At 43.9% G+C, this 121,896-nt stretch overlaps 1 protein-coding gene and 1 pseudogene across 1 annotated transcript; both read left to right on the forward strand.

The window, feature by feature from the left end:
* The first annotated feature begins 10,547 nt into the window (after positions 1 to 10,547).
* On the forward strand, positions 10,548 to 10,947 carry LOC100761963 (60S ribosomal protein L36a). Its single transcript, XM_027401235.2, has one exon. It carries the CDS (start codon positions 10,599 to 10,601, stop codon positions 10,917 to 10,919), a length of 321 nt encoding a protein of 106 aa, XP_027257036.1. The 5' UTR covers positions 10,548 to 10,598; the 3' UTR covers positions 10,920 to 10,947.
* Positions 10,948 to 45,200: 34,253 nt separating this feature from the next.
* LOC113834192 lies at positions 45,201 to 121,310 on the forward strand (annotated as a pseudogene).
* The last annotated feature ends 586 nt before the right edge of the window (positions 121,311 to 121,896 follow it).

A 121,896-nucleotide genomic window follows, 5' to 3' on the forward strand; every position in this document is an offset into this window, starting at 1 on the left:
TATTATTTATTTCATCTGAATTAGTGTTGGGACTGTTCATATCTGTCTGGGCTACTACTTAAAAATTTCTCAAGTCAGAGTTTGGTGTCTTGTCTTTATTGGCCACCTTAGATTTGGGTGCAATATTCTCCATACTGTGGGACTTGAGATATTATGAAGTATGTTACATATGACGGAAAACAGCTTGGATTTGGGGTTATATGCAAAAAGCACAGTGTTCACCAGTGCTAACCTAGAACCCAGGAAATCCAGGATGTGAACTCCAGCCAGTTCTTGACCCCCAGTCATACAGACCCCAGACATGTGACTCTATTTGATGGCACTGATGTGGGGCCTTGACCACAAAGATCCTTTTATCCTTCTAAGGAGAAAACAAGGCATCTGCCCTAAATATAGGTCATCCAGGTGGCTCCAGGGCCTGCCCCAATTCTGAACCAGCAACTGTCCACCCTCCTCCTAAGCCTCTGTATAGTTTATCTCTTGTTGACAAGTGTCTGGCTAAAAAGAGCTCAGGAGTTATCAATGGGAATGAGGAAAGAAGATGCTTTCCCACACAGGCATTTCCAGTTCTACCCTCCCCATCCCACTGGCCAAGCCCTTGGGATGACACTGAGGTGCCATCATGACTGTACATCAGCAAGCCGAGACTGATCTGCCATCTCAGGTGTGAGAGCAGGAAATTCCACAGGGGTAAAGTAGTTTTCAGAACTAGGCATGGCTTCCATTTTTAGAAAAAGAAGCAACTTTTAACCTTGTCCAGAGGCTATTTGTACCCGTTTCAGTTTCTTCTCACACCTGAGTTTCAGACAGATCCTTCCCTGACGCAGCCTAACTGGGGATATGAATGAAGCCATACTTTGCTTACAACCTGGGTGAGCCTGGGGCTGCTCATTTTGTTGCTGGCATCAGTTTGAATCTTAGAAGATCCAGGGGAGTATATACACCTCAATATTGTGGTAGCTGTCTCCAGAAGGTGGAATGGGAACCGAGAGCTATTTCTTTCTTATATTTTTCTGTATTGGTTGCATTTGGGTATGAGCCCAGGTTGTTTTATAATTAAATAAACTATACATCCAATTTTGGAAAGGTCTAGGATGACAAGGCCCATCTGTGTTCTCCAGATACGCTCCTTCTGGCAGCCCAATCCCCGTGGAATTCTTCCTGCACTCAGGGACCATCACAGCTCAGGCCCGAGTCTGCGGAGAGCCCCAGACAGACCAATAACACCCCTCCCATAAGAATGAAGTACTGTCTCACCTTCTCATATTCATCTTTCACAGCATTTATTATTGTTTATTATTATGCTGGCATACCTATTTCCCTATATCCTGACCAAGCTCAGAAATAGGAATCTGACATGATGCATAGTATTGTTTTAATGTTTTATTTAATTATTAGTATGATTAAGTATATTTATTAACTTAGTTACATTTTCTTTTATATAAATTGCCTATTTATATTTTTCTCATTTTCTCTATGTGTGGGAGGATTGTGTAGATACTTAAAACATTTTAGATAACAATCCCTAGTCACTCAGGTATATTATACAAATTACTCTTAAGGTTTTGCTTCTTTCTTAGATATATGAATAGTGTCTTTCCTGCTATAAAAATGTTGTTATTTTAGACGGAGGCAGACTTATCTATCATTCCAAGTATTGGTTTCTAGTTTCTCAAAAATATTTGTGGATTCGAATTATATTTTTGTCTTTCTTGTCACAGTTCTTTTGCCTGCTTTATCTTGGTAATCTGATCAAAAGACATGTATAAAATTGTGAAAAGAAAACAAAAGCCTAGACACCCACATTGTATACATACATGAAATTATCAAAAAGGAAAAACAAACAGAAGAACATAAATGCAAGAACTCTCAGCCACGTCACCAAGAAGTCCTACTCCAGCCTGAGTGATGACTTACACAAGGGTCCCCCCTTCAGTTAACCTTTGACCTCCCGTACTCTAGCGCCTCCAGGAGACATTGAGGAGAGGCAGTGAATGCTGTGATCTCTGAGGAAGGTCTAATGACCTTCTTCACTCCTCTCCTTCCGGAGGGAATGTCAATGGGCTCTGTCTTGTGAGGGTCTCATGAGAGTAATCTGTTCTTATCAAGATGGACATGGCATGCCACAAACCAGGGACAGTGGAGGAGAGAGAAAGTAGAGAACAATGAATTAATGCAATCATACTAGTGCTTAGCATCTCCTGCCTAGGGAATGGTGTCACCCACAGTGGGTAGTGCTCCCACTAATTAAGAAAATCCCCCACAGACATGCCCACAGATCAAACTAATAGAGACAGTCCCTCGATGAGACTTGCTTTCCAGGTCTGGACTTGGGTCAAGTTGACAGTTAAAGCCAACCACCATCACAGGCCCTAAGTTCTGTGTAGAATTTTCACACAGGCAGACAGGGAGAAGGTCATGTGATTACAATGGAAGCAGGGACTGGAGTTGTGTTATAGAAAGCCAAGGAACACTAAGGACGCTTGACTCATCAGAAGCCAAGCAGCTGAGGAAGAGTGTCTCCCGGGGCTTCTGGAGAGAGGATAGCCTCTCTGGCATCCTGATTTCTTCATTCTAACTTCAAAACATGAGAAAGAATTTCTGCTGTGTTGAGCCATCATGTGTGATATTTTAAAACAACTCTAGGAAATGGAAAACTATTGGAAATAGGAAAGGCAGGGCTGGGGAGGTCTTTGTGTGTTTGCTACACAAACACGAAGAGCTGTTTGGATCCCCAAAACGAAGTGGGGTGGCGCCCACCTGTAGTCCCAGCCCTAGAGAGGAGAGAGAGTAATATCCCAGGACCTTACTGTCCAGGAGTATAACCAAAGTGGTGACCTTTGGTCAGTCAGATGCCCTGTTTCAGTAAACAATGAGGAAAAGACACTCCAACATCGGCCCTGCCTGTACATGTGTGTGTGCAGGAGCGAACACACACACACACACACACACACACACACACACACACACACACACAATTGTAAAAAGAAAGTGGAAGAGGAAATGTTTGGGCTCCTTACTCCCCTTCTCTAATATATTTCATTCATAACAGCCATCATTTTAAATGTTATATCATTTTGTTTTTTGGTTTTTCAAGATAGGGTTTCTCTGTGTATCTTTGGAGCCTGTACTGGCACTCGCTCTGGAGACCAGGCTGGCCTCGAACTCACAGAGATCCACCTGCCCCTGCCTCTGGAGTGTTGGGATTAAAAGCGTGCACCACCAACACCCGGCTTATATCATTTATTTATTTAGCTTTTGTCTGCACCCTTCTGTAAAACTGAAGCTCTGGGGAGACTCTTATTTGTATAAATCAGAGCTTGCAATGTGACAGACAGACATTCAGCAAACACTGAGTGAACAGATAGGGACAGTTTCTTCCCTTTAGCATAATGAGTAGGTGCAGCGGATATTAACATGCTCAGTGTCACTTTTCTCCCCATTGGTTTGATAATGACAAGGTGCCAGAGGAAACTGAGCAAATTCTCTGCTTCAGACTCTCCATTCCCATCGCTAGAGCAGGTATTTCTCATCTAGACCATATGACTTGGGGTGTGAGTTTAGGATGAATTTGTGGTTATCAGACAAAAAGGAATCAAATGGTGTGGATACCCCCAGGCTAGCCATTTGAACTGCCTTGCTAAACTTGTCTTGGTACTATTCTGAGCTCTTACATCTGAAGATAAAGTTGAAACCATTTTATTTTCAAAGTGAATTTATTGAGGCCTGCAGTTCTAACCATTCAGCTGGACATCCTGTTCCGATTCAGCCACCTCAGATGAGGGAAATGCATTTATTTTTTGCCTTTGTCTCTGCATGATTTTCCTACCATGTCTCTTTTTTTTTCCAAAGGCACTGGGGTGTCCCGAGGGAATGAAGAAAATGTTTTGAAAAGGGAACACATCTGTGGTTTCACTTTGGCGTTCTCCAGCGCTCTCTACCTGACAGTGTGTGTGCCCAGCAGCACTGACTTTGAGAGTGGCGTGCAAGGGAGTACTGAGCAGTGCTCACGAAAGACTAGAGTCTGCATGTATCAACCGGGGATCGATGAGTAAGAAGGGTGTTCAAAGAGGGTCCACTCTAGGGAAACCCCACAGCCTGGGGTCGGTCTGTATTCGAGGCATGTAGATGCCTGGCAGAAGTCCACCCAAAAGTGGTTCACATAGGGTGGGCCCCCGTGGACAATGAAGAACATTCTTCTTATTAGTTGAATATATTTCAACTCTAACTCTATGTTATTCTGTTTTATTTGTATCATAATTGTCACTCCACATTATTTGAAGTAACCCCTTAAGTCAGTGTGTCAAAGACCTAGAAGCAGGGAAACCCTGCTTGATCCTACGCTGCCCCACATTGATTCCTTAAGTGGTTTCATGGGATACGAAGAAAAAGACTCACCACACGAACCACTAAATCAATAGCTTCATGCTTGGCTGCTCACAGAAAAGCATTTCTTTTTTTTCTCATATTCTTTATTAGTTTACTGAAATCATTCCATTTTTCTCAATACTGCAGAGAGGTGATTCTAATGTCCTGTCCACTTCTTAGATAAGAAAATAAACTTTGAAGTCTTTTGCTGGGTATTAATACCCACAGTTATTTGTGTTGCCCTCTTGAAATGGATGGGGCCCACATCAGCACCTCCCTTTTTCTTCTCCTCCTGAAGCAGGCCGAAGATCCCCCAAAGAAAAGCAAGTAAGATTTTCTTTCCCAGGAAGTTGAATGTGGAATTAACTGACATGTAGCTGCAGCTGTAATATGCAGATGCAGAGGGCAACAGGCAGCCATCTCAGACCTGTACATAGGCCAAAGTGAGACAGAGACTGGTTAGGCAATCAGTAACGAAGAGACACAGAGAGACAGGAAGAAACCCCCAAAGCCACCTTTATGCCCTACTCTTGACAGCTTTCATCCTCCTCTCAGCTGAGATCTCAGATTGGGTACCACAATACACCGCTGACTTTAGTCTTTCTTGTGGTTGGTTGCACATAGTGGAAATTAGAGTCCCAGAAAATGACAGACCCAGAGATCAAGATCAAATAGCCAGTTCCAGCCCTGCCCTGCCCTGCCTGCCTAAAATCCCACCATCTATAGTGGCTCCCACCCCACCCCACCCCCCAGAGGGGCTTCATTCACAAATGCTGTCACCAAGCCTTGAGCTGGCTAGGCTTCCACAAGGTTAGTGGTGAAGGGCTGGAGAGAGCAGCCTGCTCCAGTGATGCAGTGGCAGGGACTCTAGGGGCAGACACGCTGTTCAAATTCAGCTTCTCTGACTGTAAACACTTCACAAATGTGGGTGCAGCTGGGAAGGACACCTTCATTTCACATAAACAGCAGCACCAGGCTGCATCACCTCTCTATAATGGAGGGGTTCTGGAGAGGTGTTTGTTAGTATTTATTAGTAATTATCTACAACACATCCCTGGGGATTTTGCAGGCAGCTTGTTGGGGAGGCACAGGTGTAAAGTAGAAACCTGGAAGGAAGAAAGGCGGAGTAAGACTTGAGAGATTCACTTAATGGAAATCAGAAAAGTACATTATTTGGCTGACTGCTTTGTGTGCCAGTCCCACGAGTTACTGAGATCCTGCTCTGGACTCCTCTGAGGTCCCCAGGCCTTGAATTGTGGGCAGAAAGAATTTCAATGAGACACAGAGAGAGCATAATATATTGATAAATGACAGTCTATTTTTATGGTGATTTTTTTAAATTTAAATTAGAAAAAAACTTGTTTTACATGTCAATCCTAGTTCCCTCTCCCTCCCCTCCTCCCTGCCTCCCACCAGCCCTCCATCCCAACCCCTTTCTGCTCCCTAGGGAGGGTGAGGCCTTCCATAGGGGATCTTCAAAGTCTGTCATACCATTTAGAGCAGGGCCTAGGCCCTCCCCCGTGTGTCTAGGCTGAGAGAGTATCCCTCTATGTGGAATGGGCTCCCAAAGTCCATTCGTATACTAGGGATAAATACTGATCCACTATCAGAGGCCCCATAGATTGCCCAGACCTCCTAACTGATACACACCTTCAGGGGGTCTGGGTCAGTTCTATGCTGGTTTCCCAGCTATCAGTCTGGGGTCCATGAGCTCCCCCTTGTTCAGGTCAGCTGTTTCTGTGGGTTTCTCTAACCTGGTCTTGACCCCTTTGCTCATCACTCCTCCCCCTCTACAACTGGATTCCAGGAGTTGGGCTTAGTGCTTAGCTGTGGGTATCTGCTTCTGCTTCCATCAGCTACTGGATGAAGGCTCTAGGATGGCATATAAGGTAGTCATCAATCTCACTATTTAGGAAGGGCATTTAAGGTAGCTTCTCCACTATTACTTAGATTGTTGGGGTCATCATTGTAGATCTCTGGACATTTTCCTAGTGCCAGATTTCTCTCTAAACCTATAATGGCTCCCTCTATTATGGTATCTCTTTTCTTGCTCTCCTCTATTCCCTCTCCTGACTCAATCTTCCTGCTTCCGCATGTCCTCTTCTCAAATGATAGTCTATTACAGAAAAAAGTGGGGCACACTCAAGGAGTGACTAAAGGAACCACTACAGGGATAAACACTGTCATGGGGTGACAGTGGACATCGCCAGGGATCGATGCAGGGGAAAATGCTCTCACAAGGTAAGAGGGAAATTATCCAAAGGGACTGTTTTGCCAAGCTGTATTTCTGGATGTTTGGGGGAAATCAACTGTTTCTTCCCGAGTGGTGTTATCGTGTCTCAGCGACTGGGAAGTCCTTCCGGATTAACTCTAAAGGGGGCAGGCAATGGTATCTTCTCACTGTTTGTCAGAACACCTCCTGCTATGGAGTCATAAGGTTTCAGGCTTCTGGAGTCAGGCTTAGACAAGAGTCAATGAATGACCTTCTGGGCACTCCAAGATGTCTATTCTCTGTGTGTCTCTCTTTGTGCACTGGAATGCACATGCAGGTGCCGGTGGAGGTCAGAAAAGGGTATCAGATCCACAGGAGATGGAGCTACAGGCAGTTGTGAGCTACCTGATGCACTCTGGAAAAGCAGCAGCAAGTACCGTTAACCCCCAAGCCATCCAGTCTGAAAGTCTTAAATGGAAAATTCTAGAAACAAACAGTTCTTAATTTTAAATGGTACACCTTCTGAGAAGTTTGATAGAATGTCTCTCATTTTAGTAGTACATTACTACAAGTGTTCCATTTGATCATTAATTATGTTTATCTCCTTTATGCTTAATTTGTAGTTTTGACTTTACCATACGTATGTATAGGAGGAAACAGTATAGGTAGAGTTTAGTACAATCCATGGCTTCAGGCACCCACTTTGGGGAACAGTGGTTGGGATGCATCTCCTTGAATGAAAGGGACTACTGTCATTCTAATTCTGGGCCCCTCCTTATATCCTCCATATTTTCCTGGGTAAGTGGAGTTCACACCTCCACCCAATCCTGGTTTCTAAACTAGGTTATATGGCTTGCTTTAGCTAATGGCATATCCATCCCCAAAGGTGAGACCAACCATTAGGTTGAAAGAGTGTATACAACACCCTTCTTACCTTCTTGCTCTTCAGTAGTCACTGTGAGAACAACCGGAGCCAGCCTGCCACAGAAAGAAAGTTGTGTGAGACGTATAAGCTGGGTCACCTCAGTTAAAGCCACTTAAACAGGCACAGCCAAGGCCAGAACTATCCACCTGAACCCAGCCCAAATGACCTACAGACAGACGCGATTCTGAGCAAAATAAATGCCTATTGTGTCTACTGAGGTTTTGCGGTTGCTTCTGATGGCAGCTATTACTGTGACAACAGATGGCTGATTCACCTGATAAAGGATATATGTGTATCTAGCTGTTTTATGACCGTTTCGGTAACCCTCTAAAGAAATCAAATATAAAAACAGCATCTCTATAAACTTGGCCTCATCATCATTGCCCTGCCACTGCTCTTGCAATGAAAACCCATGTCCAGGGCTGTGCAGTTAAAGACCATCTACTTCCTCTGAACTCAGTCTTGTAAAGCCCATTTCAAGGAATGGCAAGTGTCTAGGCACAGCAAAGACCCCAGGCAGGTGAGGGACATCTGCCAAGCAGGCTGAGTGGGCATCTGGAGGCTTTTCCGACTGGAAGCTCCAGCCCTGGACAAGTGGAATTCTAGATCAGTGGTTTTTCAGATCTAAATGAGCACGTTTTTAAAAAGGGAATCTGTATGTGTGAGGACTACATAGGGCTTTTAATCTTGCCAAGTGACAGGTTAACCACAAACTGGCCCCCAATCTTACCTTTATCCCCACAGGATGTGGTCCACAATGAAGGTTCATGAACCATGTCACTCCCAGATTGAGTTTGTAGTCTTGCAGCATTATCTATCATCTATAGACACCAATGGAACAGTTGATAAGTTGATCTCTAAGTAGCACTCTTCTTTTTCTCCCCCACTGTATATGTGGGGACCTCCATTGTGAAAGAGCCAGTACCTTCACCGCCCCTCTTTGCTGGCTGCTTCTTTCCACAGGATTAACATGGGAAGGTCTATAATTGCATGAGCTCCCAGAGAGCTAGAATGTAACAGTACACTTGCTAGTCTATAGGAAGGCTGGCAACTCTGTGGTGGTGGGTGGGATAGGTAAAAGGAGATATTGAAGCTACTCCCCACCAGGGGTTTGAGCTGCACTGGTCCTAGGTGCTTGAAACCTCAGATTGATTTCTCACCCCAATCTATCACTCCCCCTCTTCTTCCTGTTCTTGTAAGCACGTCCTGTTCTTGCAAATATTGGAAGAGCAGTGCCCCCATCAAATATGTTTAATAAATTAACAAATCTTATACCATCTTTGTCCTCACCTTTCACATTCTGATCTTAAAGCAACTATAAAACCATGTATAGGCAAGGCTAAGTCAAAATTGCTTCTCTGAGCTTCAAAGCAGGCGACTTCTATTCATCAGCCCTAGGCTTCTGCTAGGTTTGTAGAGTGTTGTCATAAATCCCCAGATGGTTACTGCACATGCAAAATAATTGAACCTCTGAAGAGATTAGCTCTGCTCTAGTTCTGATTAGCAAAATGTAGATCAGATCTAGAAAAGCTTCTGGCTAAGATCTTGGGACTAGATTAAGGGTTTCTCAAATATTTGCAGGTGTTGAACTGTGAACAAGTCAATCACTTAAATGTAAGGAAATTGATAAATCTACTCCACACACACACACACACACACACACACACACACACACACACACACACGTGCGTGCGCGCGCGTGCGCGCCCGTGCAAGCAGGCACACACGCGTACACACACACACTATAGGAATAAAGCTGGGGAAGGCTCCCTGCAGGAGGAGCCACGGGGAGCCATTGAGTTTGCTGGGTGTGTGGAAAGCAAAGCTGGGCACTTGGGTCCCAAGGCATAAAGCAGCTAGGGGCTGATGCCAATCAGAAAAACCCCACCTTCCCATTCAGCACTGCTGATGGCTGATTTAACATACACTGAGGATTCAATCATGAGGAACATCTATTTTCTTTCTTCCCTCCCTCACCCCCATTTTTAGGTCAGAATTATCATCAGACATTTACTTTGTATAAAAGTGGAAACAGTTCCAGATTTTTTTTGTTTTTTTTTTCTAGCAAGTAACCTGGAATTAAGCACTTGTAATTGGCAGTCTTCCCACCCCACTCAGGCCCAGTTTGTCTTATTTTAAACCCCTAATTTGTTTCAGAAGGCCAGGAGGGATGAAACTCAGGTGACTTTTCGTGCTCAATTTTTCCCATCAATATTCTAAGTGGTGCAGGGCTGAGGCAGGGCACATGTAAGTGCAGGCTTTTGGCATGGAAGAGACAGAGGTCCTGGGCTCAGGCTGACACCGGTGAGACAGGGCCATGCTGCCAGACAAGGTCAGCAGGGGTCAGAAGAAGCAAGTGCTAAGCTGCCTGGGAGGAGATAGCGGTTGTGGGGCGTGACAGCACTGAAAGTATGTGCACACCTTCTTGGAAGTGGAGTAGGGTGGGAAAAGTAGGGCTTCCCAGAAAGTCTTCAGGAAGAGGCTGGGCTGGAAGGCTCAGTTGATAAGCTGTCTAAGGGTGAAGGGGGATACTGGGGCTACTATGGGTCTTTCCAAGAAGAAGAGGGATGTTCTTTGCCTGAGCAGAAGATGAAAATGCGTTTATACCATCAGAAGTTGAGACTGAAGCCTGCTACTGCTGCTAGGACTCACCCTTCTGCCTCTGGAGCTGCTCATCCACCCTTGTTGAACACATCTCTCATTGATATGAAAGGATTCCAGTTGTCTAGGTCATTATCAGGCTTGAGGTGGCATGATGGTGGGTAGAGATCAGAACTTGGAATCCCCAGAAGAGCTACAAACGCAAGGCTTGGTATGCCCTTGAAAATGCTCTGTTACAAGGGACAGAGCAGGGAATTAAACTCATATGCCAGGGGCCAAACTTGAAGGAGCTGGGGCCTTTCCCCTTTCTGCAAAGAAAAAGCACAGGGTCTTGTTGATTGTGGTATTGGAACTGGCACACTATTGTGGGATTTTTGTATGCTGTGTGAAGATATATTGCTGTGATTGGTTTAGTAAAGAACTGAATGGCCAAGAAAACTTCCGTCCCTGGCCTTGCCTCGTTCTTTCTGTGCCGATATTGCTCCCGCCAACATGGTGAACGTTCCTAAGACCCGCAGGACGTTCTGCAAGAAATGTGGCAAGCACCAGCCCCATAAAGTGACACAGTACAAGAAGAGTAAGGATTCTTTGTATGCCCAGGGAAAGCGGCGTTATGACAGGAAACAGAGTGGCTATGGTGGGCAGACTAAGCCTATTTTCCAAAAAAAGGCTAAAACTACAAAGAAGATTGTACTGAGGCTTGAGTGTGTTGAGCCCAACTGCAGATCTAAGAGGATGCTGGCTATTAAGAGATACAAGCATTTTGAACTGGGAGGCGATAAGAAGAGAAAGGGCCAAGTGATCCAGTTCTAAGCTTCTCTTGTTATGGAGACAATAAAATCACAATAAAAGGAACTCACCTCAAAAAAAAAAAAAAGAAAAGAAAAGAAAAGAAAAGAACTGAATGGCCAATAGCTAGGCGAGAGATATAGGCAGAGCTTCTGAGCAGGGAGAGAAGAAGTAGAAGATGAATCCAGGCTGGAGAGAGATTTGGAACAAGCTGGACACACAGAACATAGATAAATAAAAATATGGACTAACTTCAGATATAAGAACTAGTTAAAAACAAGCTTAGCTGAAGGCTAAGTTTTTGTAAGTAATAACAAGTGTCCATGAGGTTATTTGGGAGCTGGCTGATGGGACAGAGAAGACATGGCTTATGATGTCATCACCTTCAACTCTTTCACTCTTCTTTTCTTTTTTTTTTTTTTTTAAGATTTCATTTATTTATTATGTATACAACATTCTGCTTCCATGTATACCTTCACACCAGAAGAGGGCACCAGATCTCATTACAGATGGCTGTGAGCCACCATGTGGTTTCTGGGAATTGAACTCAGGACCTCTAGAAGAGGAGTCAGTGCTCTTAACCTCTGAGCCATCTCTCCAGCCCCCTCTCCCACTTTTCAAGGTGCCCTCTGTATCCTCAGGACTGTCAGAAGAAGATGGAGGGCCAGGTGAGGAGGGTAGAAGGAATGCTGAAGGCTGTACTCAGGTGATGATGACACCCAAGAAATTAAGGCTGTGATCTAGTCAGCTGGTTCGGAATGCCTGACCTCAGCAGGCATAGAGCATACCATGCTAGAAGGCAGGCTTGGTCCCTACCTGAAATCACACATGAGCGTAAGGGCAGACAACTGGGAGGCAATGATAACACAGGACAGCAAATGGGGAAGGGCTCTGCCAATGGTGTTGGCAGTGTCACCTGTGTCAGGTGTATCAAATCCTGATAGGCAGGGTTTGAAAACTCTTTATCAATGTTATGGGAATAAATGAGAGGAGGAGTCAATTTCAGCGTGGAAGTGACTATTACCCCCCACCTGGGTGAGAAACCAGATGACAGGTCCAGCATGGCAGAGCATGCGGGAGGGCAGGAGCTGGGGTGTGTGAGGAAAGAGGCTGGAGCCGAGTGCTAAGAAAGCTAGTCCTCATGCTATAGCTTCGGAGGGCAAAAGCATCACTTTTTGTCATCTCTCAATGTGTACGGTGATGGGAGTACCCATATCCACCATCTATCATTATTTTAGTATAAGGACCAAGTTTCAGCTGGGCACTGCTAGACACTGTGTCCCAGCCTCTTTGTCAGCTAGCTGGAGAAGCCATGTGGTTCAGCTCAGCCAGCTGTGAGATAAAGGGATGCATTTAATTTCTACCCCCATCCTGGATGGGGTAGCTGCTCATCTTCTGAAGCTCCCTTTTCCTCCTTTCTGTGGCAGAGGACAGAGGAAACACAGACCACAGGTACAGGCTCAGCCAGCTCCCATCAGGAAAGCAAGACAAGGTAGAGCAACAGGGCAAAGAGATTCTGGGTCCCAATATGCCCTCCAAGAGCAGAGTCACCTTCTATCCCTTGACAACCTTCCCTGCAGACACAATGGAGAATGAATAGAACCTGCCATGGTTGGACCACAGTGTTTGGGGGTCTCTTTGTTACAGCTTTGTTACACCCTCTTTTATACTAACCTGCAGTATAGTCACTTACTATTATTTCACAGAGGAAAGGTCAACAAATAGCTTTGAAAATAAATGAGGACTTCTCAAAGGAGGGAGGTAAAAGGCATTGATTCAGCTCTATCTAGGGAACTGGTCATTAGCACTCAATGACAAGAAGAGAAGAGGGGAAAAGAGACTTCAGACCTGGTGTGAGTGTGCTGGGACATGGTAGCTGTAGGTGGTAGCACATCTGAAATGGGGGGCCCCATGGGGCTATCTATTAGTTCTTATTTGGCTTTTTGGTCAGCCCTAATTTGGATACAGGGGAAACGTCAGCAAACTTATTATTCAGCTACTAGTCAAGTCTTGGCTACATGGGAGAGTTAATGTTGAGCCTCCTGGATTGTCACCAAGGGTAGCAATCAGGCTCTTTGCAAGGTTAGCTACACAGAGCAGGCTATGTCCCTAGACTCCTTGCTGTAGGTAAGAGGGTGGTATCATGGGCAGGTCACTGCAGGTCATGGATCAGAGGTTTTTTTATGTGTGTGATCTTGTCCAGTTGTGTAGTAAATCTGTGGCCCTGTCATGGGGGAACGAGGCAGTGATCAGGGGATGGGGGGGTATTTACAGGCAATTTTACCAGCACAGAATAGTGGGAGAAATGGGTCCCCATGAATCCTGACAGAGACAGAGAATGCACAGTGGCAGAATAGAGGCCACCAGGGCCAAGGAGCAGGAGTGCTGTGACCCAGGCTGATGGGTGACAGGGCTTCAGTGATGCTCACTGCTAAAATCCATGACTTGAGTTGATCCTGAAAGAAAGTGAATAGTGGGCTCAGTGCCCTCCACCCCACAGGGTGTAAATGAGGAGACAGTGTTCCTAGCCACCTTCCCAAGAAGCCCAGCAAGCCGTGAAGCATACCTTGGATTTGACAGGGCAGCGGTCAGCAAAAAGGCTTACTTTCTTAGTGTGAGCAGGACTAAATACAGAGGAGGCTGCTGATTGTCCACAGATGTCTGAGAAGTACCCAGCTGGCAGGCCCTTGCTCCCTTTTAAATCTGGTTTCCATTCCAGTGGCATGTGGGACCAGGGACCCTTCATGAAATGGAGAGCATGGAGCCAAGAGCTGGTCCTGGGCTGCCTTCCTGATTGGGTAACACCTCTCCTGGTCATTACTGGCAGACACTCCAGCTCCTGTGCCTTAGTTTCCAAGAACACTGAATGTCTGCCTTGGCCGGAGAGAGACAAGGCCATCCTTATGCTGTGTTCTCCTGGTGCTTCACCACCCCCACACCCCCATACCCCACACCCCCACACCCTACACCCCCACACTCCCACACCCCCACCCCCGCCCAGAAGGTCCTTCATTCTATGGCTCTCCTCAGGACCCAAGATGTAATGATTCTTTCTGTTTCACCAGCTCCCAAATAATGACATGGGGACATTTTATTAATTATGAAAGCTTGGCCTTTAGCTTAGGCTTGTATCAACTAGTTCTTATAACTTAGATTAACCCACTTTTTAAATCTGTGTTCTGCCACATGGTGTTGCCTCTCTTCCATCTTATAACCCCTGTCTCCTCTCCATGTCTGGCTGGTGACTCCGCCTTTCCTCTTCCCAGAGTCATCTCTGTCTCCAGAAATCCTGCCTATACCTCCTGCCTAGCTATTGGCTGTGCAGCTTTTTATTAAACCAATCACAGCAATATATCTTCACACATTATACAAATATCTCACAAGACCAAGAACTTCAGGCAATCCCAACAGAATCTGAGCTTTTTGCATCCAGGGCAGACCCAGGAGGGAGCTGACTGCAGCTGGCTGTCTCACAGCAAGGGCTTGAATTTCCCAAATGTAACATTTCCAAAGGGAACACTTGGTTCTTTCCCTGAATGCTGCCTGCTTCCCCCAGCCATTCCCATTTCTGCCACACATATCACCACTCACTCAAGCGGATCAGATCCTAGACCAGTCTTGATTCTTTTTTCCTTCACCTTTTTTCTTAGAAGTCCTGTTGGATCTCCTGTCTACATTAAAAAACAAAAAACAACAACAAAAAACATGGAAAAGAGCTACCTGTTCCCATCTGCACCATCACCGTTTCTTGCAATGAAATCACCCATATACTTCCTCCTCTATGATCCCAAGAGTGAGATTCTTTTTTTCTTTGAGACAAGGTTCCACTATGCGGTCTTGGATGGACTGGAACTCACAGCATTCATCTGGCCCTGCCTTCTGAGTGCAAAAAAAAAAAAAAAAAAAAAAACTTGTATCACCACACATGCCCAAGAACAAGATTCTTAAACAGTTTCCTATTCAGCATGCAATGCTATTTCAGCATGCAATGCTATTGTCCTACCCTCTCCATCACAGAGCCCATCCCCCTCTGCCCCACCCCCTCCAAGCCCATCTCCCTCTGCTTCATTCATGTTGGTTTTCTTGACAAGTCAAGCCCTTTCCCTCTCTCAGGATCTTTCCTGGTCTGAAATATTCCTACCTTTCCTGCAACTGGTTTTTAATCTTTTAATGTTTCATCTTAAATATTCTTTCCTCAGAGATGTCCCTGATCACTGTGATCAAATGTCGCCCCATTGTCACTTGCTCTTCAGAGTCCCTTCTGCCCATTGCATGTTTCATAGTTGTTCATTATTTTGCTTATTATTCATAAGCAAATATGAGCTGTAAGAATTTGCTTAATGTTGTATTTTTAGGGGTTGGCACAGAGTAAATTCTCGGAACAGTTATTAAGTTGATAACTATGTGGATGGATAGTATTTGGGGACTGACATCATAGGACCAGACCAAATGCTTCAAAAGGCTACTTAGGTCAATTAAGCTAGACAAACTCAGATAAATGTCAATTCATTAGGTCAATTTGATATTCATGGAATGCTCACAATCTGTGAGACAGAAGGGGAGCTTGCAGAAAAGAGTGGTGTAGAAAGTGAATTATGCAACTGTAGTAGAGGACAGGGTAATGTTGAGACAGGAAAGGTGGAGGAACTGTTAAGGCACATCAAAGGACAGTAGGGTGTAGTCCAGGGCATTGGGCAGCAGGCTGCCCACCTGAGCATGGTGGGATGCCATTTCTCTCCTCTTCCTAGTTCAAGATGGAAGAGTTCCTCAGTGTCTGCTGTCTACCTGGCATCACTCTAGGCTTTGTATATGTGTCACCAGCCAGACAGGGATCATTATCACCTCAAGGCAAATAGGCAAACTATCCAGGTAAGTGCTATCCCACTAAACCAATGTTTGAGGACCAATTCTCTGGGGTGGACTGGGATAGAGAGTCAAGTGTATGAGTGCTGTCACCAACCCCTGGGAGAAAGGACAGCAGTGCCAGCTGACAGAGAAATTGATGAACAAGGGGACACTGAGAGAGGCCAGACAGTGGCTTCAGCTGATACCACAGGAGTTGGGAGCCACCAGAGTTGTTCTAAACCAAAGCTAGACTTTGTAGCGTAAGGGTCCAGCCCACCATAGCAAGGGCATTATGTTGATAGGACCATGAGGCAGCTGATCGCATCGAGTCCACAGTCAGGAGGCAGAGGGAGACGAACGCTAGTGTCTCACTTGCTTTCTCATCTTTATTTGGTGTAGCAGTTAAGTGGGTCATCCCATCTCAATTAACCTGGTCCAGAAGATCCATCATAGACAGGCCCAGAGATTTGTCTCCAAGGTGATGGCTGTAGATCCTTTCATGTTGCCAGTCAATATACACCCTCACTGTGATACCCTAAGCGATTGTGTTTAGCATCTTCACTTCATAGTTTTCCAAAGAAACTCCCGACTCCCTGTCCTTCCTTTCTGTCAACTCCACTGCCAGCCTTAAATGGTACCTCTCATCTCAGTTACTCAAACCAACCTCCTTGGAGTCACTCTTTGTTATTCGTTTTCTCTAATCTCTTATTTAATCCACGAGGATAGTCTTCAAAATCTCACAGCAGCTGCCACGTCACTCAAGCCACTGCAGATATCTGAGTACCCTTCAGGGCCACCATCAACTACTTCCTGCTACTGTCAGGCCACCATTCCCTCTAGTGAGGTGGCCTCTCGGTCCTGACTGCTCCACCTATCCTCTGCCCTTGGAGTCTTGCGTGAAGTCCTTCTACACATCTGTACACTTCACTGCTTTGCCTCCTTCCAGTTTTTGCCCATGGACCCATCCCTGAACATACCATTTAAATTGCTCTCCCCTCCCCTTCTCACTTCATTCTATCCCTAGCACCCCCACACACACATCTACGAATACACTGTACTTAAATAACGTTTCCTTTACAGGTGGCCTCCTCCCCAGCCCCACACGAAAGGCATGAATTTCACAAAAACAAAGACTTTATCTTCAATTTGTTCACTCTTGTCCCTCAGATTCTAGAATAGCACCTGGCATACTGTAGTCACCTGGAAATATCTGTTAATCGAATTAGCAAGGTAGTCAAAAGGATGTTCAGAAGTAGCCTCTGACTTATTCCCAAACTGGGTCCTTGTCCTGGACCACAGTCCTCCTTTCTTGTGGAATCAACCCCTTCAAAGTAGACGTAAAGCCAGTGAGAGGCCACAGGCAAATGCTGCCCCTCATGAAACAGGTCTCATGACATGGCTGGCTGGGCCTGTCTGTCAAACGGTTCTCTGACCAGGCTTTGCTGCTGAGCCAAGACCATTTCTTAGGGTTTGAGAAGGCTGGCCTCCAGCCACACAGTGACTGGAAAGTGGCAGTGTCAGGGCTGCTGAGTCAGGTGTGATTTTGTGATTATGAGGCTTCTTGCAGTTGTTAGATTTGTGGCTGAGGTGGAGAAACCCGAGCCCCACACTTATATAACAGCCATCCTTCCAGCAAACAGGGCCTGCTTTTCTGGCTCAGCTTAGTGTGAAGGAATTTTGGGATAAAAGAGTTAGACCACATTTAATTGAATGAGAATAAAATATATGTAGACCCTTCATTATTTCTGAAGTACTTTTTGTTGTTGTTGGGAGATAAAGAAACTGTTGTTGTTGCTGTTGTTGTTGTTGTTTTAATCTAGCACCAAAGCCAACATAGAGCAAATAAATGACTCCCAACTTGGAAGTAAAAACCCCAAACCAGGCTACCCTTGATCTCTCACTAGGTAGTATTACGACTTTGAGGTAATTATTCATTCTGTCTAAATTCCATTTCCAGCCATGTAATGGGGAAGGTTAGGACCAGCCACTGCAGGTGAGCTGGTAGGCTCCAGGTTGAATTTCAGCCTCATACTATTTGAACCTCCATGAATTTTAAAAATGGAATCCTAGTAACTATAGATGGGGCTTGAGGTCTCTGTGTTTCTACAGTCTGCACCTATCCCTATAGTGTCCTCCTGGTCAAACTCACCCCTCCGTGTCACTTGCCTGATCTTTACAGCTGCCCAGTTTCCTTTCCAGGGATAACAATTGTGATGGCGAATCTTCAGTGTCAACTTGATAGTTTAGAATCACCTAGGAGATGAGGTCAAGGGTCACCTGGTTTGGGGTTTGTAAGACTGGAGTCCCTATTTTGCTCTGTGTTGGTTCTGGCTCTAGGTTAAAACAACAGTCACTACTGGGTGAGTCTGAGAATTAACTAAGGGCTAAAGGTCTACCCTGAATGTGATGGCTCCAGACATAGTGAGGGCCTCAGATGGGATAAAGGAAGAAAAAGTAAGGAGTTTTGCAGTCATATTCCAACTGTTGTCTGACTGTACCTACAGTGTGGCTAGCTGCTTCACCATTCCACTGCCATGCCTCCTTGACATGACAGACTGCACCTCTTGAAACTGAGCCAAAATACAGTCTAATCCTCTCGTAGGTTGTTCTTGTCAGTCTCAGTGATGAAAACAAAAATAACGAACACAACAATCCAGTGATTCTAAGAAATGCAATTCTTCTAGTAATGGTACCCAGTGGGTGGCCATGGGGGAGATAAAGAAACTGCTTTTCAACATAGACAGAAGGATTAGCAGTGTTTATGTGACTGATATACCTTGAGTTTGCTGTATGTTCAGCTCTATTAACTTTGATGCACTTTGTTTTTTAAAAGTTGAACCTTTCTTTGGCAAGGTCTCTGAATTTGGAAGAATCTTTACCCACAATGTAAAGGACTTGAGCCAACTTGCTGCAGGGAAAAGGGCCCCAGCCAATGCAAATATGCCCCTCCTGTAACACATTCTCAGAGCGCTAGATACAATAAATATCAAATACTGAAAACAAGCAGTATGGATGGGTATAATTCCCTCTTTGGATGTCAGAGGTAAAAGTAAACACCAGGTCTGGGGAGATATCTCAGTAGCAGAGTACTTGCCACACAGCATAAGGACCTGAGTAACTCCCAGCAGCCACACAGTAAGCTGGGTGTGCTGTGCGTGTCTGCAACCCCACACAGTGGGGAGCAGAGGCAGGAGAATCACTGGAGCTTGATGGCCACAAGCTTAGCTCCATGTTCAGTGGGAGACCCTGTCTCAAAGGAATAAGGTGGTGAGTGGCAAATCAGAGCTCTTGCTATCATCCTGTCTCTGTTCACATAGAGACGTGTGTATCCACACATGTAGACCTATACCACACACACAAAGAGCATACATATAGATATACATGCATATACCTATAGTTATACACACACATACACCACACACAGCATACATTAGATATATACACACATACATACAGATATACACACACATACACCACACACACAGATAGCATACATATAGATATACATACATACACATACACCACACACACAGATAACATATGTATATATAGATACACACACAAATAGCATACATACAGAAATACATACTCATACATGTAGATATGCACACACATACACTACACACAGATAGCACACATACAGATGATATACACACACATACACCACACACACAGATAGCATACATATAGATACACACACATACATATAGATATACACACACATACATCACACATAGAGATAGCATACATATAAATTTACATACACAAAAACAAAATTAAAAAAAATAGCACCATTCATTTGAGCTGATGTGTAATTATCTCGAGTGTAACGCGAAAAATAAAGAACCAGAGACTGATCATGGGGTTCAAACTTCAAGCTGAAGACCAGAAAAGCAAGACAGTCAAGTCACTAGCTCTTGCCTTTACCTCAGACTGAAAGGGGTGATCCTGTCTCCACAACCTCTCCCCTAGGCCTCAGACTGCTGCCTCTCCTCAACATGGATGGAGAATAAATTTCAAAATGCAGTCTGAGACACTGGCCTCCTGTCTTTTATACACCTCTCTAGGGCTGGGATTAAAGGTGTGGGCTCTAATTCTCTTTTAGACTGATTCACTCTTGTGTAGGCCAAGGTGGCCTTAAACTCAGAGAGATCTGTCTGCCTTTGTCTTCTGAGTCCTGGGATTAAAGGTGTGGCCACCACTACCCAGCTTCTGTAGCTAACTAGTGTGGCTGGCTCTGCATTTTGATCCTTCAGGCAACCTTTATTAAAACATAAACAATATATCACCACACAAGAGAATTTTACAGGCATGGAGCCTTGGGAAGGCAGATGTGACTTAAGGCCTTTTGCTGGCTGCTGGGTTATAGGTGAAGACTTCTGAGAGAGGTTGAGGCTACCTCAAAGAGAAACCCTATGTTCAAATGATTAAAGCAACACAAATTGAAATCAATGTCTCTGTGCTCCACAGGGAAGGCTGGGGAAGTAGCAAGGAGACGTATCAGCTACTGCAGCCTTAAAACAAAGTCGGTGTCTCTTTGGACTTTAAAATTGTTTCTATGCAGCTTATTTTATTTTTGTTTAATCAAATAAACAGAGGGTCTTCCTGTGGAAAAAAATTGAAATCAAAGCCATTAAATGAAAAAAAATAGAACAATACAATAGAAAGACTAGATACAAACATCTCCCTCTGCTATTTAAATGTTCAAGCCCCCAAATATCTGTGAACATGGAAAGATAAGCCTGCCTTTTCTATTTCATATGGAGGGGTGTAGGTGACAGTTCTGAGTAGAGCGTGTGCCTATCAAGCAGATTCAGGGTTCGAGGTTTGACCCCCCAGCATGGAAAAAAATTACATAGATCCGTGGTGCATACATAATGTGATGTTCTGAAATACCCATCCATTTTGGAATGCTGAATCAAACTAAAATATACACCCCCTCCCATACTTATCTTTTGTGGGGTGGTATGCAAGCCAGGGTGGTAGCTGTGCTTAAAACCTACTCAGCAATTTTCAAGTATGTAATTGTAGTTTGTGTGGTGAGCAAGGGGCCCTTGGACTTATCCCCCTCACCACAGTTTTATGTTAATTAAGTAGCTACCAACGATGTAGATCTTGAGATTGTAGATCCTAAGGTGTTTATCTCAAGCCTCACCATTTAGCCTTTGCCTGCCCTTCAGCAGTCTGGAAGGTCCTCACCCTTTCCATCTTTAAAACTCATGCCATCAGTCCCATGTGTATACATGCCGTCCTGTAGACCACCCTGGTGACCAGGATAGGCCATGTGAATTGCCCCTGGCAGGAAAAGACTGGCTGCATGTTGACACACACAAAACTTTTTTAATTTAGAAGGAAAGCCATGAGTTTTTAGCATGTGTGTGCTATTGTTAAGTCTTATGAGAAACATTATCATCTTTTTTTAAAACTTATTTTTTATGTATATACCGATCTCATTATAGATGGTTGTGAGCATGTGGTTGCTGGGAATTGAACTCAGAACCTCTGGAAGAACAGCCAGTGCTCTTAACCTCCAAGCCATCTCTGCAGCCTCATTATCATCTTTTTAATAAGGGAAGTATATTTAAAATATATTGTTTTAAATTTTTATTTTATGTGAATGGGTCTTTTGCCTGCATGTATATCTGTGCACCACATGCAAGCCTGGCACCCAAGGAGGTCAGAAGAGAGCCTTAGATCCTCTGCAACAGGAGATACAGACAGTCATGAACCACATGGATGCTGGGAAGCAAACCTGGATTCTCTGGAAGAGCAACCGGTGCTCTTAACCCTGAGCCATTCCTCTATTCCCAAAGCTATCTTTAAAAAACACTAAAACTCCTGAGCCATTCCTCTAGTCCCAAAGCTATCTTTAAAAAACACTTAAACTCATGGCTTTTCTTTTAAATTAAAAAAAAATGTTTTGGTGTGTCAGGGGCATGATCATGTGTAGAGACCAGGGAAGAACTTCCAGGGATTGGTTCCCTCCTACCCTGGTAGCAAGTGCCTTTATCAACTGAGCCATCTCTCTTGCCAAAACAAAGTCACCTTACCAGTGAGTGGGGAAGGAGTTGGAGAAAGATGCTGTGAGGGTAAGCTGCTCTTGGTGTTGAAGCCTGGGTAATACCAAAGCTTCTAACTCATCGGGGTAAGAAGAGGTCAAGCAGGAACATTATTTTATGCAAAATCCAGAACATTTTCTTTCCACAGGATCACATATTCTCTGAATCAGATGTTATTACACATGCCCGGTAAGTGTGGGGGGGAGATTATGGATGGATGGGTAGGGGTTAGCCTCCTTGTTTTATTCCTAGCAGAATGCCAGCCCCATTGGAATCAATGCTGGCACTTCAGACCCAGATAAAAGTGGCATCTCTCCACAGTGTAGTGCATCCTATTGTATGGTGGCTGAAGTTCACTGCTCTCCAGTGTCAGCTTTGTTAATCCAGTCCTGGTGTTCCCAGCATCCCACACGTCTCTGCTGGCTCTCTGCTTTTTCCTGTAGAAGAGAGAATATAGGAAAGAGGTAGATTCTTCCAGCAGGGAAGTGCAGAGTCTTCTGGGAATGCAGCAAACAGGTGTTCAGGAATCTGGATGGAAGGGTTTCTCTCATTTCCACTGCCTTTCCAAGAAGGCCAACAGCCCCAGTCCACGGCTGGGAGGAAAAGGTCAGAGGGTTGAAGCCCGTTTCTTCCATCAACGTTAGTTTTCTTTTGCAAGCAAGGGAAGAGCTATGTTATTTTCAAGAGCCCTTAAAGGCATGATCATATTTTATGTAAGCAAGTTACACAGCCTTGTTTTGTTTCTGATGTTATTTTTCTGACCCACTTAAGACAAACAGACTTTATGCGGCTCCTTCTAGCCTCTAGCACATGGAAAACACATTATCATCATGCTACATAGGACCAGTGAGCTCTCATCTGTGCCCAGCTCCTCCTTGCCCCACTCACACTCCCGAGCTACCCTGCTTTGCCCAGTCATGGTTTGGAAGGGACAATAACTCTTCACAAGGCATTCCGCTGTGACATCTGTTCCCCTCAACAGGTCACAAAGCGTTAGCACAGAGGTTTCCTTTGCTCCTTGGGTCATTTTCAAAGGGTAAACTTTCTAAATAGTCCCACAGAAATCACCAAAAAGAGAGAAAACAGGAAATTAACTGAGTTACTAGGAAAGTCTGCATATGAATCTAATTTTATTTTCCCAGCTAATGAAGATAGCACACCCTGAATGCTGCACAACACTATAAACTCACAGAACAACACGGTAGCAGTTAGAATTGATTTAGCATCAGAATTCATATTACAAATGTTCTGTTTTTCTCTTAGTGCTTGCTAGAAAAGGACATTTTTCTTAAGAAGAAAAAAAGTAACCAGGAATTTGCATGTGTTTCTGCCACCAGAGTAGGCTTTTAAAAAGTTTCATGTTCCTTTGATAAATAGATTATGTATCTCTAATTTGTGGAATAAAATGTACAAAATACTGAGAACAAATGGAAATATATTTTGATTAAATCATATTGATCCAAATGCTGCTGTTGAACCAAAAACACTTTTTCCCCCTGAAAGCTCCAAGCACAAAAACAAAATAAGTGACGAAATGACTAGTGAAACAAAAACAAAATCCCAAGGTAGATCTCAGCTGGAGGAGCTGGGTTGTGACAAATGTCAGGCCCCCAAAGAGTAGGGAACACACAAAGCCAGTGGCAGATAATCGATAATTCTGGACCTTCTTTGATGTCCAGGGTTGCTAAGGATAACCATCACACTGCCAATAAGATGACCAGCAACCCAGATCTGGAGTCTCTGAACCTGCCCCAAGATGAGTCTTTTTTCTTTCTTAAAATTTACTTATTTAATTTAGAAACAATCTTATTTTACATATCAATCCCAGTTCCCTCTCCTTCCCATCCTCCCATGCCCTTCCCACTCCCCCATGCACGCCCCAGGGAGGGTGAGGCCTTCCATGGGGGAATCATCAAAGTCTGTTACATCATTTGGGGGAGGGCCTAGGCCCTCCTCCATGTATCTGGACTGAGAGAGAATCCCTCCATGGGGAATGGGCTCCCAAAGTCCATTTGTGCACTAGGGATAAATACGGGTTCCACTGACAGAGGCCCCACAGACTGCCCAGGCCTCCTAACTGGCACCCACATTCAGAGGGCTTGGTTTGTTCCAATGCTGGTTCCCCAGCTTTACAACTGGGGTATGTGTGCTCTCAGTCAGTCAGGTCAACTGTTTCTGTGGGTTTCTCCTGCACAGTCTTGACCCCTTTGCTCATCCCTCATCCCTCTCTACAACTGGATTCCAGGAGTACAGCTCAGTGATTAGCTGAGGGTGTCTGCTTCTGCTTCCATCAGCTACTGAATGAAGGCTCTATGATTGCATTTAAGGTAGTCATCAATCTCATTATAGGGGAAGGGCATTTAAGGTAGCCTTTCCACTATTGCTTAGATTCTTAATTGGGGTCATCTTTTCGGATTTCTGGACATTTCCCTAGTGCCCATGGAATCCATAGCCACCCCATGCTTTTTTTTAAAAAAAAAAAACTTTTCAATTTATTTTTTATTTGTGTGTGTGTGTGTGTGTGTGTGTGTGTGTGTGTGTGGGTGTGTATGTGTGTACATGCACAAGCGCTGTGTCCAGGGAGGCCAGAAGAGGGCATCAGTTGTAAGCCACTTGATGTGGGTGCTGGGAGCTGAACCCCAGTTCTCTGTAAGAGCAGCAAGTGCTCCTAACTGCTGAGTCATCTCTCCAGACCCATCATCATGCCTTTTAGGGCAAAGCCCACTGCCTCAGTCAATGTAGTTAGTCTTTATTGTCACCCTGACTGTAAACACTTATGGGTGTGTCTTTGAGGATGCTCTCAGGGAAGGCTTACTCTAAATGTGGGCAACAGCATCTTATTCGTGGGGCTCACAGACTCACTGTAAAGGAGAAAGTGACCTGAGCACCAGAGCTCATCTCTCTCTGCTTCCTGGCCGTGGATGCAACATAGCAATGCCAAGCTCCTACTGCCAGTCTCCCCCAACATAAACTGTCCTCGAAGGCTGAGAGCCAAAGCAAACCTTCCCTTCCTTAAGTTGCTTTGTCAGGTATCATGACAATAGAAAATTAATAAATACAACCACTTACTACTCTGTGCTCTAAGTGTGAGGAATCCAGCTCTAGCCGTTTGAGCTGGTGTGTCCCTCCCTTCAGCTCCAGGCTCTGTGAACACAAGACCAGGTATGAACAGACAGCTGGATTAGGCTGTTACTTCAGATGTTCAGCAGGGAGGCTCCCTGATCAAGTGATCTCCAGTCCTGACGCATTCCTTGCAAGAAGCTGAGTCAGTGTCGCATTGGCATGGCCAGCCAGGATGAGGCAAGCCACCAGCTTCAGTAACAGGTCACCTGGAAAAGATGGTAACTTGGTTTTGCCAACTCTGGTCACCAGATCTTTGTAATTTTTGTTTGAGAACTTCGCAAAGAATCTTTCCAACATGTGGATTTTTTTTATACTGAGGACATAATAAACTTATTCAGATGGATTATGCCTTCCATTTGATAAGAGAACTATGCAGTTTTTCTAAATTATTAAGCTAGGTCTCAGGTAGTCTATGAAGAAGTAATGGAAAACAATATAGTAGAAGGATATTTGTTGGCTTATAAAGATATTCCTATGTATTACCAAGTGGAACAAGCAATGGTAAGTGTTGCATTTTTCCTTTTACAAAAGAAAATTACCTAGGTTCAGTAGGTCAGTTTGTTTCAAGCCTCCGTGCCTGTGTGTGGCATCTTCCTCACAGTTATCCTATGGTTCCTCTCTCTGTCCTGTGATCTTGTTTAAGTGTCCAGGAATGACCACATTGCTCTGAAGTCAGACTGAAGACATCTAGTCTCTTGCCATTCCTTGACATAGACAACTGCTGATTTGCCTTCATCTCAGCTTTGTCTTGGATGCTAAATCCACAGAAACCGACTCCTTTACCCCAACCTCAGGCTCCTTTGAGTCCCCTCTCCCTTCATCCACTCATCTGACCAGTGTCTTCACCATGCAGTGCTGCACTAACATTTCGTGGATCGACACATCCCGTGTGGCCCATGAAGATATCGCTCCTCTGTCTCCCTGGCATTGTCTCTGCCAAGGGATACATGAGAAGACGTCACTGAGTCTTCCCTTTCCTCTTTAGCTCATCTGCAGCTGCCGCCATGTTGTTTTTCTCAAGATCCTCTCTAGGGAGTGAGGATAGGAACTGACCTCTTCTGAAGAACTGCCACTTTTTTTTAAACCTTTCTAGTCATGTAATTTAATTTATTTTTATATTAGCATAGTCTCTTCACTGATTCTTTGAGAATTTCACATTATGCACCCCAGTCCCACTCATTTCCCAATCTGTCCATGTCTGCCTTCTACCCTTGTAGCCTCCCCTGACAAAAGAAAATTTTTAAAAAAGAAAAATAATAAAAGAAAGAAATAGAAACAAAAAATAAAACAAACAACAACAACAACAACAAAAAACCCACCACCTCACTCCTCTATCTTTCCTGCCTCTCCATCACCTCTTCCTTTGTCGTAACGGCTTTGGGAGCTGTGGTGTGTCACTCAGTATACCCTTTTGCCAAACAACTTTACTTGCAAATGTTCATTGCAATGAGTTGTTGGTCTGGTTCAAAGCCTCTGTCTTCTGGCATACCATCAGTACTGGATCCCCACTGAAACTTCTCTCAGATCCTGCTGTTGCCCAGAATCATGGAGATCCTGTGCCTATGGTTCTGAAGAACCTGTCCCTTCACTCACTCCAGCAGGTCATAGGTAGGATAGATGGTGGGGTGGGCCAACTCGAGGCCCTGGATATGGACCTGAGTGGTATTTGAGTCACTCTGGAGCTCTACCAAGACCACCCCCACCCTGGGGAGGGTCAGGGCCAGCTCTTCCTCAGTCATGCTGTTGGGGCCAGCTCTCCCAGCCAGGTGAGGGGTATGGCTAGTTTTTCCAAATCTAGGGCCAGTTCTCCCTTTGTATGGCCAGTGTGGAGGAGGGACGTTTTCCCAGGGTGGTGGAGGGTCTCAGGGCCAGGTCTCCCACATCCATGACACTGGGACCAGTTCTTCCGAGGGGATCAGCTCTCTGGTGTCCAGGCCATATTTTTGCTCTGTATCTAAGTTTTATAGGTTTTTTTTTTTTATAACAGCATACACTTTCTGCCTGAGTCTGTTTTAAGGCTTAGACTCTTCACTGTCAATGAGTCCTGTGTTTATTCTTTCCTTTCTGACCAAGGGAAGCAGAATTTCAAGTTGAGAACCAAACCAATGTCTCAGGAACAAGCAGAAGCTTGAATTCCGGAACAGTCTGAACAGACTGGTAAGCACCAGAGTGCCTGAAAGCACAACAAAATGGTTGGATTTCCTGAATGCTGAATATAGACCCTCCCAGTCCATCTCTTTAAGACACAATCACAGTGCCCAAACCTTTGCCCTCTGCACAGGGTTAGGAAGGAAATGCAAACTTAAAGGAAGAGCTTCTCCAGCCAGTGGTCAGCCCTGCTCCCCCTTCGGTAAAGCATAGGTTTGTCAGACCTACATAACCACAGCCTCTAGACAACCTTTGCATCTTCAGGTTTAATCACGAGCTGTTAATTGAAAGCACCAGGCATTTGAGAGAGCTGCTCAGTGGAAAGGCAGAGGCAGAAAGCAGCCTGAAGAAAATTGGGAGACTTTGTTTTTGTTTTTGTTTTTGTTTGTTTGTTTTTTGAGACAGGGTTTCTCCGTGGCTTTGGACGTTGTCCTGGAACTAGCTCTTGTAGACCAGGCTGGTCTCGAGGTCACAGAGATCCACCTGCCTCTGCCTCCCACGTGCTGGGACTAAAGGTGTGCACTACCATTGTCTAGCAGGAGACTTTTTTTTAAGTAGAAAATATGAGTTATATGATCAGAGAGCTGAGAGATGCTTAACAATATTATGTCTTTCCATGCTGCCTCCCTTCCAAGGACAGTCAGAGGACAAAGAGCTCTGGGAAACCAGAAGCTGATGGCAAAGTGAAGAAGTGGCATCAGGCAGGGAGAAGATACAGCTGAACTCTGGCCCCCTAGGAGGAAAAGCATAACACACACACACACACACACACACACACACACACACACACACACTACACATATCACACATATACACACGCCACACACATCACCCACACACACCACACACACACACACACACACACACACACACACACACACACACACCCCACATGAGAGAGAGAGAGAGAGAAAAGAAAGAGAGAGATGGAGAGACAGAAACAGACTATTTAAAGGATTAGTTTACTTGGTTCACAAACTATGTGAATGAAGGAAGGCAGGAGAAAAGGAAGAGAGGGAGAAATTTGCCTGTGAAATAATTCAAAAAATTTTCCCAGACTGAAGCACAAGATTTCATGGACTGGAAAGAAAACTCTGGAAGCCAGACAATGGTAAATAAGACCTTTAACACTCAGAACCAGGGCTGGAGAGCAGTGGCTGCTCTTCCAGAGGTCCTGAGTTCAATTCCCAGCAACCACATGGTGGCTCACAACCATCTGTTATGAGATCTGGTGCTCTTTTCTGGTGTGCATATATACATGGAAGCAGAATTTTGTATACATAATAAATAAAATCTTTAAACGAAAACACTCAGAACCTAGGAGTTTACATAGATCCTTAGTGCTACTCAGACATGAGCACAGAATCAAAACATTTTTAAACATGAAGTCTAACTGAATCTACCTTCTATGTATCTTCCCCTGTCCCTGCCTGAGAACCTACTAGAAGGTGGGCATTACTCAAACCCAAGAAAAGGCTTGGCATAAAGGAAATTGGAAATCCAACATAGAGAAAAACAAGGAACCTCCAAGGTGTCAGAAAAGCAAGAGCCCACATCAACTAAGCAGGAGAGGTCACTAGCTCCAAACAGCGCTGTGAACAAAGACAGGCCTGTCACTGAGACGTCCTCGGTGCTGGTCCCACAGAACCTCCCAAGAGATTAAGAAGAAAAAGTTGGAATCCAGGAGGTGGTAATACAGGGCTGAGTCTGGTAAAGAACACTGAGGCCTGTGAGAAGGGAAGTCCTGAAGCTGGACAGCACCCTGAAGAGAAGCAGGCGGTGGCAGGCTTAAGGCCCCGTGTCCTTAGGGTCCTCACTGGAAAAAGAGAAAACCAAACTTTGAAATGATGTAAAGCAGAATGTCAGCAATGCATATTTCTAAATGGCAATGCAGCCTTATACGTGTTTTATATGTGACTTATACGTGTTTTCTTCTGTTGTTTTAAGATACAAGGTGTCCCCGTGTGAAAAGGAGGAAGCCGGGCATTCGGGGTGTGACCTGTTATTTTAGCTCCTGGGGACATTAAAGAAGGGAGAGAGATCTTGAGACTATTTAGGGATACATAGCAGTGTGTGTGTGTGTGTGTGTGTGTGTGTGTGTGTGTGTGTGTGTGTAGTATTCTTTAAAATCCCCCAACACTATTTAAGTGTATGATTCAGTAGACTCTAAGATACTCATAAAGATGTGCAAATGTCAATTCTGTGAATTAGATGTGTTTCTCTCTACAGAGAAGCTCCTACCCTGGCCCAATCCTATCCCTGGCCTCAGCATTAATCTACTTCTTGACTCTAAGTTCCCCATTCCGAGTATTTCATAGCAGTGAAATCGTATGACACATGGCATTTTTATTTCCAAGCTTCCAGTCATGATTCAGCAAGGTTTGGTGTTGAACACTGTTTCCCATGATTCTCATCCCTTCTTGTGGGTATGCGGAGTTTTATGTATCCACTCTTCAGTTGACAGGTAGACTCAACTCGGGGCACAGTGATATTATGGATTCATGTACCAGTGTTTCCTAGGGATGTGTGTCTTAAGTTTCTCTTGGGTAAATACCCAGCAGCAGAAATGAGCCTTATGGTATCTCTATATTTAACTGTCAAGGGCCCGCCAACCCGCTCTCCAAACAGCCGCACGATTTTAGATTTGGACCAGCAGTGTTTCTAGAGCTCCAGTTTCTTCACACTCTTGCCAGCACTTGTGTTTTATCATAGAGGTCCCATTGAGTGAGAAGTAGCAATCCACTGAGTTTTGAATAGATTGTGTGTGTGTGTGTGTGTGTGTGTGTGTGTGTGTGTGTGTGTGTGTGTGTGTGTGTGTAGACCAGAGATTGACTTTGGGTGGGGTGTCTTCCTCAATTACTTCAACTGGTTTTCTGAGATAAGTTGTCTCACTGATCCTGGAGCTTGCAGATTCAGCAAACCCCTGGGATCCTCCATAGTCCCTCCAGCTGTGGAGTTTCAGATGTGTGCCACCACGCCTGGCTTTTAAAATAGGTGCCAAGGATCTGAACTTGCGGCCTCATGCCTGCACTGCAAACACTTTATGGATGAAGCCACCTCCCAGCCCTCATTCACTGGGTTTTATTTGCATTTCCTGATAACTAGTGATGGTAAGTGTTTGATGCTGAATGACTATCCATTAAAATATATTCTTGGAGAAGTGTCTACTTAAGTCCTTACCCATTTTAAACTGGGGTGTGTGATCATGGAATACTTTGTTCTGTATGCAAGGTCTTTATCACATATGATCCTTGAAAACTCCCCCACTATGCAGGTCTTAACTTTCTTGGTAGTATTTGTAGCACAAAAGCATTTTAACTTTGATGATTCTTTTGATGGCATGTGAGAAGGACCACTGCTTAACCAAGATGTTAAGATTAATATTCACCAGCAAGCACTATTTCAGCAGGGAGGAGTGTGGGCCCTTCCCCACACAGTAGGCTGGCAGTTGTCAGAGCCAGCCTTGTGCAGGCCCTGTACAGGCCCTGCTGCTATTGTGAGTTTGTGACTGCAATGGCTGTGTCATGCCCAGATGGTATTCCACAGCTCCTCTCCATGCCCTCAAACTGTTACATGCCCTCAAACTGTTAACATTCTTCTAGCCTCCTCTTCCAGTTAGCTCCCTGAGCCTTGGATGGGTGATGATATGAATACCCACCAGTTTCCAGTGTATAGTGCTAAAGCCCTGCTAACACACACAGCCCAGGCCAACCTCAATGGGTCATAAAAACCAAGGCATTGATGTGGAGAAAGGATTTATAAGGAGGAGAGGTGATTTATAAGAGAAGCAAGGGATGAGAGTCATCACAACAGATTATGTACATGTATGAAATTGTCAATGAACAAATTTAAAATAAAACCCCCAAAAGATTTATACTTATGTTTCTACTAAGACTTTTAGTTTTAGCTTGTACATTGCAATCTTTGATTCATTGTGAGTTAGTTTGTGTATTTGACAGAGAATTGTCCTAGTTAGCTCTGGCTTCTATAATAAAATGTCACAGGCTAGGTGGGTTGGTTAATTATACATATTTATTTCTCATAGTTGTGGAGGCAGAAAATGCAAGACCAAGGTATTGGCAGATTCATTTCTTAGTGAAGTTCCTCTTGCTGGCTTATGGACAGTCACTGTCTTACTATATGCTGACACAAGCTCTTCTTTGTACACAGGAAGAAAAGGAGAGAAACACACAGAGAGGAACACAGAGAAGGGGGAAGGAGAGGAAGAGGGGGAGAGAGAGGAGAGAAGAAAAAAGGAGAGAGGAGGGAAGGGGAGAAGAGGACTAGAGATAGCTCTGATCTCTATCCCTTACCATATAAAGACACTACTTTCATTAATGTGGCTCTCTCACAATCTCATCTAAAACTAATTATCTCTCAAACCCTTCCTAATTCCACTTTGTTGAGAGTTAAAACTCCAGCATAGGAGTGGGGGACGTCACTCAGTCTGCAGCAGTAATGTCTCAACCAGTCTCTCTGCAGTGTCCCAGGACCATCTGTTGAGAGCACTGTTCTTTCCACCACTGAATGGCTCTGATGTATGTCTCAGTCTGCTGTCACAAAACCTCCAGAAATGATATGTTTAATTTTATTTGAACAGAAATTATTTTTTTCCTCAAAGGCCTGGAGGCTGGACAGTTCAAAGCCTAGGTGTCACCAGGTTTGGCCTCTGTGGAGTGCCTGTTCTTTGCTTCCAAGGTCGCATCTTCTCCCGTCTCTGGAGGGGAGAAACATTGTCTCCATTTAGTAGAAGGGACAGGAAAGGCATAATGATGACAGTACCACACATTTCCATCAGAGCACCACATTCTACTGACCACCTCTTAAAGGCTGTTCATCTTAACACAGTTGAATTGGCTCTTAGGCTCCAACACATTAGTTTGGAAATATGGAGAGAAACATTTGAAGCATGGAAATTCCTTTGTCAAAAACAAGCTGTCCATGAAAACAATGTTGTTTATTTTCTGGAACCCCCAATTTTATTCCATTGTTGTACACCTGCCCAAAAGCATCTGGGTTATGTATGTGTCACATGTCTTCTTGATCTTTGTTGCTTTTTAGGAAGTTTTAGTATCAGAAATGGTACAATCTCTAATTCTGTTCTTTTTGAGAATATTTTGCTTATTCTGGGTCCCTTGCATTTCTATATGAATTTCAGAATCAGCTTATCAACTTTGGGGGAGAAAGACACCTTAGATTTTTACAGTAATTGTGTTGAATCTGTTGAACATTTTTTGCCATTTAGCAAAATCGAGCCTTCCAATCCATGAGCATATGGTATCTTCCATCTATTTGAGAATTCCTTATTTTCTTCCAATGCCAGTCTCATACTCCTTTTGTTGTTTTCATTGCCAAGTGTTTTTTAATACTTCTGATGCAGTTATAAAGGGATTGTTTTCTTAGCGTTGGTTTCATAGTGTTCAATGCTAGTTCACAGAAATACAATTCATTTTTATGTTCTGTTCTTTTATCATTACTTGTTATTTCTATGAGTTTTTGTGTATATTCTTTGGGATTTTCTTTGTAGAAATAAAAATCTTGTCATCTGGAAATAGGAACCTTTCTTCCCCAGCTCATAATAGGTATTCACACACACCCTGTTGGTCTTGTTTCTGGGATGACCCATCCTAACAGACCAAACTTAGTGACTGCTCAAATGGCAGTGTTTTCCTATAGCCTGTGCATGCTCCTCTACACCTTTCAAGCATCTCTTGACAGCTTCTGCCACCCAACACAACATGAATGCTATGGAAACAGCTGTAGATTGTTTAGGGAATCACAGCAAGAAATGAAAGCCTGTGTGTGCTCAGTATGGATGAAAGTTGTTTTCTCCCCCTGAATATTTTGATCCATGGTTGGTTGAGTGGCAGATGAAAAGGACACAGACATGGAAGGCCAGCTATACTTATAACCTACCATAAAAAGACACACTACAATTTTGAGGTTAACCTCAATTACCTCTTTTTATGAGGATATGGTGAAGTTCTTGGGTGTGTGGTTAGGGGCAGAACAATTGTTCTAGTTCAGGCTTTCATCATCTGTTGTCACTCACTGAGCCCTTACCTTGTGATTCTCAGTGGTTCGATTTTTTGGTTTTGTTTTTTGTTTGTTTATTTTGCTTTCTGCCATGCTAAAAGGAGTTGAAATGGCAGATTTTTAAAGAATCTTTTTATATTTTATATTTTATATTTTTAATTTATATGTATGTGTGAGTGCCTGGATATATGTATGAGTGCCTGGATATGTGTGTGTGTGTGTGTGTGTGTGTGTGTGTGTGTGTGTGTGTGTGTGTATCACTCATGTGCTTTGTGAATGAGAAGGCCAAAGGTGGAGATTGGATCTTCTGGAATAAATAGTTGTGAACAAACATATTGGTACTGGGAACCAAACCTAGGCCCCCTGGAAGAATCCATCTCTCCAGCCCCTCAATTGTAGATTTTTATATCAAATCCCTTATAATAATTAAAGAGAACTCTCTCTCTCTCCCAAGTTTGGACTTTCTAAGGATTCAGACTTATATTTTTAAAATTCATCTTTTATTCTTCTTATGAAGCCAGTCTATATTCATCATAAAAATGTCGAATATGAGAGCTAAAAATCACATAATCTTTTTCATGAGTGAAACAACTGCTTGTATTTGCTAGGTATCTGCCCAGATTTTCTTTCCTGTGCATACATATGCATCTACACACAGAAAAACAGACACAAATGTGCATAAAGTTGAAAATATGTTATAAAAGGCAATTTGTTACTTTTTTATTAACTGGTATGCTATAACCACCAATAGCATGGAGCTTTGTCTGGAGGTTTTGTTTTGTTTTGTGAGGCAGAATCTTCCTGTGTAGCCCAGTCTTGTCAGGCTCCAACTTGTAATCCCCCTGCCTCTACTTCCCTAACAGTAGGCATCCAGGCACTGGCTTCACACTCAGCTTTCATTTTAACTTTAGTGGCTACACATCACTATGTATGTGGAGAATTGATCACTCTCTGTTTTAACAGTTACTAATAGATATTGCATCTGGAGTCTTGTGAATTAAAACTTCAACACTTGTCCTACCTCTATATCACACATCCCTAGAGATGTAATCACTGAGCCAATTCATGTAGCCAACAGTGTTAATAGAAGTGCTTGCTTCCCCAGCACTGGGCATTATCAATCTTCCTAACTTTGGCTGGTATTTTAGGAAAGAATGGTATCTTATTGTTTTTATTTTTTTTAATTTTGGAAGTAGTGAACATATCTGTGTGTGTTGGCCATGTGTTAGCTATTTTTATTTTGCCTGTCATTGCTCACTTTTCCATAGGAATGTTAGTTCATTCTTATCAATTTATTTAAACTTCCAGTGCATTAAAAATACTTACTCTCTTCCTGTATATTGCCCAGAGGTCCAGTTTCATGCAGTTTGTCTATAACTTCTTCTCATTTTCCAGATCTGTGCTGGTCTAGGGCACTCTATTCAGGCTGTCATGTGATGTTTCTTCCTTGGCATTTTGCTGTGGGAGAAAGTCTGCTCCTAATGAGAGGCTCTTCAGTAATGAGGAAGAATACAGGACAAAGAACAACTTTCATCACTTTCTGAAAACCTTCCATTCCCCACCACATATGGAAACATCAGCCTTGTGATGCTTTTCCATACTCTACCATTAAGACACATCCTGCCCCACTGAGTGGTGCTCCTCCATCAAGCTGCCTTTGCGCGTGCCAAAGGCATCGGATCATTCTTTCCAGTGTTCTGACTAGGACTTTGCAAACTTTAGATTATTCCTAAGACCATGAAAGTCGAGATCCAGAGAGAACTCTCACACATGGAGTCCTGCTTCCAGCCAGCCCCCTGAACTGTTTCTCCCATGCCATTCCTCCAGTTCTCTTTTTAATGGATCATGGACCAAATTCCCATGTTCTTCCTGTCATCCCCCTTTACCAGTGAAAATAGCCATTTTACACCTTCTATAAATATTTCTCCCTCAGAACTAAAACTTTAATAATCCTGGTCCTGTCTATGCAGAAAAGTTGAAGAAATTATCAGAAAAGTTTTTAAAAATTACCATCAAGGAATGCAAAGGTTGAGAAACGTTTGGTTATAATTTCACTACTTAGAGATAATTACTGCTGATGATTTTCCTGTTGGGATTTTCAGACCTTTTAGTGCCTGTGTTTCTAGACATTTGCAAGCATTTATGTCACAATTATATAGGTTTTCCTGGATGAAATGGATCATACTGTGCTACTGGTGTGAAATATGAAATGTCTATATTTGAAGATGAATGCCCATTGCCTTTGTCCATGGTTGACAATACTAGCTGTACCAAGCAAGCATCCTGAGTCATACCCTCGGCCTCAGAAACGTCTGTGTTTTGTTCCACTGTCTCCTGTAAATAAATGTCTCTGTGGAGAATTTGGAGGTCATCCTGGTCTTTCTTTTGGTGACTTATTTTTGTCTGGGTGGATGTTTAAGGAATCCACCCATGTTAAGTAATTCAGTCAGGCAAAATATCAGTATCTGTTGCTCTTTGTGTGTTTTCTGAGATATAGACACAACCCTTCAGCAGACATCTGTCTCTCACTTACAGCATATTCTCTGCACCCCCTTTTTGACAATTCTCGGTATGCCTTTTGCTTCCCATCAGTTGCATTGTCTAACTCAGCAGAACTGACTATGTGTGTTATATTATTTACTGCTCAGATCCACCATAAGTCTGCCCACTTCTGAATTGGCGGCTGTTGCTTAGAAGCCTCAGGGTCTTCCTGACATTTGCTCAGTATTGATCATGGTGGCACAGGGTACTATCTATCTCAGAAGTGATGGAGAACTGCACCTGAACTTTCTGCAGTTTCTCTGCAGTACTGGAGCTCCTCTTATTGTCTTATTAACCATGGTCAATTTGGGGGTCTTTCTCTATTTTTATGATAGTTAAAAAAACCTTTTTGTGGCTGGAGAGATGGCTCAGTGGTTAAGAGCACTCACTGTTCTTGTCCTGAGTTCAATTCCCAGCAACCACATGGTGGCTCACAACCATCTGTAATGATATCTGGTGCCCTCTTGTGGCCTGCAGGCATGTGTGCAGGTGGAACACTGTACACACTATATAAATAAACAAATAAATAAATAAATAAATCTTTTTTTAAAAAAAAAACCTTTTTGTGAGATACCAAGGAAATGATTTTTGTTGTTATTTGGCTTCAATCATCTGCATGTGGCTAGACAGATGATATTTCATCACTTGGCATGTATGTGTAATTATTTTACTTACAAATACCTAATTGATGAACATATAAGTAACTTATTTATAATTAAAATAATTGTCCAGATCTAGGCTTGGTGGCACATCCCTGTGACCCCAGCACTTGTGAGGCAGAGGGTGGGGTGGTCAAGGTCAAAATGGGCTACATAGCAAGAGACTTTATTTCAAAAAGAAATACACATACATTGAAGGATAATAAGGGAAACATATAAATTGGAAAATATATTATCTCTATAGATTGAAAGATAGGTTTATTTAATATATCTATTATCCAAAATTGATCCATAGAATATGTGTACTCTGTATTAGCAGATTTCTGTACAAATTATCAAAATGCCTATATAGATAGAATGATATAAAATAACTAAAATGACTGAAAAAGAGCACGCTTACACATTACACTAACAGGATTTCAAGACTTACTACAAAGTTAGTGTTGGGGCACATTGTGCTATTGACAGAAAGTAGACTTGGAGTTGGGATACATTGCTTATTGGCAGAGAGTATGTGTTGGTATACATTGTGCTATTGGTAGAGAGTAGGCATACAGATCAACAATATAGCAGTAAGTTCAGAAACAGGTTTACAAATATTGATCAAATTATTTTAATCCTCCTTTAACAAAAGCTTAAGCGCAATATGTCTATTTTAGTGTATAGTCCTGTGAGTTTTGACAAACATGTTCAGTTACAGAAAATTATTGCAGTCAGTGGCTATAAAACCCAAGTGGAGAGCACTGGCCTTCCCTGGAGGGGAGCCACATTTCTGTTGGCCTTGTTTCCCTAATGCTTGCCCACTCCCTGTAGCATTTCTTTTGGTTTGGGTCTGCTGGCAGTGAGCTCTTTTTTTTTTCTTTTTTCTTTTTTTCTATTGTTTCCTTTGAGAAACCCCTTGTCAGTCTTCCCTCATTTTTCTTTTGAAAATAACCATTGTTTCTTCTCTGAACTGCTTTCATGTGTCTTATCTTGGGTTTTCTATGGTTTTGCTATGATGTATCCATTTACTTTTGTTTTTGAAATTTCTTGTGTTTGTTATTATTAATGTGTGTGTTTGTAAAAATAAGTGTGTGTGTGTGTGTGTGTGCGCGCGCGCGCGCGCATGCGCGTGCATATGCGAGCATGCACACACACAGACATTAAGTTCCACTTTAGTTGTCCTTTGCACTGCCACTCTCCCCAAGCTGCCAGAATGTTCTATTAAATCAGCTGTAAACACAGGCTTGGTCAGTGGCCCTTAGGAGTCTGAAAGTGTTCAGTGTCCCAACTAGATGCAGTAAAGAGATAATATTCATGTGAGAAAGGGGCCAGACACTCAATCACATCATCTATGCCATTGCTCATAATCTCACCTGTTGCTAAAAACTGAGCTCTGTGAAGCCAGAGGTCATGCTGCATTTGTGGAGACACACCAAGCATCTAAAACAGTGCCAAGTGTAGACAGTCTGAGTAACCAAATAAAGAAATGAAGCTTTTGAAGAGCCAGAGTTAAGCTGCTGACTTTTGTTCGGCCATTAATACTCCTCTGTCTCATTTCTTCATATATAAATTGGAGCTAATTGCACCTATTTCTGTGACTTTTATATTGTCGAGGGTTATATTAGATAACACATATGATGGATATCCATGTTTAGAACATAAAATGTTCTCTCTCTCTCTCTCTCTCTCTCTCTCTCTCTCTCTCTCTCTTTCTCTTATTCACTCCATTCAGCCAGAGATAGATAACCTTTCCTATTCCGGAGAATTAAGTTTATTAAAAAATGATAGCCAAAAAGATGGGTGGTTATATGTGGTTTTTTATATTTGAAGTATGACTTGGGACAGAGGAATAAGAGCCTTCAACTAAAATTTATTGAGAAGTAAGGAATTCAAAATACTTTTCAAGAGCATCCCCCCGTCCTGCCCTGAGATGGGGCTACAAATGTCTTTTTTGGATACAGAGGCTCCCCTCTCCACCATCATGATTACACCATGTACTTAGACTCTGGGGATGAAAGAGAAGATAAAGTTCATATGAAACACATGAAAATGTAGTAAAAAGTTTATTCTTCCATTGCAAATGGTCATAAAGGAGTGAGAGAATGGAAGATAGGGGAGGGGTGGTCCTAGGGAGAGGGCAGAGCTGGGGAGGGAAGACTGGGCTGTGGAAGAACCTGATAGCAGGTTGCCTTGAACATAGTTTGGTTGGAGCTGCCATGTGTTTAGAATGTGGTCCTACAGAAATTTCATATGAACCATATACATAGCCCTAGCTTTTCCAAACAAATGATGCTTAGCTGTAAGAAACAGTGGGAAAATGCGTATTTTGCTTTTCTGGTTTTTAAATGGAGGCTGGAAAAGCAAGAGGGAGTTAGAATGAACCAAGCCCAGCCATATGCATAGAGAACCACTCTGTGGCATTGACATGAGTCACCAGCTCTTTACTGGGGAACCCAACCATGACCAGGCCTTAGGTTGCTTCCTTTTGTGGCCTCCATATGTTATTAGATTAGTTGACCTCAAGACTTCTGGATACAGGCATATCCTTAGATCATTTCACTAATAAGGGTTAATTATAAGTCTACATAGTAAACAGGGAGTTGTCTCAGGCCACATGGCCTACCTCTGTGGAAACTAAGGCATGGCCCAGGATGCAGCTGTGGTCCCACTATCCCAGTAGCTGCTCTGGTGACATGGCTAGCCAATACCCAGTGGCTGACCTCACTGAGGTCCTGTGGATCCCTGAAGGGTCCACCATGATGAAAAGGCATGCCTTTGTTTCTGTACCCCTTCAGTAGCCTTTCTTCTGTGTCAATGCCAGGTGCCCTTATCTGGCTGGTCAGCCTTCATCACCAGTGAAAAAGCCTTCACTGGATAGTTTGCTTGCTTGAGGTCACCTCAGGCTTTCACTGGTCTGCCAATGGCTTATTTGCTTTATCAGTGATGGGTCAAATGGTATCACCCACAGGACGTCAACCTGGGGCAAGAGAGTCAGAGATAGGGAATGGGGATGAGAGCTGCAGAAAGAATGACCACAAGACAGGATTCTGATCAAGTGGCAAACCTTACTTTTCTCAGGCTAGCTTATATAGTCAGGATATGGGGAGGGGCAGAATGGGTTGTTTGTGCACCAGGTGTTAGTGTAGGCAGGATATTAGGAAGCCACAAAGAGGATATTTGGCAGGGTAAAGAGTTTATGAGTAAGAGGTCCAGGAAGGGATGCCTAGGTGACTGAGCCTGTGGGTGAAGGACTGGTTTAAGTTGTTTCTTTTCTTGAGCTGAGGTTCTAAGGAGCTCATATGTAAAGTTTAATATACAACTATGTGGCCGGTCAAGAATGGCCTAGGATCTCATGCCCAGCCCTGAGATTTGGCTCCCAACAACTCTTGTTCACTCTGAGGCAGGGATTGTAACTACAATGCGCTCCATGGAGGAATGAATGAAAATGGCTGGTCCTTGATGTGGTTCCAAACCATCTACTAAGCTGTATCAATCTAGCCATCTTTGTATCTGTAGATGTCTTATTCTTTATGGTTTTTCATCTATTTCCCTTTGTTCAAGATGAGAGTGCTAAGTTAATCACTTTGACTACCTGGAATACCAAAACATCAGGGCAATTAACCAAAGAAAACCATCACCACCACCAAAATCCTAGTACAAGCCACCAATAAATGGAGAAAGACACTGATTTCAGTAACACTTTTTAATTTAAACCCAGCATATATCCAAAATCATGAGGTCACACCCTCAGCTGAAAACAAGGTATTTTATTCTTTTCCTTTATCTCAGTCTTTGGAACCTGATGTGTATTTGATACAGTACATCTCATTTTAAAACTCTTTTCTAGTGCAGAATGTGGATTGGTGAGATGGTACAGAGGCTGAAGGTGCTCCCTGTACAAACCTTGCAACCTGAGTTCAGTTCCTAGAACCCACATAAAGGCAGAAAAACAGAACTGACTCCACAAGAGTGTCCTTTGGCCTCCACTAGTATGCCCTGGGATGCACACACACCACTGTTTTCTCCACCACCACCAGTCACAATAAATTCAAGTGTGTAGGGAAGTGTATAGAATCCCCACGTAGACTGTGTTCTGGATGGAGCAATTTTTACAGAGGCTTCATATGTGGACTACATCCAGAACAGAGAGGCAGCACTGTTCCTAAGTTCCCATGTATGGGGGTTCTAGACATTCCCCTGCATTTAAGTAAGGAGACAAAAGAGAGGTTTGTTGATTGAGTATAGAGTCAGGCCTTGGCAAATCCTGTATCCATGAACATCATGACTGATAATATGTATCAAGGACCACAGAACACACTGTTAAATTACCACACATCAACACAAAAGGCCTGACAATAGCTGCCAGACTTAGAGCCAAACCAGAACATTCACAATGCACCCAAAGCCAGGTGGTTACAAATGCAATCTTGGGGTCACATTCTTGTCATTTCTTCCTACACTCAGCTGTGTCTGGAAGGTGTGCCAAAACAGGTGGAACCCAGCTGTGAAGCCCACCCTATGAGCCAGGAAGAAGCTACACAGGTCCTAGAAGTGGACTGGAGAAATTTTGGTGGAAACTTCTCCAATGGCTTGGGGAGCTGACATGTGGCAGGCAAGTGGAGGTTCAGAACTCAGTAAACATATCTCCTTAGCTCCCTGGACTTATGTCCTTGGTGTGACTATGGCTAGAAAGACAGAGGAAGCTCCCTTGGGGCATTATCCGCTCTTACTTAGGTCTTCACGGATTTGAGTCTCCTATTCCTTCACTGCATAGTGAGTACTTAGGCTATGATTCTAAATGGACTAGTGGTGAAAGTGTGTGTGTGAGTGTGTGTGTGTGTGTGTGTGTGTGTGTGTGTGTGAGAGAGAGAGAGAGAGAGAGAGAGAGAGAGAGAGAGAGAGAGAGTGCTCTGAAGAGCTAGAGTCATAAGGTAATGCGTTTCTTGAAAGTGATTCCCATACTAAAAATTACCAAGCTCAGGTTTCATTCCTTTTTCTCGAACCATTTAATGGCTAAGAACAAAGGTGAAGATTGTTAGGCAAATAAAACCCATTGTGTGGGTGGCATTTTTTTTGCAAATTTGAGTATTCTGTTCAAATCTGGGGGAGTCCTATTGTACATGCAAAATGCCCTTTGGTAAGAACTCAATGTTAAGTAATAAACTGATGGTGTACTGGCGGGCAAATCTCGGTAACCATTGCCATGCTAGTCTGATGCCATGCTATTCTGACCCTACCTACTTAGACTTAGCAGAGGCTGAAAGTTTCAGGTCACAGTTTCAACAAATCTCTCAATTCAGAGTTCCAGGATTCTAAGGCCACTTGTACTTTTAACCAACTGGATATATTTGGAAGTTCTGCCTTCCTCCTCGGGTTTAATAATCCCTCAGAAGAACCCAGAAAATTCAAGAAAGTGAATAGTATTATAACTTTGTTATAAAGGACACAAACCAAGACTAACAGGGCAAAGTCTGAAAGGGTCACACAGGTAGAGAGTCTATGTTTTCACGGTGCATCACTCTCTTGGCACCACTACCAGCTTTAAGGTTGCTTTTATCCCCCAGCATGATTGATTGATACACTGGGCATGACCTTTGTAGCAAGCTTTCTTGTCGGACTATCTTTGAATAACCCTCAAATAATGACCCAGAGATTTATTTTTTATTATTTTTATTTATTTAATTTTTATATATTTGAATTACAAACAAGATTGAATTACATGATGATCCAAGTTCCTTTCTCCCTCCCTTCCTCCTCTACCACCCCCCCAACTAAAATCCTACCTGTCATATGTCCTTTCTTCTAATCTATACCTGACTCAAAATTTCTGCTTCCTCATGACCTCTGCATCCTTCCTTTTCTTCCCTTCTCACTCTCGTAGCTTCCTCCCCCCTCTTCCCATGTTCTCAATTTGCTCATGGGATGGTGACCCTTTCCCCTTCTCCAGGGGACAAAGTTTGTCTCTTTTAGGGTCTTCTTTGTTTACTAGTATCTCTGGCAGTGTGGGTTGTAGGATGGTAATCCCTTACTCTATGTCTAAAATCCACATATGAGTGAGTACATATCATGTTTGTCTTTTTGTGATTGGGTTACCTCGCTCAGAATGGTTTCTTCTAGTTCCATCCATTTTCCTGCAAATTTCAGGATTTCATTGTTTTTTTTCTGCTGAATAGTACTCCATTGTGTAAATGCACCACATTTTCTCTATCCATTCTTCGGTTGAAGGGCATCTAAGCTGCTTCCAGTGTCTGGCTATTACAAATAATGCTGCTACGAACATGGTTGAACAGATGTCCTTGTTGTATGAATGTGCTTCTTTTGGGTATATTCGTAGGAGTGGAATTCCTGGATCGTGTGGTAGACTCATTCCCATTTTCTTGAGGAGTCGCCATACTGATTTCCAAAGTGGCTGCACAAATTGGCACTCCCACCAGCAGTTCCTCTTTCTCCACATCCTCTCCAGCATAAACTGTCATTGGTATTTTTGATTTTAGCCATTCTGACAGGAGTAAGATGGTTTCTCAGAGTTGTTTTGATTTGCATTCCCTGATGGCTAAGGGTATTGAACACTTTCTTGTGTGTCTTTCAGCCATTTTAGATTCCTCTATTGAGAATTGTCTATTTAGTTCTGTACCCCATTTTTTTATTGGATTGCTTAGTGTTTTGGAGAATAGCTTCTTGGGTTCTTTGTATATTTTGGAGATCAGCCCTCTGTCAGATGTGGGATTGGTGAATATCTTTTCCCAGTCTGTGGGCTGCTGTTTTGTCTTGCTGACTGTGTCCTTTGCCTTACAGAAGCTTCTCAGTTTCAGGAGGTCCCATTTATTAATTGTTGATCTCAGTGTCTGTGCTAGACCCAGAGATTTATTATTAGTTATGAAATCTTGGCCTTAGCTTAGGCTTTTCCCTAACTAGCTCTTATAACTTAATTACCCCAACTTTTTTTCATCTACACTCTGCCATGTGGTTCAGTTACCCCTTTTTAGTATATGGTATGTCTGACTTGCTCCATCCTCCTGACATTCCCCGAGTGCCTTAATTCTTCTTTCCTCTCAGGTCCTCTCTTTCCCAGAAGTCCTGCCTAGTCTCTCATGCCGAGATATTGGTTATTTAGCTCTTTATTAAACAAATCAGAAGGCTCCTTAGGCAGAGACATATTTTTACATTGCAAACAAATTCCAAAACAGTCATTAGACCCTGGATCTGAGAGGTTGAGCTATGTCACAAAAGTGCCAACCTTTGAATCGCGTAATTAGTTTCTCTGGAGACCCCATCCTGACCATCTCATAAGCATGCATTCAGGCACAGTCTTAGGTGCCCACCATGAATAACACTCTATCACTCAGGAAACTCCACTGAATCAGAGGCTACCTCTTGGAAACTGAAGACTAAGGCCAACCATATTCCTTGTCCCACAACAGTGATGGTAGAAATGATGAAAATGATATTATAAATACTACTGTATTGCACTCCTTCCACTTTAGGGATAAAACACTTTAACCAGTTAAATGCCCATCTTTTGAGTGAACCCCCAAGATGTAATTGTCCTAGGCAAAGGCCACAAAGTGAACCTTCTCTTAGGTCTTGCTTTGGGATGGGGAATACTCAGGGCCTCAGCATCAGCTAAGAGGTTTCCTGTTCCTTGATTCTCCCCAAACACACCCTGAAATATCATCAAACTGTTCATTTATTTTCCTGTAAATGCTTCTGTTGCTAACCAGTGCTTGGGCATTTTCCAGTGGAAAATGGAGTTGCTGGCTTTCCCTGGCTCCTGCTCACAGTCCAGTAAGTTAAGAGATGAATAAATAATTACCATATCCCATACAGATGGAATACAGAAGGAGGATTGAAAGCAGGAGAATGTCAACTCATCCGTTCAAGTCTATGGAGCTCAGTGGAAGGAAAGAACTCTGGAAAGGAGGTGCAAAAACTGAAACAGGAAGACACATCCTCTAAATAGGAGCCACCTTAATGAGAAGGTGTCACCTCAGAACCAACATCAAGTCAGCAGATGGGGCACACCTGTCCCATGAGAACCTCACAAAGCAAAATCAAGCAGCAGCGCTCAGAGTGGAAGCAGAAAACCCAATCAGACTCCTCAGATAGACTTCAGTAAATAAACTCTCAGCTTGAAAAACACCAGGTGTTGCTCAGAAGGGATGTGCCTACTCCCTCCCACCTCAGCCCCCTGCATCCCTGGGGGTGTAGCATTGATTCAGACTCTTCCATTAAGCCCATTCCTTTGGTCATTCTCAGAATGACGCATTTCCAGCGCTAACACTCATTCCTCCATTAAAATTAAGTCTGCTGGCTGTGGCTGATGCTTAAACAGCTTAAGTCTCTGGGGGCTGTGTTGGGAGAGGATAAATTTAACTCAGGTGATAAATCCACCAGAATTTGGGGCAAGAGACGAAACCTGGCAGAACCTTTATCCAGCTTTTAGAAGACAGAACCCAGGAACTCTTGGAACAAAACAGTTAGGAGAGGGACTGGCTGGCACTTCAGAACCAACAGATGAACCTAGGTCAGCCTCCAGTGCACAGTGTAAACACTTACCGAAATCTACAATCAAAGGAGGCAGCTGCCAAGAAAAGTGTACCTAAAGCTCTTGCCCTGCTGGCTCAGAACCCCACCACTTGCCCCAGTACGTTTGTGCTAATCTTCTCATTGCACAGGAAGAACGATTTTACAAGCTTCCACGCCATAGGCGGTGTCCACACTTCCCAGTTCCCTGTAATAGAATTGCTGATGCCAAGGCTATGCACAGGCATCGGCAGAAAGGTTATTCCAGAAATCTCCCACTTCTATCTCCAAATGGTGGTGTTCCAGGAACAGGTTTAAGCTTGCTGCTCATCAAAACAGAAGCCAACAATGACCTAAGGAGAAAGGAAGCTGGGACACAGAAATAAGCGATGACCAAGACTGGAGTGGAGCGTGACTACCATGTTCCCACCCAGGATGTAACTCCTTCCTCTCCTGCGGTACTGGCGCCTCTGTTAAGCTGTTACTGAGCAAAGGTTCAGCTTCCCCTACCTCTTCTCCATCTCCACATCATCCAAAGATGTTGTACCACTTTCAAACGTGGCATCTTGTTAGTCCCCCAAGAGGCTTCAGAATCAGAGCTAGAAGTGTTTTGTTCACACCGCAGCTTAGTCACAAAGATCCATGCTGTGAGGTAACAAAAACTGAGCGGTGGTGGGAGGCGGGCCTCAGACTGTCTGTGTACTTGAGGGATTCTCAAAAGCAAGTGCAAAAAGGAAGACAAAGATTTGTGTTTTGTTTTGTTTTTCAGCTTTTTTGTTTCCTCATCTTTAAAAGTAGCTGAAGGAAAGCCTCAATCCCAGGCTAGATCAACTCCCTGAAAAGTGGAGTGAGGTAGCCCAACATCTATGGCTCTCTTCTCTCTCTCCATGCTCTTTCTTTGTCCATTGTTTTTTTCCAGGATTATGTCTCTGGGGGATTGTGTGAATGTCAGTGACTGATATATTACCGAATCTGAGAAGTACCTGGAGCCACTTTTTTAAACCCGGGGGGGGGGGGGGAAGGCTTCCATTCTACGCATTTTTGGTATCACCTTGTCAAAAAGATGGATTCAGGGAAGCTGTGGATGTGGGACTAGTTAACTATTTGTTCACTCAAAAAATAGTTATCAACTACACACTATGCTCTGAACCCTAACGAGGACAAGATGGAGGCGCCTTGCTGGTCAGTTAAAACCAATGATGGGGCTGGTTTCTACCTCAGTTCACCACAGTGAACTCTCATTCCTTTTCGAAGTCAACAAATCCTGTTCTTACTGAGGAAATCACGAAGGCATTAAGAAACATTTAAATGTTCTTGGGTCAAATTCTATTACAAAGGTCCCTGTTCTAGTTGGTAATGACTATACCCGACACATTCCCAGGTAGATCAGGGTTACACATTTGGATTACTCATGTTCAAATGTCCTATACATACCCACATCCTCACGTTTAATATCACACACTATCTTCCCTAGAAACTGGGTCTTCTCTAGGGCACTTTGCTTCACTGAACAATTTCAAATCTGCCTAGTGGGCATCTTGGACATTGGTCCTGCAGAGTTTTTCTTGCTCACTATATTAGTTGGTTTATTGGCATGATAAAATAATTGGCAAGAAGACCTAAAGGTTTTATTCTGGCTTACAGTTCAAGGGTACACACTTCGCCATAGCAGGGAAGGCATGGTAGCAAGGGCAGGATGCCAGCTGGTGACATTGCATCTGCAGTCAGGAAGCAGATAGTTGACAGGAAGGGAGGTCAGACTATAAAACTTCAAATTCCACCCCTATTGGCCCACTTTCTCCAGCAAATCTCTACTTCCTAAAGGTTCCACAACCTTCTCAAACAGTACCACAACCTAGGGATCACCATATTGTCCCCCAGGAGCCTATGGTGGCATTCCACATTCAAATCACAGCTCACTCTCAAGCCACTCACCAAATCCTGACTTTCCTGTAACACAGAGAATCACAAAGCTTTGTCACATGTTTGGTTCAGATTCCATCAAAGGTGTGCTTTAATCCCAAGCAGTTTGCAAGGAAAACAAACTAGAGTAAGCTGTCAAATGCTTTCTGTCTAACAGAATGCTCTGAGTGGTGGATTACTTAATGCAATCACAGAGTTCACCTACAGTTTCACAAGTAAATTTGCTTTCCGTACCAAACACGTTTGCAATTTAAGTAAACAGATTCTTTAGAGAATGTGTTTTCTATCCTCTGGGATTACTAAAAGCCTGCTAAGCTCCATTTTCTTAAGAGATTAAATTACAGCTTTACAAACAGTTGTATATTTTCACCGAGCTCTTATTCCTTCTCATTGTAGGTCTTAACCACAGACAAACAGAGTCATAATTCATAATTCAAAACATGTACATTTTAATCTTACTTGACATCTTTGCCCCATTTGAATTAATTTTTCATTATAGTCCTTTGGTAACTAGAATGCAAATATTCTATGAATTTTTCTTCTTCATTTTGCTGAGAAGGTCAATAAATAACACTTTCTTAAAGTGCTCATGTCAACAATATGATCTATTTTCTTTATAGAGATTCTCATAAAATACCACAGTGAACCGTTTTCAATTTGAACTGAAGTTAATAGGCACTTGAGACTTACAATTTTGTTATTTTAATTCAATATTTTATTAATTCTTTGAGAATTTTATACAATGCATTTTGATGATATTCACTCCTCATGCTTTCCCCTAATTCCTCCAGGAACCACTCCCTTAATTCCAACCCTTTTCCAACTTAGTATCATTTATTTTTGTTTTTTAAAATAGCCCACTAAGTCCAATATTCATGGGTATAGAGCCATCCACTGGGTCATGATCAACCTTCAAAGAAAGCTGACTTTCCCTCTCCGGAAAGCCATTAATTGGCCATCACTCTTAAGTTAGAGGTAGTCTCATGGCTCATCCTGTATTCCTAAAGTTCCTTATTACACTATACATCTTCTTCTGATGTGTACACTGTCTAGGTTTAGGCCCTGAGACTTTGCCCAAAACACTGCCCAACAGACACCCTGACAGGTTCACCCTTCCAGCCTTTCTACCTTTCCAACAATTTCATTTGAATAATACTGACAAAGCTTTTGTTGCCCCCCCCCTACCTTCATTTTGCTTATAGATGAGATGGTCACATTACAGGGTAGCATTAGGGCTATGCCTTGGAGATTCTGGCATTTATGCAAATGGGGCCATAAAATCCCAACTATCTTTGATATGCTTAAATCTATGTGAAATGTAGATGATTCCTGCCATTTTTTCCTATCATTAGATTGGAACCCAAATCGAAAATCACTTGCCCAACATCTATGTCCACCTCTCCTAGTAAAAGCAGTTGCCCTGTGTACACCATCACCTAGAAATAACAGTGTGTTGTTGTCAGAAGAGGGCATTGTGAGATGTTCCACGAGGGTGCTGGGAACTGAACTGTGGTCTTCTGTAAAAGCAGCAAATGCTGTTCATCAATGCTGTTCAGTCTTTGATGAAATACAATCTGCCTCTCAAACACCTTTGTAACTCCATGTCAAAAAGTTAGCAAGTAACTAATCAGTAAAGAATTCTGGGCAGATGGAAGAGGAAGAATTTCCATGATCCTATCTCTATGCCTAGAGAGACCCACCTGATATAAATATTTTTAAACACTGGAACCTGTTTGAAGACTTTTAACATCCATGGGATGGATGGTAACTCAAAGGTAATGTCAGCTCTCATCACAGACACACATCCCTACCTGTGAGATTCACGTTAAGCTACCATGCACATACTCCACAGCAGCTACATGCAGCACTGAGAGCCCAAGTAGGTGATAAAGATCCTGTTCTCCAATGTTAAGGGCTTCTGTTCTCACTGATGATTGGGATTTCCATCTGCACATGAGCTGATCCAGAGAAACAACCTTCCTATAGCCTTCACTGCCATCGGAAGGCTCTGACTCCTCTGATAGAGTGATCAAGAGAGAGAAATCATGTCTTTCCCTGTGCCTCATTGTGTCCCCCATCTCTCCCCCATCTCCTTTTGTCTCTCTGTCTCTCCATCTCCTTTTGGAAGCCAGAAACATAAGGACTTAGCAGCCATCCAAAGGCAATCAGATTTGTGAGAGAATGTTATCATGGATTCTAGAGAAGGGCTCAGGGTCAGAAAGGACTTGGGTGAATCTAGGCTTGTATCTCAAGCTAATGCTGGATGGTCTCCACCAACTTAAAATGGAAGACTAGGAGAAAAAGAAGAGTAAAACATTTAAAAACTAAAAATAAAGATCAAAGGCAGAAAATTGGACCTTTAGAGTTACCAAGATTCAGAAGTTCTAATTTCAACAAGATCTATGCTTGTATCTCAGGCTAATGCTGGATGGTGTACACCATTTAAAAAAGAAAAAAGAAGAAGAATAAATAAAGCATTTAAAAATAAAAATAAAAAACAAAGGCAGAAAATCAGATCTCTAGAGTTATAAAGATTCAGAAGTCCCACTTCCAAGAACAAAAATCATAAGACATAGAAACCAGAAATGATGTCATATTTTTTAAAAAAATCAACAGAAACTGCCTCTGAGAAAGACCAGATGGTGAGTTTACTAGACAAAACTTTTAAACAATTGTTGCAAAGCTATCCAAAGGACTAAAATAAGACAGGGTAAAAGTTTTCTGTTTTTTAATGTATGAACAAAACAGAAATATCAATAAAATATGGAAAATAGAAACAAATGAAAAGAAAATCTAGGGATAAAAATACATAAAATGAAATAAAAAATTACCTGGGGGTTCAAAAGTAGATTTGAACAAGCAGATATAGGTCAGGGAGCTTAAAGATGACTCAACCAAATTGTCTTCTAATAATCATTAGAGAAAGACGGATAGAGACTTACAGGGACTGGCTGTCTTGCAAAGCACACTGTGTATTTACCTGATTGTTTCTATAGTGCACTTTCACCTACTTCCTTAGTGTGTCCCATAAGATGGAAGTAAAGTTAAATAGATTCAGATCATACTTTGGGGCAATAAAATTTCATTGTTGATAGTCATAGATTACTATTATCTCAGGGTAATAAAATTGTCTCCCTCCAACTCATTTTTAGTTTTTGTTTTGAAATAATTATAAACATGTGGAGTGATAAAAATAATACCCAGGAGTCTCTTGAATTATTTGCCTAGTTTATCCCAGTGGACATCTAATGTAACCATAATACAAAATCGGAACTAGGAAATTGGCTTTGGGATAATGCTGTTGATTGAACTACAGACTTTAATTTTTGACAGGGCTACATGTGTGTCAATATATGAATGTGGCAATATTTCTATGCAATCTGATCATGTTTGAATCCATTTTTAATTTGGAATTGAATCCCAGTGAGAGTCCATGGCAAGATAACTTCATCCCCTTGTAATAGGAAATCACACAATCCAAGCATCTGGGCAATTTGAGCCTGCTGCTCTAGGAAAGTTAGAGGAATTCAAATTTAGGAGAGGGATTCACTGAATCCCTTAGTTAGTGTTCTATTGCTGTGGTGAGACACCAAGACACCATGACCTCAGCAACTCTTATAAAAGAAAACATTGAATTGAGTCAGTGACTTATAGTTTCAGAGGTTTAGTATGTTATCATGGTGGGACATGGCAGCTGAGAGTAAGGCACCATGTGGGCAGACATGGTGCCGGCTACACCTTGACCAGAAGGCAACAGGAAGTAGATTGACACTGGGCAGTATCTTGAGCATAGGAGACCTCAAAGCCTGCCCCCATAGGGACACACTTCCTCCAACAAGGCCACACCTACTTCAACAAAGTCACACCTCCTAGTAGTGCCACTCCCTATGAGATTATGGTAGTCAATTACATCCAAACTACCACAAGAGCCTTCCCATGAGCCTTTTGATTATCAAAATATGAGCCATGTGCTTCCTTTTCTAGAATAGAGGGGAGGAGGCAATGAGGAAGGAACGCATCTGCCAAGTTCTGAATTGTCATCTTTGGGGTAAGTGTGCCACCTCAGAACTCATTATCCTCTAATGGGGTGCTTCCTCATTATTTATGATGAATATAGAGTTGGGAGTGTGAACCCAGAGCTTCTGGAGATGTTCAGAGCAATCCTGCTCAGGGAGTATCTGGTAGCTAGAGACCATTTGAAGACTCTCTGTGAGGTGTGGAGTTGATGTTTTCTAAAAGGATAATTTGCTATCACATTTTAAGTCTGCTGGGTTTACCTCTCTTCTGCCGCTGCCAAACTTTCTGAGAATTTGTTCCCACCATCACCACTTGGAGTTTGCTATGCTTTGAGGAGTTAAGGAAGCTGTGTAGAGAGTCAATGTGGAGAAAATGCTAGAAGGCAGTCAGTGCCTTCCAAAAGTCTGGCTGTACATCTGTTAAAATTGGGAGTAACACGACTGTACTGTGTTCAATACCTCCACAGGAGTAGATTTAAGATCAGAACACCAGCCTCCCAAATCCAGTGGCCCACACAATGTCACTATTAAGCTGTAAGCTGTGAGATCCTGTCAGAAGTAAGCAGACCGACTAGATGCTGCACATATTCCTGTCAGCTTTTTTTTTTTTTCTACCAAAATGACCCTCAAGCTAAACTGCCAAACTCAAGTGGACATTTTTATTTCTGCTCTCTCAATCAATAATTCCTTCCTTAAAGATCCTGTATCAGTCAAGACTAAATAATAAAAAAAAATAAACCACTTGATATTTTAAGCAAAGCAGGTTTAATCTAGGGACCAAATGTTTATTAAAATGCTGGGCTGTGTTGAAATGCAGCTGAACCTCCAGGAATACCCGTCCCAAGTGGACTGCAAGGGGCAGTGTACCTCTGTCCAAAGCAAGAAGATATGGGGAGGACTCAGAGTACACTACTATATCTACAGTCTAAGTGTGAACAAGCTGCTACCGTCACCATGACAACAAGCAGCCGTGAAGCCAGCTAGGAGTCTGTGGAAAACTGCTGTTGAAAAGTTCTGCACCTCCACATTGTGCTTGCCTAAAGAAAATGGTCCCATCTTCTAAATCTTGAGTGGTATTTATTGGTGGACTGACGTTTTTACCAAGGCCTGTGATTGTGTTGTCTTGAGTTGTCCAGGAAATAAAAACAGACAGAAGGTTGGGAAGGATGGGGATTGCTCAGCAACTGTGCTCTCCTGCCTTCTGTTAGAGTGCAACATCTCTCCCACCCCCGTGCCATCTCATCTGCCTGTGCCTTCCGTGTTGTTTCCTCTGACTATACCTTTCCCTTTCTCACTCTATACTGTAGAGCCCATAGTCTCTTTCTGGGAAATTCCATCAGGTAAGTATGCAAGGTTTTCAAAATCATCATCTTCAGCCAGGCCCTGCCTGTTTCCCCTGTGGTACTCTCATCTCTAACCATCTATGGACTCTGCCTGGATATGTCTTAGGTACCCCAAAGTGAACATGTCTTAAACTAGATGGATCAGCTCTCCTCCCCAAAGGCATCAAGACTCCTGATTTCCCTATGGTAATGGCAAATGGTTAGATATAATCGAGCTCATGTCCTATGAGGGAAACCTGGGAATCACACCTAACTCCTCCTTCCCCTCATTGACCTCATCTAGTCAGTTGCAGAATCATGAGAATTGTATGTATCAAATCTCATCTCCCTGCCAGACTCCTGAAAAGGCACCAGAGCTGGCTGCCTAACCTCTAGCCTTTCCTTCCTTCCTTTCTTCATACAGGTCTCAGGAAGCCTTACCAGAAACACAGCTCAGACCTCTTAAGTCCTCATGCTCTCCATCCCTTAAGATGGAGTTCAGAACCATGAATATGACTTTCAAGGATAATATCCAACCTTGTGTTTCCCTGGATTGTATTGTTTAAACACTAGAGTTCCTCTGTACTTTGAAACCACATCCCTACCTCTTATCAACTAAAGAGTTAATGCTGAACCTTTCCTGATTGTCTGATGCTCGTGCCAGTCAGATCCTTTAAAGGACTGATGGTTGTACATTGCCATGTCATTGTTTCCACCATGAGAGAATTATCTCATGTTTGCCCCTGGAGAGTGTTGCTCAGGGATTAGGATAGATAGATAGATAGATAGATAGATAGATAGATAGACAGATAGATAGTATATAGGTAGACAGATAGACAGATGTATAGATACATAAATATATGGTTATAGTTATATATTATAGTTATGTGCTTTTTACGAAAAGTAAAAAGACCCAGAGACAGATATTGGGGTTCAAGCTTCCAAGTTGAAGATCAGAAAAGCAAAGCAAGCAAGCCAGTAGATTAGATCTTACCTCTACTTAGCTGAAATAGCAATCCCTACTCCTTTTATTCCTTTCTCTGCCCAGCCATATCACTCCTATCTCCACCTTCCTAGTGTCGTAATCAAAGGTATGTGCTATGTTACTCTTTTACGTGTAGCCCTGGGTGACCATGAACTTAGAGAGATCCATCTGCCTTTATCTCTTGGGATTAAAGGTGTGTGCCACCACTACCTGGTTTCTACGGCTAACTAGTATGGCTGCTTTGTTATTTTGATCTCCAGTAGCTTTAATAAATCACAGTTATTGTTATATTATATTTTGTTATATTATTATAATAAATCACATAATTATTTTAGTGTTTTTTATTGATCAGACCAGTTCAAAAACTCCAGACCTTTCCCCAGTGAGATCTCCTAACCACAATGCTCTCAAATCTCATGGTAAGGAATAATGGTATCCCTGATGGAGGCAGTGGTACTCAGGGTACTCCAAGACTGTGATCTACTGTGTCAGGGCTCTCTCGGTGTTTTCCTCACCTGGCCACATGTGACCGCCCAGGCTTCTGTTGGAGCGATTCCTAGAGTATATAGGAAAAAGTGAGAGAGGAGATGGGCATGCTATGCTCTCTGCAGGACCTAGTCAGGGTTTCTTCAAGAGCAATCTGTACCCAAAGGGTGCTTGGGAGACCAGTGTGAAACTCATCTCCATTGAATTCTTCCGTTATTGCAAGGCTTGGCTAAATCTTCCCAATCCTCACTTGACCTGGGCATTCACCATATTAATTTAATCCTTAAAAGTGAGAGCTAATGGGTAGAGAGTGCCAGCTCCACTAATGTACGTGAATTCAGTTGAGAACTATAGATGTAAAGATTTCCATCTTCTAAATGAGAAAAATGGAAGTGCAAGGAGGTTAAGCTGAGTGGCTGAGCCAAAATTCTAAGCTCCCAGCCCAGCACTTAACAGCCAGCTAGAAAACCCCAGCCAACCAAGGCATAGTATTACAGTATTCTAATGTGCAGATTTCATGATTTAGTCAATATGAAGGTATTGCATAGATAAAAATCTAAGACAGTATTATAAGGGCTAAGAAATTTTGTTAACACAATTGTTAGTTCAGGCAATGTTGAGAGAAAAGCATCTTGCAAAATACTGTTGAAGTCAGGTGAATTCTTCTCCTCTTGAGACAACCATTATTTAATGCCCAGCAATTTAGTGGGGGAAATCGTTGGACAGTTTAATCAGAACTCAGGGGCATTGTTTATCTAGTGGCAGGTACATAATTGAGCAAAAAGTGTCAAATCTATGGACACTTTGTACTATCTATCCTTTAAATCTCTTAGGAAGAGACTGGATAATATCTGTAATCTAGCCAGTTTAGAGGATAAAATGGCATACATTTTAAATTTAGGAGTTTATGTGCTTATGAATTCATACCTATGTCTCCAGACTTCTATCACCATCTTCCACTCTGTTTTCTAGCAGTTCTGGAATCTTTAGCTCTTGAGGGTCTTCGGGCCTCAAGATCCTATCCTCTTGGAGCATTCTTGTCCCCACCACCTCAATGGTGGTTTAAGCTCATGCATTACTACCATTAACTTACAAATGACTTCCTCCGATAGATCTTCCCCAACCCCGTCGGCACACTAGCAGAACCTTCTGGATGGCCCAAAGAATAAAACCTCAAGTGCCACGTCTGTGGTCAGTTTTGGGGGGCTGTCCTTCTTTCCGGACTTTATGCCCCTTAGTGGAGAGGTGACCTCAGTACACATCTTTGGGGCCTGTAAGGAGCTGTCCCTGCATTCTCCATTACAATGATGGCGCCTGCAGGCACTGAATGTAAACAAGATTATTGCGCAGGCGCTGGGTAATTTTCCATTCCTTGATCTCTGCCTATTCCATGGCGTCCATATGGCCTGATGAGCTGCAGCCAATCATAGGGTGACACGTCCCAGGTGGCGGCTGCCAGCCTTTATTAGGGGACGGGATTCTTGGCTCGGGGTCTCCGCTCTGGTAAGCTTATGCTCTCCTCTCAAGATGCATTAAAGCTTTACTGCAGAAGGATCCGAATGTCCTGTGTGGTTCTTGCTGGCGAGGCGATAGCGCGGGACAGGGGCCCAGCAGAGGAACTTGAACACAGAGGTACCTTCAGAACTAGCATCTGCATGTGTTAATTCCACTGGTCAAAAATAAAACTACTACTACAGTTAAAGCGAAGTGTGAAGCAAGCTTTAGCTAAATACTGGCCAGGTGGATAGATTTTTTTGGCCAAGTCTATCTCTGGGTTTCCAGAAAATGGTCACAAATCACAAACCTTGCAGAAAATTAAAAAGGCAACCCCCACAAGGCCACCATATTTCCCATCAAGTCCAATCAGGGACAAGAATATCCTGGCATATTCCCTCCACACATACCCCCACACTTACATCCAATCAGGAGCAAGTGTACATCATGACATATTTCCTGCCCTTGTACCTCCTGCCCATGTGGTCATGCACCCCCATTGCAGGGGCAGATGAGTCAAACACACTTGTTTAGGGGAGTGAAAGCATAAATAGCCTGCAGCATTTAACTTTCATTCTCACACAAGTAGCTCCTCAAATCACTTTACATTTGTTATTAAATTAATAAAGTATTAACACATGCAGATGCTGGTTCATTCTTCTGAGAGCTCTGAGACTCTGCTGGGTCCTGGAGATATGTACTAAGGTCACCTCTCCACTGTGGGGCATATAGTTCAGAAAGAAGGACAGGCTCCCAAAACTGACCAGAGTATGCTTACATTTATTTTAAAATTGATCATTGACATCCTCCAGAAGTTCAGGTCAAATGATTGTTTAAATGCATTAAAATTGGGATTTGCCAACAACGTTCATGACTTTCAGGATTTTGCTTTATTATCTTTTGAGACAGACAGTCTTATGTATCCCGAGCTGTCCTTGACACCCGAGTAAGCTGAAGTTGGCCTTGAACCTCTAATCCTTCAGCCTCTACTTCCTGGTGGCTGAGTTTGCTTGCTAGCTTTTGTTTTTGTTTGGTTTGGGCTTCTTGGTTTTTTTGTTTTTTGTTTTGTCTGTTTTTTGTTTCCTTTTCCTTCTTTAACATGTATATGCAGCGTTGCAGTATCTGACTGATCTCTGGTCAAATGTGTCTTGAAATTTTCAGACCTCAGCGTGTTTAGTGACTTCATAATGCTTCCCACAGACTGTGTTGTCATTCACAACCTGAAGACTGGAAGGAAACCCAACTTTCAAATGCAGTGCCCAGTGATTTCAGCCTGAAAGGTGATATGTCTGTTTTTCTAGAATCTCCCAGTCTGTGGAATGTGCGTTGGCAATACTTCTAGACCAGATTTCTGGGGGAACTGGCTCACTTGCCTCAGAGACACGGTTAAAGACACTAAAATCTCAACAAGCCTCTTGGCTACTTCTCTTCTGCTGCCCAGATGGCAGCTCTGGAGACAAGCACGTATATTAGTGGAGATAAACAGGATCTGTCCAGGAGGGAGAGGATTGTCCCTGTGACACAGATGTAAACGTTTGAATAGCCCATGAAGAACTCTGCCCATGCCGTAAGTGGTCGAGCTAGCTCAACGCTTCCTCATTTATTCAACATTCATTTCCTGTAAGGGGGCACAGCCTCTGTCCTAGAGAAGTAGGTAGCTCAGTTGTGTAGACAGATAATGGTAGGGCAGGGTGGAGGTGTGCTGTGTGAAGTGGAAGCAGCAACCAGCCGTGCTCTAGGAAGCCAATGAGACTTCTTAGAAGAGGGTCTATTAGAACCAGGTTTGAGCAAGCTACCATGGGGGTGGGGGGGGGGCGTGGAAGGTGGTCAGAGAAACTAGAGGCACCACTGCCCCACAGAGAAAGGAGACTGTATGTTCCCAGCACCCCGGGAAGGTAATGTAGTGAGACGGTTTCCTCTAGAGAACCACAGGGAACCTTACTTCAGGAACATGGTGGCTTGTTTTTCATAGATTGACCATAATGACCAGTGCAGCTAACATCCATGACTCCTGGGGCCTGTTGTTAATTTTCACCTCGAACCCCATGGGAGTGATGGGCTCCATTCAAAGTCTCCAGGCTGTGTAAAGATCGACTTCTTTTTAGTGTCCAAAAATACTTCCTCAAATAGTCCCCAGCAGGGTCATTTGTTCCTCTCTCTGCAACTGAGGTGCTTTGACACTCCTACCTAACCTCCAGGCCCCACACAGATCAAGAATGGATCCGAAAGACACCTTTGAAATCCTACCCTAGGAAGCCACGCCCACCTAACAGCCCCAACCCACCCTCACTTACCTTCGCCAAACACCCACAGGCTCCATGTTGCTGCCTTGTTACTCCTGTTCTCTCTGATGACCTCCCTTGATGTTAATGCTATTCTTTTCTTTGTTTTAAAAATAAAAGCAGAAAATCAATTTATTAATGTGCAGTGAAAACTCCACTTGCCAAGTGACTCATGGCAGCCAGAGCTGGGATGTTCTCCCTAGGCAGCCATTAGAGATCTGAATCGCGGCTGCCGATTAGAAGGATATACAAGCTGAATGGAATCAGTTACAGAGAGTCCACAGTGTCCATTTCCATAGTAACATGCCTAATTCTTGGACTGGTCCAGCCTGGGCTCTGACTAGGCTTCTCCCAAGTCTGGAGTTGGGAGAACTACTGTAGGCTCCTTCTTCTGCCACCATAAGGACACAGAGTGTTGCGGGGAGGAAAACAAAATTTTGTGGGAAAAAAATTCTACAAACAACTTGCTTATGCCCAGAATCCTTTGAAGTTGTGTCCTATCAAAGCTGGTCTGGAAGTTTTACAGGTGGGCTTTTGAAAGTGGGAAGAAGAGAACGTGCAGATCTGTCCTAAGCCCCTGCCCCTTTCTTTGCCTTTGCTTCTTGACTCTGCTCAGCTACCCCTGTCACCATCCCTGGGCAATTTCATCCACACCCATGGAGAAGGAGAATGGAGCAAGTCTGACTTGGAGTGAGGGAGAAAGCAGGGAAGGCTGAGCAGCAATGAAAAGTGGTTCAACTAGGTTGCCAAGGTACCTTATGTCAAAGGTAGCCACCAGAGGATCATGCCCACAAAGAGCAGGCTGCCTCAGCATCCTCGTCTTACTCAGAGACTGAGAGCTATCCATGGGAAGCATGGCCCCAGTATGGATTGGAGAACACTGTAGTTGGGCCTTTTGTCAATTAATTTCCTTGATCATAGAACTCGTCAGAACATGATCCCTGAAAGATTCAATAAGCCTTTATTGAATGCATAAATCAATGAATGACTAATCACCGCTACTAGTGAGATTACTGAAATTGTATGACAAACTCAGTTTCAAGAAATAAGCCTTTAAAATGGATTGTTCTGGAAAAAAGCTCCACTTTCACGTCGATTTAGACTTTTGTGCTGAGTTTTTAAAGATCCTAGGGGAATTATTCATGTTAAGAGAATGTTCCTTCCATCAGAGTGGAGATGACTTGGAATAGAGTGAGCGACATGGGCACAGATGGACCAGAGAGAACTTGTGCTCTAGTCTTGTACTGCCCTTCAGCAAATATGGGCCCAAAGGATATAAATGATGTGAAAATGGTTTGGCTGTTTCTTCAAGTCAACCCAAACATAGAGGGTCTTGTGTTGTTCACGGGTGGCAAGTTAGAGGATGAAGGAGAAGTGGGAACAAGTGAGCAAAGATACAGATGTCAAGACTCCTCAAGATGTGGCAGAGGCTATGCCGAGGAAAGTGGGGGTTCAGAGTTAGTCAGAGCAGATCAGAGCTATCTAATAAGTAGGGAGGGTACTTAAGCCATGGAATCTCATCCCCATGACTTTTCATCAAGTGAGCTAAGACACCCTGGATCGACAGACTGAAATGACCAGTCATTTCCAGCTAATATTTTTCACTGGGGAAAATGTAGGCAGCTCTGTGGTTTGAAGCAGAATGTCCCAACAAAATCTGTCGATCCACTCAGGATGCTTAGAACCATGGCCCTCAAGATGTCTAAAATGATGAAGCCAAGTTGGCCAAGGCCCTAGGAAACATTACATGCGGCTGAGAACAATGCGTGTTGGCAGAGGCTGTTGTGTTCTGTGTGTACAGCCCAGTTCAGCCTCAGAGAACCACAGACATTCTGGGGCCTCTGTCTGGGGGCAAGACAAGTATCAGAAGCACCAAGGGACATCCTGAGTCCCTGAAGTTTCATTCATTCTTGTTGGACTGACTGCCAACATCAAAGAACACAACAAGACCTGGGTTCAAAGCCAGACTCAGAAAGTCAGATCATGGCCTTGAGCTGTTTGTTCAACTATGACCTTTTCTTCTGTAAAAGGATCTTGGGAACCTTTGTCACTGCTTGTTATGAATATTTCAGGTATCACATACCAAAGAGCCCAATGTCAGGCACACATGCATTCAACCGACAACAACCATTACTACAATTACTGTTGTTATATTAGCATTATTATTGCCAGCAGACAAAGTAAATCAGACTTGGCTTTGACATTTACTAACTCTTTGGTCTTCATCAGATTATTTAGCCTCTCCAGACCTCATCTGCCTTATATTGAAATTGGAGAAAATATTATTTAATCTGGCATGGTATTATACAAATCGGAGTTAATCGAAGAAAGTGCCTAATTATGTGCCTGGATCAAATTGGTACTCATAAAGGTTATCCATGAGCAGTTTGCATAGACCAAAGCAAGAATGAAAAATTATTGATGTTGCTTCCCATAAATCAATGATGTCTAAACATGACAAGTCCTTTGAATTATTCCATGGGAAATAAATTCTCTTTTAAATCAGGTTGCTTTATTCTGGAGGAACCTGTGGACCACAGAGGCTGAGCCTGGCTACAAGCCTCCTCTGTACTCCTCCTCTCTGAGATCTTCCTCCTGCTGTGCATGGTCCAGGGAGACATTTCCCGGCCAGCCTCAGGTCCCCTGAGGAGAGCTGGAGCATTAGGCCACTATTCTTTAAGCTGCTGCTGCATTTTCAGACCATGAGACTCCTCCTGTCTCTCCTCACTCTGGGCTGGCCCATCCCCAAGAAGCAAGCCAGCCAGGAGGTGGAGGAGGTTATAAAACCATTTTGTATCCATCCTGTTTTTAATTGATTTCACAGCAGGGGAAGAAAAATCGGAATCTTTCCTTGTAACCTTTCCATGAGGGAGGCCTTCTCTGGTCAGGAAACCCAGCTGGGGAGAGCTGGCCTCCATCTGTGTGCTTGCAGCTTTCTTCCCTAGTCTGTAAACCCCTCTCTTCCAGTCATGATGCATGCCAATGGTTTCTAAGGGTCCCCTGGGGAGCCCCTTTGCACACTAGCTCCTGGCAGAGGAGCCTTCTGCCTCTGTGTCCTGGTCCCCACCTGAGCCTATCTGGTCTCCATCTGACAATTATGCCATGTATCTGCTGGGGCTCCCAGTGCCTTAGATCTGGATCCTGCTCCTCTTGGCTCAAACCCACAATGAATGCCCTGTAGGAACCCAAAGTCTCTGGAGATTTTTGTGGATTTCAGGGTAGGGGCAGGGATGGTTACCATTGTATAATTACTTTTGGTTCAAATTTTCTGCATCTTGGGGCAGGAACTGGCCCTTGAAATGGTGTGTGGAGTCTTTCATGTGGAGTGAGTGGTTGGAAAGCGTTGCCCGGTGACTCACCACAGAGAAAACAATGGAAACATGCATGCTTGATTCTGTTCTTAAAGATGGTTCAACCATCCAACCATGAGTGAGGGAATGGATAGGTTCTCTGCTAAATATATGTCAATGTCAAGATCACCTCCAGAGAAAAGAAGTGGGTGACCCAGGACCCAGGACACACAGACTGCGTGTCATCTAAACCTCTTGAATTTTGTTTTTATACATGTAATTATGTTACATGTATGTTCAATATATTACCAAATCCTATATGTTCTCTCCTCCAATTCATCTAAATTGTCTTCCAGAACCTGCTTTCTACTGAGCCAATCATTAAGGGATGATTTCAAAAAGTCTTAGTTACTTGGAAAGCTAGGAGACAGTCACTCTTCTCACTTGAGCCCAGCATGTTTAGGCTAGTGTTGGCAACACAGCACAGATTCTGTGTCTAAATGTAACAAAATAATAATATAGCCATTGTTAATATTTTGCCTCCTTTCCTAATTCCTAAAGCCTCTACAGTCCCTCTTGCCTTCTGTGAACTCTGACAGAATCTCTAGTTTAGTCTTGCTAAGGTTGGGCTGGCTCACACACCAAGTGTCTCCCTATAGTTGTTTGCTGAATGTAGCACTTGTTATTTTCTCATGGGTGAAGACTCACATCATGTGGCCAAATAAGAGAATGAGAGATAAGAGCATAGGAGACAAATCTAGGGAAAGGCACAACTAACACAGAATGTCCTTTAGAACTGAGTCAAGGCCCACCTTCATTCTTATTGTTCCAGTGACCAGTGGGGATCCCAGCTGTCAATGGTCCCATTACTGTGTCGGGTATTTCCTGGGGATGCATTTTGGACCATCAAAAATGATGGGAACTTATAACTCTGTAGACCACTGTGAGCTGGGTGTCTAAGACCAAAACTTGAAAAGCTCATTTACTTCACTGAAAACACGTTAAGAAAAAAAAAAAAGAGTCAAACAAAACATGAAGTGCATATTCTTCAAGTCCAAACGTGCCCCCAAAGATGGTGTCCACCATCACCACCACCGTTCCTAACCTCCTTACTCACAAAACCTTGTGTACTGAAAACTTGGCTCCCAGCTGGTGGCACTCTTGAGAGGCAATTGGATCCCAAAGACATTAACCCATCAGTGGAGTAGCCTTCTTAAGTTCACAGTTAAATGAGCTATTTGAAGGTGGGGCCTGGTGTCCCAGAGGGTGTGCCATTGAAGGGTCCATCTTTTCCTTGGAATCTTCCTCTCTCTGCTTTCTGTCCACCATGGCATGAGCCACTTCCCTTCACCACATGTTCCCAGATGATGTTCTATCTCACTTCAGGCCCTGCAGTATCAGAGTCAAGTGACCACAGATGACACCTCTGAAACTATGAGACAAAATAAATCTTTCCTCCAATTGCATTGTTTCTACTACTTGTTTGCCACAATGGTCAAAAACTAACTGCCATAACCTCCTCCAACCTGTCATCCCAGAGGGCAGGAAACACCACGCCTTCTCTTGACCTAATATGTGCTCAGGCTGCTCCAGCCTACTTAGCTTTGGGACTCTCATTTCTTTCAGGACTGACCAAGATCTAGGGAGAGCACCTGGCGTTACTCTCACCAGAGTGGCAGGCAACTAAATCTTAGGTGTTCTTTGTTGTTTGTTTTTTAAATGGGGTCTTGCTATGCAGCCCTTGGCTGGCCTGGAACTCCTGAACCTCCTTCCTTCACCTTCCAAATGCTAGTATTACAGGCATGAGCCACTGTCTTTAATTTGCTTTTTTCCTTCTTGTTGTTTTTGAGGTTTGAGACAGAGTCTCATTATCCAACTCAAACAGCTCCGGATCTCAAAATCCTCCTGTCTTAGCCCTCAGCTTCCTGTGTGGTAGGACTGGAAGCATGTTATCACTTCTAGAGTTTGTAGAAGTAGACGACAAAGGCAAAATAAAGACTCAGAAAAGGGCCTGTGATGGTGGAAGATGAGTCAGGGAGATACTACACTGCTAGCTTTGAAGGGGACACAGGCCAAGGAATTTGAGTAGCCTTAGAAGTGGAGAAAAGAGTATTTAGCATACCTTGACTATACCTTAATGAGAGCCACATAAGACTTCTGAACAACAGTGCCAAGGGAATAAACTCATGCTTTAACCAGCAAGTTTGTGGTAATTAGTTGCTGCAACAAACAGGTAACTAATACCCAAGATACCAATAGACCAGTGTAAGCCCGCACTTGAGGAAACACTCTTCTTGTCTCACTCTGAAGCTGCCATTACACATCTCTTACTCCAGCTGCCACACTCAGGTGTGTGGTGCCACCATCTCATTCCAGGTTTCTTTATTTTGGTGTAACTATACTGTTTATCCTGGTGACTTATGAGCAGATGGGACTCTCTGTCCCAAAATGAAAGTGTCCATCTCCAAAAGCCCAAATGACAGTTCTTCCTGCCAACAACTCCAACTGCAGCTCTAGCCGCCTTGACTAAAATAACTCTTACTTGATGTCCCTCTAAAATGCACTGATAGGCTCATCAGTCATGGATGTTCTCCTCATGGTCTGCTCTGTATGCCCATCGTCACTCTGAAGGGACAAGCCAGGGCCCCCACTGGCTCAGCTAACATCCTATGCCACTGCCACACGGAGCTAGGGTTAGAAGAAAGATCTTCTGGAGCCCAATCACCCTTCTGCTTATAAACATTCAATGGCTCCCATTGCTGTTCAGAAAAAATACAAAATCTTTACAAGGTCTCCAAGGCCCTGTGTGATTCAGCCCATGCCCACACCTATGACTCAATTCCCCATGTGGTGAACTAGCACCCAGGTAGTTCTAGTAAGAGGATAGATGAGGGTGCTGTGGGTTGGGCTATGCAAATGCAGGTCCTCTTGGTTCTGTGGAGTCAAGTAGGTTGGATGTCGTTGAGGCTGTCCTGGATTGAATTGTATCACCCCAGCCAACCAAGGTCATATGTTGAAATCTGAATATGCAGTCTACGGAGATGTGACCTCCATCAGGAGTGTTCTGGACCATCATAAGCACACTGCAATCATAGGAAGTCTTAAAAGTAGGAGAGAAAGGCAGATGTAATTAGTTAGATGACATCATTCTGGAGAAGGGTAGGCTAATCCAATATGAGTGATGTCCTTATAAAAGAGAAATCTGGACACAGGCATGCACACCAGGAGAATGCCACAAGCAGACTGAGTTTATGGATACAAGGCAAGAGCTAGCAGAGCTAGGAGAAAGATCAGGTACACACACACACACACACACACACACACACACACACACACACACACTGCACGCCAGAGGGAGTAACCTCCAGTCTCAGAACTGCAAGGCAGTATGTTTTCCGTTGCACTAAGGTACTTGATTACTGGCCTGTTGTTATAGCAACATGAGTAAACAAACAGTGGCCTCACTACTTTCTCACTGGCTTCAGTTTCTCCACATTTTGATACTGGTAGAAGCACAGAGTTCTAGACATGCAAATGTATATATCAAAGTGTCGATCTGTGTGAACAGCAGTCCATAAAAAGTATCAAGTGACCAATGAGACTACCAAAGCAGGCTGCTAAGATCACATTCAGAGAGACACATTAGTCAGTGTGGGAGCTTTGTTATCCTCCCCTCAGACATAACGACAAAGGCTCAATAACCCAATATTCTCCAAACATGAAACTTTCCAATAAGAACAAAGCACAGCATTAATCTCTTTGCTCCTATATCTTTCTTCCATCATTTACTCAAGCTTCATGATCTTTTAATTAAAGCCAAATGGACTGGACTCCTTGCAACCAGTTAAAAAGAGGTGAAGTCAGCTTGGCACATCAAATGCGCATTTGAGAAAAAGAGTTTTGTGGAGAATGAAGCAGTCACTCACCCATCCCTAGCCAAGAGAACTCTGTCCAGCTGGAGAGGCAGCAGGCTGGTCCTCAGGTGAGTTTTGGGGACCTTCTCCTGAAAAGAGGCAGTCAGTTACTAGGCTTAGGAGCTCTGTAGGGGGCACCCTAACCACGCCTGCCTGGGGGCTGGTTACAGGTGCCTGGCCATGCCTGATTGGGTGTGGTCAGGGTGACATCAGGAAGGTTTAAGAGTGAGGGACAGGCACATGGAGCTTCTTCTTCTACTTACCTCGCTCCCTGCCAGATGGGTAGGCTGTTCTGAGTGAGTAGGGTTCTCCTAAATAAATTTCCTTATATTTATACCTGACTCCATATTGATATTTCACTTTAGAGCTCCATTTTGGTTGGGCAAGGCTGCAGCATAGAAACCATTCAGGAGCTAGCACCAGGCTTGCTTCTGGAGTCCCAGGCCCTGAAGGCAAGCTACAGGCCCAGTGACACTCAGAGGTGGGGGCTTTGTGTAAAGGACCAGCAGAGGACATGGAGAGGAAGTTGGAGCCAAGAGAACTTGGAACCGGAAGAGACTAAAAAGGAGGGGACTGTGCAGAGGGAAGGAAAGTGCCACCAGCTACCAGGTCCTGTGTCCTCTGCTCAGGCCAGAGGGATTATGTTTAGGATCCTCAGGGTAGTCTTGCTGACATACAAACCAGAGGAGGCCCATGCCCCAGTAGAGTCATGGAAGGACCAAGGAGTGCCATGTAAGGGATGGGGTGATGGCCAATCCACCCCCTGAATAGCTTAGAAAGGCTATTGGTTTAATCTGTGCAATGGTGTTGAGAAGTATTTGCTATGGTATTGTTATTTCTATATTTCAGAAGAGGAAACTGAGGCACAGAGCCTCCTGGTAATCTGTCCATTGTCCTAAAGCTGGTAAATGGGAGAGAAAGAGTTTGAGCCCAGTCTGACTGGCTCAAAGAACACATTTTCCACTGTACCATTCCAATTCCTGAAATGAAAACCAGTACATGGTGAATGTGCCACCAAGCTGACTGAGCCATGAGCATCTCTCTAATTGGGGTTTTTAAGCTGAGAGTTTGTTTTGAAGATAATTAATGAAAAACATTTGGAACCTTGGCCTTGAGCATCTCCCCGACGTCCTCCAACAGGACTTACTAACAGTTACTGTTGGCGCTCTGTGTCTCACACACACACACACACACACACACACACACACACACACACACACCCCTGAGGTGCCATACAATAAGCGTCAATAAGGTAGACGCTGCAGACCCTGGAATTAGCCTCATTACTTTATGACACAAACTGTCAAGGCAGATTCTCTAACTACTTGTGCTGTTCATCAGCTACCATTATTTACCTTGGGAAGCTAAGCTATGTTATAGGATAGGAAATCTAGACTGCTTGTCATTTGAATTAGTGGACCCTTTTCTCTCAGGAAAATGCTATCTAAGCTTCTAAACCTCAGTGAGATTATGTAATGGTATCAGTAACAAAAACAACCATGGCAACTGTTACAAAAGAGGCCAGTCCTCTCTTAGGCAATTGTTATGGATTGGAGTCGAAGACTACCTCTGCAAATTGCCTGCTTCCTGTTATGTTGAGGACATCAGGGCGCAAAAGGGATAAGGGTCACACTGTTATTGCAAAGTGAAAATGTCTTTGCCACTGTTAAAGTTATCATCATCTCATAGCCAAACTCAGCAAGCAAGGAAAATTCCCAAATGCCAAGGAGACAATAGAAAATCAAACCTATAGCTTTGAGCAGATGCTAAAAACAAATGGTTCATGGGGATGTGGCAACTAGGCGCAGGGTCTTAAACAAATGCACAGGCGCAGATCCACAGGCGCAGAGGGCTGAGCCTTGGGTTGCAAGTGATAGAAGACAGGACTGATCTTGTTGAATAGACAGCTAAAAGCCAGATGGAGCTATTCCCTCCATATAAGGACTAGAAAACTCTGTCCACTGGTGGAAGGCTGTGGCAGGAAGTTGACTGTCTGCCTGACGTTGTGGGTGGCAGAAGAGGAGACCTCCAGAAATCAAACTTCCAAAATTGTGCCATGTGTGGGTGTTTTTCAGAGTTTCTCCTAACCATAACTGAAGGAAGTTATAGTCAAAAAATAAACATGGAAATTATCTAAGAACAGAGCCAGCAGAGGGAATATGAACCAAGTCACGCAGATGCCTGAACAAGACAGGCCTGTGGGACTCCACAGGAAGTGGTTCCTACTGCAGATGCGCTCAGGGCAAAATCCATCTAACCATGTGGAAAAGGAGCTACCTTGAAATACAGTCAAAGATGACAAATCGGCAGTGTGTATACTTTATAAACTATACATAATGCAACAGAATGAAAAGGGTTTAAATGAAGACTAGAGCATTCAAAACCAGAAGGGAAGAAGGAAGGCACTGTCAGAGCAGTATGAGAAAGACATTCAAATGCAAGAGCACACAACCGCTATGATGAACACTTGAAACACCAGCAAATGGATGGGGAATATGAGAGTCCACAGGGATGGTTGGGACAAGACTGATGGTGAGGAACAGCTGATAAACACCTTCAGCAAAGTGGCAGGATACAAGATTAACTCAAAAGAATCAGTAGCCCTCCTATATATAGACAATAAAGGGGCTGAGAAATAAATCAGAGAAACATCATCCTTTACAATAGCCACAAACAACATAAAAGATCTTGGACTAACTCTAACTAAACAGGTGAAAGACCTGTATGACAAGAACTTTGAGTCATTAAAGAAAGAAGATACCAGAAAATGGAAAGATCTCCCATGCTCTTGAATAGGTAGGATCAACATAGTAAAAATGGCAATCTTACCAAAAGCAATCTACAGATTCAATGCAATCCCTATCAAAATCCTAGCACAATTCTTCACAGACCTTGAAAGGCCAATTCTCAACTTTATATGGAAAAACAAAAGACCCAGGATAGCCAAAAACAACCCTGTACTACAATAAAGGAACTTCAGGAGGCATCACCATCGCTGACTTCAAGGTCTATTGTAGAGCTATAGTAATGAAAACAGCTTGGTATTGGCACAAAAATAGACAGGTAGACCAATGGAATCCAATTGAAGACCCTGATATTAACCCACACACCTATGAATACCTGATCTTTGACTAAGAAGCTAAGACTATACAATGGAAAGAAGAAAGCATCTTCAACAAATGGTGCTGGCATAACTGGATGCTGGCATGTAGAAGACTACAGATAGATCCATATCTATCACCATGCACAAAACTTAAGTCCAAATGGATTGAAGATCTCAACATAAAATCAACCACACTGAACCTCTTAGAAGAGAAAGTGGGAAGTACCCTTGAACGAATTGGTGCAGGAGACCACTTCCTGAACATAACACCAGTAGCACAGACACTGAGATCAATAATTAATAAATGGGACCTCCTGAAACTGAGAAGTTTCTGTAAGGCAAAGGACACAGGCAATAAGACAAAATGGCAGCCCACAGAATGGGAAAAGATATTCACCAACCCCACATCTGACAGAGGGCTGATCTCCAAAATTTACAAAGAACTCAAGAAGCTAGTCTCCAAAACACCAAATAATCCAATTTAAAAATGGGGTACAGAACTAAATAGAGAATTCTTAATAGAGGAGTCTAAAATGGCTGATAGGCACTTAAGAAAGTGCTCAACATCCTTAGCCATCAGGGGAATGCAAATCAAAACAACTCTGAGATACCATCTTACTCCTATCAGAATGGCTAAAATCAAAAACACCAATGAGAGTTTATGCTTGAGAGGATGTGGAGAAAGAGGGACACGCCTCCACTGCTGGTGGGAGTGCCAACTTGTACAGCCACTTTGGAAATCAGTATGGAGATTCCTCAGGAAAATGGGAATCAGTCTACCACAAAATCCTGCAATTCTACTCTTAGGCATATACCCAAAAGATGCACATTCATACAATAAGGACATCTGATCAACATCTGTTCATCGCAGCATTATTTGTAATAGCCAGAACCTGGAAGCAACCTAGATGCCCCTCAACTGAAGAATGGATAGAGAAAATGTGGCACATTTATACAATGGAGTGCTACTCAGCAGGAAAAATCAATGGAATCTTGAAATTTGCAGGCAAATGGATGGAACTAGAAGGAACCATTCTGAGTGAGGTAACCCAGTCACAAAAAGACAAACATGGTATTTACTCACTCATATATGGATTTTAGACATGGAACAAGGTATGGAGCCTACAATCCCACCACCAGAGAGTCTGGAAAACAGGAAGGACCCTAAGAGAGATATGCATGGTAACCCGGAGAAAGGGAATGGGACAGGATCTCCTGAGCAGATTGGGAGTATGGGGGGGGGGAGCTAGGAGAAAGTGAGGGGGAGAAGACGAGGGGAGAGGACGACATGGGGGAGAAGGAAGGTTGAGTCGGGGAAAACATAGAGGAGAGCAGGATGAGAGATATCATAACAGAGGGAGCCATTATAGATTTGAGGAGAGATCTGGCACTAGTGAGATTCCCAGAGATCTACCAGGATAACACTAACTGGCAACCTAAGCAATAGTGGAGAGGCTACTTTAAATGCCCTTCTCTGATAATGAGATTGATGATTACCTTATGCCACCCTAGAGCCTTCTTCCAGTAGCTGATGGATACAGCAGACACACACCCACACGTAATCACTGAACTGAACTCCTGGAACCTAGTTGCAGAAGGGGAGGAGTGATGAGCAAAGGGGTCAAGACCAGGCTGGTGAAACCCACAGAAACAGCTGACCTGAACAAGGGGGAGCTCATGGACACCAGGCTGATGGCTGAGAGGCCAGCATGGGACTGATCCAGACCCTCTGAACAAGGATGTCAGTGAGGGGGCCTTGGAAATCTATGGGGCCTTGGGTAGTGGATTGGCAGTTATCCCTGGTATACGAATGGACTTTGGGAGCCCATTCCACATGAAGAGATATATGCTCTCTCTTCCTGGACATACTGGGGAGGGCCTAGGTCCTGCCCTGGATGATATGACAGACTTTGGAGATCCCCCATGGAGGGCCTCACCCTCCCTGGGGAGTGGAGAGGGGATGGGGTGGAAGGTTGGGGGGTTTGGTGGCGGCTGGGGGAAGAGAGGAGGGAGAGGGAGCTGGGATTGACATGTGTATCAAGTTTGTTTCTAAATTAAATAAAATAAAAATAAAGTCGATGAATCCAAAATTAGATCTTAAAAATCAAAGAAAGACCAATTGGGGCAACTAGAAAACAAATAGCAAGCTTTTGTAGTCTAACTGATTATGTAATAATCACATTAACTATAAATGACCCAACTATGGAAAGACAGACAATGTCAGACAAGGGAAAACATCAAGCTCACAAACGTTTCCGATGGGAAGCCCCATTTCCCACTTTCAATAATAAAAAAGAAAATCTCAGAGAAGTTAAAGATTGGATAGAAGAGAGATGTGCCAGAAGAGAGGTAATTGTAAGAAAACTGCTATGGCTGTATTTTATATCATCGTCAGGTGTAAGGGGTTTTAAGACAAAAGAAACGTTTTACAACATAATTGTCAACTTGGCAAGAGAGAATACTGCCAGTGTACATGGTAGTCTGTGGGTGTCTGTGGTGATTGGTTCCAACATGGCTGCTCAAGCCCTTGTATAACATGAACTACACATACACCCCTTGTGTTTTAGGTCACCTCTAGATTTATTGTAATTGCCAGTAATTACAATCTTGAGTGATCAGTGCAGATGTAGTTTTTCAGTTATTTTTGATTTGTGGTTGGGTAAATCTACAGATGCATAACCCCTGGATTCTGAGGGTCAACTGTTTACCCAAATTCAGAACTTTACAAAAAGATCAACCAGGAGGAGATGAAGACATAACTCAGCACTTCTGGCATGCATGAGGCCTGTGTTGAATCTCCAGTTCTGGGAGGGGGAGAGTAAAACAAAAACTAATAAAAGGAGAGAAGGGCAAGACTGTGATATTTGCTCAGCAATTTACAGGGAAAATAGAAAACTAGAGGCAATATAGAGATGCTGACCACACTTGACTCAGCACTTATAAACCATCACACCAAAATCATGACTGACTTTGTTAAAAATTTTACACCAATATTCACTACAGTGACAATTGTATTAGTCATACAACAAGCCTCAGCATACTTGACATATTTGACATAAACAGTTCTTACTATGTTTCATTAAAACACCAGGACTAAATTAGAATTCAAGAATCAAAACACCATACCTGGAGAAGATACTTAGATATCAGGGGGCTAGAGAGATGACTCTGTGGTTAAGCCCACTGGCTACTCATTCAGAAAATCCAGGTTAGATTCCAGCACCTATATGCATGGCTCACAACCATCTGTAACTCCAGTACCAGGAAATTACATGTTCTCTTCTGACCTCCATAGACATCAAGCATGCATATGATACATAGGCATACATGTAGACAAAACACCCATGCACATGAATAAAAATAAATGTTCAGAAATTAAACTAAGCAAGTGCTTTAGTTAATTCATTGTTCAAACAAGAACAAGAAAATTATGAATATTTTGAGCTGAAAAATATTTTGAACATAGTGTATCAAAATGTTTGGGACACAATTAAAACAGTACTCAGAGGAAAATTTATAGCTTTAAATGTTTATCTGGGGAAAAAAACCCTCAAATCTATATCCCAACATCCATATTAAGAAGCCAGGGCTGGTGGGTGATTAAATCAAACACAGAAGAAACAAACTTGAACCAAAATAGAGTAAGTCCATTATAGTCTGTTACATTGATTATAATTAAAATTTCTGGACATGGGATAAAGACACAAAGTCTATAAGATCTACAGAGACAAGTCTCTGTGGTGGTCTCATATTTTAGAGAATATTTTATTGATTAACAATTTTCTGTTTTCTGGAAATAAAGCTGCATTGAAGACAAACAAAAAAACAATTTTCATACATCTACACAGTGTATCTTGATTGTATTCACCCTAATTTCCTCAGGACACACCCCAACCCACTCCCTCTCCCACCTGCAAATACTCTTCTCTTATGTGACTGACAGAGTTCAGCTAATGGCACCTGTGTGTGCATGGTGTGGGGCTATCCACTGGTATCTGGGAAACCTACCAGTAGCCACACCCTGTAAGAAAAATGTCTTTGCCTCCTCTCACAGCCCTCAGCTACCAATAGCTCTACAGTTAGGATAGGGCCTCCTGAGTGCCTCTCAAATCCACACTAAAATGTTGACCAACTTGACTTTATGTTGGTCTTGTGTAGGTCACAGCTTCTGTGAACTCACCAGTGTGATGGTCACAGCTTCTGTGAACTCACGAGTGTGATGGTCATAGCTCCTGTGAACTCATGAGTGTAGGGAGACACTGTAACCATGCCACCAAAGGGCTGGCTACAACTGTGCCTGGCCACGCCTGTCAAGGTGTGGTCAAGGTGAAGTCAGAGTGACTCGGCACGGCCTCTTAAGCAACCATGAGCACATGGAACAGTCTCTTTCCCTTCAGATGCCCCTTCTCTCTGGCCTCCCTGCCTCGCTGCCCCTGGGCACACACTGGCTTGTGTTTGGCTGGTATTTCTCTGAATAAAGGTATCTTGAATCTACAAGCTTTTTCCTTCACTTGGCGCCCAACTCAGGGCCTGAACCCACAACCCTGAGATTAAGAGTCACATGCTCTACCAACTGAGCTAACCAGGCGGGATCTATGCTGTGGGAACGTATCAGTGAGCATTTTCTGTGGAGAAAGGCTGCAGGCGGGCACTCACAGCTAGATTTGGGTGACAGCTTGCGGCTGAAAGTGGCCAGTGGACAAGTGGTTTTTCTGCCAGCAGCTGCAGGCCACAGAATCTATAATGGCCTGCACAGAAAGGAAAACTTTCTCTGTTATGCAGGACAAAATTGCTTGCAGCTCAGGGCCACTGGCATGCACACGTGTCTAGTGCACAGCTGGGAGTTGCAGTGGTATTCCTTGCTGTTCGCTGTACCCGTGTGTGTGTGTGTGTGTGTGTGTGTGTGTGTGTGTGTGTGTGTGTGTGTGTGTGTGTACAGCAGCAGCAGTAGCATGCACAGAGAATAGCTCCAGGCACAATGCTGCCCCAGCAAGACTCAACGTGCAGAAAGGCGCAGTAGGCTACAGGCTGCGTTTCCCCCTCCCCCAGCAGTTTATTTACTGTGCATGTGCAGTGTCTCCATGTATGGGTGGGTGGAGATACCATAGTCCCTTGTGGCAGAGAGACCCAGGGCGCTTCCTGCGGTTTCTGGGCTGGTAGACTGGCAAGCGCACAGCTTCAGGGCTGGGCGGCCTTTCCTGCCAGCAGGCTGTAATCCTAAAAGCATTCAGAGGAATGAGATCTGGCAGATGGATGTCTTTCACTTACAGAATTTGGAAATTTGAAATATGTACATTATACTATTGACACATTCTCAGGTTTCCAATGGGCTACTGCTCTCAACTCTGAAAAAGCTGATTCTGTTATTACACACCTGCTAGAGGTGATGGCAATTATGGGTATACCTGCCATGGGCTCTTAACTGTGAGCACATGGAACAGTCTCTTCCCCTTCAGCTGCCCCTTCTCTCTGGCCTCCCTGCCTTGCTGCCCCTGGGCACGCTCCGGCTTGTGTTTGGCTGGTATTTATCTGAATAAAGGTATCTTGAATCTACAAGCTTTTTCCTTCACACGAGTGTGATGATCATAGCTCCTGTGAACTCACCAGTGCGATGGTCATAGCCTTTTTGAACTCACCAGTGCAATGGTCACATCACGACCAGAAGACAGGATTTTGCAGCATGACTCCTCACCTACCTTCAGGCCTTTCTGCTCTTTCCTCACTCCTCTGCAATGTCTCCTGAGTCATCAGGGTTTGATATAGATGTCTCATTTAGGGGAGAGCTTCAAGCTTCATGTATCTTTAGGACCTGTTATGAGTCTCTGCATTAACTGTCATTAAATGTTTTTTAAAAAGCTTCTCTGTAGCTGGGAAGATGGCTTAGCCATTCAGAGCACTTGTTCTTATAGAATGCAAGTAAAATAAGTATTAAAAATAAGCAAACAATCTTTTTTAAAAAGATTCTCTGACCAAGGTTGACAGCAGCACTAATTTATAGGAATAACCATACATATATAGAAGGAAGTTAGTTTGCCAACCTATTCACTTAATAAAATAATAATAGTGGATTTTCTGTCTAGGGCCCATGACTCTCCGAACTAGGGGATTGTGAACATATTTACAATGCAGGCATGAATTTTCTTCTGTGGAGTAGGCCTAAAATACAATTTTTAAAGGCCGTTGGTAACCCCAATAACAGTCATGCCACGGTTGCACTGGCATGTACATGCTGACCAGAAGATCAGTACTGTAGTATACAGGGTCCCGTGCTGGGTGAGACCATTTATGACCTTTTCTCCACAGCAGCCTGGATAACACTTTTTTTTTTAACCCATTATGAAAGCGAGTCAACAGGAAGGAAGTCTACAGCTTGATTTCCATTTTTTCTGCAATGGAAGTGCATGGTGTCATCAGCAATAGGATTTTTACCATCTGATTACAGTGAGCACCATAGAGAATGACAATAGTCTGTTATTTGGGGGTCTCTGAGGCCTCCTTGACCAATAACTCATATGGAGGTAACCCATGCCTGGCCCTTAGATTTTCATCCAGTAACTTTTGTCTTTTGGGGAAAGGCATATCAATGCAGGACACTTCCTTTCAAAATCCTCATTTAAAAAAGAATACTTTAAAATTAGTTTGCCAATGTATTGTCCTTTTCATTAGCATTCTTTTGACCCCAAAGTAGGGTCTAATCATGGTCTCTGTGGTGTCCTATGTCATGAAGGAGAAACAAAAGAAGTTATGGTCAATAGGTCTGCCCAAAAAGAATTGCTGACAATGATCTTTGGGCTGAAGAGACAGATATTAGAGAGAGGCTTGGAATGTAAACAGAGACATAAGAAAAAGATACAGCATATATCTACATTAGTGAAAACAGCTCTTATCTCATCAAATTTTAAAGCACGTATGGCTAATGAAAGGGGAAAAACCCCAAACTATACAGTATATATGTCACTGTCTGTACACATAAGAAGGAAGGTAAAAGGACTGATAGAATTTGAATGGGCCTGTATTCAACTTGAAATAGTGAAATAGTACCTGTTGACCCCGTGTGATGGATTAGGGATGAATATTGCAATCCCTAGAGTATCAAAAGCCAATCGGTAAATTGAAATGGAATACTAATTATCTAAACACAGGTTAATCAAATATAATTCTAAATATTCAAATAATCTTAAATAAAGTATAAAATAGAGGAATAAGATAAAAAAATGGAAGAAAAACAGAATTCAAGTAATTTACTTTCAACATAAAGACAGACAAAGGATGAGGGAAAATACACTGAACTGAAACGGCCATCATCAAAGTGCAATTCAGAGCAGGGAATATTTCAGAGAGAATGAGAAACATTTTATAATAACAGGGATTCAATTCAATAAGAAGATACAGCATAATAAAAACGGATAGCTAAAATGTGTGAAATTGGAAGTGACAGAACCAAAAGAAGAAGAAATAGTCAAATCTATGACTACAGTTAGATATTACAGCACCCTTTGTTTGGTTGTTTGAAGAACAGGTAGAGGGGCTGGAGAGATGGCTCCATGATTAGGAGCACTGGCTCCTCTTCCAGAGGACTCAGGTTTAAATTCCAGCACCTGCCTAGAGCTCACAACCTTCTGTGACTCCAATAACTCCAGTTTTAGGAGATAACACCCTCTTCTGGCCTCAGCATGCAGCAGTTACACACATGGTACACACAGAGACAAAAGTACTCATACATATAAGATAGTATTAAGTTATTTAAAAGAAAAAAGAACGGGCAGAAAATCAGCAACAATGTGGAAGATCTGAACTCTGTCAGCCTCCTTGACTTGAGTGTTTATCTAGAACACTTCTCCCAGTAACAGCACAATAGGCATCCTTGCCAAGTGTACACAGAACAGTCACCAGGATAGTCAACATCTAGATATGCTACCACCAGAAACTAGCAATGGTAACACCATTGAAACTCTGTTCAGGAAACTTTATAGGTCAGACTCATGCATGGGGCCAAACACATCAACCAATACGGACAGTAAGCACAGACACTGAGCCTTGGCTGGACACAGGAGACCATGTAGCCAGCTCATTAATGAAGCTGTGACAGGTTGGTTGATGAGGCTGTAATCAATTATGTTGTTTTCTGTTTCTCACCTTTGTTTTTTTTCTTATAAATGCTGCCTGGTCACACCGTTGGCTGGGGTTCTCAGAACACGCTCTGGAGTGGAAGGGGCATGGTTAGGCAGGAGCAAGAAATTGTGCTACTGTGTCACATAGAGTGGTGGCTGCGGCTAACAGCAAGGTGCTGCAAAAAGCTAGAAAAGAGGATAGTTGAGGACAGGTATGTTTAATATAAAACATTATACAATGTGTACATATATGGAGATATCATATGGTACACTTTAGTATATTTTTTTCTGTTGGTTAAAAATAAAGATTTGAAACCCCCCCCCACAAAAAAAAACAAACCTTCTTTGGCTCTGGGAGCTGCCTAATTAGTATATCCTTCTTTTTTTTTGTTTGCTTTGCTCAGACAAACTCCATGGAACTTAATTAGTCTAGAAATGCTCCTTTCACCAAACCAATGCCTCATCTGCAAACATCATGGGATTCATTTGGAAATCGGTACTATAAAGGCATCTTCTAAATTTATTGATTTTAAATTTTAAATTTGTCCTCAAGTGTCTACCTGTTTCTGTGTCGCTTATCTTTTGGGTAGGGACATCTCACAAAGAAATTAAAACTTGAACTATCTTAAACTGACTCAAAATGAAAACTTGGTGATCATAAAACAATAACAGCCCCTTCTTATTGATAAAAGTGGGGACAGGAAAAAAGAAAAGCAAACTAGGACCTCCTGCAACCTCTGGATGGACAAATCTATAACAACCAACTACCTGAGTGACAGAAACTCCCCATGTATGTCATCACGTTGTGAGACACAGGTCAGGGCTGTGTGTTCTGTGACACAGAACATAACAACCAAGGGTTCAATTCCACAGGAGGATGTAGCAATATTAAACGAAGATGAGAAAACCCTTTCAGAACCCTGCTTTCTCTCCCACAGCCTTTACTTGACACTCCTCCTTTTTCCCACCTTATTTCTCAACCCTACCCACCCCCTCAATTTTAGAATCTGATGGAGACTGGACCAAAGGTCTTTAGATACAATGAGTGAAAATGATGACTTGGGCCATGGTGCCAGGTTCTCTCCTCGTTCCTGCCTGCTGCTCTTTACTTGGCATCTGGTTGAGTTCCACCTCAGCTTAGCAGACTCCATTACATGGGCAGAATAAATCACCTGACCCAGCTGTGAGAATATGGGCAAACCTTCAGTGCTTGGCCTTATCTCCTCACTTGTGAAATACAGACAATTAGCTGCTGTACACGGTTGTGAGGTTTAAATAAGATGACAGGTATAAAAGTGCCTCCCTCGTCAGAAAAAAAAAAAAAGTGTCTTACAGATGACTCAATGCTAAAGACACTCTGGGGTAGCTGTCACAGGAGAGTGGTGAACTGTCTTATACTAGGAGGGATGGTGGAAATGGACAGCTGGCCATCAGAATCTCTGTCCCACCCCCTCTACAGTGTGGAGTTGGTACTTGTAATCTAAGCACTGGGGAGGTAGAAACGGGTGGTCCCTGGGGCTTGCTGGCCAGCCCTCAAAGCTCAATAAGCAGGCTCCAGTCCAGTGAGAGAACCTGTCTGAAAAGTATAGTGGCATACACCTTTAATTCCAGCACTCAGGAGGCAGAGGCAGGTGATCTCTGTGAGTTCCAGGACAACCTGGTTTGCAGAGAGAGTTCCAGGATAGCCAGGACTAGGACTACACAGAGAAACCCTACTTGGAGAAACATAAAAACAACAAACAAACAAACAAAAGGTATTAAGAAGGTGGACTGTGCCCGAGGAATAACACATTCTCTCTCTGTCTCTGTCTGTCTCTCTCTGTCTCTGTCTCTCTGTCTCTCTGTCTCTCTGTCTCTCTCTCTCGCTCGCTCGCTCACACACACACACACACACACACACACACACACACACACACACACACACATCCACCTGCACACATATATAAAAATTAATGTAATAACCAATAACTATACATGCTCAATCCATGTTAGTCATTATTGTTAACATCATGGAATTATCAGAAATTATCTGAATGTTACTTTATTCTAGGAAATTATTCTACTTTTATATCCCATCTCCAAGTAACTATGACCATTATATGTACATGAAAATGCTAAAAAAGAAAAACAAACCCTTTTACAAGTCCTTAAGGTTTTTCATAGAACACTTGTCTTATTAGAACAGCCAACTAGAAAGTTTAAAAACCAAAACTGTAGAATCAGTTCCTAAAGAGCAGGATATGTGGATTTAATGATGACATGTTACTCAACTTACAATGACTCAAAAGCCCAAATCACCTGTGCTCCCAGTCTGCTGTCAAGATGGCAGATGCCAGCACCATTCAGCTGCAGATCTAGCTGTGGCCAGCAGAGGGCAGTGCTGCACACAAACTTTGTCACTTTGGAAGCTCCCGGGGGGACTCTCGATTGTCCATAGTTTGGGGTCTTTCCCGGCCCCCCCCCCCCCCGCCTTATTTTTAATTGCTTGTCTCTGAAGGAAAAGCCATGTAGTTTCAGAAATGACTGTTTTTTTCCCCCAGTGCTCGGCTTTTATCTACCTGTTTCTGCTGGCTGCAACAGGCTCAGGTGACTCGTGGAAACATTGTAGGCTGAGAGGGTGGGGAAAGGCACCGCAAGAGGTGTACCATGTAAAGTGGGGAGCCTCCCAAACCCCCAACTTCTTCCTCGAGTCTGCCGGTGCAGCCACCTACTCTCCTTGCCTTTTCTTGGGTCACTTTTCACCCACCTTGTTTCTGCCGCTGACTGCACCCCCTTTTCTGGCACACTATAGCAAACCTGGGACTCCAATGACCTCCAGTAATGCCTAACTGTGAGTGTGCCTATGATCATTTTCAGAGGCCCCTGTGTGAGACTTTGGGACACACCGGTGAGCCCTGTAAGGAAATGTGTGCTTCTCGCCTGTCACTCTGGCACCACCTTCCCTGCGAAGCCTCCCTGGCCCCCTGGACCGGTGCCAGCATCCCCTCCGTGATGAACGTGACTTAATGTGAGCTCCTCACTGTAACCCTCCATCTTGGCATTTACAGTTCTTCCTCCACTGCAAGCTTTGAGGGCCTGGAGGACAGAAACTGAGAGTGCTCCAGGGCAGGGTGCCCTGATTCATCTGGTGACTAGGGGGTGACTAGGGTCCAGAAAGCTGTTCCCTCCTTCCCTGCGGACCTCTGTAGACAACAGCCTCTAGCCTCTGTCTGTGAAACTCCCACTCACCCTTGGAGCGCTCGCATCTGTTTCCCTCGCATAGTTCTGACCTTTCAGAGAGCAGATGAGTCAGCCACCCTGTCTAGAGTCCACAGCCATCCACTTTGTCTTCAGCCTCTCCAAATCACACGCACTGTTGACTACATCTAACCTTCTCTTCGAACTTCCTCCCTTGCTTTCTCCAGTGGACACATCTCGCCTGTGCTTCTGTCCCAGTTTTCCCCTGGAGCAGCATGTAGTGCTCCTGTGGCCAGCTCAGACTGTCCCCAGTCCTCCTGCGGCCAGTCCAGACTGTCCTGTTTCCAACCCTTGTGACTTAAGTGTTGTTGCTTTTCTAATTGTGACCCCAGATGAGTGTGGACTTATAAACATCAGAGTAGGGCATCTTGGCCCCAGGGGCTGGCTTAGAGGCGGGCAGTAAAACAGCTGCATCACTGTCAGCTGGTTGCAGAGGCAATTGGTGGGATTGTTAGGACATAAATCTTTCCTCCTGTTGGGGGAGTTAGAACAGGAGTTGTCCCCTTAAGAAGTCTGGAGCCAACACAGGAAAGATCAAAAGGTGTTAGACCCCCGGAAAACTCAGGTATCCGGGGTCCCAGGCCATGACCCCGGTCACCCCAATCACCAGGCAGATTTGAGAGCTTGATGCAAACTGCGTGAGGCTATATTGTAATTTAACGAGCTAACCTCATGTTAGCTCGGGTCTTTCACCCACCCGCCATGGCGGATGGCTAGCAAAAGACAGCTCGAACCCGCTGCATACCAATCTTGTAGGGCAGCGAAAGGGGAGTGTCTAGGGGTACGCACAGGCTCACGATTGGTGTGCCTCCAGCCTTGGAGGGCTTGCCCTGTGTTGATTGGTCAACTGGTTGTTATGGCCCATAGGTCCTCCCAGGGTGGTTGCTATGCTTTGCGTCATTGCTCTCCGCTTGTCCATAAAGTACACCCAGGGTCGTAAAGCATAGTGCCACCAGCTAACTTCTGATTGGTTCCTTGTCATGAGGCAGGCATCCGACTTCCTAGTGTCCAGGACAAGGTCATACAAGCACGTGTTCGGCGCTGTGACTGCGGAAAGAGGAGCTGGTCCCTTCAAAGGAAATGGAAAGATCCTGAGTGTGGACTTCCTTGAACTTAAATTACATGAACTTATATATTCCCTTTCTTTTGAACCAACTGCAGCTCTTTTATCCAGTGTTGGTTGCACTGAGACCTATTCCCTGTTCAGTGCAGTTGTATGAGCCACTGGTGACCCTGTTGTTTCAGCCACATGGTCAGTCTGTGTCTCCTGTAAGCTAAGCCAGTTGTGATCACTGCTGACCCATTGATCTTTGTCACTGTTCTTAACAATGCCAGGTAATGGAGTGGAGGGCCAGGGAACCTCATAGGTGATTCTTGAGGTCCTTGGGGCAGCTCCTCTCCTCTGGAACACACTGTCTACCTTGGGAAGCTGGGTACATCTCATAAGAGCCCCTGCACTGAGCTTTTCCGGCTCTGTCCTACCACCACGATCGGGAGTAATCATTCTCAGTGTCTGTTGTGAGGTTTTAATTTCAGCTCCAGTAGTGTCTGTGGGATGGAGGGGAGGGAGGAGAGCACAAAGCATGATGACACAGAAGCTGAGAAATCTGCTTTTCTCTGGGTACAGTGGCACACACCTGCCAGTACCAGCATTCAGGAGGCTGAAGCAGGAGGATCTGGAGCCTGAGGCTGTGAGACCAATGCCATCCTTAGCTATACAGTGAGACCCTGTCTCCGGAAAGATACAGGCTAGAGAGACAGCTCCAAGGTGGGCACTGGCTAGAGAGACAGCTCCAAGGTGGGCACAAAGCATATACAGGGCTCCGAGTTTGATCCCTACCACTGAAAACAACACCTTCTTTTCATAGTGTCCTAAGCACTTAATTGCGAAACTCCCCCTGTCCTCTCAAATTCTGAATAACTTTTCTTTTTGTGTGCTATTTTTAAAATCCAAATGATCAGGGCTGGAGAGATGGCTCAGTGGTTAAGAGCACTGTCTGCTCTTCCAGGGGTCCTGAGTTCAATTCCCAGCAACCACATGGTGGCTCACAGCCATCTGTAATGAGATCTGACCTGCAGGCACACATGCAGGCAGAACACTGTATACATAATAAATAAATTTTTTAAAAATAAAAAATAAAAATAAAAAATCCAAATGATCCCTATTTAAAACATAAAACCTATACAACTAGTGGTGCTGTTAGCCTCAAGGCTCGCATAAAATGCCATCATTATAAACTCAAATTTCTCCCTTTTCTGACTCGTTTACCTCTGGCTTTGTTGTTGTTGCTCTGTGTTTTGTTTGTTTGTTGGAAGGGGTGATTTTATTAGTTTCTTTAATAAACACTTTAAACTCAGTGCTCAGACTACAGGAATTTGGCTCTCAGTGGTATATCAGGGGACAATTGCCGAGGATCCTCCCAGAATTACTTATACAAGTGGTGCATGGTCTGTCCTTCCTGGAGAAGAGCAGATGTGAAGTCTCAGTAACTAAGAGACCCTCCCCAGCAAGTGACAGAAGCCCATGACCTGCCTAGGAGAAGGGTCTATCTTCACTAGACACTCTACCAAAATACAGAAACCACCACCAAAAAGTCCCCACCAGACTCCTGCCTTCACTGTCTGGAAGGGTTTCTTTCTGTCTAGACATGCCTTAAGCAACTAGAAGGGTAATCACAGGTCCAGCTGGCCCAGGTTTTTCTTAGAAGCCCTCTGCATTGCAGCATATTTAAAGTAGCAGCCTCTGCCTCCAGGGAATAGGAGGTCCAAGGGAATGCTGCTGTCTATCCGTGCCTCAAGCAATTACACTTGGCTGTCAGTCAGATCCCACTGTGGATGTGCTCTGTTAGACCATGGAAAAAGATGCCAAAGTGTGACACACTGGTACAGGAGTTAACACACTAACGAGAGAGATGGGACACCTGCTCTCACACAAAATCTTCCTCTCACACATGGCCACATGTTAACACCCAGAGAGACTGAGAACCAGTGTCAATATCGGAGCCCCACCCCAGGCAGCTAAAGGAAAAATGGCTGGGTGAGTGAGGCCCAGAATGCATAGTTCTAATCATTACCCATGATGCAATTGCAAGGGGTTATCTGAGATCAGAAACTTTGGCCAAATCCATCCTTTGCTTCAGGGACCAGTTTGCCTTCCTTGATTTCCCCAGCCAGAAGTAACTAATGCTGGTGGCTAATCCCCAAGTTCTTCATGCTTCCATCAAAGAACTGACAGTAAACTCAGACCAAGTCATTATCTGAGTGTATGAGGACGAGGAGAAAATGCACGGGACAGCCAGCCTCCTGCAGCCCGAGTCCACACCAAGAAGGCTCCTTCACTCAACTGGAGGACCAGGAGCCCTTGGTGGGGTCCTAGAGATGGGAGAATGTTTTGAAAGCCATGATCAGCCCAACTATAGTTCAACCCCTGGACTAACCATGTAGTTCTTGGCAGCAACTTGAAAGTATCTATCCTCATAATCTCAGAGTTCAGTACTAATCTGTATCCAAATGAGAAGTGTTGTCTCATGTCAGGGAAGTAGAATAGTCATGATTGGAGGGGGTGGTTAGTGGTAGAGCACTTGCTCCTCATGTGCAGAGTTCTGGGTTCAATTCCTAGCACCTCAAAAAAAAAAAACAGAGTCGCCACTGAAATCTTCAGGAAGCAACAAGAATGATCTAAAGTGTTCCCTTGACATGACTCTTCTGAGCACACTGCTGTCCAGTGCAGGTGCAGGGTCACTGCTCACGAGGCAAGCTGGACCATGGCAGCCCAGAACAGACATTCTTAGGCACTGACAGTGTTGCCTGGCTGGGGAATGAAGCTTAGTCTTGATTAAAGTTGTCTTTTAATTCCCTTTGTCTGACTGGGTTAGTTTAGCCAACACCAATTCTTTGTCCAAAGGATCCTAGCCTAATCGCCAGCACTCGTGGCCAAATCCTCCAATGCACTGACTATCCTCTCTAATTGTCCTGACCAATATATCTGCCTCCTCTTGCTGACAGTTTGGGCCTGCCAGGCTCCAAGCTTCCTCCTCACCTTCCGTGCCCTGCCCTGAATGTGATTAATTGTGAACATCAGGGGAGGTGCAGACTGGAAACTTTTGATATGTTAGCAATAGACAGAGCATGACTCTGGGGAAGGAGATGCAAGCTTCCAAGTCCTTGTTCCTAAGTGTCAGGGTGGACATTTGTTCAGAGGCGGCAAGCCTTCCAGCATATCAGGTGAGCTCCAAAGGCTTACTCAGGGCCTACTGCTTTAGGGAACAAGAATTTTCTCATCAGTTAAGAAGAATCCTACCCTCAGGCCCATTTAAAGAGAGACGGGCCTTCCAGAACAGACCTCAGTGTTACAGATCTTTCCCTTGGACTTCAAGTAAAGTTTTTTGAGCATTAGTGACATGTGGTACTGTAGTCCCACACACATTGCTGACTGAGCTTCCCTGAACTGAGGTGTAAGCTCAGACCACGTGACCAACTCTGTTCTCAGGTCTCCTGCCCTGTAACCCCAAAGTTTTTCATTTGAAATGGCACTTCCAGAACCTTCTGGATTCTGTCACCAGTCAAACTCAATATTTTCCTTTCTTCAAAGAGAACTGATGCATACTTACGACAAACATTAGCCTCTGCAGGGATGTACACAGGCTGTGGTGGGGTGGGTTACCTTAGGGACATTTGAGACAAGCATTTCCGAAGGATGATCAGATCTCCAACCTCCTGCAGCCCCACACCCTAGGCACCAGACTGACATGTCAGAAATCTGTGATGAGTCCCAGGCTACTGTAGCCAGGATCTTTGTTGATGTAGTCATGTTGTCTATTAACACTAAGTTGAAGAAGGACAATGTGACTGAGGTGATGGTTAATTTTAAATGTTCTGGATACCAGAGACTCACGTCTTGTGGAAGTGGAGTTTGACCTAGTTTAATAAGGCTAAACTTTAAGATAGAGTGGCTGTTAATCCCCAACTACATTCTAAGCATTTGTTCTTAAGCCAATAGATAACTGTAGTCCTCACCCTTCAACAAGGAAACTTCTTTGAAACAGATAGAGACCTTTACAGAAAGCCACAACCAGTCAAAATATGGAGTCATGGAGCCCAGTCCCAGTGGATATATGTATAAAATAACTCCCACATCTAAGGGTCAGGGGACATTTGTAGAAGAGGAGGCAGGAAGACTGTAAGAGCCTGAGACCAGGGAGTTTGCTGTTAAGATTGTGTCTGCTGGAAATGTCAGAACCTACAAGCATAAAGCCTTACCAACACAATCTACTCAATACGAGCTGAACAACAATAGAAATGCCAACATGTACAGGGAAAGACCAGGAGGCCTCAACTATACACAAATAACTACAGGCAACTAAGGAATCAGGAGCAGGAGAAATAGTCTTCCTCAGGGAAGAACATACCAGTTGTCTAAAACCAAACCATCAGCCCTGAAAACATGTACAAGTAACATTATACAAACTGGGCAGATTATACTTATGTATTTAGGAATATGCATGTATGAATGTATACTGTTACATATTTAATGAAAAATGAGGTCATGAATTTGAAAGAGAACAGGAAGAGGTATATGGGAGTTTGGAGGGAGGAAAGAGAAGTGGGGAATGATGAAATTATATTATAATCAGAAGAAGAAGAAGAGGAGGAGGAGGAGGAGGAGTTGGCTAAGAGCTCATTTCAATGACTATAGGGTCTGATACATCCCCAGCCATAGCCCTGAACCCAGGGTGAGCCCTGCTCTCATGCAAGCTTCAACAGTGCTGGACCTTCCTTATTTATAGTTTCTAATAAATCTTAGTTGCTGTTCATTATGTTTAATCTGAAATGTCCCTCTGCAGTTTCAATTTTTAAACTCTTAGTCTCCAGCTTGCGGAACTGTATTTGAGAGATTCTAGAAACTTTGGGAAGTAAGGGCCTACCAGCAGAAGTGAGTCACTAGAGAGAGACTTTGGATGTCATAGCCAGCCTCTGGTTCCAATTGCACTCTGTTTCCTGATCAACCAGAATGTGAACAACCTCAGCTATGTGATATGCTCCTGCCATCAAGAGCTGAAATGTTCTCCTGTGTCCTCCACACCATGATGGACTGAAATTGAAACAATGGGCCAAAAGAAATTGCCCCTTCAGTTGTTTCTGTAAGATTCCAATGTAAGTATCTATCTATAACTTCTTTTGAACTCATTTGGTCAATTCTGCTCTCCCTTGAATCCCTTCTGAATGAGGATGCGGGGAAAAGAGAGCTGCCTCCTGGAACCTGCCTTTACAGACAGCATTCCCACTTACACTGCCATGACAGGAGGTGGGAAACACTTTTCTAGGGCACATGGGGAATTAAGCCTTCCAAAGGGCACTAGCTATACTCATTCCACCACCCTTAGTTTCCTCAACACCTTGGTTTTGTTTTAATAAGTGTACATATGACTAAATAATTATAATTTTTGAAATATAATTTGTATCTATCCACTCCTCTGTTTGAAAAAACGTTTTTATATCTTCATTTGCTTTCTTAAAGCATGTATTAGTCACAAAATAATGAGCTTTGTAGTAACATTTTCGTACATGTGCCTCACAGCTCAGTTGTTATTATAGGAGATGCTAGACTGCACTTTGAATGAGCACAGCTTTAAGATCTCTGGCTCAGCTATACTAACAGACTGTGGGAAGGTCAGGATGCCAATGACCCCTGGCCTGGTGTCAAGACCAACTACTGACATCCATCAACATTGATCTAAACAAACACAAAACTTCATTTAGATCAGTTACAAAAGAATGAACATTCCTCATCTACATTCAGCCTCAGAATAAGTAAGAGAAAGTGATTTGGTTTTTATTTTCATCACACAACATGTCAGAGTGTGATTCCTCCAGGACCCTCTTGCCACCAACTTTCTTTAGTCTTGGGGCTGTGCTGGCCCAGCCAGGGTACTTTCCATAAGAGAAGGGCAGGCTGAGGGGTCCTGTCTGACCCCTCATGTCTAAGCATGTTTTGTTGTGAGAATCCTTCCTTCCAAGCTTCTCTAAGGTGGAGTGAGGCCAAAACTAGACAAAGTAAGGCTGAATACCCTTCCTCTAGCCTCCCAAATGTTTTATTAGAAGATAACATTAGTTAAAGCAAAAGGGAAGAACAGCTTGGGAGGAGGATTCAGGACTGGGATGTTTGCCTAGCATGCACAAGGTCCTGGGTTTGAGTTCCCAAAACCACCACACACAAAAAGAACTCATCCAAAACATTAAATCATACATTGTGGGACACACCTGAGAGTGAGCATAAATATCATGAGTTCTTATACTTGTATTGACAGTAAAGTCCCTTGACAAATGCCCCCATCCTTACCAACAGAAATGCAATCAGGTCAACTTTGGCCACCCTTGGCTACCATAACTGGCCATTCTACAGTTTGGCTTCAACATTTGTTCAATGCACCTTCTCTTCCTCAATCAGTCTTTTTGGACAAAACTCTTAAAATGATTCTTTGATCTGGATTGTCCATGACACACAAAAATATTTCAATTATATGTAAAAGAACTACAGAAACCTTTCATGTTTACTTAATATGATTTTGACACTCTTGTTCTTCTAAAGTATGTTTTTCTTTGGAAGAAAAAGAAAAGAATTATTACTTAGGTTGCCTGTCTCCAGATAGCAAAGGCAGGGCGAGAAGAGTGACCCAGAGATCTGGGCCTCATAATCACTCAATAATCAGGTACCTGTGACAAAAATCATTGATGTCCCCCTTTCCATTCTCTCCATTACAGAATGGAAGGTGGCACTTGCAAAGCATTTGGTGTTCAGATCCATGACTGGGATGAGCCAGAGCTTATTGTGAAAATCAAGTAACTCAGTGTTTGTGACAGTAGTTGGGGTTACTTGTTGATACTTTTTAATTAGGTGAGTTTAAGGGTCTCCATGAAAAGAAAAGTGTCTCCCTTGTTCTCTCCCAGTTATCATTCAGATTGCTTTAGAAACCTTGCTTGTATTCATGTGGCTGGAGCCCTTGCTGGCCTACTAGAAGTCTTTCTTTTTCAGAAAAGGATGCTCTGTAGTTCTGGGGCTGCTTCTGGAAGTCCCATTTCAGGAGGAAACCTGGTGAGCTTCCATCTCCACATCTGCAAATCACATCCACAGGGAAAATGTGACTCACCCAAATTACTGTGTCAAGTGTTCATGGATATTATTCAGAGAGTGGGTGTTGTCTCAGAGCCAAATCACTTGAAATCAGAATGACATCAGCCCTGTTGCTAAAAAACTGACTATATACCCACAGGAAGCAGGGAGGAGGTAGGTGAGGGGACTCCCATCAAAAGGCCACTGTCCTGGCCATCTGGGGTATTAGAGCTAATATAGTCAAAGAATAAGGCAAAGTGCTCAGCATGGGTCAAGAGAGCCACAGAAGGTGAACCAGCAGACCCGCAATAGTGCTTTTATAAGTAACCATCTCCAAAATATAAGTAATATGACTCAAGTCCTTTTGGAAGAAGATATACAAACAGACTATAGTTTAAACTGCATAGATGGGAAGGACATGGCATATATGCTCCCTTCCCAATAGAGTACATCTGACACCACTAATTGATCATTGCATGGCTTGCAGATAACATTAGATGCATCTCAGGTTCTTCTTGATGCAACTTTAAGCAGCTGCTATCAACCAATCCAAGATGCCAAGAAACTGTCAGACTTGCCCAGTCTATACCAGTAACCTAGCATGTCTATGCATGGCACTTGGTCATTCAAACTACATCATTATGGCTAGTGTATTTTCCCACCTCAGCCTTGTTTCATCATGAATGTCATCGTATATGTCATCATACATACTGGAGTATTTTTATTGAAAGACACTTTAATTTTAATGTAGAACTCTGCCAGGATTGAAGAACCCTTTCATTCTCTGCATTAGAGCTTCACTTTCTGTGGCTAAGCCTGTTTCCTAATGACTCCAGCATAACCCTCTCCATGACTGTCCCCCTAATTCCACTCAAAACCAAGCATGCTTCAAAAGAAAGAGAAGAAAGGAGAGAAGCTATGAAGTTATGCCCACTGTCCCTTTTAGTCCAGGGTTCTCTCTCATGATGGCAGTATGATATCACAAACCTACATTTTAATTTTAATGCGTTTGTGAATCCATAAGAATAGGTGAGATGAAAGTAGACTCTAGGCAGGGAATACCCAAAAGAAGTTCTATAGTAAATTTCAAAGGAACTCAGCAGAAGAGAAGAGTCAAGGGAAGCCTCTGGTAGGGAGAAGAGCATCCCACATCAAGGTAGAGCATGTTCAACATCATCTGGTTCCTCTTGGGCCTTTTGGTGAAGTTATTTGAAAGAGGCAGCGACTATGTGCAGATGAATAATGTAGTTCCCACTGGGCAGTCATGCTGATGTGGGACTCAGCCCCAAGGAGCACTCCTGCTATGGATGTGTGTGTCCACAGTCGGCAACTTGGCACAACCTAAATCTGAAGGAGCTTCACAAGACTCAAACAAGCAAGCAAGCAAGCAAACAAACAACAGCAACCAAGCCCCACAGAGGCCAGGGGTTATCCCAATCCCCAATTTCAAGAGTATTGTGAAACAAAAAACCCAAAGAACAGACTGTGGGCAGGGCCCAGCTTTCAAGACCTGCTGGAATCATAGCAAGGAACTCAGAACTGGAAATTCCAAGCCCAAGAACGTTACTGACTCCCAGGCCCAGTTTCTGCAGGCCCCATGTTCTCAAAGTGGGGAAATCAGGACTTGAAGTGAAACCTGAAAGGGGGCAATTGACATGATCTGTCATGTGACCTGGCCAAGCTCCTTACTTCCATTTATATGCTGGATGCAAGGTGCAGTAGAAAGGGCAACATCAACGACGAGAATAAAAATGTGGTGAAGGTTCCCTTACATCTGAGCAAAGGTAGTTTGGGTGTACATGGCTCTGCTGCCTGGGGTAAGCCCAGTCAAAATCTCTGCTTCCACGGGCTAGCCCAATCAAATAATATATCAACACACAATGCATCCTGTCAGAGTCTGTTCTCTCCAGTATTAACACTGTGCAGTATTGTCAGTTTCCACAGACCACTGACTCCTGGAGAACACTATAACACTCCACATAAGGAGATACTTAAGGGCTCCCCATACCTTACAAAAGCATTTGTCTTAGTTTCCTGGAACAGGGCAAGGTGGGTTAGATGAATCTAAACAGATCTTCTGGTTTTAAAGGTCTTAGATGTCACTTTCCCTCCCTTCCCCTCCCCTCCCCTCCTTCCCCCTCTCCTCCCCTTTCCTCTCTTCTCCTCCCCTCTCCACTACTCTCTACCCCTCCCCTCTCCTCTCTTCTTCTCTTCCTCCCTCCAATTCTCCCTTCCTCTCTGCCTCCCTCTCCCCTCCCTCTCTCTTCACTCTCCCCTCCCTCTCCCCTCCCTCTCTCTCTCTCATCTTCCAGTTGAGGTGTGTGCTTTTCCTGGCTCCTCCATGATAGCTTGTCCAGTGCATAGCCATCATCAGACGTGAGACTACTAAGTTGAAACTTGCTCCTGAGATCTGCCCAAGGTCTAGTTCAGCGCAAAGCTCACACCATTGTTCATCAGCTGTTTCTGGACAGAAAAGAGGTGTAGAGAGGGAAGTTCATTCAGATTGGCTCAGGATTTCTCTGGTGTGTCCTGGGACTTGAACAAACCAAGACAATCAACCATCTTAACAAGGATGGAGAGCAAAGGAGAAGAGATGGGAGACAGACTGGAAAGACAGAGGAGAAAGTGAATTAAATAAAACTCAGGTGGGTCTGAAGCAGAAGCCTCAGGAGGAGGCCTGTTCCTGTAGTTGCTGTTTTACTCTTTTGACTCTTTCTCTTTGGGGACCCAACATCCAGCTTCCAAATAAATCAGACAGAGAGGTTTATTCTTTCTTATAAATGCTCAGCCTTAGCTTGGCTGGTTTCTAGCCAGCTTAACTTAAATTAGCCCATCTACCTTTTGCCTCTAGGCTTTTAGTTTTTCTATTTCTGTATATCTTTTCTATCCTTCTTATTCCATGTCTGGCTATGTGGCTGGGTGGCTGGCCCCTTCTTTTCTCACTTCTTCAACTTTTCCTCCCAGATCTTTCCTCCTATTTATTCTCTCTGTCTGCCAACCCCACCCATCCTTTCTCCTGCCTTGCTATTGACCATTCAGCACTTTATTAGATCAATCAGGTGTTTTAGACAGGCAACGTAACACAGCTTCAAGAGTTAAACAAATGCAACATAAAAGAATGCAACACATCTTTGCATCATTAAACAAATATTCCACAGCATTATCAAATGTAACACATCTTAAAATAATATTCCACAACACCTTCCTTCTGAAAAGATGGAAGCTGAGTTACAGGTGAGTCATTGAGACCATGGGGAGATTTGATGAGCTCATCCCTATGAAGGAGCAAAGGGGGCATTGGGCCATACTTTATCCAGTCATAATGGAAGCCTGAGAACAGAAGTATGCTAGTTGTCTGGAAAGCATCTCTGGAGAAGGTACCCTTTGTCGGGTTCTATGCTAGATACTGGGAGTCCAGAGGAAATAAGAACAGGTCCTGCCTCCTGGGATTCCAGAGGAGGCATGCTAAGGAAATGTGTTCCATGCTGCCGGTGGTGTGCCTGTGGGGGAAAGCCTGCACACACAGCTGGCACACAGTGCAGCAGTTGGCCCTTGGGATTGGCATACTACCCTGGGAATCCTGAAGAACAAGGTGTTTTGCCCTTGATGACAAGCCTTTTGTGGGCATCCTTGCATGTGAGTAAGAGACCCGTTGCCTTGTGTTTCAATGGAGCACATAGGCTTTAGCTAAAATTAGACTTGATATCATAGACAGGTGGACATGAGGGACTTCTGGGCCAGCAGACACCAGTCAGAGGCCCTGGGAAGAGGAGGCTGTGAGGTTTCCACTCATCTCGGCACAGACGGAGCAGATAGCCCCAGATGCCAACCCCCTGCTCTTTCCTGAGCCTCCCATTCTCTAATGCTCCCAGGGCCAGTGGCCAGCAGCTGTCCCCTAGCCCACAGACATGGCATAACAGGCCTGAAAAGCAGGTCATGGCCCAGTTAAAATGGGCTTGATAACTTTCTGGCATAGGCCACCAACTAGAGACCTGTCGAACAGAGGACTAGCCCATCGATTTCTTGGTTGGTCTTGAACTTCCTTGAAGTCTGACTTCCACAAGTCTGACACAGCAGCTACTGACTTTTATTAATATTGACAAGTTTTCTTTCCTAAATCTTAACAATTTCCCTTCCCTCTATAGCTCATGTAGGGAATGTATTACCTTGCAGAATCAAATATGTTTGAGTGATTTCCAAACAAACAAAAAAATTGTAGGAGGCTCTTTCCTCCACAGGTCAGAGGGAAGCAGATATGAACTGTCTTCTCAATTAAATCAGCAAGCCGGAATTAAACATCCTTTTTATCTATCATTCTTTCCTTCCCTTTCTTGTTTCTGGTTGGGGGTGGGTATGACAGTGAAGCAGGACTTGTTTTCTTGCTTTCAAGAATCTGCAAGTAATTGAAGTTGATTCTTGTCACAGGGAAAAGCATTGGAGCTCAGCTTAACAAGCACACTCATAAACGAAGCCTTCCCTCGACCATCTGCCTGCTGTATGCCATGATAACAAATTACTTAAACATAGTAAGCTAAGCAGGCAAGGAAATGGGTGTGTGGAATGAGGAATCAGGGAGATGTCACAGAAAGGGGGCTTCAAGTTGAGGCTTGAAGGAGCAAAGGAGTGTGCTGCACACTTAAACACCAACAAGGGCCCTCAGCATCCATGATTCAGATGAGTCAAGCATTTGAAATAAGAAAAGCAAGTATGTATAGGGATCACCCTTTTAGGACAAGCAGAGGGACTGGGCATCTATTTCAGCCAGGTGAGATTTCCTTCCAGAATGCAATTAGGATTCATATTCCAGTTGTTGCCCTTAACAATGCCAAGAAATCCATGTTCATCATTAATAATAGAGATTTTTTTTTAAGTGAGCTAACGGCTTGTGGAAAGCTTTTTATAAACCTGGGGTTGAAAACAGAGAGACCATGGCTCTCTTCACAGTTAACTAGAAATTTCTTCACCAATGTTCATTCCCCGAGCTGGCTTGAGTTTGTTATTCACTACACCTGGTCTCTTTCTTGCTTTGTTCATCCTCCTGTTTGTTCCAAAGCCCCCCTTCCACTCTGGGCTGCTGGGCTTTTCTACCTCTGCAGCTGCATTCTCTTGCCTGCTTCTCTCCCTTCCCGCCTTCTCAGCCATCAGGACTGACTCAGCGAGAGCTATGTGGGAACCAGCGTGGAGTGAATCACTGAGTGGGGATTCTGAAGGGGACTGGTCACCTGGTTACCCCTGAATCCATCAGGCACATTGTGTTCCTGCCTAGCTGACCATTTTCGTGGAAGCTATTTTTGTGAGTGAGGCCATAGCCCTGGACTCCAGGCAGCGTATAAAAAGCAGAGAGCACATGGTGTAGTTGGTCAGAATCATGTTTCCCAGGGCATTGACTGGGATTTTGACAAGACACAGCTGGCTGAGGGAGTATGCTGGAAAGCTCAGCCCTGGGGTGAGGAAGAAGAGGAGGAGGAGGAGCCCTTTAAATAGCAGGCGGCCTCGCTGTTTCTATAAATGAAAATGGTACCTTTCCACTGAGCGCTGATTACAAAGACGGTCTTTTATTAGACAGCTGTGCCAACCCATAGGCCAGCCCTTGAGGCTCTATCAGGGAAAATTTCCCTGCAGCTCATAAACATGGTTGGCTGCACCTCTCTGTTTAGTGCCAAGGCTGTTTGTTTCTCAGTTGTGCCTGTGGATTCTGCGCAGGCTGCAGATGAGTGGCCTGTCAGGGGTACAAGTAGAGTCATGGGCCAGGGATGTGTTTCAAACACTGCCAGGCTTAATTTTCCTTCCCATGTGTGTGTTTTCCTGAGCACAGTTCACTCACCTCTTGAGGAGACTGAAAAGAAAACCAGGTGCTCCAGCATGGGGGTGGGGTGGGAAGGAGAGAGACAGAAAGCATGGAAAAGGCCTCCAAACCTGCAGTTCTCTCCATGATGGAATGCTGACTGTACCTTTAATCAGCTCAGACAGAAATCCTTCTTGCAAATGCAGAGTGAGGTGCGTGGGAATGTGAGGTGTACTGCATCCCTTCCTAAGCCACACTTGCCTTTAAGCCACCTTGCTCTTAGGAAGCTGAGCATCATGGCTTATGGCAGGTTTAAGTGATCCCACTCATTGGACAACGTCCATGAAAACATGGTGGCCCAAGTAGTTGACAAGTCAACCTGGTTAAGTCAAAGACTTGCTGGCCAGGTCTCCACACCCTCCACTGTTATCTCTTTATTAGGCATAAATAATAGCAGCTAATTCTTGCCAAGAATCTACACCATGTCAGGCACCCTGCTCATTGTCTCATTTTGTCTAGCTCCTCACATTTTTTTAAAACTTTGTTTTTTTATCTTCCAAATGTAAAATAAACAAGAGTATGCATGCAGTCCTAAGTTCAACTCCATGGATGCAAAACTAAAATAAACTTTATTTACCTTATAATTATTATTGTTATCATGGGAGGAGCATATGCATGCCATAGAGGTCAGAGGATAAATTTGTGGAGTTGCTTTTCTCCTTCTGTCTTTACATGTGTTCAGGGACTGAACTCAGGCCATCAGTCTTGAGCAGCAAGCACCTTTAACCAAGAAAACATCTTGCTGGCCCTAATCCTAACAACTCTGTGAAATTCTTTATATTTTCAGATCAAGCCACCAAAGAATCACTCACAGAGTCACTACTGGAAAGTGGCATGGTCAGGAATTCAAATCAAATGGGTTGAGGTCCAATGCTGTTACCCACCATCCCATGGTGCCTCCTTTCACACTACACTGGTTCTGTTCATACACACCTACTCCTCATACCTCATTTCACCTATCCATCTGTCTCAAGACTTCCCCACAAAAGTGTGGAGCTGTTATATTATTCTTCTTGCAAATGGCAGATTTCCCTGGTTTGGTTAGCCTAGTGTGAGATTTTCTGCTGAGATATCTAGAGATGTAGAAACCATGTATACAGAAGTTCTCCCCAGTCCATATGCCATTCGGGGAGAATATGTGTCTAAAGGTTCATTGAAGGACCCAAGAAGACTCAGAGCCCCTAAAAATATCCACATCTCCCCTGTCTATTCTAAGCCCCTCTAGAGAACAGCGTAGAGGCCACCATTCAAGAAGTACCCACAAAATAAAGGATTCTCCCAATCACACTGTGCTAATCCAGTTCTTAGCTTTCACAGCAGCCCTGAAAAAACAAAAATATTGGGTCTAGAACATGCAAGAAATAAATCAGCTAGATGCTCCAAGTAAAGAGTCCTCAATTATAAAACTTGCCTCCTCCTCAGAGGTTGGCAAAAACCCACATGTTCCAGAAGCAGGAGTCACAGGCATCTTGTGGTATGTCCACCCCCCCAGTGGGAACAGAAGGGAAGCTCATTCACTTCCCAGATGGCTAGTGTTGGAAGACAGGGGACTGGCTGGACCCCAAGCCCTTTCCTGACCTGCTCTTGGATTGGTGGAGGCTGATCCTCCGAGAAATGCATTTGCCCTTTGCTTGCAAAACATCTTTGAGTGATTGATGAACCTGTCCCAGGGCAGAAAGGAATGACACCAGCATCTGAAATATAGCCACTTTAAAAGAAAATATTTCACTGTTTCAGGAAGCCTCGGCTACCTGGATGTATAATAGGATCAAAAGGCATCAGATTGCAATGGCTGTAGTAGGGACACCACAGCCCTGTGAGATGAGTCATTGCCATGGTCATTTGTAACAAGATGAAAAATGCATTCACACAAAGCTGTGACCTCTGTTTTCCTCATTGGCTAAATGTCCCTAGAAGCAGGTCCAGCTCCCAATAGGAGCCATAACTCTTTCTCAATAGATTATGTCTGCCTTGGGAAATGGTTTGGAGGCCTCCAGGCTGCAGGTGGGAAGGTCGAAGAACACATTGACCCAGTGCACATGGTGGCTCAGGACAGTGCCCAGCTTAGAACCATCAGCAAGCCGATGTTAACCTTTATCGTTTGACCTAGTGTCCATGATTATTTTGCCCACGATTAGTTGGGCCTTTAATTCTTCTTATATAAAGGTAGATATGGACTGAACAGACTTTTATTGGTAGTGTTATTGTATAGACCAAATCCTATAAGCACCTAATAACACAGAACACATAAAGCAGAGCTTCCTCAAGGTTAGAATAACACTGTAGTGAGGGTTTTTATGAGTTATGTTCCTGCTCTGCCACTTCTCTTTTGTGTGACCTTGGAGAAGAATCCTAGTAATCCCTACTTCATATAGTTATTGTAAAGATTGATGCGATCATCCATGGAGAGTGTCTCATATAAAAGGGTTCAGTAGCATTTTCTGCTACCCTTTTAACTATTATACACACATATCCCATTTCTTTATCTCAGTTAGGAGCAAAGTGTGCCTTCAAATGACCCCCGTGGTCTCAAGGTTGCATGGATCAGACTGGCAGAGACAGGGCCTTGCCCCACCTCTTAGGGGCCTGTCTAGCCTGTTGGGACACCTCAGATTCACCCTCTGTGTTCACATCTTCCGGGATCCCAGAACTGAGATCTCTGCTTAGCCCTCCTCCATCTCCCTTGCCCTGCCTTGTTCTATTATTGCCAGCATCCTGGTGGGACAATTTCACGGGGAGGTGAAATCAGTGCATCAGAGAAAGAAATCTAAAGAGATACCATTTTCTGCCTAATCTGTTTTCTCCCCAAGGGTCAATTTGGCTGCACTTTTACTTTGAAATAAAAAGAACCTAGAAACCAATGAGCAAACACCTTATTATTGAGAGCCATCTGCAGAAAATCCCATGCAGGGTCTCCAAGGTCAACGCTATCTGTTCTGCCTCAAGCACAAAACAACAGACAGGCAGGCCAGATCGGAACTCTCAGGGTCATGAGAAGCCTGGGCAAGAAACAAGCAGAGTCTGCTCAACTGAGTCTGACAGTTCCCTCCACAACCCAAATCTTCAAGTTCATGTGTGTATTTCACAGAAACATCTATGATCACTTGAAGTAAGCTGAGGGGCCAGGGAAAAAAACTGACAGCAACCTTGAGCCTGTTCTTGGCTCTTCCCTTCTCTCTGATCCCAGATTTTCATTTTTTAGAGAGTGCCATCTGTTCTTCCCGTAACTTTCTTGTTGAAGGAAATTGTTTTGATTTTTGAAGCTGTATGTGTTCTCTTTCACGCTCCTAGGCTGGTTATTCTGACTGCATAGGTGGGGAAGGGAGTTAAGAGGCCAGTTTCTGCTATTACATCAGAGTCTGACTCCCACCAGGGAAGGCTGAGCCCTAGGCTGCTGGGTTATTGTGCAGATGTAGAAGACAACCATGGAATTTTCTTTAGAGTGCTGAGAGAGCTAGCTAAGGTGAAAGAAGTGTTCTGTCTATGACATCAATGCAATAGTCAGATGTGGCTACTTCAAGTGGGGAGCTACATTTTAAACTTTAATTAATTTCAATTAGCTAACCTCCTAGTCTAAATGTAAATATACAGATATTGTGACACACACAGTTTAGGTGTCTACATGTGGGAGGGGCTTCAGGGAGTTGAGAAGAGCTGAGCTCCAACTACAGCAGGCTCAGGCCCCCTGCCCCCCCCTTTTCTGGCCCTTTCCTGGTAGATGAACACAAACCACTACCAACTAGCATATGATTATAGTTTCAAACTGCTATTTCTGTATGGGCTTCCCTGATCTAACTAGATTCCTCAAATATTCTAGAACAATAATGATAAGAAAATAATAATAGAATCCAATTGTTTCATTTGAATGTTAATTCCAGCGCAAACCTTGAAGCATTTTGCTGAGGAGGAATGTGAGTCCAGCCTCTCAGGTCAGAGAGAAGAGTGCTGCAATCCATTAGCACTGTCTGCAGAGGTTGGAGCCTTGGGTGAAATGGTAATACTGCTTCTCATATCAGCCAATCACTTCATTGGTTTTTGTAGCTTTGCTTCAAGAACTATTGAACTAAATTATGTCACTTATCCAGCCTATCAAATATAGTCGTCTATGTAAAGTCCATGCTTCTAAATTTATTTTACAGCAGCCTCATGTTTTCTTTCTCTTTTCCTAATATCTTTAATCTACTAAGTCTCTTGACAGGATAACACTAAAATATATAAATAGTTTATGAATACTTTAAATTTTTTTGTTGGATGAAGGCTGAGATAAGCCAGTGAGATTTTATTAAGTACAGAGAACCCAGGCTTCCCACAGATTTACCACTCCAGGATGACAACAACAACAATCAGCTCCCATTTTTCTCCAGCTTAGTTGTTGGAGAGACTTTTCCACTTCTAAAGAGAGGTTAGTTGTCATTTGCTCACTTGAGTGTCATAAGTTGGCATGAAAGGGGCAGGTCACATTTAGAGGTGATGAAGAAAAAGATGCTCAGAAGGGACAAATGCCTTACAGACAAATGCACAGCTCTTTTTCTGCTTAATGCAGGGTTCCAGATTGAAACTAAGAGCAGATCCAGCGTTGGGATTACATCTGACCTGTTGTTCTAACCTCGGCACGATGGCTGCACCCTAATCTACTGCTATTTCAGCCAGCAATTGCAACTCCACAGTTACCTTCCAGCTTCTCTAGTGGGGGGCCTGGCCACTCAGGAAATCTGTTCCTGGAGGGACTGGCTCTGTTGCTGCCACTAAAGGTAGCTTTAACTGATTATCTATTATCCTATTTATAACACTTGGCATTCAAGGGCTGGAATGAAAACCTGTGGGCTCAGAGAGGGTGAGTAGCAAAAAGCTAACCTTCTCTCCTTGCCGGCATCCCTGAAAGACCCATGTCCACTCTACCAAACCAGAAAAAACTTTGCTTCTCCAAACCCCACCCTACTACTTCCTGTGTGTGTCTCTCTCTCCCAGATGGCCTCTGATGCTCTATGACTACCTTCTGCAACTAATTACTAACTCAGCCTCCTGATCCAAGGTTAACTTTATTTAATGAACACAAATGCAAACTTGGTGGTTCACAGTGTGATCAAATATCCCCCTACACTGACCAGAAGAGAGAGAGTCTGTGACAGTCTCCTCTACCAGTCTGTTGAAGGCTCAGAGATGAGATGTAGACTGATTCCCAGCTCTCACTTGCCACTGACATGGTTATCCATAAGTGACCATGACACTCAACCCTTACAAGCAGGGAGATGGGGACAGAGGGGAACACAGGACTTCAATGACATGGTCTGAGATGCCACAGACAGTCCCCCAAATAACAGAATATGCTTGGCCATCTGTTGGGGTGGGAGACAGGTGGTGATGCTTGGGTTATTTTTGTTTCTGTAGATTTTCTGTTACCAATAGGCTAATGAGACTTGTAGAAGCTGAGTCACTCAGAGCTATGGTCTGAATGTTGTGTTCCATCAGTATTTCTGTGTTGAAAAGTTGAAGCCTAACCTCCAGATAGTAATTGTTTTAATAGGTAAAATCTTTGGGGGATGATTAGGTCATGGGGACCCACCGTCACCAGCAATCAGGACACTTCTAACAGAGTACTAAGCAAGAAAGCACAAGAGAGCAAGCCCTCACAAGGCATGGAACTTGCTGACCTCTTGATCTTGGATTTCCCAGCCTCCAAAACTTTAAGTCATCAATTTCTGTTGTTTATACAGTACCCAGACTAAGATATTTTGTTATAGCATCAGGAACAAAACAGATACAAGGCAATAAGCAGAAAAACCTAGGTCTGAATGAATGTCAAATGTCATCCTGGCTCTTGGCAGTGTGTCCTACTTGCTGTTACTTAGACTGTGCAGTCAGGCAGAGATGGAGAGTGAAGGAGGGAGAGATAAAACCCAACACATTTGTAAAATGCAAGTATGGACCGAAGAGAGTCCCAAAGGAACAAATACCCCCAAATGCATTGTCAGAATGACATCAGCAGGCCCCTGTAATGAGTTCTGGCCTTGATTCAGCTTCATGGCTGTCTGGTGGCAACCTAGGCCAGGTTATAGTTGCTTACAGGGCCCCAGCATGGGATACTCAGAAAATACTTGTTAGCTGATTATCTAATTTTAAATTCTCACGAATTTACTTTTTTTCCCCCAAAGAAATTTGGCAAAGAAAACCAAAGAACTATTTCTGGCTTCTCTTTAGGTTACACTTTCTTCTGTTCAATTTTGAGCCAATACAGTAAGAATATATAATTCCATATGGGATAGCTTTAGCAGCTTTCTGTGAGATGAGCTTCCTTGCCACTGGCATGTGTGTTCTGATGCAGACACATGAAAAGGTGATGCCACTGGATGGCTCCATCTCTAGACTCCTTACCCTCGAACCTTAACAATCCTTGCTTCACCCCTCCATGTCTTCTGTTTCTTCTCTGAGGTCCAATCATATGGACCTGGAGTTATAGACAGTTGTGAGCCACCATGTGCGTGCTGACAGCTGAAGCCAGATCTTTTGGAAGAGCATCCAGTGCTCTTAACCACTGAGCCATCTCTCTAGCACCCCTCTACATACATACCTTTTATTTAGTTGCTAGATTTGGGTCTCAGATGCCCCCAAAGACTCACTTGTCACCTTGCTCCTTAGCTGTTGGGAAGGGATAGGAACTTTAAGCAATGAGGCACCATGAGAGGTCTTTACGTCGCTGGGAGTGTGCCCTGATGGGGACTTCATCTTTATCACTTCCTGTTGAGTAGTGTTGTACTACTGCTCATTCCCACCACAATTTGTTCCCTCCACAAAGCAATGGGACCTTAATCATGAATTAGAACCTCTAAACAGTGAACCCAAATGAATTGTTTCTCTGTGCATGGGCATTATCTCAGGACACAATCACATGTGTGAGTCTTTTGCTGTTGTGATCACTACTAACACTCTTTAATACCTACCTCATGGATCTTGGCTTTTATTTTAATCATGTGTAGCATAAATTTTTAGGTTTCAGTCTCTACTGGAGTTCTTCCATTTGCGTTATTTTAAATCTCTTCTTCTAGTTGTATCTGTTTTTTTTTTTACTCTGAACATTCTTTAATTAGAATTCTAACTTTCTTCTAGCTTCCTATACACAAAATGTCTTGTGTTTCAGTTTTTTAATTTGAAGCCTTGAATTTTTCTCATTTTCAGCCTAATGTATTTGAATTATTTTTCCTTTATATTGAAATGTTAAATGAAGTTGTTTGTTTGTTTGTTCATTTCACCACATATTTGGCTTTAAGCCCATCATGTGCTTCCCAGCTTCTTTCAGTATTGGACTTAAACTTTCTGAATTACTGACTAGTTCTTAGATCTCTTTGTCTTTCCAAAGAGTAAAGTGGCTCCAGAAGTGCTGATATAGGAAGGTGGCTCATCCCCAGCCGGACTGGAGGTCACTTTCTCTCCAGCTGCCTCTGCAGACACATTTGTTCTCCTAACAGAGAAGCTATCTCAGGTGAGGGTTGTCAGGCAAAGGCTCCCTGCACCCCAGCTTGAGAGAGCTTGAGAGAGCTGGGACTGTCCCCGAGCAGGGGATCTCACCATGCAGGGGAGAACTCAATGAAACCACTTCCGGGCCTCATTTCCACCTGTCCTGAGCACAGAGGATCTTTAAGGCCTGGGATTGTGTTTAAGTCTCCTTTTTCCCAATGTACTTGCTCTACCTGGGGAGAATACCATGCTTCCCGGGGAAACGAGGGTTTGAAGGATACCAGAACCAACTCTCAGAGCCTTACTGGATGGATGAGATGCCAGTTCTGGACAATTTGACTCCAAAATTCCATTGAGTCCCTTTGGAAGAAGTCCCAGGGCAGGCTATCTTTCTCCGGGGGCATACACCCCACTAGTACATAGCTCAGTGCTCTGAACCCCCACACTATTTGGGGAAAAAAAGATGTCTTCCTTGGACCTTTCCTTACCAAGAGACTGAATGTACAGACCACCCTAGTCTCACACGAAACCCATTGTCCATGGTAGTGAACCTGGAAAAATCCATTTGCTCTTTTACCAGAAAGCCTTCTCCTAGTATAGCTTACCTGGCTCAAAAATCTTATGTGCCCCTTAATTTTAGAAATATTTAAACATAAGCTAGTATAGTTTAAAAGAGCTTACCCCACTAAGTCTTTTGACAATTTTATTAGGAAAAGATGAACCAAATCCAATATAAAACCTTTGCCTACCCCCTTCAAATCTCCAGATAATCTGTACCCTGCAAAGAAGTGAATTTAGCCTTTGGAATATTCTTGTTATCCTAGGCAGGAGCCACCCTGATAAGCAGTGTCCACAAGACTAATTTTACAAGGATATGTTATTCTTTGGGGGAGCCAAGAGCTGAGAACATTTCCCCCCTGGTAAATATAATAGATTTGCATTTGTCACAATCCAGCCTGCATCTGTCTGTGGCTCTGAGGAGAATGTCATGGGGTTCCACCCAGAAATCTTCATCCTGTAATCAAGAGGACAACAGATGGGTTGGAAGGAGGTGGGATCCAGAGAACAGGGCCATAAACATCTCTCAACCACTATGAAAAGTCATCTTTCCTATAACACTGACTTGCAGTACCACACCTCCCACAATAGGTGTCCCTTACTATATCTAATGCCCCATGCTGCTAGAGCACCAAGGCAGCTGCTGTCCAGGTCCTGAGTGGGAGCTATCATCAGAGGAACAAGTTGGTCATGTGAACCCAAGAGCTTTTGTAACAACAATAGTCTAAATTAAAAGGTTAATTTTTATTTTATTTTTAATTTTTTAAATTATTATTATTATGTGTGTGTGTGTGTGTGTGTGTGTGTGTGTGTGTGTGTGTGTGTGTGTAAGCCCCTGTACCACAGCATGAGTGTGGAGATCAGAGGGCAGCTTTGAAGAGCTGGCTGTCTCAGAGGAGTAAGTACCTCTAGTCCTCCCCACCCTCCCAGCCTGCCCCAGCCATCTCATTGGCTCCAAGACCAAGTTTTAAAGAGAAAAACTATTGGGGACAACTTAGAAACAAGGACATTTATCACATTATCCATAATGTAGAGATAAAGCAGCAGAAATGGACAAAAAAGAAGTACCAAGAGGTGGGGTTTGTTGAGTTCATGCTTGTACAAGCAGGAGATCAACTATTTTGTAGTCATCTAGCAGCAGGTCTTCTCTATCAACACAGAAAGATGCTCTACTAGAACAGATACATTTACAAATCTAAACCAATCATGCTTCTCAATCTCCAAGATGTGAAATTGAAAGAACCAGGTGATAAACAAAAAAAAATGAAGAAATAATAGAGCATTAATTATAAAATAAAATGTAAAATTCCATCTCAAGAAACATTAAAAGTTAAGAAACAGATGTCTTAGATGAGAAGAAACAGCTCTGGGATTCCTTGTCACTTCTTCATTGTTCTTTGGCTCCAGATCTTTATCAGTAAACCTGACAGGGCTGGAGAGTGCCTGGATCCTGCTGGTACAAAGGTTTCTCACAGTCCCCACCTCTCCTACCCAAGTATGCTGAATGTGTTTTTAACCTAGTTTAAAAGAACCTGGAGGTTTCTAGCCCCTGTTCTCTTTCTCTTTCTCTACAGACACCCTACCATCCAGAAGCTAATCCTTCAAAGTACCTGAGCTCACCCCAACTCACAAGATTGGAAGCAGTAACCCCACCCATGGTGAGGCAGGAGGGATGGGAGGCTACAGAGCAGAGGGTAAGTTCAGTGTTTGGGAACCAACTTGCCTGCAGTCAGTCATAAGAGCCGTCCTGTGATAGCAGTCTTACCACGGAACGGTAAATAAAGCACAGAAGATGGATGTTATTTATTGGACCTCTTCAAAACTTCAACAAATTTGTTGAATTTTATAATTAAACAGAATGGATACACAAAGAAGAAATGTAATAAAACACAGCCAACCTCTGTGGGATATATGCTCCTAGCATTGCAAGCTCTTCTTGGGCTTTGGGGATGGGAAATGACCCAGGCATTCAGGACTGGACTTTTGGAGGACTGGAGAACAAGCAGTAACCCGGGCAGGGCTGCCCCTCTTCCAGCCCTGTTCCTCAGCAGCTCAGTCCCAAGATGCTGCTGGGAGAAGCATCTGCTTCGTCTTCTCCTTACAGTGACTCTTGGTTGCTAAGCAGATCCCTTGGGTAACTATGTGGGCATAAAACCTTTGCAGAACTGCCAGATATCTGCTTCACCCAATTGTCAGAGTGAAAAATGAAATCATTCCTCTCACCTGTCACTACTTTGCACAAAGCTTCCATTATTGAATGGTGATGGCCTGGAATGTATTCTCACCTACTTGGGGGAATATAAATGAGTTTTGCATATTCTACCTCCAAGAGAGTAGGAAGGGAGAGAGGAGGTGTTGGGATCACTGGAGTTGATACTCTGGGGAAGGAGTGGGTAGACTAAACCAGCTTGCTCTCTACCATTGGTGCTTGAAACAAGTGAAGAGTTCCTTGCTTTCAGATAAGCTCTCCTTAGTCTCAGTGGTGCCTGGGGACCCCTCTGACACTGAGCTATTGAATGAGTATCTCTGGAGGTGAGGCCAAGGTGCTCTGCTTCCTAAAGGGATTTCTGAGATGGATCTTATAAGCACTGTTGAAGTTGGAAAACCAATGCTTTCTGTAACATGTGTGTACACTGGTAGATGAAATGAGACATTACAGGCGCTCAAATAAATGTCATGATGGAGCGACATGCTGTCACTGGGGTGGTTAATTTTGATGAAATATGGCTGCTTTGAGCCTTGGGCAGAATGCCTTGGCCTCACCCTGGAGATACTGATTCAATAGCTCAGCATCAGAGGGTTTCCCAGGCACCACTGAATCCAAGGAGGACTTATTGGAAGGAAGTCTTCACTTGTTCCACCATATGGGGCAGATGGGGTAGGGAAGGAGGTGAGGAGGCACAGAAGCGCTAACAGCAGAGGGGATGGTAAGCTGGTCCAATAGGATGGGCAAGGAATAAGAGATGGCAAGATGAACTCAAGTGGGTAATGATAGGGGAAGCATAGGTGAGGATGTAGGGGGAGAGGGGTGTCAAACTGTGGACTGTGGTTAGTGAATTTCTGCCCAGAGTGTTGGGTAAAAGAGAGCTATGACCAGATGTGCACTCAAGAAAGGCAGCCATGATCTGTGTGATGGTGCATGCCTGTAATCCCAGCACTTGGGATGTGGAAGCAGGAGGGTCAGGAGTTTAAGGCTAGCCTGGGCTACATAGTGAGTTCTGGATCTGCCTGGACTTCATAAAATACCACCTCAAAAAACCAAACCAGAAACTAACAGGAAAAACAAGAGAAAGAAGGGTAATTCTGAAGGGTAATGCAGGAGGCAGACTGAGAGAAGACAAGAGGAGAGGCAGGAAGAGCTGGCTCTTCTTATAGCTCCAGGCAGGCCCAGGCTGGGCAGGCGGGTGGGGTGCAGTAGGGCTTCATTGCAGAAGCCATGAGCTCTTTCTTGGTCCTATCCTCACAGTCTCTGGTACACAATATTGAACTTGTATGCCATGGTATTGTTCAAATAGTGTGCCTGTTCATTGTTTTTAATTAAAGCATGTGGGACTTTCAATGTAGCACCAAATATGTGGATGCTATTTATTTTAAAGAATTTAAAAACAACATTTAAATTAATCTTACAAAACAAACTTCAGTTCTCAGGAAAGTTAATGAAGTTGGTGCTTTTCAAACAGGGATGTGATGGCACTGAGAGTTACATAAAACTAAGACATTTTAAAAAGTAGCTTGTGCCAGGGATGTACCTCAGTCAGGAGAGTGTTTGCCTGCCCTGTGCAAAGCTCCAGCATTGCCTAAACCAAGTATGGTAGCACACAACTACAGTCCTAGCCCTGGGGATATGAAGGCAGGAGGATCAGAAATTCAAGGTCATCCTTGGTTTACATACCAAGTTTGAGGTCAGTCTGGGATACCTGAGACTGTCTCAAAAGAAAACAGCAGCAACAACAACAAAAAACATTAACAAAACTCTGGGTCTTCTGTAAGTATACAGTTGCTTTAAAGATTAGGAAAATTGTTTCTTTAAAAAAAAAAAAAAACATATACCGTGTGGAGCAGCTTGGACAGATGGCTCATTCTTTCTGGCTGTTGGACTAGCAGGAAAATGCCAGGGTTGGATCCCATGTGATCTCTAAGGAACTCTTAGAACCCCAACCTGCAGTGACTTTTATTCCTAGCTAGTTAATATCCTCATCTTTTCTCTCTAGATTTTACAGAAAGGTCATTTTTTTCTATTTCTGTAAGGTCACCCTCTTTAATTCATATTCCCACTCCTGGCAGCTTTTCACCAGGTTCTGAGATCCTAGTAGGCCCGGGGTGGGGCCCCTCAGCCGCTGGCCTTTTTTCTTGCTCAGCCAGCAGTATCTCCATCGTCCCCCTTCCATCTTCGTAAGGGTTCATCACTCTCCTAGTTCTAATTCAGCCTTCACTCCTGAGAAGGGAGCCATTCGCCCTTTGGTTGACTTCCCCTCAATTACTGCTGGTTTGACATCTTTTCCCTCTTACTGAGCAGTCCCTCCCCGAACTCCCTCACTCAGAATTTGAATTATTTTGCATTCAATGACTTTTCGGCTTTTGATTTAACATTTAACAGCGTTGCCTGTCAGCCTCCCCTTCCAAATGCTGAAAGAGAACTCAGAGCTTTCCCTACTGAAAGTCATGACACTGCTTAGAGCTCAGTTTTGCTGAGATCGGAACACAAACTAGACTGATTTCATCCAGCAAGGGGGCTGAGACAGAACCCTGGTGGGTCAAGCTCATGATTTGCCCTCTCCCAACTCTTTGACATGGACACACACACAGCATTTTTTAAAACTTTATTTTGGGGGTCTGTGTGTGTCAGGGATTGCCAGGCTTTGTCCTGCATAGAACACTGATATACAGCAGAACCCCAAGGATGGAACAAATTAATCACTCAGTGGAGAAGAAACCACAACAAGGTCTTCCCAGGATTGTTGCAGGATAACTCTTATTTACATTGAAAAAAAGAATTAAATCCAGAGGAGAAAGTACTCCATGAAATCTTGCTTTCAGAAATCTATTTAGGTTATGGAATGCTAATTTGGTCAGGAAGAACACAGAATGGTCTCACAGACAGGTGACTGCAAGATTCTTGGAAAAGGATCAGTGTGAGAAAGTTCAGTCACAAATCTAGGAAGAAAGAGTTTACATTGTACTCAGAAGGTAATAACAGTAGGGTTTTCTATTAAGTCTCAGGATGTGCACAGCACTGTTCTGATCGCACTGTTCTGATCAACACCATGGATCAACAGGGAAATGCAAATTCAAACCACAAGGAGCTGCTTTAATATGTCTGCTGCAATTCCTAATCTGGAACCCAGGCATCATCAAAAACTGACAGAGGGAGCTCAGCAGGGTCAGTAAGCAGAGCAAAGCTAGAGGAAATTGTTTGCGTGTGTTAGGGGAGCAGAGTGGAAAGAAAGTGTGTTTGCCTTCATGATAAGAACAAGGATCATTAGCACTCTCTACCCCACCTACTCTAGTGAATCTATCATGAGCAAAGCACTGGGCTTTACATTTGCATATGTAAATGATTTTTATCTGTTATGTGGTGTGTGTGTGTGTGTGTGTGTGTGTGTGTGTGTGTGTGCGCGCGCGCGCGCAAAATCAACACCCAAGCAAATCACCTCAGGATTAGAAGCAGTGGGATGTAGAACCACTATAATATGTTTTATCACATTTCAGGACACAGACAAAGAACACATGAAGACTTCCTATCTGCAGAGACACAACATAGCCTAGGGGGGATTTTGACTATGTTTGCAAAAGTTCTTAAGAGTTTTCTCATTATCATATCAAAGGTTATTAGAGAAACTGATTTGAAAATGTGAAAGGTATTTATGTAAAAACATATATGAAGTAAAAAATATATGTGACAATGAGGTGTTGGTATAACAGTAGATACTGATTTGTACAACAGAGTAGGGAATCTACACACCCCTGGTCAACTGACTTTTGATAAAGATGCTAAGGCACCTTAGCACAGGACGGTGATTCCTCAGCGAACAATGCTAAAACAGCTAGATAGTTCTGTCAAACAAACAAACCAGGTCAACCCAAGTTAGAGATACTATTGCTAAGAAGAGGCACTGTGACCAAGGCAACTGTTAAAAGAAATGATTTAATTGCTGACTTGCTGGTTTCAGATGGTGAGTCCATGACAACCATGGCAGCAGGTGGCAGCAGTTGAGAACTTCCATCCTGATCTGCAGGCAACTGTGTGGGGGGGGGCAGGGGGGCGGGGAGGGAGGAAGGGCATGACCTGGCCCTGGCAATCTTTTTTTGAACTTTTTGAAAGTTCAAAAGCCCACCCCCAATGACACACCTCCTCAAACAAGGCCATACCTCCTAATTCTTCCCAAACAGTTCCATTAACTGTGGACCAATCTCTCAAACATCTGAGCCTATGGGGACCATTCTCATTCAAACCACCACATTCCATTCTCCAGCCCCCTAGGCTTGTAACCATGAGGTAAAGCAAAATGCATTCAGCCCAATGTCAAAAGTCCCATAGTCTTTCTGAAGACTGCTTCAAGGTCCAAACTTTCTTCTGAGACTCGGGACAATTGCTAAACTGTAACCCCATGCAAAAGCAAAAGCAAAAAATGGATCATATACTTCTAGCATAGAATTACACAGAATAGGCATTACCATTCCAAAAGGGAGGTTAGTATGAAGGAACCAGCTTCCCTTTCGGCAGCCATAACAGCCGAACATGTGCTTCTATGACCTTGACCTAGTCACTAGAAAGTCAGATGCCTGTGGGACTTTTGACATTGGGCTGAATGCATTTTACTTTACCTCATGGTTACTGAAAGACCCCCGCAGAGGTACTTTCGTGGAAGAAGACCCACACCCAGGAATCAGCGAAACCACGAACTTTGGATGCAAGAACAAGAGGATTTATTAATAACACGGATATCCGGGGCTTAGCTTCTGTTTTGCCAAGCCCCGAGCCCCGGAAGGAGGGTCCTTTTTATAAGGGAAAACAGGCATAGTACAGAAGCGAAAAGCATCAAATCAGCATTTTCTCAAGGTTTAATAGCCAGGCGAAATGGCCTTATCTCCTGCCGGTCCAGATGGCTGGCCTTGGGACGGAGCGATCCGGCGGGGGTTGGCCTTGCGTGGGGCGGGGAGTGAGGGCCAGCAGCTGCAGAGATCAAAAGGTCGGGGAGAGTGCTAAGGAGGGGAGAGTGCTAAGGAGGGAAGGATGTATTCGCGCGCCCCGCCAGCTGCCGACCAGAGTAGAAAGGCTACGGCCCGGGGGGGGGTCTTTCAGTTACAAGCCTAGGGGGCTCGTGACAAGGAACCAATCAGAAGTTAGCTGGTGGCGCTATGCTTTACGACCCTGGGTGTGCTTTACGGACTAGCGCACAGCAATGATGTAGAGAGCATAGCAACCACCCTGGGAGGGCCTATGGGCCATAACAACCAGTTGACCAATCAACACAGGGCAAGCCCTCCAAGCCTGGAAGCACACCAATCGTGAGCCTGTGCGTACCCCTAGACACTCCCCTTACGCTGCCCTATAAAGATCTATGTGCAGCAGCTTCAAGCCGTCTTTTCTAGCCGTCTGCCATGGCGGGTGGGTAAAAGACCCGAGCTAACATGGGGTTAGCTCGTTAAATTACAATAAAGCCTCGTGCAGTTTGCAGCAAGCTCTCGAATCCGCCTGGTGATTGGGGTGACCGAGAACGTGGCCTGGGACCCCGGAAACTTGAGTTTTCGGGGGTCTAACAGTAAATACTGGGCATGGTGAGTAAATACTGTGCCAAAGCAAGACTGAAACCCAGCAGGGCAAATTCCAAATTCTGCACGTCCATGTCTAATATTGCAGGATTTATTAGATGACTTCTCAAATCTCCTACTCCTTCCAGCTTTGCTGACTGCAACACTCTTCTCCCTCTTAGGCAGGTTCCACTCCCCATATCCAGCTCACTTTGGCTGGTATCCCAAGGCTCTGGCATCTCTAAAATCTTGGGGTCTCCAACACAATCCAGGCTTCCCCTTTAGAGCTTCATGCAGTGGCCTCTCTGGGCCTCCACGCAGGGACTCCCCTGTCACATTCCTGGCCTCAGCAGCTTTCCTTAACCACAAAAGAAGTTTCCACAACCTCTTTGCTTCTTCATCCTTCTTGATAAAACCAGAACCACATGGTTGAGGCTGCCAAACTCTGCTTCCTGCTTAGGCTGAAACCTGGCCCACTCTGTGAATTACATTTGCATAAGCTTTGACTTGATGCTTTCTAAACAGAGGAAATCTCTAAGGCTTATTCCCTTCAGGGTTTGCCAGATTAGCTGGGTGGGGTCTTGCCCTGAGGATACCACTCCCTCTATTCCACTTAGCATCAGGTCTTTCTTTAGACTTTTCATCTTCTTAAGCACAAGAATTGGCTCCCACATTAAATTTCTTGGTACTCTTTTTCTCCTTAAACTGTACATTTTGTATTTCTCTTTGACCCACTTGCTCTATTTTATAGAAGATCTACATAAGAGCCATCACTAATAACCATGTGACATGGTCAATACCAGGTTGTCTTGAAGTCTCCTCTGCTAACTAAATTAATCCAGAACTTTAGCCTCAGGCAGATCTTTTTGAACAAGAGCATAAAGAAGTCACATTCTTTGCCAAAATATCTCGAGAATGGTCTTTAGTGTTATTACCCTCTAAAACCTCTTAAGCTGGGTCTGAAAGGACCAGCTCCCCATTTCGGCAGCCATGACAGTCTAACATGTGCTTGCCTGACCTTGCCTTGGTCACTAGGAGGTCAGATGCATCCTCGTGGCAAGGAACCAATCAGAAGTTAGCTGGTGGTGCTATGCTTTATGGCTCTGGGTGTGCACAGCAATGAAGCACAGAACATAGCAATTGCCCTGGAAGGGCCTATTGGCTGTAACAACCAGTTGACCAATCAACACAGGGAAAGTCCTCCAAACCTGGAGGCACACCAATCCTGAGCCTGTGCGTACCCCTAGACACTCCCCTTACCCTACCCTATAAGATCTCTATGTCTTGGCTTTGCCACATCTTTCCTAGCCACCCACCATGGTGGATGGATGAAAGGCCCAAGCTAATGAAAGGCCAGGATAAAGAAGACCCCCTCAGCAGACAAAATAAGGCCTAGGATATAGGGTGGCTAGCTGGTTCAGCAACTCTGTTCCAGGAAAAGGCTAGCCATAAAAAGTTAGATTAGAATTTTACAAATGATCTTAAGGAATAGGGAGTTTCCCCTTGTGATTTCCCTTGGGATCTTTCACTGGTATTCTTGGTATTTTGGGTTGTGGTTTCTTCCCTGGGGACCTTTCACTGGTATTTTTAGTATTTGGGGTTGTGGATTCTTCCTTTAAAAACTCCTGTTCCCAGCCATTCAGGTCGAAACTCCTCTACCCCTGCGTGGGATATGAGTCTCGGCCCCAGCGCGCTGGTTCCTGTCAATAAACCTCAAGTGATTGCAGCAAGGACAGTCTCTCATGAGTTCTTGGGGGGTCGAGTCATCCGGAGACTTGAGTGAGAATCGTCCCTCTGGGGGGGGTGTCTTACACTAACATGGGGTTAGCTTGTTAAACAACTGCAATAAAGCCTCTTGCTGTTTGCATCAAGTTTTTGCCTCCGCCCACCCGGTGATTATGGTCTTTGCAGTCCTGGACTGAGATATCCTGGGGGCCTGAGCCTCTGGGGGTCTTTCAGGTTTCCACAGTCCACATTGCTCTCAGAACTACTATCTTCCATTCTCCTACTAAGATAGCCCATTAATCCTGCTTAAAGTGGTCAACTGCTTTTTTAGTTCAAACAAACATCATGATCAGACCTGTGACAGCAATACCCCAGTCCTTGGTACCAATTTCCATCTCAATGACTGTTCTACTGCTGTGAAGAGATATCATGACCAAGGCAGCTTATAAAAGAAAGAATTTAATTGGGAGCTTGCTTATGGTTTTAGAGGGTTATTCCATGACAGTCATGGCAGGAAGCATGACAGCAAGCAGACAGGCATGGTGCTGGAGCAATAGATGAGGGCTACATCCTAATCTGCAAGCAGCAGGCAGAGAGAGAGAGACTAGGCCTGGCATGGGCTTCTGAACTTTCAAAATCCTACTCCTAGTAACACACCTCCTCCAACAAGGCCACACCTCTTAATTCTTCCCAAACAGTTCCACTACTTGGGGACAAAACATTCAAATACATGAACCTATGAAAATATATGAACCTATGAGTGCCATTCTCATTCATACCTCTGTATTAATCAGAGTTCTCTAGAGTAACAGAACTTATAGAATGAAATATATAGAAGGAAATGTATAGAATGAAATATATAGAAGGAAAGAGTGAAGCTTCCTTCTTCCATGTCTTTATATAGGCTTCCAGCAGAAGGTGTGGCCCAGATTAGAAATCGATCTTTCCACTTCAAATTAAGCATTCCCTCACTGTTGTGCCCCCTCCATTTAGGGTTTTTTAGTTAATTCCAGAGGTAGTCAAGTTGACAACCAAGAATAGCCATTACAACCACCACATAAAGCTATACAGTTCTGGTAGAAAATCTCGTTAATTTTGAATTGTTAAGTAGGGACCCTGAAAGACAAAGCTGGTGAACTAGATTTCATTAAAATAAAATAGAAACTTTTGTTCATTAAATGACACCACAAAGATCCAATGAGCAATGCCCAGGTTGAAAGGACAATATTAAGGGAGTAAAAGGGAATTTCACAAAAATACAACTAGAAAAAGAATGTGGGAAAAATGGTCATCTTTGTCAGGGAGATATGAACTGAAACTAAAAACAGATGCTACCATGAGTCCATGAGGATGAAAGACAGATTGTCTCAAGGTCAAGAACCTTAAATAGCTGAACATTTCTGTCAAGTCAGTGCTTCTCTTAAAAGTATAGATACAAATGACCTCATGAACCAGACATTCTAATCCTAGGAATTTACCCAAGGGAAATAAAAGCATTTATTGTACACAGACCTGTACATAACTGTTTGTAGCAACTGTATTTATAATAATCCAAACTAAGAAGAACATACATGCCTGTCCATAGGTTAATAAGTGAAGTGTGCTATGTGAAATACTACTCAGTAATGAACGGGAATGATATATATATATATATATATATATATATATATATATATATATGTTTGAACATTTGAATCCCCCAAATGCTTAGACTGAGTGAAGAAACTTACCCAAACAAAGAATTGTGCCATATGATCCCAGCTATATTGAATTCTAGAGAATGCAAACTAATCTAAACTAAAATAGATCAGTGGTTTTGTGAGAACATCAGGAAATGGGGGTCAATTATGAAGAAGTCAAAGAAACTTAGAATGATGAACAGTGGTGTCTTAGTGGTGGTTTATGAATATACCTGTCAAAAGCCATCAGCTCATATGCTTTCAAAATTTTTTATTTCACTTTTTATTTTTATTATTATTATTTTCTTAAGAAAAACACTTCACCATCTAGGGTCTTATTTCTTTTTGTAATTAAGTCATGAATTCATAAGGAGTGGGCTCCATCAGCTCAGGCTTTTTTCCATTAGTCCTTACAAAGTGAAGTAAGCTTTGTGGGGGAGAAACCTGACACTTCCGTTGAATCCAGGTGACTTTCTTCTTGGTGTCTTTTTTTTCTTCTTCTTCTTCTTCACCTTTTTCAGGGAGCCATCTCGGCTCTTACAGTTCTCAATATGCTGGATGCACACATTAATTCTCTTGGCAAGACTCTTGCCCCTAATTTGCTTGTTTACAGTGATGCCTGCAGCATGATGAGTGATGTAGACACTTCCATGGTAACTCTGACTGGGTACTCTGTTTTGAACAGTGCCTATTCCCTTCTTGTAGCCTTTATGGCCAAAGGAGCGGCTCCCATGTTTCCTAAAAAGCCTAGAGAACATACAATGTGTGCTCCTTCTCTCTTCCCTTGTGTTTGTCATTTTGATGTGTTACTGGATGATGGCTGCCACTGCTGAAAGGAAAAAGTACAGTTTCTTATGTAACAGTTATATCTCTTAACATTCACAAGTAAAAAACAGAGCATGTTCAAAGTTTTATTAAGTTTTTTGCACAAACGAATGTATTTTACACATTACACAACTGACAGTAAGCTAAGAGAATTCTCTACACCAATGCTAAAGCTGTGAGTGCCTCCCTTACTAGGCACTGGTGTCTCTTGGTTATTGGGTGGCTGGTGCCTTTGGTCTCCCATCTGTACCCTCATCCCCACTGAAGCCATGAAAGACAAAAATGTTCTTCCTGACAGTGTCTGGGGAGACCTCAGTGAGATGGCCGGAGCTCTACACGGAAGCATGATGGTGGTTCTGTGGACTTTTTAGCTCATCATGACTGATGAAGTCTCTTGCATAAAGCATTGGCTCTATGAATCATAACCCTGCATATAATGGATCAGGAATGACACCTGACTTAGGCTGAATTGATGCTCACAACCCAGCAATCACTGTGTGCTCAATAAAGGGCAGCTCCCTGAGTCTTGCTCTAAATGTAAGACTCAGCAATGTCAATGCAGTCAGCATTTTCCAGGCCCTCTCTTAACACTCACTGAAGACAGCAGTGACCCAAAAGCAGAGGCACTGAGAGAAAGTGAACAGGCTCAGCTTGGGGATCCAGGAATGTGGACAGAGGGGTCTCCCATCACTCAGAATGTGGGAGGGAGGCAAGTTCTCAGAGACTCAGAGCCCTAGAGAACAAAGGTCAGACAGACACAAGTAAGCAGAACTTGCTATCATTATTCTCCACAGAAGAAGAACATTTAACTTTTTTGTTTGTTTTGTTTTAGAGAGTTTATTACAGGATTCATAGGTAGGAGCTTAAGCGAAGGAGGGGCTATGCCATCTTGTTAGATGTGGAAGTCAGCCAGACGGTGGGTAACACCACAGTGGGGGAGGAGAGCTTTGGGAAAGAGTGAAAATACTCAATTTCCAGAGAAAGCATACTTTCTGACTCTGGCAAGCATTCGGATCGTGGGGAGACAGACGACAAGAAAAATGCAAAGTTATGCCTTCCTGAGTCCTCAAGGAGGCTTGTGGGGATGTGCTGGGTGGATGGAAATGCTGTGCGGGAAATCTGAAAGTATAGTTTGTCATTAAAGAGCTAAGTATTCCTTTTTAGTGTGGCTTAAGGTAAGGCTGCCTTCCCGAGAGGCAGTCCATTTGCCAGGTGACTGACTGGTCCACCTGGATTAACTTTATTATGAGATGACAGAATGGCATGTCTCCACCCAAGGTCCATTCCGTTCTTTTGGCCAGGAGTTAACATCTTCCCTTCAATGCACCTGTAACATTTGACCCTCTGAAGACATAACTCTTAAAATCACTTAGGAACCAGGATCAGAGCTCCTAAACATTTCCGGTATTTCAGGCTCCAGTCAGGACAGAACCAGGACATTTTCAGCTTAAAGACAAAGACATGAATCGAGGTCCCCATCCCTAATCTGCTCCCCCTCACTTCTGTCTCCTGTCCTTATTACTCCACCCTCTGGGAAAGCAACCCAACTTCTGTTTAGGGAGTTAGGGTGATGGCTGAACCTGGCTTCCTTTTCCTGGGTGGAGCCACTAGATGTGGCAATTGGGGTACCCCTCCAGCAGGCCTACCTAAGGAACCTTGAAATTGGTCTCATATAGCCAAGGTTAGCCTCAGACTCTCTCTGTATTCAAGAATGACCTTGAACCTCTTAAGCTCCTGCCTCTACCTCCCAAGCTCTGAGATGACAGGCATGAACCACCATTTTCAGTTTTTATGGTTTGGGGGTGAAACCCAGAGCTTCATGCAAGCCAAGCAAACACTCTGTCCAATGAGCTATATCTCCGGCCTCAGCAGAATATGCTTGGAGGCCTCTTTATTAGGCTGTGGCTTGAGTGGTGACTCAGTTGGCATTGTGCTTGCCTTGAAAAGCACAAAAAATTGAGTTTAATCCACAGAGCCCATATTAAAAAGCTGGGTGTGGTGCAGCATAGTGGCACCCTCTTGCAGTCTGAGGAAGTAGGGACAGGAGGATCCCTGGGGCTTGCTGGCTAGCCTAGTTTAATTGATAAGATCCAGGCCAATGAAAGATCCTCAAAATAAGAGTGGGTGGCTCCAACTTCTGATTAACAATAGCCAGAGCGCCTTTGGTCTCCAGGTGTGTGTGTGCCTGCACACATGTGTACAACCCACCCCCACATACACACAGGGACAGAGAGACAGAGACAGAGACAGGGAGACACACACACAGAGGGAGAGAGAGAGATACATAGGGAGAGAGACAGGGAGAGAGAGACACACAGAAAGGGAGAGACAGAGAGAGGGAGACACACACACAGAGGGATATATATATATATATATATATATATATATATATATATGGAGAGAAACAGGGAGAGAGAGGCACATACAGAAAGGCAGAGACAGACAGAGACAGGGAGAGAGACACACACAGAGAAAGGGGGAGAGAGAGAGAGAGAGAACAAGAAAAAGACTAAAGCAACAAACAGACAGACCCAAAGACTATAATAAGCAAATCAAAGCAACGTTCAGTCTAAACTGGATGGAAATGCTGTGTGGGGGCTGGGCAGTGGGGACCAGACTCTGATGCATCATCAAAAGTTTCCTTATGGTTTCCAAGGCCTAAAGACCAGAAGAAACTTCCCTGAGTTCCAATCCATAATTTCATCACATTATCTGAATCTTAGCAGGAAAGCCCTGTGTCACCTCCACACAGAAAGTATGAGAGCTATAAGGGATTCTCTGTCTTGCCCGCACCCCACCCCACATGCAGGACACATCAGTGATCACGTTCTTCTCCATCAGTTGGATCTTAGAACAAAGATGCCATGTAATATAGCACCGGCAACCCACAGCAGACACACAGCTAAAGCAGTCTTCAAGCAATTGAGCTTCCAGGGGCTCTGTGGTTAAAGTGTTATCTGAGAGACAAAAACACAAAATCCTCCCTCCAGTCTCCTTGAAATGGAATCACTCAACCACTCAACCCTTGCCAGAGTCAAATGCTGGCAAGCCTGATCCAACAGAGGGTACACATCATGTGTAGCAAGGCACTTAGCCTAAGACTGCCTTTGGGCCTCTGTGAAGGGGTGGGGGTGTGGTGGGGGCACACCAGCATGGTCCCAAGATAGTCACAAATATGGCCACATCCAGGAGGCAAACCCCAGAGGGCAAGGGCAGTGATATGCTACACCTGTGAGCTCTTCTCCCACAGGTTCCTGATTCAGCTTCTTGTGCACTAGGGCTGTCTGTGTAGGGTAGCCATGCCCTCCTTTGCCCTGTATTTTCTATATCAGCCTATCCCAGGTTGCCCATGACAACATTAGACCAATGCCTGAAGACTGTCTGTAGTAACAGTTCCTCTAGGAAGCCTTTCTGCGTCCACTGTGAAAGGTCCTCATTCTGGACAGCTTCTGAGACTGAGTGAGACTCATTGACTTCCACATCCCATTGTCTGCTCTGCTCCCAGCACCTATCACAGCAGCAAGCACAGCCTGCAACTTCTTTGTTTCCATCCTAGCACTGACTGACCAGAGCCAATGTGCCATAAACTTTCCAGTGAAGCATTAGCATCAAGATTTGCTGCTAAGTTGTTTCCACGCCGGCGTGACTCTCAAAGCCAAACATTCATAGTAACCTCCTTTCACTCAATGTGGATTTTACATGACGATGGAGAACCATTCCCCAAGACACAGGGTTCTCAGGAGGGAGTGAAGAGGAAGACTAAGTGCATGGCTGTTACCCCAGGAAAGTGCACCATCTTCAAGTCCCCAAATCACTAAGAGCCCACAATAAAACCGATCTGTTCAGCACCTCCAAACCGCATATTTAAATGTACAGGAACATAGCTAAGATGGGGAAATTGACATTATGTGATTTGTCTTTAACCACAATTTGAAAACCAATCAGGCCCAACTAGAGCCATAACAGGGCAGGGGGCATTGTCAGGTGCCTCGGTCAGTTGTGTGGGCAGAGGTGGAGGTATTCGACAGGCAAGAGCCTGCCTGCTGTCTTTGCTACATGCATATATTTCCTTGTATCTCTACCTGGGACTCCATGAAGGTTTCTGTGGCCCATAACCCATGCTTTGATCTCCCAGTGTTAGTAGAAGATATAACCACCCACTGAATGATAGAAGACAGGCAGGTATCCTTTTCCAGCTCTAGAAACCAGAAGTCTGCAGTGAAGATGTGTGCAGCACTGTGTTCCCTCCAGGGACTATAAAGAACCCCCAACCCCCTATCCCCATTTAGTTGCCAGGGTTGGCAATCTCCTGGTAACAAATACACCAACTTTTGCCTCTGTCTTCAAATGAATTTCTCTGCTGTATTGCCTGTATCCCCAAATCTCTGCCCCCTTATACCAATTGTGTGACAACAAGGACCCTTCTCAATACCTCTAAAGACTTTAATCCCACATAAGGCAATGTTTGTAAGTATGGGGGTGGGTGGGGTAAGATGGGGGTGTTAGGACTTGGGCAAACCTTTCTCTGAGCCACAGTCCAACCTATCATGGGGGGTGTAGTGGAGTGGGGGGAGACTAACTTAAAGGAGGTGGGGTAGGGGGAAGGGGATAGAAAAGGGTTTAAAGGAATCTTCCAAATATTCACAAGATAATTGACATATTCATGAAGTAAGGTGAACTTCTCTCCCCTCCCAAATCATATGGACCAAGGTATTTCTTCCCACAGTCTTGAAAAGTTCACAAGGTGTGCGTTTGGAGTGGGGGATGACAAGTGGCATTATAATGCAAGTGGCTGTGGCATCAAATGAAACCAGGGTCTTTTGAGGACAAACTATGTAGTCCACTAGCACTTCTGTGAGATTAGGGAAATGCCTAGGGATTAGTTCCCACACCACGGTAAAAACCTCACTGTAGCTTCCAGAAAGGGGAGTGGTGACCATCTGAGACAGTTCCCATGGTTCCCATGTCTACCTGCCTGAACGGAAACACAGCTGACAACACTCAACTGCAGCTTTCCTCAGTTCCCGCCTGTCTGACCCTTGACTGCCTGGTCTCAAACCTACAGTAGTCACAGACACTTTTCTTCCCTTTTTTATATGAGTGTGTAGATGTTGCCATGTGTGTGCATGTGCAGCTGTATGTCCATCTTGTCTTTTAAGATACAGTCTCCAACTGGGACCTGCAGTTCACTGGTTAGAGTAGGCTGGCTGGTCACCAAGCCCAGGGACACACTTGTCTCCTCCTCCCCAGGCTGAGGTGATAAGTGCACAGAACCTCGCGTGTCCCTTCACAGGAATCTGCCTTCATGCTTCCATGAAAAGCACTTTATTGACTGATATTTCCCCAGACCCCACCCCCTGAATTTTCTCCTGCAAATTTGTTTGAACAAGACAAAAATTGGAAGCTTTCAAAAGTAACGTTACAAGAAAAGAAAAACTAATAACGAACGATGGCAGCACACTCACATAAACATACACACACAACCAGACACACATAAACACACACATACGAACACAAATAAACACAGCACATACACAAGCATACACACATACATAGCCATGCACATAAACACATACACACAAGCACATTTTATACACATATATACAAACACACACATACACACAAACACACATGTACATACACAAACATATATACACATATACTCACATACATACACACCTACAATGCAGTTGAATGTACATACACACATATACATAAGCACATGCACATACAAACATATATATACTCACATATACACATCTACACAACAAAACCTACAAGCATGCATGCATACTCACATATGCACATACACACAAACACACATACATATAGAAACATATATACACAACACAACCTACATGCATGCATAATACACATATAAACATGTACATACAAGCCTGTATATACATATATGCATGCACATAATAGACATACACATACATACATAATTCATGCACATACATACATATGTACATCCACACATACATACACCTGCTTAGACACATGCACACATACATACATCCTCACACATGTACACACATGCACACACATACACACAATAAAACAAAACCATGAGAGCAGAGATGTTCATTTAATGATGGCCTTCATTCATCTTGCTTGCTCAGGAAGCTCCCTCAGAAGCCCACCCTATGGACCACCTCAATATCTTCCTTCCAGGGTTCCCACAGGCAATACTCCTGTTAAAGACAGTAGTGTCATACAGGTATTCCCCAAAAGACTTACACCTCCACGCTTCTGCATGGGGCCATTGGCAGCTCCATTGCGGCCAGCCCAGGTGGCAGTGGCAGACCAGCAAGGGAAGGGAGGTGGGTGCAGTGCTGTCACTGTGACCCTGGTGCACTCGTCAAAGCACAAAGGCTCATTTCCCTGAATCAGAAGGGATGCAATTTTGACTTTGCTCTGAAGAATAAATCACTAGCTTTATAAAGATAAGTAGGCACCTTCCCATGAAACCCTCCATCACCATGGCAACCAAGAGAGTCCCATTCTCTAAGTCAGAAGGAGCTATGTCCTGAAACTGCAGAACAACCAGCATGGGTCCTCTGCCTTGGACTACCCTGGCTTGGCAAGGTGACCACAGTCACTTAACAATCTTCTTTATAAAACAGGGCTCCTTTAGAGATGGGGTTCCCTGTCCTCTCAACCCTGCTTCTCCTCTTTTAATTGAGCTAAGAGGGTGAAGCACAACACAGTGTGGAGTGTTAAGCACTTCCCAGCTGCCATCCCCCTTCTCTACGCCCCAGGAGACCCTGTGAGGCCTTGCTCCTCCCAAGCCCCGTGGTGTTTCCATTTTATTCTTGACCCCTGCGTGACCCTGGAAATAAAGGGTGATGATGACAGATATAAGGAAGGGAAGGAACCCATGAACTGAAAGAGCATTGGGAACATTGTGTTCCTTGCTGTTACCTGAATTTTGATGCTGCGAGTACAAGAAACCAAAGGCAGTCTTTTATGTTGCATTACTTTCTATTTGTTTTTGTTTTTGTTTTTGTTTTAATTGTAAGACTTCTGGAAAGCTCAGGCCTCTGGGATCTCAGCCCAGGACCACGGCCACCCCAATCACCAGGCAGATTCGAAAGCTTGATGCAAACTGCAAGAGGCTTTATTATAGATGTTTAACGAGCTAAGCCCATGTTAGCTTGGGTCTTTCATCCACCCGCCATGGCGGATGACTAGAAAAGACAGCTCGAAGCATCTGCATAGAGATCTTATAGGGCAGTGTAAGGGGCGTGTCTAGGGGTACGCACAGTCTCAGGATTGGTGTGCTTCCAGGCTTGGAGGGCTTGCCTTGTGTTGATTGGTCAACTGGTTGTTATGGCCCATAGGCCCTCCCAGGGTGATTGCTATGCTTTGCAAGTCATTGCTGTGCACTTGTCCATAAAGCACACCCAGAGCCGTAAAGCATAGCACCACCAGCTGACTTCTGATTGGTTCCTTGCCATGAGGCAAGTCACTGTACCTAGTGACTAAAACAAGGTCAGACAAGCATGTATTCTGCTGTTATGGCTGCCGAAAGGGGCAGGCATCTGACCTTAGTGACTAAGACAAGATCAGACAAGCATGTGTTTAGCTGTTATGGCTGCCAAAATGGGGATCTGGTCCCTTCAAAATTGTTTCATGCCATATATTTTGATCATGGTTTTCCCTCCCCCAGTTCCTCCCACATGCTCCCCACTTCCCTACCTACCCAACTTTATGCGCTCTCGCTTTTAAAACAAAATAAGAAATAAAACATAAAAAAAACAAATAAATCGGTGGTGTCACAAGGCAGTGGCAGAGGCAGTAGTGGGGCTGGTGGCAGCCTCAGCAGCCAGACAGGCAACAGCTGCAGTGGTTTATTGGATAAGTGGAAGATTGATGATAAGCCTGTAAAAGTTGATAAGTGGGATGAAATCAGCTGTAAAAAACTCTTTAGATGACTCTGCCGAAAGGATACTCATGGAAAAATACAAGTATGTGGAGAACTTCGGTCTAGTTGACAGTTGGCTCACCTTCTGTACCGTCTGCTTCTTTACCATAGTGGCTTTGATCTGGGATTACAGGCCCCCTTTACCAGACTCCAAACTAGTTTTGGCTTTGTGCGTCATATCCTATTTTGTAATGATGGGGATTCTGACCATTTATACCTCATATAAGGAGGAGAACATCTTTCTTGAGGCCCACAGAAAAGATCCTACAGGAATGGATCATCCAGCCTCAAAAGATTTGACGACAAATATACCCTGAAGTTGACCATCAGTGAGAGGAAAAAGCAGCAGCAGGAAGCCAAGTTCACCAGGTCCGTTGCTAAATTCTTTGATCACAGCGGGAAACTGGTCATAGATGCCTATGAACCTGAAATTTCCAGGTTCCATGACAGTCTTTGTTAGGATGGACTGAAAGGCCCGCTGCCTCTCTGTCTCCCCCCCGCCTATGCTGATGCTGGGTGTTCTCTCTGGAGCAGCCGGGATGGGCTGAGAAGAGCAGTTGACCTAGGGCAGCGCGTCGGGGACTGAGCAGGGCAGAGCCAGGATACGGCCAGGGGCTGGAGAGTGCAGCGCGGGCGAGCTGCCGCAGAGCCGCCCTGCTTCACCTTCATCCCGCTGTCCCTGCCCCCGCCGGCCTCCACTTCCCCCGGCTGCCGTTTTCCCTCCCAAGCCGGTTCACCCAGGCGGGGCTGCCCTGGCACCGCGCCCCGGGGCTGGGGCCGAGCGGGAAAAGGGCACCCCTCGCCCCCACGCCCCCCCCCTTGGGGAACCTTCGTCCCAAGGTCAGCCACCTGGGCGCGGAGGGAGGAATCAAGTCTGTTGTACCAGACACCAGACCTTGAGAATATGCTGATCTGGAATGGCTCTGTGCCTCATTTGAACCATCCAATAGAATCCCTGTTCCTCGCTTGTGTTTTTTTCTATAAAAAGGCACCTCTCCCTTGGCTCGGGGCGCTTAGCCACACAGAAGCTAAGTCGCCCCGGGTAC

Source organism: Cricetulus griseus, chromosome 2 (genome assembly GCF_003668045.3).
Source record: "Cricetulus griseus strain 17A/GY chromosome 2, alternate assembly CriGri-PICRH-1.0, whole genome shotgun sequence".
In the NCBI taxonomy this organism is placed as follows: Eukaryota; Metazoa; Chordata; class Mammalia; order Rodentia; family Cricetidae; genus Cricetulus; species Cricetulus griseus.

Excerpts from the sequence above, each read along its gene's own strand:
- LOC100761963 (XM_027401235.2), top strand. The coding sequence starts at position 10,599 with ATGGTGAACGTTCCTAAGACCCGCAGGACGTTCTGCAAGAAATGTGGC.